This window comes from Stenella coeruleoalba (assembly GCF_951394435.1).
Source record: "Stenella coeruleoalba genome assembly, chromosome: 1".
Lineage (NCBI taxonomy): Eukaryota > Metazoa > Chordata > Mammalia > Artiodactyla > Delphinidae > Stenella > Stenella coeruleoalba.
In genome coordinates this window covers 25118112-25240007 of record NC_137169.1, presented here as the reverse complement: position 1 = coordinate 25240007, position 121896 = coordinate 25118112, and the positions used below count along the sequence as shown (strand labels likewise).

General features: G+C 43.7%; 3 protein-coding genes across 10 annotated transcripts; all 3 read right to left on the bottom strand.

Annotated features, from left to right (window-relative positions):
* Positions 1-900: 900 nt before the first annotated feature.
* Positions 901-52321, bottom strand: KPNA6 (karyopherin subunit alpha 6). 2 transcript variants are annotated; one of them, XM_079928158.1, is made up of 14 exons: positions 52244-52321; positions 18594-18727; positions 17701-17793; positions 17196-17295; positions 15883-15977; positions 14963-15094; positions 13355-13443; positions 12348-12447; positions 11674-11837; positions 11416-11494; positions 9714-9839; positions 9268-9395; positions 8062-8240; positions 901-6113 (listed from the first exon to the last, which is right to left on the bottom strand). In XM_079928158.1, the coding sequence occupies exons 1-14, from the start codon at positions 52245-52247 to the stop codon at positions 5926-5928; spliced, it is 1611 nt and encodes a 536-aa protein (XP_079784284.1). In that variant the 5' UTR covers positions 52248-52321; the 3' UTR covers positions 901-5925. The 2 variants fall into 2 exon arrangements, with proteins under 2 accessions (XP_079784284.1, XP_079784285.1); XM_079928159.1 differs by lacking the exon at positions 52244-52321 and adding an exon at positions 32477-32497.
* Positions 52322-55401: 3080 nt separating this feature from the next.
* Positions 55402-73014, bottom strand: TMEM39B (transmembrane protein 39B; the record flags this gene model as incomplete). 5 transcript variants are annotated; one of them, XM_079928721.1, is made up of 9 exons in its annotated part: positions 55402-55849; positions 57370-57490; positions 60803-60990; positions 61899-62235; positions 68967-69121; positions 69441-69524; positions 70147-70366; positions 70879-71005; positions 72665-73014. In XM_079928721.1, 9 exons carry the CDS (start codon positions 72666-72668, stop codon positions 55607-55609), a joined length of 1479 nt encoding a protein of 492 aa, XP_079784847.1. In that variant the 3' UTR covers positions 55402-55606. The 5 variants fall into 5 exon arrangements, with proteins under 5 accessions (XP_079784847.1, XP_079784846.1, XP_079784845.1 ...); XM_079928720.1 differs by lacking the exon at positions 72665-73014 and adding an exon at positions 72429-72435 and having other exon boundaries at positions 70879-71031; XM_079928719.1 differs by lacking the exon at positions 72665-73014 and having other exon boundaries at positions 70879-71048.
* A 2502-nt stretch (positions 73015-75516) lies between these two features.
* On the bottom strand, positions 75517-116421 carry KHDRBS1 (KH RNA binding domain containing, signal transduction associated 1). Of its 3 annotated transcripts, XR_013827103.1 has the most exons (11): positions 115771-116276; positions 103547-103671; positions 102806-102922; positions 101302-101448; positions 98595-98728; positions 97594-97795; positions 97056-97123; positions 96197-96255; positions 93732-93924; positions 91068-91127; positions 75517-81358 (listed from the first exon to the last, which is right to left on the bottom strand). XR_013827103.1 is itself a non-coding variant. In XM_079913152.1 (9 exons), the coding sequence occupies exons 1-9, from the start codon at positions 116150-116152 to the stop codon at positions 93827-93829; spliced, it is 1332 nt and encodes a 443-aa protein (XP_079769278.1). In that variant the 5' UTR covers positions 116153-116421; the 3' UTR covers positions 91144-93826. The 3 variants fall into 3 exon arrangements, 1 of the variants encoding a protein (XP_079769278.1); XR_013827104.1 differs by lacking the exon at positions 75517-81358 and having other exon boundaries at positions 86708-91127; XM_079913152.1 differs by lacking the exons at positions 75517-81358; positions 91068-91127 and having other exon boundaries at positions 91144-93924; positions 115771-116421.
* Positions 116422-121896: the final 5475 nt, after the last annotated feature.

The window sequence follows — 121896 nt, the reverse complement described above, 5'->3', positions numbered from 1 at the left end:
ATATAACAAGGTACACATGGGATGAGAGGTGGAGTGGTGCACCAGGAAGGGTCAATGGTGGTCTCCAGGGGCCAGCTGGGTAATGAGAACAGACAGGCAAGGAATAAGAAAATTTGATAGAAACATGGGTTAAAAAGTTACTTTCTTCTTTGCTGTAAGAGAAAATGGCAACATTAGCGCCTGCCAGAGTAAGGGAGCCCTCTGGGAGTGGTGGTTGGGAATGGTGGTGATGGTGATGGGTAATAGAGCTCTTGCAGATTGTTTTCATGCAGAAACTCAGGCCCAGGAGTGCCAGATAGTTTTAAAATATAGACACATCTTTTAATATTGGCAACGAATTAAAACTTAAAACGTACTGTGTCAGCCAACCAAAACCCTCCTTTTTGGGTTGTATCAACTTTTTGGCTGCTAGTCTGTAATCGCCGCTTTAGGAATTGATCTAAACCAAAGTGAGGAGTTTGTGAACTACTTTGGGCTCAAAGGGCTGTGGAGTGGTGATGAAATGTGAAAATCTTACAGAAACTCTAGAAAATGCAAATTAAACCACAGTGAGAGCCAGAGCTTCCATCAGTGGTTGCTCGGGGTTAGGCAGAAAGGAGGGATTCCCAAGGGGCATGTGCAAACTTCTAGAGGTGATGGACATGTTCACTCTCTTGACTGTGGTAATGGTTTCATGGATGCAAATATGTCAACACTTAACCAGTTGTTCATTTTAAATATGTGCCATTTACTGTACGTCAATTATGTTTCAATAAAGCTGATTTCAAAAATTCTTTATAGCAGAAGCAGGCTGTAACAATTCTTAATTCCACTGTTAGGTCAAAAGTTTAAGCACCCTCACTTCAGTGACTTCCAAAAAATCCAGTCTAGGATCACTCCAAAGAACACGATTTAGAACTTTGCAACAGGTTTTTATTTTTGCTTTATATCTATTACAGTGTTTGAAACCTAAAGAAATACATTTTCTCTTCAAATTTGGATGTGTATATAAATATCATTTGTCTGGACTCAGCACACTCAATGCCATGGTTTCTTGGCCTGTATCTGCTCTGAAATTATCAAGCTTTGTCTGTCTACCCAGGGGCCCTGAGAACATGGAAAACAATAGCCAGAGTTTATAGTTCTTAAAAGCAAATAAATTTGGAAAGAAAAACTAGTAAGGGAAAAGGTTTGATTCACCTTCCTAGGGTCTATAGCTGGGAACCCAAGCTGTTTTTGAGGGATATCTGGTCTGTCCTGGGTAACTGGGACCTCATACCCCCTTTGCTTCTTTAGTGGTTCAATCAAAAGCAGTTCCCACAAATCTGGCTAAAAGAGCCAATACCCAAATCCAGGGCCTGAGGATTGTCACCATGGCAGAGTTTTCTCTTCCCAAACCCAGAGGCCGAACATCTGACCTACATAGGGGAGCAGGGCTAGAGTTTAGCGGAGGGGTTCAGGAATGTGCTAATGTGGACATCAGCAGTCAGGCTGGCCCAGAAGTAGTGAGGTGCGCCCAAATGCACTGAAGACCTTTATGACACACTACACAAATCTTTCTCCTGGGATGTTCTGGGCCTCAAATTTAATGGTGCCTCTTCTAATTCACAGCCAGGTTTGATTCTGCATGTAGCCCAGGCCTGATGCAAAATGCCCTCTCAGAGGAAAACAGCTTTAATTAACAGACTTACTTGGTTTATACTGACCTCAAAATTCTTCCCTTACCATGGTCTTCATCTGGGGGTGGGTCTAGGGAACAGCCAATGGGATGACTGAATCCTTTATGAAGGCCTTGGCCAAAGAGCAGCTATTGCCTACCACATGGATCCCCGCAGGGCCAAATTCTCAGCTTGTTGGCTTAACAAAAAAAATACAAAAGTTAAGACAGAAAAAACACTGGACAAGATTGGTCTAAAATGTGCAATCCTAAAACGGCTATGGAAAAAACCTACTCTGAGCAATTTCTCAGTCTCACATGCACTTATTTCTAGGATAGTCCTACCCGGAAGATGTTGCTACTGGTTGTGAGGCTTTCCTATGGTTCAGTGCACTGAGCCTTGCACCCTTCCCCAGCCTGCCAGGGAGGCAGACAGGCACACACAATCCTGAGGTCCCCAGCCAGCCTCTTCTCCCTATGGGTCCCTGTAGTGCCTGCAAGGACCTGGAGAATCTGGCTCCTTGCCTTCAATTGAGAATCCAGAAGCCAAGCCCACAAGATGAATCTACTGAGGAATATTCAAGATGATGGATACCAAGCTGAGTGAGTCTTGGGGAGAAGAGACATGGCCTGAACAAATGAGCTGAGGCCTTCAAAGAAGGGCCTGTGGGAGGAGGAGGGAAGTACTGCTAGGCGTTCATCTCCTTCCCTTCTATTTTGCTGGAAACAGGTAATTGTACAGTGTAGGGGGAGGGCAGGCAGACATGAGAAAATTGAAATCTAGTTCATCCTGCTAGAGTTTTCATATTAAACTGGTTTGGCTGAAGAGAAAATGAAGGTCAGTGCCTGAGAGCCTTCTTTCGCTCTTCCTTAAGTGTGGTATAGCAGCTATAATCTGTGCAGTTCAGCTCTAAATAGGGCTCTTGGAAAGAGGCTTCCAGGGAAAAGAAGACAGGAGTAGATCTAAAGGTTCTAGGTAAGGAGGAACACAAAGGGTCCCGGAAAGCTGAAGTCATCAACACGTTACTTGGAAGGGTCTTTTGTACCCACTGCCTCAAGTAACTAGGCTGGCCAGGTGAGGGTGGAACCTATGTGGTTCTAACAGAAGGTTGCAGCCAATACCATGGCCGGTCAGTCAGCGGGGATAGCTCAGAACTGAAGGCAGGCTTCTAAGACCAGAGAGCCTGTTAATACTAGAGAAGATGACATGGGGGTGGGATGCCCAGAAGGGCTGGCAATAAAGAATAGCTGGCACTGTTCAAAACAGTATTTGAACACTTGAGCTAAGAAAAAGGCTCCTTGTCCCCTTAATCCACACCTAAGTATCTCCAACCCACCAGAGATCTTAAAATGGACATAGCTATGTGCCAAAGTATTAAGATTCCAAACACAAGTCTTCTCAGGCTACTCCCTACAGCAGGTTGGGGAGCCCCTCCATCCCTGTAACATCCATTCAGAAATCTGTCAGAAAGCTCTGACTTCACCTAGGCCAGGGTCTGGAGTCCAGATGGGGACTGCCCACGAAGAGTGGCTGTCAAGCCTGGGCTAAAAAATATTTTGCTTCCCAAGATGGCCAAAGGAGAGAAGGAGATACAAAAGATGATGTTACTGCCTCTGTGGGCTGGAAGAACTTCACCTGTTGACTGAAAAGGGGGTCAGAGGAATACAGTGGGAAAGCACAGTCTGAGGAAGACACTAACAAAGGAAAGCTCCTAGAGGCCATGTTTATCTGAAGAGAAATTTGTCCTCGTGCCCTGGGAGACTTCAGCCTTTGGAGTCCTTGTAGAAAACAGGCTTCGAGTAGTAACCCATGATCAACAGAGTCTTCTCTTTGGTGCATGGCCCAGATCTGAAGCAAAAGTAGATTTGGGAGGAACAGCTGGGGAAGGCAGGATGTGTATGTCTCACAATAAGAATTTGGTCCCAATGTCAGGGACTTAATTATTGCTAGAGATGTACAAAGTAGATCTTACTAAAATAAAATGCTCTGCCCTTTGGACAAGGGGTGGGGGTGGCTTTCTTTTGAACTGTGGGAAAATGGTTTTGTAATGGAGTCGGCAGGCCAAGTGAAGAGGGTCCTGCGCCTTGCCTACCTGGGAGAGTGGGGTTGGTAGTTATCATGCCCAACCTGCAGAGCAGCATCTGACTCACTTAGGCAGTACAGCACTGGTGTCACTTTTCAGTGATAGCCACCAGCCGCAACCACTTTTCTCAGAAAATGCCTCTGGAGTTGGATCTCAACACTGGAAAGAGAGGGCAAATTCAAGACCAGTGGCCAAAAACAACTGAATGTTTTATCTGTAAGCAGAGTGGCATGGATTTCACCTGAGCCAGAGGGGGATGTGTAGCAATGGGAGCAAGAATGGCATTGTTCCTGGGGAAGGGAAAATACAGTTTGGAGCAGGGCACCTCTGCCCGACCTCTGTGGGGAAGCAGGGACAGGGCAGATTGTGCCTTCAGCTCCACCACTGGCCTACACTTAGCCAGCAACTTCCTCCACCCCACCCCCAACACCTGGGCTTTACTATCACATGTAGTCCATTGAAGCACACAGGCAAGCCATTGAGGCACTGCAGTAGCTCTACTCAAAGGGGAAAGAAAAGGCATTAGGATTATATTTGTCACAGGAAGGGTAAAATCCAAACCATGTACAAGGATCCCAATCAGGGAAGACATCAATCACTCTCAAAAAAAGTCCTGAGGCTGCTAAATATCTCGGACAGGAGACACGGCAGCCACCTGCGATAACTTATGTGGACAAAGGTGTTTGAGTCTGAATCTGAGGAGGCAGACTGCTTTCTGGGTTTCCTGATGTAAGCAGGATGCTCAGTGGTAAGGACTAGAGTGGTAGACTTCACCGGGCCCTGGGGCCATCCTTGCTCCCTCCATTCAGGTACTAGGACAATCAGACCAGGATGCCCTGCTATATAAAGGTTCCAGAGCTAAGGGTTGGTCCCTGGTGGTGGCCCGGAACCCAAGCAGAGAGGAGAAGGATCAAGGTCAGGCTTCCTGAGCAAGAGAGCTTCCACATCTCTTTTTGGTCTTCCTCACAGTATCCTACTTACAGAAATTACAGAGACAGTTCCTCCTCTTGAGACCAATTAAGATTGACCTACGTAATATATAGAATATAAAAAAATACAGAACTTTTTTGACATTCTCTCCTTTGGAAGTAAAATATACATGATCCAACTACGGAAGAGGAAGAAGAAGAAAGGCCAAAGGCAGGGATCCACTGGCTATCCCAATACATGACACTCTCACTCCAACCTCCTCTGCAATTTATGGGTCACCAGAGCAAGGACTTTCTCCTCAGGAGAAAGGAAGGACCACAGCCCTCTGTCACGTGCTTAGGAGAAAATACAGCTACCTCAGACGTTCATCTCAACTCTGAGGGGAATTTTCAAGTAAACAAATGAAGTTGGGTCGCACCACTGGAAGGTGGGTAGGAAACATGGGATCAGTAGCGACACATGGGAAGCCCCGTCTGAAGGCCTGTGTTCCTCTCCCCTCACTCCCACTGGTGTACATGCCCCAGGAGAGTGAAGGGGATCTCCCAAACTAAAGAGGTCTGGGCAAGGGGTTAAAGGGAGGGAGGGGCCTTTGTCTCATGGTGACCTCCCCCTCAGCCTCTAGTCCCAGACAATGCTGGCAGCTGGGATTCCTAAAACCAGGAACTCATGGCTCTGGGAAAGAGCAATTGTAATACAAGAAAAATGTGCAAAAGAAAAAAAATTAAATAACGCAATCCAAGCATACAAGATTAATATTCTGTCCGAGCAAGAACACTTTGTTTTGGATTTCTCCCCTCCCCTCCCACCCCCGACCTGTGGAATATTCCATCTGCTCAAGTACCCAAGATAAGAGTTACAGAGATCAGGGCAGAGGACTGGGAACGATGAAGGAAGATAAAACGGAAGGAAGTCACCACTAAAGAAAAAAAAATAAAAAATAAAAAAGGTGCAAAATTGATTACCTCAGTCCTCCTTTGTCTACCCCTGGGCTCCTGGGTTAAAGACATATGTGCAGCCAAAATCTAGTGTAAGGAAGAAAAACCCAACACGTCCCCTTCTTGTCACAAAACCCAAATGTGAGCCTCAGATGGTTCTGTCTGTCCAGAGGGTGCTCCCTCCAGGGAAGGGGGCGGAGCAGGTCAAGAGCACAGTTTCCAGGGCAGCAGAGGTGTGTGGTGGCTGATGGTGGGGAGGGCTGGTTTCCCGCCCACCAGAGGGCTGCCTTTCCGCTGGTTGGTGGTGCTTCCCATCCCCTCCCCTCCCCGGAGGCAGACATTATAGCTGGAAGCCCTCCATGGGGGCCTCAGGCTGCTGGAAGATAAACTGCTGTTGCGTTTCATCCACTTGGGGAGCCAGGCTGCTATCATCATCTTCTACGCCAAAGTAGTGCTCAATGAGGTCAAAGGCCTTCTGGTAGATCTCCTGGTTCTCATGGCTCTGGAGAAACTCAATTTTATCCAAGCCTATGGTGGCAAGAAGAAAGGAAGGAGAAGAGTAAACTTTGAGTGCTTTTCTCTGGATCCATGAAACAATCTATTTTTTCCTTCCCTGAGTTATGTTAGCATTTATAAACACAAGTAATATGATCAGATCTCTCTTTGATCTGAAAGAGGAGAGCCGAGATCTTTACCTAAAATGACATAACACCAAAGGAAAAAGACCAAAATGTCAGTTATAAACCGGAGAGTCTAGTCCCGATTCTGCTTTTAACCTGGGCAAACCATTACTGTTCTGAATCTCTTGGAGATGAGTGATGAGTCAATCCAGCACTAACAGACCTTGCTAAGGAAACCATAAACAAAACTAAAAGACAACCTGCAAAATGGGAGAAAATATTTGCAACCGATGCGACTGATGAGGGCTTAATTTCCAAAATATACAAACAGCTTGTATAGGTCAATAACAAAAAAACGAACAACCCAATAAAAAAATGGGCAGAAGGGACTTCTCTGGTGGTCCAGTGGGTAAGACTCCGTGCTCCCAATGCAGGGGGCCCGGTTTTGACCCCTGGTCAGGGAACTAGTTCCTGCATGCATGCCACAAGTAAGAGTCTGCATGCTGCAACTAAAGATCCCGCATGCTGCAACTAAGACCCGGCGCAGCCAAAAACAAATAATAATAAATAAATAAATATTTTTAAAAAATGGGTGTTGTAGGTGTACAGAATCTTAAAAAAAGGGCAGAAAACTAAATAGACATTTCTCTAAAGAAGACATACAGATGGCCAATAGGCACGTGAAAAGGTGCTCAACATCACTATTATTAGAGAAATGCAAATCAAAACTACAATGAGGTATCACCATATACCAGTCAGAATGGCCATCATCAAAAAGTCTACAAGGGAATTCCCTGGTGGTCCAGTGGTTAGGACTCAGTGTTCTCACTACTGGGGCCCTGGGTTCGATCCCTGGTCAGGGAACTAAGATCCTGCAAGCCATGCAGTGCAGCCAAAAAAATAAAAAAGTCTACAAATAATAAATGCTGGAGAGGGTGTGGAGAAAAGGGACTCCTCCAACACTGTTGGTAGGAATGTAAACTGGTGCAGCCACTACGGAGGTTTCTTAAAAAACTAAAAATAGAGCTACCATATGATCCAGCGATCCTACTCCTGGGCATATATCTGGAGAAAACTGTAATTCGAAAAGATACATGCACCCCAGTGTTCATAGCAGCACTATTTACAATAGCCAAGACATGGAAGCAACTGGAGTATCCATCAACAGATGAATGGATAAAGATGTGGTGCATATATATAATGGAATATTACTCAGCCACAGTAAGAATAAAATAGTGCCATTTGCAGCAACATGGATGGACCTAGACATCATCAAACTAAGCGAAGTCAGTCAGACAGAGAAAAGACAAGTATCATATGATATCACTTATGTGGAATCTAAAAAATGATACAAATGAACTTATTTACAAAACAAAAAAAGACTCACATAGAAAACAAACTTATGGTTACCAAAGGTGAAAGGGTGGGGAGGGATAAATTAGGAGTTTAGGATTAGCAGATACAAACTACTATTAACAAAACAGATAAACAACAAGGACCTCCTGTATGGCACAGGGAACTATATTTAATATCTTGTAATAAACTGTAATGGAAAAACAAAACAAAAGAAAGAAAAGAACTTGCTGCTAAAAACTCAGCTGAAAACATGCCTTCCGGCTCCTGATTCTATTATCAATTCTGGAGCTTTATTTTTGCATCTGTACCATAACCTACTTACTAGGTAGAGCCTATCAGAAACAGAACTCATCTACTGCTCCTCAGAGGAAATGGAACTGGTGGGATAAAACCTTGCATTCAATGATGACCCCCTCAAAACACACACCCTCACATATGTATACTATTTCAGAGTTTCTCTCTACTTACGGCAGAGGTGAGGTTGGGGAGAGGGCACCTACCATAGGCTTCCTCGATGAGGCCACAGTAGGGATTGACCCCTGAGCCACTGCGCTTGCCCTCTTGCTCTCCGAGCCGAAGGATGTTCTCCAGTCCATTGAGGGCGACTTGCACAATCTTTGAATCCATTACAGTCAGCAAGTCACACAGGGGTTTGATGCAGCCCAGGGAGACCAGGTACCTGAGGGGCAGAGACCAGGTAAGTTCTAAATTAAGACAAGGCAAGGGAGGTGCCAGGCAGGTGCTATGGGGCCTCTAGGTCTCCCTCACACACATCGATGCTCTCAGCAATTCACTCTGACTGAGCTTTCATAACCATCCATCCTTTATCTCAAACTCATCACCCTCCCAGTGCTACTGGTTTAGTTCATTTCCATGTAGAAGGCTGCCATGGATTCCTCCTCTTTGTCTCTAATGTCTCCTTGCTGCAGTATTACCTACTTTGAACACATCATTTCCCTGCCTAAAATTTCTGTAGTCCCAGCTCTACAGTCATAACAATACAATCTGGCTCCTAACCTTTTCTAGCTTCCCCTCTCATTATTCCCTTCCGAGAATATTACATTCCAGTCAAACAGTAAAGGTCTCCAGGTTTCTGATTTTTGTACCTTTACTTATGCTTTTTCCTGTCCAAAATGCCATTTACAACCCTGTATCCTCAAAAGCTTCACTCAGTGGCTATCCTTTCTCCTAAGGTTTTATTTATACTGAATATATTCCCCTTCCTAAGCTACAAGCTGAAGGCAAGGCACTTCTCCAATTCCCATCACTCCTACTCAAGTTGATAATGGAAACCAAAATCAAAGAGCATCCTCGCACAAAATAGCTTTCCTATTTGCTTCTCCCAAGTATCACTGCCAAAAATGATTTCCCAAAGAAGCTGCTCTGAATGAGCCATAGCATGGTTCTCTTTCATTTGTATGGATAATTGAGAATTACATAGATTTAAATTCTCTTGAGGGTAGAAAGAGGCAGAGGAGAGAGATGTCTGTGTCATAAGTTTCCATTCTCCAGGAGGGAAAAGAGGTACATGGTTTATAGGAATCTACTTCAGATTCCCATGCTACACTCTAGCAGCTTACCAGTTAAACCCTACTGGACAGGGGCAGACCTATCCCAGAAAAGGCAGTTTAGAGGTCACATGTAAACTGTGAGCCAAGAGGTAGAGTACACATATCACTCAAGACAATGGGAAAGGACTGTGATACCTGATTTGTTCAGGGGTTCCTCCTGATGTGGCATTGGTGATGGCCCAGGCTGCCTCTTTCCTTGTACGGAACTCGGCTTTCTGAAGGATTTCAATCAACACAGGGAAGATATTTGCATCTATGACAGCCTGAGAAGAATTGGGGGGTGGAGGGTGGGGTGTGGGGGAGGAAAGAAAGTCACTTCAAGAAGGATAAGCAAATCCAGACCCCAAATCAGCTAAAAGATTAAGACATCTTCCCCTTCCTGAAAGTTCTTTTCACATAGGTAAGACGCTACAGAGGAACCTGGCTTCTGTTACACAGAATCTTTGACTGATAGCATCCATTGACCCCAATTTCAAAAGGGAAATAAAGTTTTTCTTCTAGAGGGCAATATCCCGCAATGTCTCATGTCCCCAGGCCTTTCTACCTGCTGCCCCCCACAACTTCCCTCCTGCTTGTTCTACCTGTATCTGAGCCCTGTTGCCAGCAGTGATATTTGAAATGGTCCAACAAGCTTCCTTTCGGATTGACTCCTTGGAGCTGCTCAGCAAGTGGAGGAGGCAAGGGAGGGCTGAACAATTAAGAATGACCTAGAACACCAAAAGCACAGGCAGCAAAAGAAAAATTAGATAAACTGGACTTAATCAAAATTTAAAACTTTTGGGTACCAAAAGACACCATCAACATAGTGAATTACACAAATCACAGAATGGGAGAAAGTATATACATATCATATATCTGATAAGGATTAATATCCAGAATATACAAAAAAAATTTTTTTAAATGCAGGTGGCCAATAGGCACATGAAAAGATGCCAAACATCACTAATCATTAGGGAAATGCAAATCAAAACCTCAGTGAGATATAACTTCACGCTTATTAGAATAGTTATCCTTAAAAAATCCAGGCAATGCAAGTGTTGGTAAAGATGGGGAGAAATTGGAACCCGGTACACTGCTGGTGGGAATGTAAAATGGCGCAGCCATTGCACTGTTTTGTGTGCAAAACGGTATGGTGGTTCCTCAAAATCTTAAACATAGAATTACCATATGATCCAATAATTCCACCTCTGGATATATACCCAGAAGAACTGAAAGCAGGGACTCAAACAGATACTTGTATGCCAATACTCAATGCAGCATTATTCATACTAGCCAAAAGGTGGAAGCAACCCAAGTGTCTACCAACAGATGAGTAAATAAACCAAATGTAGCATATGCACACTTGGAATATTATCCAGCCACAGAAAGGAATGAAGGTGTGACATGCTAAAATATGGATGAACCTTGAAAACATTATGCTAAGTGAAATAAGCTGAAACAAAAGGACAAATATATATGGTTCGGCTTATATGAGGTACCTAGAGTAGTCAAACTCCTAAGAGACAGAAAGTAGTATGGTGGTTACCAAAGGATGAGGGGAGGGGGAAATGGGAAGTTATTATTTAAAGGGTACAGAGTTTCAGTTTGGAATGATGCAAAAGTGGTGGAGATGGATGGCGGTGATGGTTGAATAACAATGTGAATGTACTTAATGCCAGTGAACTATACTTAAAAATCGTAAAAACAGAAAAAGTTATGAATATCTGTACACACAGGCACATGCATGCACACACAAACACAAAACAATGACCTAGAAAATGAGTGTGGGCTTGAGTGAGACTGCTCACCTGTAAGAAATCTGTTAAGAATCCCACAGAATTATGCAAACTACTCAAGACGCAAAGAATACTCAGATCTCTAGCCTTTGAACAGAGAAACACTGTATACTGTGCTCTCAATGGAAGTGTTACTAACAGGAGAGTAACAAGAGACATGGGATTCTAAAGGTCTAGGAAGCAGGGGTGAGGTTCCATAGCTTTTAGTATTTCAAAGGTACCGTAACTCAAAATCTGTTAACAATTACTTTACAATGTCCCAGGTAGTGAGTCAGGTTATTCCATTTAGTTTTTCTTCAATAGCACCCAATGGATGATGACTTGCTTCCAATTTATAGAAAAAAGTGAAGGCAACCAAGTTGCCCCCAAATAATATAGAAAGTGGCAGAGCTGGAATTTTTCACTCAAGCCTATGCGTTCTCTCCTATATCATGTTGCCTCCTACCAGGACCAAAGTCTGTGGCAGGGAAGGATTTTGTCCATAGACAGCTGTCCTCCTCCTCCTTACCTGGGTCTGGATGTCATCCCCGGTGACGATGTTACCCACAGCTCTCAGAGCAGGAGAAGCCACTTTGTTATCGTTGTGCCTACAGAGGAGGGCGATCTGATCAGTAGAGGGCCAGCACATGGCATTCAACTCAGCTGACCACCAAGGCCAGCAGCACTCATGGCTCCAGACCTTTGGATAGGGCAGCAGATTGCTGACTGTAGTTCTGAGTTGGAGAAGCTTAGGGAATCTGTACCCTTTCTGACTGAGATCACTCACATTAGAAGTTCGACCAATCTCCGGCAGACTCCAGAGTCTATGACTGCCTGGATCTTCTCGTTGGGGCCATCAGACAGATAAGAAAGGGCCCAGCAAGCATCTGCCAGCAAGTCTGAGTCGCTGCTGAAGAGTAGGCGAGACAGCACAGGCAAACAGGGGGAGACCTGTTGGAAGCAGAGAGAGAGGGACTCAGGTGGACACGGTTACATCATCTCTACCACTAACCCTAACATCGCTGAGCCCTCCTCTACTTAGTAAGTCTAAGACCTGGAGATTTCTACTACATTAAGCCATCAGGCCCACATTTTCACTTTACCATCCAGGCATATGAGATCACCTACTTCATTGACAACTGCCTTTTTCAGTTTCCCAAGGATGAGACTCTGAGGGTACCCCAAAGACTTGAAAACTCCCATATCAAAATTCCTCCATATGAAGGAACCTGCTTTCACTCAGGAATTGGTAAGAAGCTCTCTTGGGACTTCCCTGGTGGCGCAGTGGATAAGACTCTGTGCTCCCAATGCAGGGGGCCCAGGTTCAATCCCTGGTCAAGGCACTACATCCCACATGCATGCCACAACTAAGGAGCCCACCTGCCGCAACTAAGACCCAGTGCAAGCAGATAAATAAATAAATAAAAAATTTTTTTTTTAAAAAAAGAGAAGCTCTCTTACCTTTGCAAACTCTGGGGGTGGGTTCTTGCCTCGGCACAGGTTTGACAGGGCCCAGACTGCATTCCGTGTCATTGTCAGTCGTGTGGACTTGGTAAGTAGCCTGAAGGGGACAGCAAAGCCAGATCCTGAGCAATGATGCTCTTTTCATAGAGCTGTTGCCTACGAACCCCAGGAGCAAATCCAATCAGGCCCCTAAGACTCTAGAAGCCTGTTTCTTCCTACCCATAGATTTAAGTTAAGTGAGCCTGTTTGGCCCCGGAGGCCGACCTACATCTTCACAGAGGATTAGGACCAGCTGTGGCTTATTAAGACCATAGCTAATAAGGACAAACAGAAGGCTGGACTGTGAGTAAGCATGCTAAAACGTTTAAGATAGGACATACTGTGCCCTTAACTGCAGCCACAAGTTCTAAACAAGAGTATTGTTGTCTTTGGAAATAAAAGCTGAAGGTTTAGTGTGAGGGCTTTAGCCATGCACTGTGGAATGATTTTCTGTGACAGGCCCAAGAAGGAGTTATAATAGTAGACTATGAGATTGTGGCCTCTCAAGAAAAGCTCCTTCCTGTTTTGGTTTAGATGTAGCTCTATTATAAGGGTACAGAGGAAGGGATGGGAGCATCCAGATGACTCTGCAAGGGGTCTTAGATCTGTGGCTTACAACAGAGCTCTCCAATGTACTGGGCATAAACCCATAGCAAATCAATGCATTCCGTAGAGAAGGTTAGATTCTTCCAGGTGGGCTAGTCCTTCCTCTCTCCTCTGGCTCAACAATGAGACAGGTATGACCAACATGAGATTCTACAGTGCTACAAAGTGAGGAAGCACAAGACACAGACCAGTGACACAATCTTCTTACTCTCAAAAGATACTATCTTTTACTCTGGCAATGAGAATGCACTTCTATCATTCTTGTATTCACTCATCGTCTTAAGGTAAACTGCTCCCCAAAGATCTGCCGCATGGCTGCCGGAAAGATACCCCAGGTGCAGATGATAATAATTACTCACGTTAGCAAAGGATTAAGGATGGAACAGTTCAAGACGTAATCTCGGCAGACGGAGCTGTCTCCAGCTATGTTTCCCAGTGCCCAGACTGCCTAAAAAAGGGACGATGGAACTGTCATCCACAGAGCCTAGAGGCTTCTGTGAGTACTTTATACTCACAACTACAGAGTGACACCCACCAGTAACCAGGACAAACACCCCATCAAGACCTTAAACACACTAAATAAGCTCAGGTACCCTCCTTGTTAAAACTGAGCACTTGCTCTATTTTAACTCTGGGAGTTCCTGGTTCACTGGGGGAGGCAGGCTGACATTGTACTGCAGCCAGAGAAGCCAGACCAAGACCTCCTTGTCCCCACCCCCCAGAAAAGGAGAAAATGATGGGAAAATTGCATTCTTGTAGCCTCATAGGACCAACCCTATATGTAGTAATATAGGAAAAAACCCTAGTACCACTCTCCACTTCTATCCAACCAGTGGAAGAAATGGAAGTTGGGTTTTTATGATCTGTAGGTGCTGAGAAATGGGTATTGTGGTGTCTTTTTTCCAGCACCACCTCTGATGCCCAATGTGTGGAGTTTTTTCTACACCAACAACCAATTCTCTGATACCAACTGTGTCAATTCAGTTAAATTCTGACAGTAACTCGGAGTTAGGGCAGATCCCACAGGCTAGGGGCTCAGTCCCATAAGACTGCCCTCAATTTAGATACTAGCTGCAATTCCCAGGTGCTACCCATACTTCTTACCAACTGGCTATAAATTCAGGAGTTCCACAATCTCCTCCTCAGGTTCAATAATTCACTAGAATGATTCACAGAACTCAGGAAAACACTTTACTTACGTTTACCAGTTCACTGTAATATATACAACTCAGGAAGAGCTAAACGGAAGAGATGCACAGGGCAAGGTATGGGTTGAGGAGTGGGGTTGCACAGAACTTCCAAGCCCTCTCCAGTCACGTCACCTTCCCAGCACACTGAGTGTTCACCAACCCAGAAGCTCTCTGAATCTCACTGTTCAAGCCTTTTTATAACCCAATCTCTAGCCCCTCTAACCTCCCTGGGGAGGGTGGGGTGGAGGGGTGGGAAGAGTGGGGGTGGGGTGGGGCTGAGAGTTCCAATCCTCTAATCCTAAATTTGGTCTTTCTGAGGACTAGACCTCCCTTCCTGAAGCTATCTAGGGCCCCACCCGGAGTCACCGCTAATGCGGTGACACAGAGACTCAAGGTGTGTCCCAAAGGGGCTCTTTAGGAATAACAAAAGACACTTCTATCACTAAGAAAATCCCAATGTTTTTAGGAGCTCTTTGCTCTTAACCTCTTAACTGGGGATAAAGACAAAATATACTTTATATTATACCACTGGTACCATCAAGAATTAAGCCAGGGCTTCCCTGGTGGCGCAGTGGTTGAGAGTCCACCTGCCGATGCAGGGGACACGGGTTCATGCCCCGGTCCGGGAAGATCCCACATGCCACGGAGAGGCTAGGCCCAGTGAGCCATGGCTGCTGAGCCTACGTCTCCTGTGCTCCGCAACGGGAGATGCCACAACAGTGAGAGGCCCGCGTACCGCAAAAAAAAAAAAAGAATTAAGTTAAATTTGGGCATTACCTGTTCCTGTACATCCTCAAAGTCCGAGTTAAGCAGCTCTATAAAAATGGGGACAGCCCCTGCTTCAATGACAATTTTGGTCTGCTGAGAGGTTCCAGAGGCAATGTTCGTTAGAGCCCAGGCAGCTTCAAACTGAAAGTGAGATTAAAGCCATGAGTGAGAGGTCATTCCAGATGAGCAGCCGTGCCTACTAGCTGGCTCAGCAATAAGCCTCCTGCCCCTGACTTAAAAACAAAAACAAAAAGCCACACAAGCCTTTCCCTCTCCACCTTTAAATGATAGGAAGAGGTACTGGCAGTGATATAACATAATGGGGAGACAGAATTGGGCTTCCATGGTCCCAGGTCTAGTCCTGCAGTACCACTGCATCCATAAGTCCTTTGGCAAGTCACGTTTTTATTTCCCGAGCTTCACTTTATTCATCTCTGAAACCAGGATAAGAGTGAGATGGGTCTCTAAAAGTCCCTTTCAGCCAAGTTTCTAATAAGTTCCAATGGATTGACTCATTACCCATTTGTGAGAAGAGAGACCCAGAGAAGCTAAATGGTTCACCTCAGGGTTAGGAGTGGACTAGAACCTCTAGGGTTGGCCAAAAAGTTCGTTCAGGTTTTTCTGTAACATCTTACGGAAAAACCCGAACGAACTTTTTGGCTAACCCAATATATTTATATTTATAATTTAAAATATAACCTCTGAATAATCAGTCTGTCATATTCTGGTATCTTTCCTTTGAGATTGTTTTAGGGAAGAGTTTGTGGGTCTCTTATTTGATTGAGGTCAAGACCTCTGAGGTAACAGCATCTCTTAAATGTTCCCTCAATATCTTGTCTATATCCTAAGAGATGTGTCTGTAGAAACATGCCACTACAATTTCTCGGCAAAAGGGCTTTCATCTGGTAACTCTCCACCCCAGGCCTCACCTGTAATGTACAATTCTCATTCCTCTTCAGAAACTCCACAAACCGATCCACCACTCCTGGAGTATTGATAACTTCATCTATTGGAGGACTAGGTTCTGGAAGAGGGAGAGGAAAAGTCAGGAGAGGCTCTGACTAATGCTTTCACGGGGGTAAGTCCACCATCCTTCCTAGATACTCCTGACCATCCTTCTAAACATTCCCAAACTCCCTTTTGGTGAGGTAGTTTTAACAATAGCTGGTCATGGGGCTTCCCTGGTGGCGCAGTGGTTGAGAATCCGCCTGCCAATGCAAGGGACACGGGTTCGATCCCTGGTCCGGGAAGATCCCACATGCCGTGGAGCAACTAAGCCCGTGCGCCACAACTCCTGAGCCTGCGTGCCGCAACTACTGAAGCCTGTGCACCTAGAGCCTGTGCTCCACAATGAGAAGCCACCGCAATGAGAAGCCCGCGCACTGCAATGAAGAGTAGCCCCCGCTCACCGCAACTAGAGAAAGCCCGCATGCAACAACGAAGACCCAACACAGCCAAAAATAAATTAATAAATAAATTTATATATATATATAAAAAAACAATAGCTGGTCATTTTTGAACTGTATAAAGTAGCTGAGATGCCAAAGAGTAAAGCCAATCCTAATTTAACTATGCTCACCTTTGGCTTCCTAAACCTAAGCAAGTAACTAACCTTACTTACCTAAGCAAGTAAAGAATTAAGGGAGAGAAGACCAAGGGAGGAGCAACCCTAGTCTAAACGCTTCCCTTCCAAGACCAGCATTCTTTTCTTGGGAGGAAGAAAAGTCAGGGAATATTTTTCCCATCATACATCAAATTTTTACTGAGCACAAACTATGTGCCAGACATGGTTCTGGGTATCGAGGATACAGTAGCGAACAAAACCAAAAGTCTATGCCCTCGTAGAGCTTATATCCTCATGATGAGAAATATCCTGGTGTGTCAGAAGGCAGTAAGTGTAATAGGAAAAAAAAAGAACAGGTACGGCAGGGTAAGGAGACTGAAAATGCTGCAGGGGTGGGGGGAGCTGCAATTTCTGATAGCGTGTCAGGGTAGGCTTTACTGAGAAAGTAGGATCTGATCATAGAAATGTAGCAGCTGTCACACAGTTATCTGGAAGTAAAGGATATCAGGCAGGGGAAATAGACAGTGCAAAGGTAAGAATGTGCCTGGCTTGTCCAAGGACACCAAAGCCAGCAGGGCTACAGCAGAATGAGTGAAAGGGAATAGTTGATGAGGTCAGTGAGAAGAAACAAGACGCTAAAGTCACGCAGGGCCCCCTGCGGAAGACTAGGCTTTGTACCTTTGGAGAGCAGTTTTCGGAATTTCTGTGTGGTTGCTAACTGCAGGTCAGAATCGTCAGAAAAGAGCATCTCCACCATCTCTCTTGTGATCACGCTCTCCTAGAACATAAAACAGGTTCACGACTTTGCAAACCAATACTAGAGCCAGATATGAGCTCATAATCCTGTTTGGAATCCTCCTTTCTAAAGACTTGAGGGCAAGAGGAAGGGGTAACAGCAGGCTCAGAAGGTGTTTAATCCACAGCTGCTTCAAGTTGGAACATTTGGAAGTGATTCTTAACCTCTGAGGCAATTGATAGCTTCCCTTAAATGTTTCCTCTGGTGTTTCCATCAGAGATGAATCCTTACTGACTCCTTAAGTTGACCACCTACAAAAGGGCCCATGGAATAAAGAGCTTAGCATGGTTGTTGGTAACGCTAACTAGATGATGTGAACTGACCAATTTCTGTTCTGTAGAAGCAGGTACTTCCCAAGCTTGCCTGGTAAGCTTGCAAGGGTCTTACCCCAGTGGTAGAGCTCACATAGGAGTCCATGAGGAGACTATCGAACATGGCGGCTTCTTCATTAATCAGCTCCACATTTCTCCGTTTAAAAAGCTGAAAATAAAGAGAAGAGACGGTGGTAAGACTTCTTACCGAAACAAAGAAAATAAAGTATGACCCAATGTTAAATTATGGCATAACTGTCAAGGAATGCTACTGTATGAGAAAATGCCAAGCTTAATATACTGATATGGAAAGATATTCAAGGGCTTTACTTTCTATGTTATAGATTGTTTACATTTTTGGAGAACATTTTTATAAGCAAAAAAAAATCTTTTAAAATTCCTGTGTCCTTTGTATAAAAGGTGATGCATATAAAAGGCTGTGAAGGAAAGAAATAATGGTAAAGCAAAAGGGTGGGCAAAAGCAGGTTAGCATCTAGATCTGGGCAAGGAACCAATTTGGCGGTGGCGTGTGGTGCATGGTGCGTGGCAGTGTAGACGATGAGGCATTAATACAATCTCAGTTCTAGGGAGACTTACAAAGAATGGACTCAAGAAAGAGAAGTAAGGCAGCCCAGATGGCTGACAAAATTCTTAAAGGGCCAGGCTTGGGGCTGGGCCTTGACGGCCAGATCTAACAGTGACTACTGGGTAAAAACAAGGGGTTAGCACTAGAATGTTATATTGAAGATATAAATGATGTCCAAGTTGTTCTAAATTATGGAAAAGGAATAAGGGACAGTTCTTTCTCAAAGCTTCCAAAATTTCTTTACAACAAAGGAAGCTGGATGAGCGGCCCACAGAGATAATCTACTTTCCCAAGAGGAAAGTGAGAGTGCAAGGTGGAGGTCAACCATGGTGGCTGGCCTGCCTCCCTGAAGAGCACGTTTGAGAATACTTGGGCTAACCCACTTGTTGCTCCCGTTTCTGCTTCCGGAGCTGAATGCCCTCCTCCTCTCTTCTTCGCCTCATTTCCTCAGGGTTTAGGGCATTGTTCTTATAGCTCTTCATTCGATAATTGTCTTTCCCTGGGCTCGCCATGGTCTCTGGAAGAAGGGAAGATACAAACATATTGGCAAAGGCTCTTAGGAGGACAGCATTTCCTTCTCACTGGCTTCTTTCCCTACCCACCCTCCCCTTCTCACGGGGACTCACAGGTTCCCAAGGAGGCCTAATAATCTCGGTAACTGCACCTGACATCTCTAGTACCACCCACACACAAACAACAGTCTCCTTTAATCATAACAAACTTATTAAGTAAGTGCTATTATAGCAATTGATATAAGCAGAGGAGTTAAAAGGTGTAGGCCCTGGAGGCAGATTGTGTGGGTTCAAATACCGGCTCTTCTACTTGTTAGCTGTGCAACTTTCAACAAGTTGCTTTAACCTCTATGCCTCAGGAGCTCATCTTTAAAACAGGGATATAATAATTCCTATTTCATAGAGTTGTTAGAAGGATTATATAGCTTAATACATGAGCACGGAGTTGTTAAAAGGATTATATAGCTTAATACATGCAAAGTACCATTTAGAACAACAGGCATATGGTAAATGCTCACAAGCTATGATCACTTCTATGACAAGACAGAAAAGTTATATGACTTGCCCAATAAACTCAAATATATTTAACCTACCCAGGTGATATACGTTATTGTGTACCCAATTCAGTGGAATACCATGTATTTTTTTTAATAACTCATGTGGCCACCCATCTATATTTTAAAGAAATTTAAAATTTTATTCTGTAATATTTGCTACATACAAAAAGATGAAACATAATGTAAAGTTACCAAGCAAAATAATACAATAAGCATCTGTCAACTCACCACTAAACCTAAGAACTAGATTATTAATATGCCTGAATCTAGTAGTAGGGTCTTCCCCTATCCCAGGCGCCTCCATCCCCACTCCAACTCCAGCCAAAAGAAAACGGCTATGATGAATTGTCATTATCTTTGCTTTTGTTTTTATTAATCACATATATGTTTACCCCTAAATACTGTATCATACTATGTTTAGTCTACTGAGAATTGTCGCCCCTCCACTGGGTTTTTGTTTTTTTCTTTTTGCGGTACGCGGGCCTCTCACTGTTGTGGCCTCTCCCATTGTGGAGCACAGGCTCCTGATGCGCAGGCTCAGCGGCCATGGCTCACGGGCCTAGCCGCTCCGTGGCATGTGGGGTCTTCCCAGACCGGGGCACGAACCCATGTCCCCTGCATCGGCAGGCAGATTCTCAACCACTGCGCCACCAGGGAAGCCCCCTCCACTGGGTTTTTAAGATTCACCCATGTTTTTGCATGGAGCTGTATTTCTTTAATTTTTCCTATGTCATATTATTTTACTGTATAAACACATCATAATTTATTTGCATTTCCCTGATGATTAGTGATGTTGAGCATCTTTTTCATCAACGTGTTGGCCATTTATATGTTTGCTTTGTAGAAGTGTCTATTCAGGTTCTTTGCCCATTTTTAATTGCATTATTTGTGTTTTTTTGCTATTGAATTGTGTGAGTTCCTTATATATTTTGGATATTAATCCCTTATCAGATATATGGTTAGCAAATATTTTCTCCCATAGGCTGCCTTTTCACTTTGTCGACCATTTCTTTTGCTGTAGAGAAGCTTTTAAGTTTTCTAGTTCAAGATTTCTCGTTTATGTGATCCTACTTATTTATTTTTGCTTTTGTTGCTTGTGCTTTTGGTGTCATATCCAAAAAAATCATTGCCAAGACCAAGGTCTTTTTTCCTGTGTTTTCTTCTAGGAGTTTTAACAGTTTTAGGTCTTACAATTAAGTCTTTAATCTATTTTGAGTTGGCAAATAACATCTTAGTCTTCACTTCCCAGACCCTCTGAAATAGTCTGCAGATCATACTTTGAGAACCCCTGCTCTAAGGAATGAATTGCTGGGTTTAGGCAAGTAGATGTTAAACTTCACCAGATAGTACCACATTGCCTTCCAATGTGATGCCAATTCACACTAGCTCAGCAATACGTACCAGGTTCCCACTGATGTATATCCTATTACTCAGAATTATCACTTTTGCCAATCTAATAAGTATAAGGTACTTCACTGGGATAATGATTTGTATTACTAATAGGGTTAGATTTTATGTTTATTAGTCATGTTTCCCTTTCTGTGAAAAATATCTGTTTATGGTACTTCGAATATTTTTCTATTGAACTACTTGTCCTTTTCTTATTGATTTATAGTTCTTTAGATATTCTAGTTATTAACCATTTGTTAGTTATTTGTATTACAAATATTTTTTAGGAGTTTGTATCTTTTCATTTTTTGCAATTTTCACTTTATGGAGTTCTTTAACAAGTTCTTAATTATAATGTAGTTAAATTTTTCTTTAATACTTAGCTTTTTCTGTGTGCCTTGTTAATAAATCCTTTCACGCTCCCAAGGTCAGAAAGATACCCTCTCATGTCTTCTGAAAGTTTTAAAGCTTGCCCTTTACATGCCAGTGTTTCATATACATGAAATTTGATTATTTGTGTATAAGCTTTAGGAAGTTAACACAAAGTCTGAACATTAATGACTTAGGTACACAGGTTAGGGAAAAAAAGAAAGAGAAATCATACAGCAGAGAGAATCAACAAGGCAAAACTTGGAACTTTCAAAGATGAAAAATAGTCAAGTCTCTGGTGAGATTTCTCAAGAACAAAAGAGGACACAATGTTAGGTAACTAAAGAGACTGAAAAGCGAATATGAACAACTTTATGCTAGCTAACATGTTTGAAAAGACAAATTCCTAGAATAATATAACTTGCCAAAAGTGACTCAAACAGAATGTGACTAGCCTTATAACCATTAAATATACTGAATCAGCACTAAAGAATATTCCCACAAAGAAAATGCCAGGTTTAAATGGTTTTACAAATGAGGTTTTAAAATAAATATATAAATTTATTTATTTATTTTTGGCTGCATTGGGTCTTCGTTGCTGTGTGCGGGCTTTCTCTAGTTGCAGCGAGCGGAGGCTACTCTTCATTGCGGTGTGCGGGTTTCTCATTGCAGTGGCTTCTCTTGTTGCGCAGCACGGGCTCTAGGTGCGTGGGCTTTAGTAGTTGTGGCTTGCAGGCTCTAGAGCTCAGGCTCAGTAGTTATGGAGCTTAGGTGCTCCATGGCATGTGGGATCTTCCCGGACCAGGGACCAGGGCTCAAACCTGTGTCCCCTACACTGGAAGGCAGATTCTTTTTTAAAAAATTAATTAATTAATCAATTAATTTTTGGCAGTGTTGGGTCTTCGTTGCTGCACACAGGCTTTCCCTAGTTGCGGTGAATGGGGGCTATTCTTTGTTGCGGTGTGCGGGCTTCTCATTGCGGTGGCTTCTCTTGTTGCGGAGCACGGGCTGTAGGTGCGCAGGCTTCAGTAGTTGTAGCACGTGGGCTCAGTAGTTGTGGCTCGCGGGCTCTAGAGCGCAGGCTCAGTAGTTGTGGCGCATGGGCTTAGTTGCTCCGCAGCATGTGGGATCTTCCCAGACCAGGGCTTGAACCCATGTCCCCTGCATTGGCAGGTGGATTCTTAACCACTGCGCCACCAGGGAAGTCCTGAGCTTTCTTTTTTTTCCCATAAATGTATTTATTTTATTTATTTTTGGCTGTGTTGGGTCTCCATCGCTGCGTGTGGGCTTTCTCTAGTTGCGGCGAGCGGGGGCTACTCTTTGTTGCAGTGCACGTGCTTCTCACTGTGGTGGCTTCTCTCGTTGTGGAGCATGGGCTCTAGGTGTGGGCTTCAGTAGTTGTGGCAGGCGGGCTCAGTAGTTGTGGCTCACGGGCTCTAGAGCACAGGCTCAGTAGTTGTGGCACATGGGCTTAGTTACTCCGTGGCATGTGGGATCTTCCTGGACCAGGGATCGAACCTGTGTCCCCTGCATTGGCAGGCAGATTCTCAACCACTGTGCCGCCAGGAAGCCCCCCGGGCTTGCTTTCTTTCCTTTCTTTTTTTTTTTTTTTTTTGCGGTATGTGGGCCTCTCACTGTCGCGGCCTCTCCCGTTGCGGAGCACAGGCCCCAGACGCGCAGGCTCAGCGGCCATGGCTCATGGGCCCAGCCACTCCACAGCATGTGGGATCCTCCCGGACTGGGGCACAAACCCGTGTCCCCTGCATCGGCAGGTGGACTCTCAACCACTGCGACACCAGGGAAGCCCCCCGGGCTTTCTTTTTAATTGCAGTGAGCAGGGCTACTCTTCACTGCAGTGTGCAGGCCTCTCATTAAGGTGGCTTCTCTTGTTGCAGAGCACAGGCTCTAGGGCGCAGGCTTCAGTAATTGTGGCAATGGGCTCAGTAGCTGTGGCTCGTGGGCTCTAGAATGCAGGTTCAGTAGTTGTGGCACACAGGCTTCGTTGCTCCACGGCATGTGGGATCTTCCTGGATCAGGGATCGAATCTGTATCCCCTGCACTGGCAGGCATGTTCTTAACCACTGTGCCACCAGGGAAGTACCAGAAAGGACATTCTTTTGATAACAATACCAAAGAAGGATAATATGAGAAGGTCCTACACTTTTCCTATATCACTTATGAACAAGGATACAAAAATTCTAAATAATATTAGAGGGAGGTGGGGGAGAGATAAATTAGGAGTTTGGGATTAACATATACATACTACTATATATAAAGTAGGTACACAACAAAGACCTGTAGTTCACTGTATAGCGCAGTGAACTACACTCAGTATTTTGTAGTAACCTATAATGGAAAAGAATCTGAGAAAAAATATACATATATATAAATGTATAACTGAATCACTTTGCTGTACACTTGAAACTAACACAACATCGTAAATTAACTATACTTCAATAAAAAATAAAATAAAAAAGAAGATAATGAAATAACATCATTAACTGTACTGAAAAAAACTGTCAAACTAGAATTCTATGCCCAATGAAAACACTTTCAAAAATGAAAGTGAAATAGACTTTTTCAGACAAAAGCTGAGACTCTGTCTCTAGCAGACCTGCACTAAAGAAATGCTAAAGTTGTTCAAGCAGAAAGGAAATGATACCAGAAGGTAACTCAGATCTTCACAAAAGGAAGAATACTAGAAATGGTAAGAAGTAGGTACATATACAATAACTTTCCCATTTAAAAAATTTCCTTAAACCTAAGAAGATAAAATGAGAATTATAAAAAATAATCCAAAAGAAAGCAGGTAAAGAGGGAAAAAAGAACCAAGAACATATGACAAATAGAAAACAAACTCATTTCCAGAGTTACAACATTATAATATTCAAATGTCCAGTTTTAATTTAAAGAAAATTACAAGGCATACAAGGAAAGAGGGGAGTATGGTCCATTCAAAGGCACAGAATAAATGGACAGAAACTTTCCCTGAGGAAGCCCAGACACTGGACAAACTAAGACAGACTTTCAAACAACTGTCTTAAATACACTCCAAGAGTTAAGGGGAAAATATGGAGAAACAACTAAAGGAAATCAGGAAAACAATGCTGAACAAAATGAGAATATCAACAAATAGAAAAGGAACCAAAGAGAAGTTCTAGAGTTGAAAAGTATAATAACAGAAATGAAGAATTCACTAGAGGGGTTCAACAGCAGATCTGAGCAGGCAACAGACAGAAGTAGCAGGCTTGAAGACAGGAAAATTGAAATTATGCAGTCTGAGCAGAAAGGGAAAAAGAATGAAGAAAAGTGAACAGAACCTAGGGATCCATGGAACTCCAACAAGCAAATCACAATATATGCATTTAGGGAGTCAAAGAAATGGGAGGGAAAGGGAAAAAGAATTCTGAAGAAATAATGACAGAAAATTTCCCAAATTTAATGTAAGACATGAATGTACCAATTAATCATGAGAAAAATTCAGACCCACATCTAGATACATAATCAAACTGTTGAGAGCCAAAGACAAAAAGAAAATCTTGAAAGCAGTAAGGAAGAAGTGACTCATCACATACAAGCCAACTTCTCATCAGAAACCATGAAGTCCAGAAGGCACTGAGATTTTTAAAGTGCTAGAAGAAAAACTGTCAAAGAATTCTGTACCTGACAAAACTGTCCTTCAAAAACAAGGGAGAAACTAAGAAATTCTCAGATAAAAGCTGAGGGAGTTTGTTAACCACTAGACTTGCTCTATAAGAAATGCTAAAAGGGAGTCCTTCAAGTTGAAAATGAAAGGAAATGAAAGGACACTACACAGTAACTTGAAGGCAGTAAAGGTTAACTACATGAGGAAATACAAAAGCCAGTATTATAGGATTTTTGGTTTGTAATGCCACTTTTTATTTCCTACATGATTTTAAAGAAAAACATATAAAATAATTATAAACCGATGCTATTGCGCACACAGTATATAAAGATATAATCTGTGACAGCAACAACATAAAGAGGGGATTGGAGCTGTACAGGAACAAAGTTTTTGTATGCTCCTGAAGTTAAGTTGGTATCAATCCAAACTACATTGTTATAAATTTGGGATGTTAAATGTAATCCCCATGGTAACCACAACCTCTCTATACAAATACATACACACACACAAAATAAAAATATTCACAAAGGAAATGAAAACAATTCACTACAATAAACCAACTAAATACAAAAGGCAGTAATAGAGGAAGAAAGGGACCAAAAAAGCATAAGGCATATAGAAAAAAAAGAACAAAATGGCAGAAGTCCTTCCTTACCAGTATTTACATTATAGTTTTTTTTTTTTTTTTTTTTTTGGCTGTGCCACATGGTTCAGGAATCTTAGCTCCTTAACCAGGAATCAAACCTGGGCCCCCAGCAGTGGAAGCACAGAGTCCTAACCACTGGACCACCAGGGAATTCCCGAGTAATTACATTATACTTAAATGGATTAAACTCTCCAGTCAAAAGGCAGAGGATTAAAAAAACATGATCTGGGCTTCCCTGGTGGCACAGTGGTTGAGAGTCTGCCTGCCGATGCAGGGGACGCGGGTTCGTGCCCCGGTCCAGGAAGATCCCACATGCCGCGGAGCAGCTAGGCCCGTGAGCCATGGCCGCTGAGCCTGCGCGTCCAGAGCCTGTGCTCCGCGACAGGAGAGGCCACAACAGTGAGAGGCCCACGTACCGCAAAACAAAAAACAAAAAACATGATCCAACTATATGCTGCCTGCAAAGACTTACTGTATATCCCAAAATGCAAACAAGTTGAAAGTAAATGGATGAAAAAAGATATTTATGCAAATGGTAACCAAAAGAGAGCTGGGATGGCTATACTAATATCAGATAAAAAAATTTAAGTCAAAAACTCTTACAAGAGTCAAAGGAGGACATTACATACTGATAAAAGTATCAATTCATCAAGAAGATATAACAATTATAAATGCACCAACTAGAGCCCCAAAATATATAAAGCAAACACTGACAGAAGTGAAGGGAAAAACAGTTCTACAGTAACATTTGGAGACTTCAATACACCACTTTCAATAATGAATAGAACCTAGACAGAATATCAATAAGGAAATAGAAATCTTTAACATTATAAATCAGGTAGACCCAAAAGACATAGAATACTCCCACCCAACAACAGCAGAAAACGTCTTCTCAAGTGTGCATGGAACGTTCTCCAAGACAGACCGCGTTAAGCCATAAAGAGTCTCAACAGATTCTAAAAGACTGAAATCAGACAAATTATCTTCCTTCACCACATGGAATGAAGCTAGAAATAAATAACAGAAGGAAACTAGAAAATTCACAAATATGTGGAAACTACAGATTCTTAAATAATAAAGTTGGAGAACTCACACTTCCTGATTTCATAACTCACTACAAAGCTACAGTAATCAAAACTGTGTGGTACTGGCATAAGAATAAACATATAGATCAATGGAATAGAACTGATAGAAAAGAAAAAAAAAAAAAAGAATTGACAGAATAGAACAGAGTCCAGAAATAAACTCACACATCCACAGCCAGCCAACTGATCTTTGACAAGATGTCAAGTCCATTCAATGGAGTAAGAATAGTCTCTTCAACAAAAGGTACTTGGACAACTAAATGTTCAGATCCAAAAGAATGAAACTGGATCCCTAGCTTACACCATACATAAAACTCAAAATAGATCAACAACCTAAATATAAAAGCTATGACTATAAAACTCTTAGAATAAAACATAGGGGTGGGACTTCCCTGGTGGCGCAGTGGTTAAGAATCCACCTGCCAATGCAGGAACACGGGTTCGAGCCCTGGTCCGGGAAGATCTCACATGCCGCAGAGCAACTGAGCCCATGCACAACTACTGAGTCTGTGCTCTAGAGCTCGCGAGCCACAACTACTGAGCCCACATGCCACAACTACTGAAGCCTGCATGCCTAGAGTCCATGCTCCACAACAAGAGAAGCCACCGCAATGAGAAGCCTGCACACCGCAAGGAAGAGTAGCCCCTGCTCACCGCAACTAGAGAAAGCCCGTGCACAGCAACGAAGACCCAACACAGCCAAAAATAAATAAATAAATTTATACATATATAAAAAATAAAATAATGGTCAAAATGGTGAATTACATTTTACACAAAAATTGTTTTAATTGCAGCATATGTCCTCCATTTAAATCTAACATACAATCCCGGTTTTAACATTTTCTTTTTCTAACATTCTGTATTTGTTTATTTGCATTCATTCATCACAGGGCCAATTATATTAACTATATTTTCTTATTTTCTGTGTTCCTGATGTTCTGGTACTTGGGGGCCTTACAAACCCAGGAGAGACTGCCACTCCCACGGCTAGCTGATTCCCACAGATAACAATGTGCCTAAGAGCATGCCTTTGCAAAGGAACCAATCCAGAGTCATATCTACTTTATCTTGCCTGTACACCCAGGAGGCAATATTCCTGTGCTTCAATCATCCCAGGGCCCAAAAAGTACTAGGCAACTAGAGACTACTCTCATAGCCCAAAGCCCTCCAGAATTATTCAAATTAGCCAGTCCTAAACTGTTTACTCTGCCCTGCCTTCACTTTCCCTCTGAAGCTCCAGGCTCTGGCCTAAACCTTCTGCTTGCTCCTGCCCCTTCTGCCTCCTGACCACCCTGGTGTCTTCCTCTGTGACCCTGTGTGGCCAGTGGTGACCCACTTCCCACCCCCTAACCACCCTGCCCCAACCAGACCTGTGAGTATAATAAACTTCTTCCTTACAAACCTCATTCTTGCTTCCTCCTGTGGCCTCAGTGACTTTATCATACCTTACTCAATATTTACATTTTAAAAACAATCTCATTATTTTAAAAAACTGATAAAAGTGAAGGTGATAATGTTGAAGTATGAGTAGAGGAAGCATTACCAACTTGGTTCTTTCTCCCTTTATAGGCATTTCTCATCCTCTAAATTTCTTATCTGAAACAGTTAATAAAAGTATTGCAAAAGGGATGAAAAATAAGCTTTATAGGCACACAGAAAGAGATAATTAACTCTAATATTGCCTCTTTTCTGGAGTGGTTGGGGTGATCATGATGAGAGTTGAAAAAGAAAGCTCCCAAAGGCAAGATTAGGGCTGGTTCTTCAAGCAGGAGATCACCTTGAGGACACAAATGGAATAAAGTACATAAATGTGAGGGGGAAGAGTAGTCTATAAAGAGAATCTGAGTGAAAAAGAGATACAGAATGGAAGTTGAGGAGAGAGCTGAAATAAGGAAATGAAACTTCAGAGAAGGTGCCTCTGTTCATTCTGGAAAGTAGCTAGGCAAACCAATAGCAGCAGCAGGGTCTTACAAGGTGCAAGTTTCCACATCCACTTGGCAAAGCCCAAGTCCATTTACTGTTTAAAAGTTCTAGGGGGCTGCAGTGGCCTCCCTCTGGGGTCCCTGATTACCCGTATGCCTGGAAACAGGCACAGGACAAATTTCTAAAGGGAGCATTGTGGACTGCTCTTCCCCATACCTGACACATGGTTTTTCATGACTCTGAGCCTGGGCTCTCCCAGAGGGCTCTCTTCCTTCAAGAAGAGCTGACAGTGAAGCTGGAAGGAGAACCAGGCTGTATTTCTTTAGTCACCATGGTGACAAGAAACTATCACAAATATGTGCTTATGAATTCACTGGAGAAGCCAAGCAGGAGGTTAGACTGGAAGGAGGAACATTTGCAGAAGCACATCTGGAATAAGCAACCAAAGGAATGCTGGACGCTCATTCAGGGACTATCAGGCAGAGGGGCTTTTTTCATCATGCTCTCCCTTACTTGCTGAGCCCAGATCAAGAAATCCACAATACAAATATATCAATACCTTTTCAAGCATCTGACTGCCTCAGGTAGCCTTTGAGTTTTCTTAGTCAAGGAACTCTCTCAAAGTGAATAGTTCCCTTAAATTGTACCTCTCATTTCTAGGAAATAACTGGCTAATGTTGCCATGCATTTTCTAAGCTTTGAGAACCAAGGAACTAGCAATAAAAATACAAAATAAGTACAGACCCTGTTACGGCCTGAATTGTACTCCATCCCCCACCAATTCATATGTTGAAGTCTTAAACCCTAATACCCCAAAATGTGACTGTATTTGGAGATAGCATCTTTAAAAAGGTGATTACAGTTAAATGAGGATACTGGAGTAAGGCGTAATCCAATATGACGAGTGCCCATATAAGAGAAGATTAGGATACAGATGCACTTAGAGGGACAACACCATTTGAACACGAAAACTGCCATTTGTAAACCAAAGAGAGAGGTCTCAGAAGAAGCCAACTCTGCTAACATCTTGATCCTGGATTTCTAGCCTCCAGAACTATGAGAGAATAAATTTTTGTTGTTTAAGCCACCCAGTCTGTGGTACCTTGTTATGCAGTCTTAGCAAATTAATACAGGCCCTAATTGATAGATGAATAACCTGTGTCTCAAGTCACACACTAAGCGAATAGCCAGATTACTGCAGTATTCCATTTAATCAATGGTATGTTTAAAATTTTAAGATTCATAAAATTTAAAAAATTATGCAAATTTTCTTAGAAAAATGGCATACTACATAAAGCCAGCTTTCCTGTGTATGGGATGGGAATGATATTACGACAGCTGCTGGCTCTAGGACTTTGCAAACCAAAGTCTTACATTCATGGTCTGTAGTTAACACTATGAAGCAGTCAGTCAGCCTTTTAAAATTATTTCTCAGGGGAATCCCCTGGCAGTCCAGTGGTTAGGACTCCACACTTTCACTGCCAAGTGCCCAGGTTCAATCCCTGGTCCGGGAACTAAGATCCCACAAGCCACACGGTGTGGCAAATAAATAAACAAATAAACAAATTCTCTTGTCCTGGTGCTAAACTGAGTGGGGGCTCCTCTTTGCAGAGGGCAAGTTTCTAATAAAATGTACCTCCCCAGGCACAGAAAATGAGCTAAACTTAATGCCTCTTCCTTCAGGAATGTTAAGAAACCTGATTCCTCCCAGAGTGAAATGGCTTTTTTCAGCCGGCCTCTCTTACTTCTCACTAGGAATTCTCTACCAAATGTGCATCAGTGTAAGATTCGTGAGTTAAAACATTGGCCACATGCCAGTTAATTAAAAAGGAAGAGCTAAGAGTGTACTGGGATATAGAAACTCTCTCTAGATATAACCTCCAATCTTCACAACAATCCTAAGAATCCACTTTACAGATGAGAAAAATAAGACTCAGAGGTTAAGTGACAAGCCAGGAAGCTAATAGTCAACCCTGATCTAGTTGGTCCCAAACTCCAGGTTCTTTTCATTTCCTGAAAAGGGAAGCAATTGGTAACAGCAAATCCATCTATATATGTGCTGCCAAAGGGAGCACAACAGCAAATCCATCAGAATTCTGGGTTGGGGACTGCTCTGTTACCAATAAACGAATCTGCTCCCATTCCAGAATTTCAGTTAACCACAAACTCAAATGCCTTAAAAGGTAAAGAGGTTATTTTTATTTTTTTTTTTGGCTGTGGTTCACTGCTTGTGGGATCCTAGTTCCCCGACCAGGGATTGAACCCAGGCCAGGGGAGTGAAAGCGCTGGGTCCTAACCACCGGACCACCAGGGAATTCCCAAGAAGTTAATGATTTTTTTTTTTGCGGTACGCGGGCCTCTCACTCTTGTGGCCTCTCCCGTTGCGGAGCACAGGCTCCGGATGCGCAGGCTCAGTGGCCATGGCTCACGGGCCTAGCCGCTCTGCGGCATGTGGGATTTTCCCGGACCAGGACACGAACTCGTGTCCCCTGCATCGGCAGGCAGACTCTCAACCACTGCGCCACCGGGGAAGCCCAGCTAATGATTTTTAACGGGACAGTTATAATAGGACAACAGGGATTGGGCTCACACTCAATTTTCATAACACTGTGCCAGCCAAACAAAATTTAATTTTAACAAGGGCTAGGGTGAAATCAGCTGTTAAACAGCCCTTGGTTTGAGGACAATTAAATAATTACATAAACCCCAGCACCATGCTTCTCTTTTTAAAAAATGTTTTCTTACACAAGATCTAGCTGACCTCTACAACATCCAATGAGAAAGATTAGTCAATTAGGAGCATATCCACTTAACAGCTAGGGAACCAGGTTCAGAGGTACTGTGACTTGCACAAGATCATTTAGCTATCAAGTTGTGAAGCTGGGACTGAGATCTAGACCCTGTAATTCCATAGGCCTTCTCTTTTCATCCAACCTCAGAGAACAACTTCTTTTCATTCTCTGATAAGACACATAATTCTATTCAATTTGGCTACTGGGCTCCTGCCCTTAGACTAGGTTCTATCCATCTTGATCTATTTACTCACAGTCATTTTAACTTAAGAATTACTAGGGCTTCCCTGGTGGCGCAGTGGTTGAGAGTCCGCCTGCCGATGCAGGGGACGCGGGTTCGTGCCCTGGTCCGGGAAGATCCCACATGCTGTGGAGCGACTAGGCCCGTGAGCCATGGCTGCTGAGCCTGCGCGTCCGGAGCCTGTGCTCCGCAACAGGAGAGGCCACAAGAGTGAGAGGCCCGCATACCGCAAAAAAAAAAAAAAAAAAAAAGGAATTACTGACCACTGACTAATTTTCATTAAATTTTTATCTTGTTAAAAAAAATGAAATAACATAAAAAAACCAAACAGTTACTGGCAATCAATTTTCTAATTAGTGCATAAGAACCGGGAGCAACTGAAAATTAGTACTGGGACTTCCCTGGTGGTCCAGTGGTAAAGAATCTGCCTTGCAATGCGAAGGACTTGGGTTCGATCCCTGGTCAGGGAACTACGATCGCACACACCGCAGGGCAACTAAGCCCGCGCGCCACACCACTGAGCTCGTGCACCTCAACTAGAGCCCGCGTGCTGCAAACTACAGAGCCCAGGCCCTCTGGAGCCTGCGTGCCACAACTAGAGAGAGAAAACCCGCACGCTGCAACTAGAGAGAAGCCCGTGCACTGCAACGAAGAGCCCACGAGCCGCAACGAAAGATCCCGCATGCCTCAACGAAGATCCCGCATGCCACAACTAAGACCTGACGCAGCCAAAAATAAATAAATCAATAAATAATTAATAAATCTTAAAAAAAAAAACTAGTACCAAAGACGTTTGCCTAAGAGATTCCCCCCTCCACCCACCATATCTGACTTTTTAGGAATTCAACCTCATAATACAGGTTTTTCTTTTGCAGTGAGTTCTCTCCCTAGACCACAAATCCAACCAACCACAAAACTGAAGTATATCTGACCCTTTGTGAACACCTATACCATCAGAATTAATTAAATCAAACTTCCTCCAAAGTGGATGAAACCAGCTATGATGCTCGGATTGGAAGGGTAGGAAGATAACACACAATACACAAGTGACAGATACAGAGACTAATAAATGCAATCATTTTCAAAGATGTTCTTCTAAAACTTACATGGCTGAGTTTCTTATCAAAGATGACAACAAAGACCGGGTTAAATTTTGCCTGTCTTCTTGCTGGTCTACCTGGTAGATAATTGCTGTGAATGTATACAAAGTTGATGGCAAAATTTTGGTACATTTAAAAATTTTTTAAATTGAGGTATAGTTGATATACAATATTATGAAAGTTTCAGGTATACAACAGATTTGACACTACTGATTTATAACTTTGTTAGCTAAAATCAGCAATGTAGGACTAGTTCTAGGAATCTCACCACCTACCAATTCTTCGTACTGAGAATCAGCCAGACACTAATCTTTTCATTGACTACCTGACTCCCCAAGCTACTGCCCTATTTTTCTGTTCTAATGAATAGGAAAACTATTTTTTCAGCAGAAAAATAGTTTTTTTAATTAAAGAGGACTACCTGCCCTCTTTATTATGAATTATTTAAACACTTAAAGTTACAAATGTCATGACTTGGCACTGCACCCTAATTACTTTAGTAATTGTCTCATAATAACGACCTTCTTATATAAATACAATACCATTTCAAACCTAAGAAAATTAACGAAACATCTATTATCTAGTCCATATGCAAATTTCCTTACTTCAAAATGGCTTTTATAGCTAGTTTTTTCGCCCAAATCAGAATCTAGTCAAGTTTCAGCCCTGTATTTAGCCTTCTATTTAACATTTTATTATGAAAAATGTCAAATATATACAAAAGTAGACAGAATAGTAAATAAAATGAAACTCAATGCAACAATCATTCAGATTCAATAATCAACTAGCTGCCATTCATCTATGCTTCCATCTATTCACAGACCCTGTATCATTTAAGGAAATTCCTGGCATATCATTCCAACAACATATATTTCAGTATGTAACTCCAAACAATAAAAACGGTTTTTAAAATTACATAATTATTCCAACATTTGGTCACTTTTTTTTTTTTTTTTTTTTGCTGTACACGGGCCTCTCACTGTTGTGGCCTCTCCCATTGCGGAGCACAGGCTCGGGACGCACAGGCTCAGCGGCCATGGCTCACGGGCCCACCCGCTCCGCGGCATGTGGGATCTTCCCAGACCGGGGCACGAACCCGTGTCCCCTGCATAAGCAGGCGGACTCTCAACCACTGTGCAACCAGGGAAGCCCCATTTGGTCACTTTTAATCTACAATGTCCCTGTCCTCCTTTCCTCCAACCCTTTTATTTACTTGTGATATTGACTCTCTGAAGAATGCCTTAATGTCTTAAAGAATGCCCCACATTCTAGTTTTGTGCCATTAATTTATACCCCTATCCTGTGTGTTTCCTGCAAAATGGAAGTTGGGTCTAGAGGCTATAACAGATTCAGGTTAAAAATACACTTTGGCAAGAATACATATAGGTGATGTTCTTTGCTTCATACTACATCACATCAGGAGGCATCTAATGGCAGGTTGCCCAGATGATATTAAATTTGATGGTAATCAGATCTCTCTTCTTGAAAGTCATCTATGTACCCTAAGTCTCCATTCACATAAAATTAATGTGACATGTTTCTTGACTATTACACATTTTATGTGTAAGATATAATAACATAATGAAATAACCAACTTTAAAAAATAGGCATTGCCAATATTGTTGAATCTCTGTGTGCTCTGTTTCACTGTAACTCTTCAAATCTGACTTCCATTCCTTCTACTCCAAAGAAACTGCTTTTATCAAGGTCACCGATAACCTCCACATTGCCTTATCTAATGGATAGAAATTTCTGTCCTCTTCTTAACCCCTCAATAGTAGTTACTAATCCCTTCTCTCGAAACACTCAGTTTTCTTGGCACCACTGCCAACCTCATCCAATCTTCTCAGTCTCTCTTGATGGCTCCTCTTCCCTATATCTACATATTGGTTTCTATCTTCACTCTCTCGAGGTGATTTCATCCATTCCCGTAACTCCCAAATTTATGTCCCCAGCCCAGTCCTTTCTCTTGAGTTCCGAACTCATATATTCAACTACCTATGGAAATCTTCACTTTCGTATCCAAAACTAACTTAATTTCTTACACCCTCCCCCCACCCCCCGCCCCAGCAATACCAAGAGCAACAGCATTTACAAGTTACTTAATCCAAATCCTAGGTTAAAAAAAACCATCATCCTTGACTCCTTCCCTTCTCACACTTTTCTGATCTAACCTACTGACAAATCCTGAATGTATCTTGAATGTATTTACCTCTCTCTCACCCCATACAAGTCACTATCATCTCTTGCCTGGTTACTACAACAACCCACCCCCAACCCATCACCACACAACAAAATCAGAGCATAGCACTGCTCCCATGTAGAAGTAAAATCTTCTTCACAATTTAAGGCGCTGCCTATATCTTCATCTCATCTCATTCAACTTTTTACCCTCAGTCATCATATGCTCCTGTCACAATGGCTCTCTCAGTATTTGGAAACTATCAAGCTGTTTCCGGATACAGTCTTCACATTTCCTGTTTTCTTTCTGTCCACAATGCTCTTCCCTAGCTCTTAGAATTGCTAATTCTTAACTTAAGAATTACTAGGGCTTCCCTGTCACACTAACCCAAAGTAAGCTACTCCATTTTTGTCAGAACACCTGTTTTATTTCCTTCGTTACACTATGTACAATCTGTATCTGTTCTCCTGTGTAAGTTCTACAAAAACTTCTGTTGTATCCCCAGCATCTATGATATATACAAATATTTGCTGACTGAATCACTGTTCAAATATCTAGTCAATACTTACCGAGCACCTACACTGTCCCAGACACAAGGTGTAGCTGTAACAGTTGCTTAACAAGTGTTTGCCAGTAAGTGTAGGGTAAGGGAAGAAATGTACAGCAAAGGAATCTTCCTTGTGACTGGAGTGGAGCAGAACTTCCAAAAGCAGATTTTAGAAAGATTTCTTCCCAGAAACCCAGAAATCACAGGTTTCCTCCAGAATTGGTATGAAAAGTGAATAGAGACGCTCTGTTGTAAGGACACACACACACAACACACACACACACACACACACACACACACACACAAATAAACAACTTAAAAAAAAAAAAAGACTGCAGGACACAAATGGCTCAGAAAAAGACATTTTAGACAGTTACAGCAGTGACCTTGTCAGTATTCATTCTATTTGACTTTCTAATTTGTCACTGATGATCACTTCTGCCTTCTTGAAACTCCACCCATGATTCTGAAGGCACCACCCTCTCCCAGTTCTCTCACCTTTCTAACCACTCCTTCTCAGGGTTTATACTGTGTTCCTCTCCCAACACCAATCTCCCAATGTCAGTGTGTATCAAAATTCTACTTTTGGTCCTCAGCAGAAGCAGCCCCCTTTCCCAAGTGACCTCCCTTAGCTTCAACCTCCACTTTTACACTAAGTACCAAATCTCTGTTGTCACAACCTTTGCCTGTGTGTATTTCCAAATGCATACTGGCTATCTCCACCTCACTTTCTCTCTCCTTAAACCAGTTTCTTCTCCTAGGTTCCCTAGTTAGGAGTTAATGCCATTACCATTCATCTGGTCTTAGAGTCAGCCATGAACTTTCTATTCCCCAAAGACAACAGGCTGGCAAACTGATCTTCACCTGTACCAAAGATTCTCTCCTTAACCTCCTTAACCAAACTCTATCCAGGCTCCTCTGAGCCCTTTCTCAACTAGGTTCAACCTTGGCCCATCAAGATTTGAACAAAAAACACTAACATAGTTTCTAACAGCTCAAGGTCACATCACTAGATGACCCTAGCCCCCCTTAAAGTGCCTGCCTGAGAGAATCTCAAGGCTGCCAAATGAATTTACTGTTTCAGCCAACACCTGAATATAGGGTTCCTGTTTCCCAGGTTCTGTGGGAGGGTAGGAGACTACCTTCAATAAGCCCCAGTAGCAAACCCAGTTGGGTTTCATGTGGACCACCTCCCCCTTCCTTGCATTTTGTAATTTTTCATTTCCCTGACTTTACTGAGCTCTCTCTCACCCCCACCTCCATTCCCTCATCCTTCCTTTAAAACACCCAGTTACCTCTGCACAAAGTTGAAATCAGTTCACACTTTTCCCTACTGCAATGGTATATTACTGATTAAAATCTGTCCTTATCACTTTGGTGTCCAACTTTATCTGTGTTTATCTTTGTTTACCTGTTACTACAAACTGGTTCCCACTGACAACCTCCAACGGCCATGTTTTAGTTCACAACTCATCACCTCACTTCTAGATCATTAACTCTTTGAGAGCAAGAATGTGTAGCGCAGTGCACAGCACACACATGCTCTCAAATGTTCTATTCAACATTTTTAAACTTCAGTTTTCCAAAAGATCTGAAGTGGTTTACAATAAATTCAACAAAATAAAAATACCAAACCCAAAAATCTGGAAAAGGAATATACACATATGCATAGAAAATGGGGAAAGATGAATGCAGATCAGCAGAACCCAAGAGTCATTTAATTATTGAAACTGACTTGCATTTTGACATGTCAGCTACCTGTCAGCCAAAATAAAGCAATATGATTGAGCTCTTACATAATTCTCAATATCCATGATGGTGTCCTTTGAAGCACAAAAGTTTTAAATTTTCACTAAGTCCAATTTATCTTTTTTGGGGGGGTGGGAGACTGCTTGTGCTTTCAGTGTCATGTCTAAGAAACTGTTGTCTAATCCAAGGTCATGATGATTTACTCCTGTTTTCTTAAATGGGTTTTATAGTTTTAGCTCTTTACATTTAAGTTTCTGATCTAAGTTAATTTATTTTATTTTATTTTTACTGTTTTATTCAATTTATTTTTTGGTTGTACCGCGCGGCATGCAGAACTTCCCCAACCAGGGATCGAACCCACACCCCCTGCAGTGGAAGCAAGGAGTCTTAACCACTGGACCACCAGGGAAGGCCCTAAGTTAATTTTTATATATGATGTAAGGCAGGAGTCCAACTTCATTTTTCTGCATATGCATACTTATTCTTTTTAGGCAATATATATATCAATAGCACATTAGGATAATCAAAATAAACCAGTGATTCACACAAGTCCTTTCTTAATGAATTTAACATTAATTGAGATGCCTTCAAAGTTTTTATGATAGAACCAATCTACTAAACTAACAAACTCCTGTGATATATAAGTTCCTTTCCTGTGTCAAGTTACTTATTTCCATGTCCTGCTAGGACACCTCCATCAGGCACCAAGGCAGGCAAGGATCATGATGCTCCTGCCAAAAAAATCACACCTCTGTGTCCTTGCTGCTAGATGTGAAAAGAAGCAGTCTTCTCAAGTCCAGTCCAGAATGCTTTCCAAAGTCTCCGACCGTGGTGGAAAGTTTTTATCTACTAAATCCAGACTAAAAGCCTTTTGAAAGCTCTTTCAAAAATGCCAAAGTCAGGGACTTCCCTGGTGGTCCAGTGGTTAAGACTCCACACTCCCAAAGCAGGGGGCACTGGTTTGATCCCTGGTTGGGGAACTAAGATCCTGCATGCCACAGGGTGCAGCCTAAAAAAACCAAAACAAAACAGAAATGCCAAAGTCAATCTCTAATCTCTGCAGAGGGTATGTTCCCAGGGAAAATTCAAATTTGATTGGTAATGATTTAGAAACAATTTGCTTAGCTTTTAAGTCTAAGCTCATACAGAATCCCCATTTTATTTATTTTTTATAAATTCTTTTTGTAAATATTCATTTGTTTATGGCTGCACTGGGTCTTTGTTGCTGCACGTGGGCTTTCTCTAGTTGCGGTAAGTGGGGGCTACTCTTCATTGCGGTGCACGGACTTCTCACTGCGGTGGCTTCTCTTTGTTGCAGAGCACAGGTTCTAGGCACGTGGGCTCAGTCGTTGTGGCGCACGGGCTTAAACGCTCTGCAGCATGGGGGATCTTCCCGGACCAGGGCTCGAACCCGTGTCCCCTGCACTGGCAGGCGGACTCTTAACTACTGCACCACCAGGGAAGTCCCTAGAACGCCCATTTTAGAGGTGAGAAAACTGATGCATAACTTGCAGAAGGACCCAGCTACTAAGTGGAAGACTCTAATCCAGATCTTTGAAGACTCTAATCCAGATCCTTCTGACTAAAGCCAAAGCTCTCTCTATTACATATACTCTGCTCAACAGCATACTAGCCACAGGGGTCTCCTTTGTTATTTCTTGGAAGAAGTGTGTCAATGTTTCTTCTTGGATTCTACCACCCTAACCACTGCCTGACTCAATCTGTCAATGACATGTGGTCCAGTTCTTGCCAAGAATAGGGAATACAGGGCTTCCCTGGTGGCGCGGTGGTTGAGAGTCCGTCTGCCGATGCAGGGGACATGGGTTCGTGCCCCGGTCCGGGAAGATCCCACATGCCACGGAGCAGCTGGGCCCGTGAGCCATGGCCGCTGAGCCTGCGCGTCCGGAGCCTGTGCTCCGCAACGGAGAGGCCACAGCAGTGAGAGGCCCGCGTACCACAAAAAAAAAAAAAAAAAAAAGAATAGGGAATACAAATATCAGAAGATACCAACACAGGGACTTCCCTGGTGATACAGTGGATAAGACTCTGTACTCCCAATACAGGGGGCCTGAGTTCAATCCCTGGTCGGGGAACTATATCCCGCATGCTGCAACTAAGAGTCCGCATGCTGCAACTAAGATTCCGCGTGCCGCAACTATGACCAGGCACAGCCTAAATGAATGAATGAATGAATGAATGAATAAAAAGGTATCAACACAGATATGAATGGAAGTAGAATTTTGTAGGGACTGGCAGTGGTTAGGTAGTCATTTGAAGGCTATTTGCCACTTCAAAGGAAAACCAAAAACAACCATTTGAGTTAATCCTCCCTGTTCTGGTGTAGGGTTTGAAAATCTTTTTAAAAAGTTTAACATTGGGGGCTTCCCTGGTGGCGCAGTGGTTGAGAGTCCACCTGCCGATGCAGGGGACACGGGTTCGTGCCCCGGTCCGGGAAGATCCCACATGCCACGGAGCGGCTGGGCCCATGAGCCATGGCCGCTGAGCCTGCGCGTCCGGAGCCTGTGCTCTGCAACGGGAGAGGCCACAGCAGTGAGAGACCCGCATACCGCAAAAAAAAAAAAAAAAAAAAAGAGTTTAACATTGGGACTTCCCTGGTGGCGCAGTGGTTAAGAATCCGCCTGCCAATGCAGGGGACACGGATTCAATCCCACATGTCGCAGAGCAACTAAGCCCGTGTGCCAAGACTCCTGAGCCTGCGCTCTAGAGTCCGCGAGCCACAACTACTGAGCCCGCATGCCACAACTACTGAAGCCCACGCGCCTAGAGTCCGTGCTCTGCAACAAGAGAAGCCAGCGCGATGAAGAGTAGCCCCCACTCGCTGCAACTAGAGAAAGCCCGTGCGCAACAACGAAGACCCAACACAGCCAGAAATAAATAAATAAATAAATTTTTAAAGAAAGAAAAGAAATACTTAGGCTGAGTGAAGGCACTGTGCTGGATAGAATATCAACAGGCACACCTGAATAGTGTGGTATTAGTGAAAGGAGCTACAAAGCCAGACAATCTGATTTCTGGTCTGCTACTTAACAAGTGTACAGCCTTGAGTGTCACTTATCTGTATCTCAATTTTGTTACCCTTGCCCTGACTACCTCAGAGTTACAGTGAAGATCAAATGAGAATACACATGAAAGCACTTTGTAAATAGTAAAATGCTGTGCTAGTAAGGTAGAATTAGGTTTGGTAATAGTTTTTCAAACTTCTGGAATTTCTCTCAGAGCTTTTTATGACCAAGAAATACTGCAAACAAGGAAACAGTATGGAACAGTTCTGACGGCATGAGGTTCTCAGGGTGTTTGTTATCTGTAAGCCTGTCAGAACTGTCAATAACCAAGACAATGGGAGAGACTTCTCTATGGACAACTGGATTAGTCCATAATGGGGCCATAATAAGGCTCCTCATATTCTGGCAGATCCTCACAAGAATGGGCTGAAGAATGATCACTCCAGGAAACAAAGCTGAATCTATAAATCAGGAGGTCTGGCTAAAAGATCATGTGGGAAAAACAATCTTCTGTACACACAACTATATATTCAAAGCTCAAGGCCTAAGTGAAGCATGGCACACTGAGATACTGCATCAACCAGATAGCTGATAGTCCAAGTTCTCTAATCCTAATTCTCTCCTAGGATTTACTAGTCCTTTTGGCCCTTGAATCTATATATAAATGCAATGCTCAGACCTAGGAATGGGGAAGTAAGGGGTGGTGAGACACATAGGAGAGGCCCAGGATAGCTACAGTCCAATTTCTCCAAAAGAAAAATTCCAAACATCTCTTGTAGACTGTGCAGAATCTGGAGGCTCTTACCTTCCTAGCGACACCCCATTGCCACTATCACTAAGGTGCTACAAGGAACTAAAATGAATTACTTAAAGTAGGAAAACCAAAGCGCTTACCTTCCATTTCAGTCAATGCAAAAACATTCACTGAATATCTCCCAAGCACTCACACTGCTCAAGGAATCAAGGTGAAAAGAGAAATCCAAATGGTTATCTCCAAACTGACTCAAATAGACAAGTGATTTATTATTCATTTAATAAAATGTATGTGCCAGGCACTGTGCAGAAGCTTCTGCCTTCAGGAAGCTTTACAACCTAGTTTAGTCTCACAGCATCAAGAACAAAAAACAGGGCTTTCCTGGTGGCGCAGTGGTTGAGAGTCAGCCTGCCGATGCAGGGGACACGGGTTCGTGCTCCGGTTTAGGAAGATCCCACATGCCACACGGAGCGGCTGGGCTTGTGAGCCATGGCCACTAAGCCTGCGCGTCCGGAGCCTGTGCTCCGCAACGGGAGAGGCCACAACAGTGAGAGGCCCGCGTACTGCAAAAAAAAAAAAAAAAAAAAGAACAAAAAACATAATGAATCTAAGTGTGCAATGATGTCAGAGAGTGGAAGTGAGAACTATTTTTACTGTGTGGTGAGTTCTGAAGTGGTCTTTGAAGGCTAGATGGTTAATATTTCTAAAGGTAATGGCGTAGGGAGGGACAGCAGTTTACCAGGAGCAAAGATTTAGAGATCAGAAAGCCCACGGTTGGTTTGAGGGACAAGATCAGTTTGGTTAGAGAGGTATAAATACAAAGGCCCACAAGCAAAATGTCTTTGGGATGTAACAGTGAACTGCTGGCCCCTATTCTGCAGCACTCCGCCCCTCCATCCCCAGTCTTCAGACAAGGAGGGTTCTGCATGGCCTGTAGGTGCATTACACAAATCTCTCTGACTGGCTCTTCATTTCAACCTTTGGTAATAGGAGAAAGGGTTTTTCTAACAGCCCTTGTAACAAAATAAAAGCAGGATTTCTCTAACCTGTATATATTAATTCAAAAAGGAGGAGCTAGATTTGGGATGCAATCTTCTGAGGAGCCCAGGCCAATATGGGGAAGAAGAGCCAGACTGAGAGGCCACACAAAGGGAACCCTCTCTGTCCTCATTAGACATGCTATGGACAGACACTCAGTGCTGCCCCTCAAACCTTGTCAGCTCCTTCCAATATGATGTAGTGAGAAAGAGCACTGATTTGAGAGTCAGGTGAGCTGGTTCCAATCCCAACTGAATAACCATGGGCAAATTACCCACTATTTTGAGTCTCTGCTTCCATTACCTATAAAATGAGAATAATAAACTTTATAGCCCAGTATGATTGATGAGGTAACGTGAAAGTGTCTAGGGTCTAAATGCTGAATCAATGGTATTTCCTTTTTCTTCTCAGCCCTACTTTGAAAGGCTTCAATTCCCCATGAGGGCAATTTCCCAGAAGTCAGAGTCAAAGAGGACGACTATATTTTCGTGCTCTCCATTAGCAGGTGGTTTTTCCTCTTCCTTTCTCCTAACACTGTAGCTCCCTTCTCTTAACCTTTATCCTTCTATTCCATCTTCATTCCCTCCAAAGCTAGGCTGTAAGAACCAATAAGCCAGAGTTTTTTGTTTTGTTTTGTTTTTTTAGGCCACGCCGTGTGGCATGCAGGATCTTAGTTCCCCAAACAGGGATCAAACCTGTGCCCCCTGCAGTGGAAACATGGAGTCTTAATCACTGGACCGCTAGGGAAGTCCCAAGCCAGAGTTTTCAGAAAGGGCCTGTTCTCTACCATTTACCTCACCCCAAGATAAGCAATTCTAACCACGTCTCATTACAATTATTGCTTCTTTGGAAGATTTAAAAGCTGATGACTTTCAAATCTACATCTGCAGTGCATATCTAATACTCAAGGGGTTCCTTCTATCCATGTTCCATAAGCACCTCAAATGCTTAAAAAAAATTTCTTTTTAAGTCATCATCTCCATAAACCTGCTCCTCATACATTCCTTATACATTTCATTATCCACAATCCCATATCTGGAATTCTGAAATCAAAAGAGCTCTGAAAATAAGAAGGTTTTTAGTATATATAACACAAAATACATTTAGCAACAAAACCTGAACAAAATTAACATGAGACTATTTATAGCCCTTATTAATCCCACTCAATTAATATTCAAATGATTTGCCTGAAAATATTAATATTATTTGACTATACAGGGCTCTATCCCAGACCCTGCTGGAGGTGTTATGCACTCAAAAGGGTGAAACTGGTTCATGGGGGAGGGGGAGAACTTAGATATTACAATGGTATGTGGCCCTCCAAAGCTCAACCTTACAAATAAAGACTTATTCCCTAGTATCTAATTTTTCTTGCTGGATTTTCTTGAGTATTACATAAGCAGCATTGACACTCACTTCATAAAAGGCAGACAAAAAGTATGCAAGAACTATACTACAAAGCTATGGCAAACAGACAGCTATGACTGGGGGACTTTCTCTTGACTGATGGCTGAATCTTGAAGTCATATGACAAGAGGTGGCCTGAGCATGCCTGTTTTGCCCTGTGGATGTTATTTATGTTTGATCCTCAGTGCTTCTGTGTGTGACATGGGTTTTGATAATTAAATTAAAAATTTACATTTTATTATTTAATTCTACAAATTAAAATGTGTCCCAATTAATTATGCCAAGTGCTAAAAAGAAAAATGTTAACAATATCTGAACGACTATCTAGCAGCTAGCTAAAAGTTATTTTCTCATATCAGCAAAAGTTAAAAAGTTTACTAAAAATAATGTTAAGAAACTGATTTTTCTCTATTGTTTTGTTTTTGCTGGAAAATGAACAACTTTAAATGATTTTTAAAAATCTGATTACACTGTTTCTGTATTTATAAATACTAATTTGCATATGCAATTTGATACATTACAACTTATATAAGTAAATAAAAGTTACTCAGCAAATACAGCTATAAAACTTAGTTAAATGTAAATAGCTTTTTAACTTTTAACCTAAAAATCTTGTTTAGTCACTCTTAACCTTGCACTGAATAAAAAGCAAGCTTTATGCTTACTCATTTAATGTATAAAGCACAGACATACTTACTGTACGTAAAAAGATATAGAGTATATCTGCATGTTAAAATTTCATGGGAGGGATGCATTAGGGAACAAAGATGTCTAAAAAGGCTTCTTAGGAAGGTGATAATGAATGGAAAGGTTGAGGAAACAATGATATAAGGGATTAGGGAACTGTACCAGTATCTTCTCAGCTTTTCAAGTCAGAAACTTGGGAGTCACCCTTGACAACTCTTTTCCCCTTATTCCCATATCCAATCACTAGTAATGGTCAGCTTTATTTCCTATTTCTGGACTGTCTCTGTCTCTTCTTCTCCATTCCTACTGCCATTACCCTAACTCAGATCTTCATGATCTCTTGCCTAGACTTTATAAGAGCCTCATTAACCTGTTCCTTTTCTCTTTATTCCAAACTTCTTGAAACAGTTTGTCTCTCCTCTCTTATTTCTTAGCCCACTCCAATCTGCTTCCATGCTATCAAAACTGTTTTCGTAAAAGACACTGATCAAGTGCAAAATGCTAAATTCAATAGACCTTTTCAGTCATTTTTCTCGTCCTCTTGGCAGCACTCAATCTTGATAGCCATATCCTTCCTGAAATACTCTTTTCCGTTGGTTTATGAGACATCAATCACTACTTGTTTTCTTCAAATTGTGGCTGCTGATCCCCTTCTTCCTGCACATTAAAGCTAATGAAACTTGAGGTTCTCTTTTCAGCCCATCTCCCATGCTATACATTTTTCATAGGCACTATCAGTGATTCCCATGGTCTTAGTTACCATATATAAACAGATGATGAATCCTCTATCTCCATCCCCAGACCCCACGCTTGAGCCCCAGACTTCTCTATCCAGTTGTTTTTTGGACAGCTTCCCTTGGAGGTCACAGAGATACCTCAAAAATGTCCAAATTTAAACTCAACTCAGTTAAAAGCATCACTATCCACTCCGCTGCTCAAGGCAAGAGGCCTAGGAGTCATGCTTAATTCCACCCTGCCCCAACCACTTTCAGCCTCCAGATGAAACCAATAACCAAGCCCTGCTAATTCAAATTCCTAAATCTTATTCTCCACTGTTACTACCTCAATCTCCATCAACATCTCTTGCTAGGACTACCACACTACTTAAGAACCAACTACTTCAAGAACCTCCTGGTTGGAATGTTATCGCAGTCTAATTCATTCTCCCCAGAGCAGTCAAGCAATATAAATAAATTAATTTGATCACGTCACTTCTGAGATTAAAACCTTTCAATGGCATTTCACTGTTATCAGGATAAGGTCCAAATATCATTCCCCCTATGCTACCAACCCACCTAGCCTACCAATCTTTTGCTTGTGAAATAATCATTTCACCCTGCCACTGACAACTATCCATAGATCAGCTCTCATTAGCTTAAAGGCCTTCCCTGATCCCCCTATGGCGGGGTGGACCCCCTTATTATATAAATCCATAGTAATGCGGACTGCTCCACTCAAAATATTTATCATTTTATAATGGTATGCGATACAAAATCAACTGGGACATAGGAAGAAAAACATACACATATGTTGTAACTAACACACATATATATGTATATAAATAACATATACAAATGTTACATATATATAAAAATAATATATACGAATGTTACATATATATAAGTAAGGCTTACCTTTATTATGCATTAGCCTATTAATACTGGCAACTTTTATCTGTTGGTCAGGTGGCCAAGTTTTCCTGAAGGAAGACTGGGAGTTATACTAATCAGGTGAAGACACTAGTTCATTCACATTTATCATACTGCATGACACTGTAGTTTGTGTGCCTAGTTAAGTGGATTTACAAGATAGCTACTTTTAACTAAATTAACATTCACAAAATAAATAAACAGCTTAGAGTCCTACCAAGAAACTGTATCGGGGCTTCCCTGGTGGTGCAGTGGTTAAGAATCCGCCTGCCAATGCAGGGCCATGGGTTCGAGCCCTGGTCCAGGAAGATTCCACATGCCGTGGAGCAACTAAGCCTGTGCGCCACAAATACTGAGCCTGTGCTCTAGAGCCTGCGAGCCACAATTACTGAGCCCACATGCTGTAACTACTGAAGCCTGCGCGCCTAGAGCCCGTGCTCCACAACAAGAGAAACCACTGCAATGAGAAGCCCGCGCACTGCAACAAGTAGTAGCCCCCACTCACTGCAACTAGAGAAAGCCCGCACACAGCCACGAAGACCCAACGCAACCAAAAATAAATAAATAAATTTAAAAAAAGAAAATGGGGCTTCCCTGGTGGCGCAGTGGTTGGGAGTCCGCTGCCAGTGCAGGGGACACGGGTTCGTGCCTGGGTCCGGGAAAATCCCACATGTCGCGGAGCGGCTAGGCCCGTGAGACATGGCCGCTGAGCCTGCGTGTCCGGAGCCTGTGCTCTGCAACGGGAGAGGCCACAACAGTGAGAGGCCCGCGTACCACAAAAAAAAAAAAAAAAAAAAAAAAAAAAAAAAAAAAAAGAAAATGAATGGAAGATAATGTTAATAATGCAGGAAGAGGAACAAAGAAACAGCAGAGCTGATGTCTCTGGAAGTAAAAGCTCCTAAGTACCAGAATTTCACCTGCCACATCACAATAAAGCAAAACAAAATAACATAATGACCAGCTAATCAGATCTAAGTCAGCCAAAGATTTAAAATTATCTAGAAGATTATTTAAAATATGGACTTACACTCTCTCATGCACCTTACTCTGAATGTATAATATGCTTAAAAATAATACTTACTGAATACACAATGGTATCATGATCAGCAAGACATTTAAAAACACTTGTCTTGGGCTTCCCTGGTGGCGCAGTGGTTAAGAGTCCATCTGCCAATGCAAGGGACACGGGTTCGAGCCCTGGTCCAGGAGGATCCCACATGCCGCAGAGCAATTGAGCCCGTGCACCACAACTACTGAGCCTGTACTCTTAGAGCTCGCGAGCCACAAATACTGAGCCCACGTGTCACAACTACTGAAGCCTGCGTGCCTAGAGCCCGTGCTCTGCAACAAGAGAGGCCACCACAATGAGAAGCCTGTGCACCTCAATGAAGAGTGGCCCCTGCTCGCCGCAACTAGAGAAAGCCCGCAAACAGCAACGAGGACCCAACACAGCCAAAAATAAATAAATAAAATAAATAAATTTAAAAACACTTGTCTTCATCCTTTTATAATAAATACGGTGTATATATTTTTTGGCCTTGCCTCACGGCTTGCGGGATCTTAGTTCCCCGACCAGGGATCGAACCCGGGCACCCTGCAATGGAAGCAGAGTCCTAACCACTGGACTGCCAAGGAATTCCCAAAATGTGTTTAGATTTTAAAAGTTAACTTGTAACATCTAAAAATTTTTAATCTGTTATGAAATCATATGAAAATTCAGATTTCCAACCTCAAGGGGGAGAGGGATTGTGGAAAGGGATGCGAAATTATGCAGTAAGGCAACACTAGACCTACATTCTGTCATGGCAACAACTGGCTGGACCTCATCAGATTGCATGGGACTCTAGTTGGCCCGCCAGTCTACATTTGGTTGATTTTACTCGATTACCCATTAGAATTTAAGCTCTAGGATTTCACTAAAAATATATATATATTTTTGTCTGTTTTGTTCACTGCTGTATTTCCAGGGCCTAGAACAGTAGCTGGCACACAGTAGGCATTCAGTAAACATTTGCTGAAATTAACAAATAACAGGTGCCTGCCTGCCTAATCCCTAAAAATGTTTCTGACAAGTATTCATAATATGTTTCTGCCTTCCCCTAAAAGACAAATTGATTTATCTTTTATATTTAGCACAGGGCCTGACACATACTAAGTACTTTATTTGCTCACTGTATGACTAATAGCAATTAGTTATCACTTACTGAGTACTCACTGTGTGCTAAACACCACCTTAAAACACTTTACAAGCATTAGCTCATTTAATCACCCTAACACTCCTATGAGGCAGATGCTATCACCCCTGTTTTAAGAGATGAGGAAAATCAATCTCTGGAGATTAAGCAATTGGTCAAAGCTCTAACTGTATTACAGAATGAAATAACTGTAACACAAGATAAAATATGAAAAGAGCTATAGGAAAGGCAAGAACAAAGTGCTACAGAATTCAGAAGGACAGTTCACTTCCAGTTTGGAAGGCATAACACACATATTTGGGAAAGGTCCCTGAGGGAGGTAGCATTTAAACTAAATCTTGTAAAAGGGCCAAGATTTTCATAGGAAAAGATGGGTGGGGAAGGGATTGCTTTTGTCACTTTCTCTACCAGGAAAGGTGAAGTACATACCAAGGAGGTAGTCTGAGTAGAATGTAGGATATGTGGATAAATATTAAATCGAACAAGACTAGTAAAGTCAATAGGAAGGCCTTGAATACCATACCCTATGGGTTATGATTTTATCCTGTAGACAAAAAGAAGTCCTTGAAGGTTCCTAAACTAAGGAGAAGAGTGACAAGACCAGAAGGGTGTTTTAGCAACGTTGCTGCAGCAGAACTGGTCAGGGTATGGAGGCTATATAGAACAGATTTAGAAGGCTCCTGAAGTAACAACACCTTTACAATTTACAATATTTTCTGACACCTAGTACTTCACTGACACTTCACTAACAACATTAATAAATAGTATTATCATATTTTCACATCAAGGAGCCTGAGACTTAGCAATTTTAAAGACCACAGAATTAAGTCTTTGTGGGACTATGCTGTGAGAATAACATACACAAAACAATTTAGGGAAGACATCAGTAACAGGATCACAGTATCCAACAACTGCCAATATAGGAAGGGAAGAAAAGAGTAAGGAACCAAAAATAGGTAAGATTTCTATCTTACGCCCTAGTGTCTGGGCCAGTGGTCCCACCATTAACAAAAATGTAGGAAAGGTACACCAGGAAGGGGGAGTGAGTTTGATGCTTGTGGGACACAGTTTAGTAGCTCTCTAAGTTGCTGTTAGGAACTGTGGGGTGGGTGGGCAAGGCTGGAGGGAAACTAAGAAATGGGATAAATTACTTCCTGACCTGGAGGCATTATCAGAAAGGTTTTGTTACTTGCAGCAAACCAGAAGCAGCTTTTAGTATCCTAGAGCCCAGTGACAGGACAGTTCCAAAAACATCATGAAGAAATCAGATTCTTTCCGTCTTCTCGACCCTCACCCTTCGAACTGCCTGCTCTTATTTCTAAATTCTGCCTCATGATTCCAGCGTTGCTAATGGCAATTTCAGAGTCAGAAAAGAGATCTTTCCTTTCCAGAGGCAGAACACAGCCCTTAATAGCCTATATTTTGGTTAGAACCATACTACCTGAGTATTTCCTCTATTTACTAGCTGTGACCTTGCTTAAGTTACTGAACCTCTCTGCTTCAGTTTTCTCAACTAGAATGTGAGAATCTGAGAAATAAACGAATTAGTATTACAGTACTTAGTGCCTAGCACATAGCAAGTTCTATGTAAGTGTTCGCTATTATTATAGCTTTCCTATCTCTCCATCTCTTTGAAGCTCTCACACTTTGGTGATACCTGGGTTAAAATATAAAGTGGCAAAAAAACAACAGAATAAAACTTGGCAAATAAGGAACTCTTTTCAGAAGTCCTCCAGGCTTCCTTTCACATTCATTAGCCAAAATCTGCATCACATGCCCATACTTAAATCAATCACAGCCTAGGGAGATAGAATTACAATGACTGGTTTAGTTTATATCAATCAAGACCTACCCCCTGGGGCTGGGAAGGTGCTGCCAGATTCCTGGTTAGCAGGATGGCAGGAACAGCGATAAAAACGACCGGTGTCTGCCAAGACTTAGTCTTGAGAGGCTGCGGTCTCTGCTGGGGAGAGTTAGAAAAAGTAACTTCCAGAGCTGCAAGCCTCAACCCCACAGGGTTCCTAAGAGCAATGAAATCACTGCAAAGGTCTGTTAAGGCTAGTGAAGTTTGGCACAGGAGAAATAGTATAGGATATAGGCCAGAGCTCGAGGAGCGTACTCTTGAGAGGCAGTGAAACACAGCAGGTTCTAGATTCATGGAGGTGTGACGCAGGCCATGTTAGCGTTCCCAGCCCTAGGGCCTAGATCACCAGCCTTGGACTTAATTACCTAATCTTCTCAAAGCCTGTTTACTCATTTATAAATGGGGATAACCCAAATTATCTCGGATTTGATGTTAGGATTAAATGTAAGGATATATTTCACCCCGTAGTATAAGGATCAGAGAAAAAAACAAAAATAACCAACCCACACACAAAAACCCCACCAAACAAAAACCCCAATGGCCTGGTGTTCAGAAAGACAAGGTGCAAGGTGGGATGGGGGTGGCGGGGAGGTACCTGAAATGGAGTTGCAGAGAAGAGAGGAGGCTGCCTGACTCTAGACTAAAACTCCCCTTCAGGACCCTGGTCAGGTTCTGTTGCTCTATTGAAGAACTTTCATTTCAAAGTTTACCAGAAAAGGATTAAATTTAATCACACCTGAAGTCTTCTTAGAGGTTTATGTGCAGCAAAATGGGTAAGAATCTCACTTCTGGCTTTGCTGTAACTAACTGTGTTATGTTCTCTGAGGTAGTTTCCCCATCTATAAAAACTAAGTAAATCACTGTCAGATTTATTTCACTGGGCTTAATAAACTAAATATTAGCCCCTTCCCTTTGAGGCAGCAGTGTTCCTGAAATTGAAGGCCAATACAAAATCTATAACATAAAAGCCCCTAAAATTTTTCATTGACACATAAAGTTGCAGCTACAAGGACAGGCCTATCAGTCTTAATGGAGGATTCTGGAAACCAGAGTACTTAAAGGAAAGGAACAAACATTACTGAAAACATTATTGAAGGTGGAAAAGAATCTGTTCTGATATTTATAGAGCCCTTACTAGTCTCCAAACACTGTGGTATCTTATTTAATTCTCTAACACCTCGATAACCCTGCCCCCTCCCCTCTTTCTAGAGATGAGGAAAGGAAGGCTCAGAAAGGAAGAAAATAACATTTATCGTGGACTGTACTGGATGTTTTCCACATGCATCACTGCATCTGACATTTAAGTGACTTCTCTGGATGAGAGCTAGGAAGTAGCAGGCAGGATTATAATGCCAGATCTGATTCTAAAGTCATTGCCCTGCAGCTCAAGGGAGTAATTTATGTTTCCTCAGGATCAGGTTTCTTACAAAACTCAATCCCAGAATCTCAAGCCCCACCCCCAACACACCCACAATAGTTGGGGTTAGCAATTCACTTTGCAGTTTTCCAGTTTCTTTCAGATTAAAGATTTCAAAGTGGGCCCACTAGCAAACATACAAAACACCTTTACAACTCTGCCTAGGATTAAAAGCTTTCTTTCCCCCTTTTCCAGCCCAATCACTTGGGGGCCAGGCCATAAAGAACAGCAGCTATAAACTAGGGCTCTGGAGCGATCAACCTGGTTTAAGCCACTGACTGTGTGACCTTGGGTAAGTTACTTTACCTCCCTAAGCCTCAGTTTCCTTATCTGTAAAATAGGGATAATAGCAGTATCTATCTCAATAAATAGGTTGTGCATATTAAATAAAACGTGACATGTAAAGCAATCAGAGCAATGCCTGCACACGGGAAGAGCTTAGCAAATTTAATAGTTCTCATTGCTGGAGAAGAAGTACCACTGATGGTTCTGTCCCTAAGTCCAAAGACTTCACCATCGTATTCTCTCTGAGCACAGGCCTTGCTACCTGGAGTCCCTTTAGAAAGAGCAACAGGTCGCTCCTTTTCTCCTAACCAGGGCCAGGCCCAGAAACCTAAAGCCCCCGACCTATACATGACTACGAGATCTTGGCACTGGTTTTCTACCACTACGAAGGCTGTCACTCTGAACCCAACCGAACCACCCTATTTCCGCCTCGGCTCGGTAAGTTCTCCCGGCCTTCAGCGGCCCAGGCTGCCTTCGGCATGGCTGCCCCTGGTTACAGGCCTGGAGCTGGCTCGCCTGGCGTCCCTTCGCCAAATAACTCTCTCTGCGACGTAGGGAGGGTTTCCCTGAGTTCAGGGCAACCAGTGAATCCAGTTAAGAGGCGCGTCGGTCAGACACACGCCGGAGAGGGCTGCCTTAAACGCCTCCCGGGCCTGCCACCGGGAGCCCGGCCCAGACCGGAGGGTCAGCCCCTTTCTAACCTCCGGGAACGCGTGGGGTCCGGCCCAGGGCCACCACGTGGGGGCTCCAGGAGTGGCAAGGTGTTTCCGAAACCAGCCCCCAAAGACTGCTCCCCGCTTGGGCCCTAACCTGGCCCCAAACTGGCCTGAGCGGCGCTCCCGGCCTGGCTTCTCCCCTCAACCCTATTTGGAGGAGACTCAGACATCCTCTGCAGACTGCAGACAGGCTCTCGCCAGACTCCAAGCCCCGACACTGCCTCAGACCGAGTCCCCAAATGCCTGGTTTCCTTACTCACCCATCGCGGCTCCGCTCGCTCTTACTTGGCGGCGGCAGCGGCGGCAGCTTCGGCGGCAGCTTCAGCAGACAATATGGCGGATCTGCAGGACGGCAGCCCGAAACGGACAAACAACTTAACAATCCCGGGAAGAAACGCGCTTTCGGCCCCACCGCCTAGTTCACAGCGACGACCGCATTTAAAGAGACCGCAGCTATTAAAGGCGGGGAATAAGGATGGAATATGAAAGGAGTGGGTGGAGAAAAACTGGGAGGGATACCTACGAAAGAAAGTTAAGTGTGCTTAGGATTTCTCAGCTTTTTCTGCTATTTCCTTTTTGTAGTGAGGTCTCCTCCCGTAGAAACTTTTTCTTCCAGAAAGGTATTCCTTCCTTTTGTAGTTAAAACCACCCATAGACCCTGAGCCGGATATATGAATAAGGAGTCATCTGGAAAGGTGAAGTGACTTGCTCAAGGATATAGCGATAAGGAAATGAAGAAGTCTAGAGTAAACCCGATTACAATCTTATTGGGAGATACAAAGTGGAAAAATAATGAGACCGGTGCAGTGCTTTATAGTTGACAGAGCTATTTCATTTAGCCTTACTGCAATCTCTCTGAGGGCACAAGTCAGTTCTATAGTGTTCATCACTGATCTCCAGCACCTAGCACAGCATCTGGCACGTGGTATGTGCTCCATGAATAACTGTTGAATGAATAAACAAACGAATGAATAGATCTGTGAGTTACACAAAAAAAGGGATATGATCTCCCTTTTTAGACATGAGGAAATTGAGGCTCTGAGGTTCATACATCTTTTTTTTTTTTTAATATTTATTTATTTTGGCTGTGCCAGGTCCTTAATTGCGGCACGCGGGATCTTTAGTTGGGGCATGTGGGCTTCTTAGCTGCAGCATGTGGACTTCTTAGTTGCGGCATGCAAGATCTAGTTCCCCGACCAGTGATCGAACCCACGTCCCCTGCATTGGAAGGCGGATTCTTAACTACTGGACCACCAAGGAAGTCCTGTTGTCGTGTGTCTTTTGAATCATGGAATTTATGGCTGGTGCACATTAGACCTCCCTTTTTGCATAATAGGATTCCGGTCCTTCTGTCCCCCACCTCAACACACAGAGGAAGGCTATGTCTTCAAGTCACTGGTCCCAAGAGGGAGCTATCTTTTGGAAGCCCAGGTCCTGTCATAACAAATTGCCACCTCTAGTTGTGGACCTGGCCCACCTAGGGAAACAACTCAAAAAGCCAATTCTAGGACTCAGGGTCAGGAAAGGGAGTGTTATCTTTCTCTTGCTACTGCCACTTCTCAAGGTCAGACCTCTTCATTCTCTGTTGGTCTATTTTACCTGCCTCCTCACTGGTGTGCCTCCAGGTTCTCCCATTTGCACCCATTATCTCTTTAAAAGCAGAGATCTTTTTTTTTTTTTTTTTTTCTTTTGCGGTACGCGGGCCTCTCACTGTTGTGGCCTCTCCAGTTGTGGAGCACAGGCTCTGGACGTGCAGGCTCAGCGGCCATGGCTCACGGGCCCAGCCGCTCCGCAGCATGTGGGATCTTCCCGGACCGGGGCACGAACCCATGTCCCCTGCATCAGCAGGCGGACTCTCAACCACTGCGCCACCAGGGAAGCCCAAAAGCAGAGATCTTATCATGTCCTCTGCTTAGTGATTTCCTACTAACGGCCTTAGGTAATGCCCAAACATTTCAATCTGACAGGCTGGTCCTTACTGGCTTCTTGCGCTACTCCCTGCCAGGCAACCCAGGCTCCATCCATATTTGGGGAACCACATTCCCCCAAATATGCTCCTATCTTCTTTTGTGCCTTTGCATATGCTCTTTCCTCTGCTTGGAACGCAATGCCCTCCCTTCCCCCTTGACTATGAGGTGAACTACTCACTTTCAAGACCGAATACAATTTTCACCTTCTTGAAAAAGCCTGTCTTTCCAGACAGAGTCAGACTATCTGTCCTTTCTGCTCCCCGGTGCCCTGGACACACATTTTCCTCAGCAATTGGCAATCTAGGTTGTTCACAAGGTGTCTCTCTCTCCTGGTTGTCTATGAAGGGACAGTATCTTCCTCATCTTTGTTTCTGTCCCAGTGCCTGGCACAATGCCTGCCTCCGCAGAGGTACCACAAACATTTGCTGCAGTGTCTGCCTCCTGTACACCACCATTGGAGCATCTGCATAACTTGTAGCCAAACAAGGGCTCAGGGGACACGGGCAGACTAGATGAATGGCTATGACCATGTCTCCTCTCCTGCCAGCCCCTGAGCCCTCCATCCTATGCTCCACAGGAGCCAGGTGGCCTTCCAAGCCGCTTTGTTTCCATTCAAGCCCTTGGCCTTGCTCACACACCCTCCCTAGCCTAGAGCCATGGGTCCTCCCTGATCCAGTCCCTGCAGACCTTTCCAGATCCAGCCCACCTCCCCGCAACTTTCCTTATCTTTCTTGCTCTAGGAACCACTTTCTGCTTACCTTCTCCAAATACCCCAGGATGCTACTGCTCGGCTTGAAGCGCCTTTACCCCCTCTTGTCCACCTAGGAAGTGGCCGATACAACTCAGACTATCCCCTCCTCCAAGAAGTCCAGAGAGCATTAAATGTTCTCTCCCCTGTGCTATTCTGTACCTTGTAACTGTTATACCCCTCCCAGTGTAGTGACTTGTTTGTTTCTGTGTCTTGGCATCTTCACCATCTACCTCGGCATCTGACACAGAGCAGGGTCTCAGTGACTGCGTGCTGGGAATCAGTACATCACATTCTGCTGGGATAGTAGTGTTATCTTTCAGAGGGTTTTGGGACCCAGCGCTACCACTTCCTAGCTGTGTTACCTTGGGCAAGTCATGATACATAGCTCCCTGAGCTCCTGTTTTCATCTATAGGAGTGACAGCACCTACCTCCTAGGGTTGTCATAAAAACTGGATTAAGACAAGGCCTGTCATACATGTAGAACAGCCTCTGGCACACAGCGAGCATTCAGCCAGCAGCAGCTACCATGCTACGGTGACCTCGGGTGTCTCATCTTTTCTCCACCGGAGAAGGCAGAGCTCACAGGGGCCCCAGAAGCCACACATGGGGTGTCCTGGCCAAGAATCCCACACCTCTGCTCTCTGCCTGACAGGCAAGAAAAGGAGAAAGAAATACAGGACACAGGCTTATTGGGAGTATAAAAATAGGACTTTTTTTTTCTCCTCATAATCACATCAATTATCAAAGAAAAACAGTATGTAACAAAAATACAAAGCTCTGGTGGATTTTTTTTGTCTGTTTTTGTTTTTTTTTTTTGCCCCCCACCCATCCCTCCCCAACAGCCGATTCCCAGGGAGCCCCTGGCTGAAGCCTGGATGCTGTCCCTGGGTCGCCCTGGGGCTCAGGAGAACCGGTGGTCTAGGTCCCTCTGGGGGTTGACCGAGTACGAGTAGGCCTTGCCCAATACCAGGCGGTCTCGCAGCAGCTTGAAGAAGGCGTAGTAGTTGCTGAAGAGGATGAGTGCCAGTGAGATGGTCTGGTGCCACTTATCAGAGGACATTAAGGAGTACAGCTGGTAGACGATGACAGCGCCCTCCAGCAGCAAAAGGATGTTGAGGATCCGCAGGGGTTTGCTGAAAAAGAACTGCCCAGGAAAGAGTAGGCATGGACTGGAAAGTGGGCTCCAGAAACCTGCCTCTTGGAAGGGGGTTCTGGGTAGGCCAGTGAAGGGGTCAAGTTCTTGGGCCCCATGCAGACTTGGGTGGGGAGGAAGACTTCGTAGGGTTGGGCGTGGACCTTGCCATCTCTCTGCCTTTGTTTGTGGTGTTCCTTCTGTCAAGACTACTGCTTCCCACAGAAGCTGTTTAAGATCCGGATCAAAAAAAACAAAAAAAAGATCCGGATCAACTTCCACCTCCTCCCAGAAGCTTTTCTTGAGAAGTCCTGCTTGTTCTCTCAAACTTTTGCTGGTCGAAAACCAACACCTTATTATATGTGACTTCCTGGGTACTGTCAGGCCTGAACAAAGTAGAATCTTATGACAGAGGCATGGAAAGTTATTATAGACTCTACAGCCTGAGTCATTTACTATTTCATGTGTAGCATCCCCCGCTAGGCCGGAAGCTTCCAGGGGACACGGAGACACATCACTCTTACCTGGTGTCTACAGGGCAAGGTAGAGTGTAGAGACTAAGAAAATTTTTCTGGTCAGTTTAAAAGAATGATCGATGTCCAGGGATCTTGATTCTGCAGGGGCCAAGGTACCTAAACCTCAAGAGCTGATTATAGGATGGCAGGAGAAGTGCCAGGAAACAGGAGTCTGAGAGACCAGCACGCCAGGCTCAGCTCTGCACCTGACAGGCTGCAGGACCTTGGGCAAGTCCCTTCCCTGCCTGAACCTCAGGTTTCTCTACTGGGAAAAGAAGAGGTTAGCCCAGATCAATGATTTCTCAAACCGTGTTCCTCAGAGCCCCAGGTTCCAGGAGGTCTTTTAGGGGCTACCACAGTGGTAAGCAGGAAGTGAGGGGAGTTCCAACCCTTTCAAACAGAGCAGCGCCATGAAGTCCTATATACTGAACTTTAGTTTGACTGAGTTGGAAAAAAGGATTTTGACAGTAAAATAAGTAAATAAAATGGAAACCACCAGCCCAGATGATTTTGAGCAGCCCTTTCCATAGTACTGAGTCCATGAGCCATTACCATTAGTTCCCAAGTTTCCCAGTAAGGCACCCTTGGAAGAAGTTAAACTCTCTAAGCTGATTTCAGTACCTGAAAACCAGGACAGCCCTGGTATTTCTTTCATACACAAGGTTCTGGTGAAGACTGAATGGGAGGGTGCATGGGAAGTGTTTACCACAGTGCCTGGCACACAGTAAGTAAGGAATGACTAGTGTAATTATTTTCACCACCAACAACCCCTCCTTTTGTTGTATCATCTTTTCTACCTCCACCCAATGTTTTCAAAGATCTGGTACCAAGTGAGCTACAGTTATGAAGGGATCATTTGTATGGCTGTCCTTGGGCTGCACATGTGCATTGTCTTCTTTTGGATTTGGGAAATATTGAAAATAGCCGCCTCTTGCTATGACATCGCCTTCCTGCCCCGCTGATCCTCCTGCCCTCTAGATCAGGCCCCACCCCTCCTTCCCAGGGGAGGAGACTCACGTGGAACCGGAAGTGGGAGACGTCGGAGGGGATGGCCACGTTGTAGTGGCCCACTGCTTTGTAGACGTTCTTGCTGTGCTTCACCAGCACGCCCTGTGGCCACATGCATTCTTCAGTCCACCTGGAGGCACAGCCCGACAAAACTCCCTTACGCCCAGCTCACCCACACAAGGGGATGTGAGAAGACTGAGCATGGGGTGACCACCAGGGCTCTACTCCCATTTCTATCACTTAGACACAATGACTTTCCTTTTCTGCGTCTTAGTTGCCTTTTCTGTAAAATGGGTAACTGTAAGAAATTCACTGCACTGGGAGTCGGAAGGTTTAGGGCTGACATTCATGTCTCTGAGGGATTTCAAGAAAACCCTTTTCCCTCCCTGGGGTCATTTTCTTCATCTAGCCTCCCATCAGTCTCACCTCTAGCCTCCCAGCAGTCCACCACACAGCTGCCCGAGTGGTCTTTGTGAAACACCAAGCCAAGCCTGACTAGTCTCTCCTCAAAACCCTTTGAAGGCTTTCCGGTGCCCCTGGAGTCAAGTCCCCAACAATGTGTTATGGCCTCCGAGTCCCAGTGTGGCCTTCCATGACCCCCACCACATAGCACCTGCTCAAGCCACCCAGAACTGCCTCTAGTTCCTCCAGCACTGCTCCTGTCTCTTCATAAGGTGCTCGCTCCAGCTGGGCTGCTCTTCCAGATGCCTTATCCCACAGAGTTCAGCATCTTTTAAATGCTCCCTGAATCTCCTGCTACCGGTCCACTTTCCCCAATGTGTTGTCACTTATTTATTTCCCTGTATCCCTCACTAGTCTGGGAGCACTGAAGGGGAAGGCATGGTGTCCAGTTCATTTCTGTGTCCTCGGAGCATGCCACAAGGCTTGGCACAGAGGCGCCCCAGAGAGCATGTGAATAAGGTTGTGGGACCAGTGAATTCTCTTCCATTGTTCTTTGAGATCTCCCAGGAAATCTAAGGGTCCTGGGCCAGAGGACTGAGAATAACTGTCCACAAGAAGCTCAATCTCATGCTCCTGTCCTGTTGATTCCTTCATGTAAAAAACAGTTACCATGTCATACGCAACAACATGGATGAACCTCACAAACAATATGCTGAATGAAAGAAGCTGGACCCAAGAAGAATGTCTACTGTATGATTTAATTTACATGAAGCTGTAGAATAGGCAAAACTAACCTATGGTGAAATGAAATGAAAAGATGGTTGCCAGGGGGAGGGGGTCATTGGGAAGGGCCATAAGGAAATTTTCCGAGGGGCTGGAAATGTTCTGTATCTTGATGGGGGAAGGGTTACATGGGTGTGTATGTCTTTATCAAAACTCAAGGAATTGTACACTTCAAGATCTGTGAATTTCACTGTATGGAAATTCTACCTTAAAAAAAGCTCACATACAAAAAACACAAAAAATTTGCTGTTGGACCTATCACAAGCCAGGCATTTGCCAGGAGTGAGGAGATGGCCGAGGGCTTGACAGACAAGGACCCTGACCTCCAGGAGCTTTAGTCTTGGAATGACAGGCAAGTAACTAAGCAAACACAGCAGAGGAGGAGCACAGGCAGGGCAGGGACACTGAACCTATCCTGGGTGGTCAGGAAAGTGTTCCTGGAGGACGCAAAGTGCTAAACGATGAATAGGAATTAAACAGGAAAAGAAAATTGGAAAGGTCACTCCACGCAAAACATGCATCATAGGCAAAAGCCTGCATACAAAAGTACATATAGGGACGTCCCTGGTGGCGCAGTGGTTAAGAATCCGCCTGTCAATGCAGGGGACACGGGTTCGATCCCTGGGCCGGGAAGATCCCACATGCCGTGGAGCAGCTAAGGCCGTGTGCCACAACTACTAAGCCCATGCGCCACAACTACTGAGCCCATGCACCACAACTACTGTGCCTGCACTCTAGAGCCCGCGAGCCACAACTACTGAAGCCTGTGTGCTTAGAGCCCATGCTCTGCAACAAGAGGAACCACTGTAATGGGAAGCCCGAGCACCACAACAAAGAGTAGCCCCCGCTCGCCACAACTAGAGAAAGCCCGTGCGCAGCAACAAAGACCAAATGCAGCCAAAAAAAAAAAAAAAGAACATACAGAATTGGAGGATCCGAAGAGGTTGGGTCTGGCTAGAGCAGAGTATGAGTTGGGGCATGGGAAGAGACAGAGCAGAAAGGCTGGTAGGAGTCAGTTCATCATGGGAAGCCACGTGAAGGAGCCTGGATCTTACCTGAAGACCATGGTGAGCCATGGGCAGGTTTATCCTCATATTCAGCCATGTACTCTCTTTCTACTCTCCCCTGCCCTCAGAGCCTTAGGCTAAGCCAAGCCCCACTTCAGCCCATTTGGCAATATCCATCCACTCTCTGGACCACCTGGACAGAGCCTGAGAGGGACCCTGACTGGCATGGAGGGCCAACATCAGGAGGCTTGGCCTCTGCAGCCTGCCTTCGCATCTCTGTGCGCCTACCCCTACAAACCTGTCCTAGGGGCCTCTTCTCGGCTGGGCCTTGTGCTGGGCCCAAGACTCAGATGTGATTCAGAGATGGTCCCAGCCTTGAGGAGCTTCCAGTCTAATGGGGGAATACAGGCAGGAAAATTAGCATAACCGGGGTAAAAAGACGGTGATGAAGGGCTGTAGAAATGCTAGGCACCAGGAAGGATGGGTCAGGCTGAGGGGAGGACAGCCCAGCCCCTCAGGGCTCCTGAGCAGGGTGACTTCTGCCTCTGCTCTGAGTGCAATGCCATCCCGCAGCTGGGCCTTTCTCACCCCACTCATCCTAACTCTTTGTGTACACGGCTATCACCCGCACCAGACTGTAATTCCTCAAGGGGTCTCGTCTTAGCCATTTCCTCCCTGTGGCTTTTCTTCCCTGGCCAGGGTATGTCATCAACTAACACAGCACCATACCCTGTTACCAGACTGATGTTTCTAAGGCACACCTTGGAATGGGTCCCTCCACTGTTCAAAACCCTCCAGAGCTCCCCTCTGCCTATAGGTCAAAGTCCAAGCTCCTTTGTCCAATACACAGCACCAGGCCTGGGACAGCTTAGGTAGAAGTAAATTCTTTCTGAAAGAGTAGATTAGCCAATGATTGGATGGATGAGTGAGTGGAAGGAGGGAAGCAATGAGTGAATGCATGAGCAAATCAGCCAATAAGCAAGTACCTAAGTCAGTGAATGAGAAAGTCAATGAGTCTATGAATTTACCACCTGCCTTCCTCCCATCTTCAAGACACTGCAAGTTACCCAAGGACAGGAGACATGTCCTTCCTGGGCCCTGCCATATCCCACTCTGGCCACAAGGCCTAGCATACAAGACATGCTCAATAACTATTTGCTGATCGAATGAATGAGTTGATGAGCAGGGAAGTGAGTGACTCCAGACACTGACCGGGGGGGCTGGGGTCGAGCAGAGAAGGGCAGACTCACGGGTGCTGCAGTACATTGGAGCACAGTGCTGGGTCCACCTTCTGCCAGCAGCCCAGGTGGGCAGCGGCCTTATGCAGCAGGTCGCAGTAGCTGGCAGGCAGCAGGTGCTGCATGAGGATCACCGAGGTGCTGATGGACACCAGCAGGAAGAGCTCGCAGGACCAGCGCTTGTCATAGTAATGTGTGTTCTGGGGGCAGCGGGAGGTGGGTGAGACCTTGGACACCCATAACGGCCTCACTCCCTCCCCCATCCCTGATTCCATCTGTCTCGGAGATCAAGACAGCCCTAGAGAGACCTCGGGGTGGCCTGAGACGAAGGACTGAACACCTAACAAAGGTGGCTTGATCATGGGCTTAAACCCTATGCCCACTACTCAGTTTTCTACAAAGAAAAATTATTCCCACTCTGAGCCAGAGAACAGGCTCTGGGGTTCAACAGAAATGAGTTCAAATCTTGGCTCTGCTGCTTAGTCACTATGTGACCTTGGGCAAGTCATTTCACTTCTCTGGGCTAGCTCCCTCATCTGTTAAATGAGGATGAGAGTAACCACCTCTGAGAGGCGTGAGGAGGATTATAATACTCATCAAAGCTCTAGCAGGTTGTAGGTGCCCAACGGACATGAAGTCCTCTCAACCCCCAATCATTCAGTGCAGCCCATCCTCAGAGAAATGTGTCAAGCCAGCTGGGGAGGTACCTTCCCACATGGCCATACAAGCCAGAGAGAGAGCACAGGCCTTTGGAGTCACTCAGATCTGGATGAGTCCTGCCTTTCGAACTTAATGACAAAGCAGGACACCGTGACATGCCTGTGCCAAAACCGCCACACTGAAACACCAAGTCGCCGCCTTCCGTTACCAAGTATTACAAACAACAATGCCATGTCCCCCTCGCTGGCTGGGGGACCTCGTGCGGGCCACGTGCATTCAGCGAGCCTTGTTTTTTCCACTCTAAAATGAAGGCAGGAGTCCCTCTGGCCCTCAAGAGCACATATGGGAATCTCATCAAGAGCAGCAGAGTTATTTATGCGAGCAAGAGGGCTCCTGGGGGGCAGGCAGCAGGGTGAGGCCCCTTTCCTCCCTGGGTCAAGCTACGCACCTTCACGAACCAAACAGGCACAAAGGCCACGTAATAGGCGCTCAGCATGGAGCTGACCAGCACCTCCTTCATGCGCCAGTTGAAGTCCATCTTGAGGAACTCCACCTCACTGCGGATGAGGCTGGGCGACAGGCAGCAGGCGTGGGTGGGCATGGCGTCCGGGCCGTACAGCTGCCTCGTGTGCTGCTTCCACGTCTCCCGCAGTGTCAGCAGGTAGTCCCGGCTCCGTGCCAGGCCACTGACCGCCTCCCGGGGACCCATGGAGGCCATGTGGCTGAAGAGGTTTGTCTTGCGGAGGTCACAGTTCAGCTGCAGGAACGGAATGTACATCCCAAACCTGCTGGGGAAGACAGTGGTGAGGGCAGGCCTGCGCAAGGGCCAGGATCCCAACTCTTAACCACCAAGGGAATCTTCTTTCCTCCTGGGCTTTAGCTCTCCTGGCTGTTCAGAGGGGAGACTCTACCGGTCCCTCTAGCCATCCAGCCTCCCAGCCAATGATCAGTCATTCAACCCATGTATTAGCACTAAGTGCATGCCAAGCATTGTGCTGAGCGGCAGGTATACAGTAGGAAGCAAGACACGAGTCCCGGCCCTCACAGACTATTGCTGCCCAGCAGTAATCTTAACAGTCCACATTCACTGGGCACAACCAGTGCTCCAGATACTGTACTAAGTGCTTTACATGCATTCTCTTCTTTTGTTTCTCTTAACTCTGTGTTAGGTACTGTTAGTTTGTGCCCTTTTCAGCTGAGGAAGCTTTGACTCAGACAGGTGGAGTGGAGTCCGAAAGCTCACACAACTAGTAAGGAAGTAATAGAGCTGGGATTCAAATCCAGAACTGTCTGGCACCGGTGATCAAGACAGATACTCAGCAAATACTACAAGTAATTCATTAATTGAAAACATACATGGGGAAGAGATATGGGAACATATGTATATGTATAACTGATTCACTTTGTTATAAAGCAGAAACTAACACACCATTGTAAAGCAATTATACCCCAATAAAGATGTTAAAAAAAAAAAAAAGAAAATATACATGGTACCACAAAGGAGAGGTAGACATTGTCATGGGTGCACATGGGGGCAGCTCTGTAGCTTGCAGAGGAGGACAGTTCAGGAACAATATTTATTGTGTGTCTATTATGTGCCAGGCACTGAAATGGGCCCTTGAACAGTACAAACCACTTCCCCTGAGGAGTACCCCTAGGTCAGGGCTGGAGCTAATTAGTTAAGAGATAGAGTGTGTGGCTGATATCATTTAAGGAGAAAACTAGACAGACCCATAGCCCAGAAGAGTAGATCATTAAAGTGGGTAAGTGCCAAGCACAGTACATGGAACGTCATGATAGGTGCTCTTGACAGGCATTCCTTGTTTTAGCTTAGGGCCTCTCAATTTCCCCAGGCTCTCAGACGTAGCTCCAGAAGGGTCCCTGGGCTGCTGCCAGGAGCCAGACCCAGTGAGAATGCTACATTTTCTTATCTATAGTAATGTTCTCTTTCTTTATTCTGAACTTCCAGGAAGGGATATATGAGTGTTCTTGGGCACTCATATAATTAGCCTCTTTGGGTTTTTGCTTTCTGGCCTATAGAATGGGAATGCTTCCACTTCTCCTAGGGTAAGGTTCAAGTAAGATAACTTAGAGAATTCTGGTCAAGAGCATAACCTTTGGGGTCAAATAGGCTAGGATTAAAATCCCAGCTCTGCCACTTACCAATGCTGTGATTTAGGGCAAGTTATATAATCTCTAAGAGCCTCCGTTTCCTTAACTTGCCTTAAGTTACCTAGCTTGTACTGATTCTCTACGCTCAGTCAGGCATTATGCTAGTGTTTTTATAAATACTCTCTTTTAATCTTTGCAACAATGCCCAGCATGGTGTCTGGCCTAAAGTAGATCAATACAATTTTGTTTAGGAAAGAAAGAGGTCAATGATTCTGTGGGACAGAAAAGAACACTGAAATGGGATTCCCAAAACACTCTTCAGGGCACTTGGTGGGAATGAGGGCGTGGGGCACCTACATGAACATACAAGGGCTTCAGACTCAACCTTAAGGACAAGTACTTAAGAATCTTCTTGGCTTTCCCACTAAGAAGGACTGCCGATACAATTAAATTATTTGATAACAGCGAGTAGCTGCTCTGACAGGTCACAAGTTAGAAACAACTTCACATGCAAGATGGCAGACCCTCTTTCATCCTCTCCATCCTAGATGTGACAGTATCAATGTAGAAAGTAAATAAATAAAAGTAGAAAATAAATCCATATCAGCAAAGAGAATGGGAGTGAGGGTTATCAGTACATAAGTGATTCTGACAAATTTACACAGCAGATGGAAACATGTTGACAGATGAGGAGGTCATCATCTAGAGTAGCGCAGTCCAATAGAAATATGAGAGTCACACATGTAATTAAAAATTTTCTAGTAGCCGCATTAAAAAAAAGAAGAAATTAATTTTAATACTCTATTTTACTTAACCCAATATAGGCAAAATATTATCGTTTCAATATATAATCATTATTTATGAATGAGATATTTTACTTTCTTTTTTTGTATTAAGTCTTCAGAATCCAGTGTACGTTTTACACTAACAGCACATTTCAGTTAAAACTAGCCTATATCAAATGTTTAATAACAATAGGCAGCTAGAAGTTACTAAACTGGATAGCGTAGGTCTAGAATGTGCCATGAGAGGGTTACAACGGGGGTAGGAACTTATCTGCCCAGAGTGACCCAAGAGAGACTGGCTTGAACTGGGCACATTTGATAGAGGGTAGAAGTGAGAAGCAGGGCTGAACAAAAGGGATTAAACACAGATCTGTATTCATTTATGAGTCACTCCCTTTATTCTCCTACAAACCTGACACAATCTGCCCTGAAAGATTCTTCTCTAAAGAAACTGAATAAACTGAGGAGAACTGAGGTCTCTAATGGGGGCACCCTACAGTAATACCCCCCTTCCCTTTCTGGTCTATGGGTGCACACAGCTTGACAATTAGCACCTCACTCACTCTTCCTAAAGCAAAGTCTACCAGTCAGTGTGCCCTGCCCACATACTTAGAATTCCCAGTCAAACCTCCCATTCACGTATACAATGGCAGAGGGAGAGAAAATGCATTCCAAGCCACTCAGTCCTCCACTCTTAAATGTAAACAGACAACCAAAGAAACTATCTACACTTAGTAAACTAGCAGCATGAAACAGAAAAATTGACCTAGTGGAAAGACAAAATTGAGGGAACGTAAGAGATCTTTAAAACAAGAACAGAATGCTATGAGAAAAGAACAATCAGAAATCCAGAAAGAGGACTTAGAAATGAAAAATATGATTGCTGAAAAAAATCTCAATAAAAAAGCTGGAAGATGAAGTTGAGAAAATCCCCCTAAAGATAAAGTAAAAAGAAAGAGAAAAAGATAGATAGAGAAAGAGAGAGACAGAGTCAGAGAGAGAAAGAAAGAGGGGAGGGAGGGATGGAGGGAGAGGAAGAAAGGGAGAAAGATGAAAAGTATGAGGGAAAATATAAGAGAAACAGATGACCAATCTATGAGGTCTACCATCCAATACAGAGAAGTCCCAGAGAGAACAGAAAAAATGGAAGGGAAGACATTATCAAAGAAATAATAGAAGAAAATTTCCCTGACCTGAAGAAATACACAAGTCTCCAGGTTAAAAAAGTCCTAGAGTACTGATAAGATGAATGACAAAAGTTCCATATCAGACACATTCTTGTGAAATTTCAAATAATCAAAAGATAAACAGAATGCTCCCAAAAGCTTTCAGAAAGGAAAAAACAAGTCATCCACAAAGTAACTGGAATCAAACTAGCATCAGACTTCTCATTAGAAACACTGGATGCTAGACACAATGGAGCAACATCTTCAAAATTCTGACAGAATATGAATTTGAACTTAGAAATCGACATTTGGCCGAACCATCAATCAAGTATGAGGGCAGAATAAAGACGTTTTCAGACATGCAAGGACTAAGACTGTATATACCTCCCATATACCCCTTGTTAAGAAAATTACCTCATAATGCACTCCAGCAAAATAAGGGAGAAAACCAAGAAAGAAGAAGACACGGGATCCAAGAAACAGTGGATCCAACCCAGCAGGGCAGGAAAGGAAGTCCCAGGCTGAGAGCTGTATAGCAGGCTTAAAGAGCAACCACTCCAGACTGGAGCAGGAGGATGGAGGGCTCCAGGAGGGATGTCTTTGGAGGGAAAAATGGACTCCAGGCAACAGGTAGTATGACTGACAGGCTGGATAAACTTGAGGATATGTTGAAGGCCCATCATTCTTTTGTCAACAAGAAAAAAGAAAGGCAATTAGAAACTCCAAGAAAAATAAAAAGCTATATAAGAAAGTTACAATCTAAATATGAAGCAAACTAAAATGTGGCATGGTTTTAAGCAATTGATGGAATATAAGAAAAGAGAAACCATTTGACCTTGACACTAGGAACATTCTTTTTTTAAGAGGCCCAAGATTATAATTCAGTAAATATAGAGAAGGAATATCATCTATGCACACTACTTGGTCCTGCAGTGAATAATATTTTCATACTCACAATAATATCAAGGTCACTTATTGGTTTTTAATTTTTAGAATTAGCCTTAGACAAAGAATGGAAGACTTAAATGTGGCTATATAGGAGAATGTGAATGTCAAGCATGACAATATAAGAGTACAGCTGCCAGGAAGTGATAGGAGGAAGAGGGGAGGAAAAGCCAATGGACAGGGCTCCTAATATTATGTTCTTACATAAAAGGGATTAAGGCACTGACTATTGTTGATGGAATAAAAAACACAGGCATACTCATATTATTGAAAAAGAGGCCCAACAGAAAATTAAAAATAATAACAATTATCAAATACTAGGAACAGTACGGATAGAAGGTGAAGTAAATCTTCATCTGTCAATGCAGGGAATCAATGTATATGTGCATGTGTGCGTGTGTACGTGTGTGTGTGTGTGTGTGTGTGTGTGTGTGTGTGTGTGTGGTATGCTTGTATATGCAGGATATATAAGAAACCAGAAACATGGCGGTTACCTCGTGGTGGTTAGGTTCCCTTCCTTCTAAGAGTGGAAGGGAAACTGGGTAGCTGGGAGACAGGAGTCAAGGGAAGAATTTTTCATTCTATGCTCTTTTATCTGTTTTTCAGTTTTAATGATGTGAACCTATTACCCAATTATAAAATCAATAAATAAATGTGTAAAGAAATAAACAAAAGCATAAGGATATTAAAATTATGGAGGTAACTCAGAGAACACTTAAAACCAGAAACAGTAAAAGAGGTTGCTTTTGAGAAGTGGGACTAAAAATCTGGAGGGTGGGATTAAAGGCTGTTTCTCATCATAAGCTTTTTTTTTCTTTTGGCCACACCACACCTCGTGGGATCTTAGATCCCTGACTAGGGATTGAACCCACACCCTCAGCAGTGAAAGCATGGAGTCCTAACCATTGGACCACCAGAGAATTCCCATCATCAAGTTTTTTAGCACTACTGAATTTGATTTTTTTATGATATATGTGTCTTATAGTAATAAAAATTTAAAGATTAAATAATATAAAATAAAGCAAAATATGAACACTGGGTGATGTCTGAGTAGTCACCAGAAAGTGTCAAATTAAGGCAACTGTTGACATTTCTAATCAGTACAACCTTGGAGGGCCATTTGTTGATATCTATCAAAAATGTAAAACATAGCTTTTGGTGCAATAATTCTACTTCTGGGAATCTGTTGTACAGAAATTTTGGACAAGTGTGCAAAGATGTATGCAAAAGAATGTTCCCTGCCTCATTGTTTCCAATAGGGAAAAGCTAGAAACAACTCAAAAGTCCACCAACAGAAGACAAACAAAACCAATTGTGAAAAGTCAATTCAATGGAATACTATGAGGCCATTTAAACAACTGAGGCAGACCCATATATACTGCCATAGGAAAATATCCAAGTTATATGACTATGTGAACGTGTAATAAATTATACATTATCATGCATAGAGATTAACCCTATTTTTCTGTTTTTAAAAAATGTATATGTGTGGGTACTTGCACAGAAAAAATTTAGAAGGACATGCTGCAAGATAATGGTTTTCTGGAGGACTGAGATTATGTGGGACTTCCATTTACTAAGTTAAAAGCTTCTGTAAAGTTTAATATTGTTACGTGACACATGTATCACTCTTATAATTAAAAACTAGTTATAACTAAAGCAAGTGTGATTTGGCTCCTACCATGACAGTGACCTTTTGATCACGCAGGGGAGAGACGAGTGTCCAGTTCTGAAGCTTCCCAGGGAACAGAGGTGACCCAGCCTGAGGAAGTTCATGACTCAGAAAGCCCAGGGCTTGGGAAATGACTGTTAATGCCCAGGCAGCCAGCAGCCTGCCCCAGAAACAGCCAGAGTGGACATCTTGCCAAAGCTCTCCCCAATTCTAGTCTAGAAAGGGGCAGGCCTGTGCTCCTCCCAGACACTATCTTTCCATCCTCAACAATCTGGGTTCTGGCAAGACGGAGGAAGTGAGTGAGCAAAGCAGACACACAGACAGACATACGGATATGCATGTGAAGATACACACACACACACACACACACACACACACACTTCATGCACAGACACCCACACAGAAACATGCGTGCACCCAGGTGCTTGCAAGCATACATACCTGGGGGAGGCACCGAGAGACTACATAAACACTAAGATATGCAAAGAGACAGAGAAAGAGAAAGAACCAGAGAGAGAGGAAAGGAAGAGAGAGGAAGATGAAGCCCGTGCATACCCCCTCAGGAGCTGTGGGATATACACTCAGATCTGAGTCCCCTTCTGACCTCCCCCTTGAGGGCACCTTGGGGAAATTATGCCTGCCGTCTCAGTTTCTGCTCCTGCAAAAGAAAGCTAATCGTCCTGATCTCAGAACGATACTGTCAGACAATGTGAGAGGGTACTGTTGCTGCCTGCCTGTGAGTCTACTGGGTACGGGGGCCCAGTGCCCAGCCACACTCAGGGCAGAGGTCAGGAACACGTGCTGGGCAGTGAGGGGGTGGAGTGAGGGGTACTCACGGATAGCAGAGGAACAGGAGGTTCAGGAAGGAGTAGGTCCTGAAGAGGTGGATGAGGGAGCGGCACAGACTCCAGCCTGTTGCCGTGAGAACGGTGAAGCGGGTGAGGAACAGCATGATGGAGCGAAAGAGGGAGACCTTCCCCCTCTGAGAAGCCTGGGTCAGGGCGAGATAGGACGGGATGGGGCCTTGGATGGAGGTCATGGGGGCTGTGCCCAAATCCCACCCAGCATGGCCCGTGATCCCGCCCGGGGAAACGTGGGGCAGCAGGCTGGGCAGAACCTGGCAAGGTGAATCCTTTCCCTCGACGCCCAGGAAACTCCAAGAGCCGATGGGATGTAATACTCTTCAACCAAGTTCAAAGGGAGCCCCAAGGAAATGCCTCAGGGTTGAAGGGCTGGGCACACCTCCTTGGTACCCCCATGGGTAAAGGGGAGTCCCAGAGTTCCCCAGCCAGCCTCTGGGACCCAATCACCTCCTTCACGATGGACCCAATGAAGCGGCGGCCCAGAACAATGGTGGTCACCATCAGCAAGTTGAAGTCGATCAGGTGGAAATTCTGTCAGGGGGCAGAGGCTGGGGGTCACGTGGGCCCCCTGCCCATGTACGGGCTTTTCGCATACCCACCTCCCCCTGCCCAGTCCTTTCCATCAGGACTGTCCCCACTCTCTGACCTTCATAGGCCTCCAGCTGAGTCAGACCAGGAAAATACCTAGAGGAGTAGAACAGGACCCAGAGGAGGAAAGTGGGACAGTCCCTGGAGACAAGAGAGTGGTGTGTGAGCCCTCTTGCTCTGATCACCCATGCCCCTGCCCCTGCACCTCTCCTTCTGCACAGAGCTCTTTCCTCTCCTTGAAATAGCCATGTATGCCTGTGACTCACCTCCCCCACAGGACTTAAGACTCTGTGCTCCTTTAGACAAAATCTGAGTCAGATTCATCTCTGCTACCATTACACTGTGTAGTGTGGTGCTGAGCACACTAGGGGTGAGCGTTCAGGAATCATCAGTTTCCTGTTCTTTTTATACCTCTCATGCCCAGCATGAGGCCAAACACACAGGGTTCTGCGTAAGCTATGCTAAACTAAAACCAAACATGTCACTCACACACACACACACATACACACACACACACACACACACACACACACACACACACAGCGGGTCCTAGCTGGGCACCTACCAGGGAGGTGTGGGAGGGCGGGTGGGAGGGCGGATACCACCACACTGTCTTGTAGATGTTGATGTAGTGGACGAAGAGGGCTATGAGCTGGCAGAAGAAGAGCTGCAACTCAAACAGAATGCTGGCCTGGACTGGCAGCTCGGGGATCTTGCAGTGCTGCAGGGGCACGACCGTCTGGGTGGCCAGTGGGGGGCTGGAGAGGCCCGTCCCAGAACTGCTCCTGGGGGTGGGAGGGAACAACATCAGGAGCTGACCTGAGAACCCTACCAAGAAGCACTTCTGGGGCACAGGATTGCAAAGCAGGACCAGAAAAGCAGCTTAGGGTAGGGATGGAGTCCTCCTAATCCTGCCTGTCAGACAAAGGAGATGACAGAGCCTTTTCCTATTCATAAGCTGATTCAGTCTTTCCAACATTCCCCAGGAAGGAAAGAATTATTAGGTCCACTTTACAGATAAAGAAAAGGAGGCCCAGAGAGGGGAGACAACTTGTCCAAGCCACCAGCAAATCAGAAGCAGAACTGTAACTGCAATCCAGGCCTTCGGGTTTATTACACTATGTCCCCCTGCCATCTGTCCCACTGACCACCCTCTGGGACTTTTCTGCTGCTCCCCACCCTTTAAGCTCCCATCTGGCATCTAGGGTATCACACCCTAGAGCCCAGTCAGGGAGAGCTTTGTCCAGATTGCTCCTGAGAGCCCACAGTGAGGCACAAGAGACAGAAAGTAGTTTACCTGGTGCGGGAACGGACACTGGTGACTGATGCGCTGGAAGTGTGGCCCCCACCTGAGCCCCCAGAGGATCCTGGCTCACAGAGTGGATTTCGACAGTAGGATGTCCTGTTGGGACCTCTTCGTCCTCCTGCAGGGCTCGACATAAGGTAGATCCTCAAGCCAGAGGGCATATATCAAGGATAACAGCAATGATACTGGCTGCCAGTTACCTGCTGTCTCATTTTGTCGCTCAGTTACAGAGACCCATGATCTGGCCCCTGCCCACCTCTTCCAACTTATCTCCTACCATTCCCTGCCTAGCCCCCATGCTTCAGCCAGCCTGGCCTTTCTCTCTTTGAGCAAACCAAGCTTATTGCTACCTTCTGCACTTGCTGTACTCTCTGGAGAGCCATTCCCTGCCATTTTGTAAGTATCTGCCCCCATAACTCTCTATCTTATTTCTATATTTTTTCACAATTCACTCTTCATCTTATTCATTTGTTAACATATTTACTGTCTATCTTTCCCACTGGAATGGAAGGCCAGTGAGGTCACTATCCTGATCTGTCCTTTTCACTGCTGTATCCCCTCCTCCTACCACAGTGCCCAGCATGAAGTAAGTGCTCAATAACTGTTGATGAGGGAATGAATCCGGAAAGGTTCCACAGATTGGTAAACTCAGTTTACATTGTGTCACAGGTAGTCTGGGGGTCTGGGTCCTGCGCTCTTAGCGCTGGTGTACACTGCTCCTTTCAGATACTACAACTCCCTGTAGGCTTACAATTATGGGCACCCTTGAAGTTTTTTCTCCAGGACCCAAGATCCAGCTCAGTGGGCATCCTGGACTCTCACAGTCAGGACCCAGGGCCTGAGCACAGTGTCAAGGGAGAATGGTGTGGTTGTGAACCCAAAACTTGGACCTGCAACCTCTTTTTCTAGGCTTAGCAGTCTAGCCCAAGCTCCCAGGCATCACCCTGCACAAAAGTCCTGCACAAAGCTCAAAGGCACCACCCCAGTCCCAGTCAAAGGTATAGCCTTGTTCATACCTTCTCATGGCAGCAGAGCAGCCTCCACACACACACACCCCTTGCCCTAGCTTCTCAGCCTGTAAGTTTTTCCCACACGTCTCGGAAAAGTTCTTGTCCGGGAGCTCTGCCCCAAACAGCCCCCAGCCCCAAAGCTCTGTTCATGCACTACTGTACCTGGCTTAGAAAATCCCACACAGGCACCCTCAGTCCAGATGCTCTGCCCACACCCACTCTCCTCTGTTTAGAAGCTCTGCACCCACATAAAGCCCCTCAACCCAGAAGCCCCGCCTACACACAATTGTCAGCTCATAAAACCCGCCCACAAGCCAATAAAAGCTCTCTGCCCAGAAGCCTCGCTCCAGAGTGGGCTCCCTTCTTCTGGAAGGTCTCCTTCCAGGCCCACCTCACCAGTACAAAGCCCCTACTGCCCAGAAAGTTTGCCCCTGCACCGGGGCCTACATCTCAGGAGCTCCGCCCTTAGCACTAAGGCCGCGCCCGCCGCTAAGCCTCGGCCCACTCTAGCCCAGAAGACTGGGTCCTCACCAAAGCCCCCAAGGAGCCTCCGCATTTGGAAGCCCCTCCCACCGCTCCGATGTCCCGCCCCCACAACAGAAGCCCCACCCGCAAAACGACAGGAGGGGGCGGGGTCCCTCTACGCCCACATCCCCTCCCCCTCCCCTCGCCGGGATCCTGTCCGCGTGGGGGAGCAATTAGCAGCTTGGCCGTCCTAACCCCCGAGCCCGCCCGTTCCCGGGCCGAGTTGGACCCGCGCCGCTCACCCATCTCCTCCCCCCGGCGCTCTCCGCTTCGCCGCCGCAGCTCCAGCGGGCAATATGTCGGAGGCGACGGCGGCCGGGAGAGGACTAACCGCCGCAGCCCAGTCCCCTGGTATCAGCTGCGCGCTCCCGCCTCGCCGCCAAATTTGCATACAAGGCGGGCTAGAAGCTGGGGGCGCGCTTCTTAAAGGGGCCGCTCGGACCAAGGCAGTCCCGCGCGCTCTTTGTCTCGCGGTCCCCCACGCGTTTCCTGCAGATGCTGCTGAAAAGCCCGAGAGGGAGGGGAACTCACCTTCTTCTCTTACCTTGCGTGCCTTCTCCCAGCACCTCTTCAGGGCCGAGGGAGGGGGCCGGAATAGCCTCTCGGTTCCTGCATCCATGAGTGTTCCTCCGGCGCCTCAAACTCATCGCGTCCCAAGTTGGGCTTTCATCTTTTCTCTTTGGCCTTATTGCTCTTAGGTCCACCCCAATCAAAACCTGGGAGTTATTTCCCCATTTCCTTCTACCCCCACATCCAATCTTCCACCTAGTATTGCTGACCCTAAGTTCTAATTATTTATCACATCTGACCCTATCCGTCTTCCACCACCTTAGTTCAATTCCTGATTCTGCCAGTTCCAAGACTTGAAATCCTGTTTCTTGCTCTTTACTGGTAATATTCACCTTATAGGCCTTGGTGGCCTATAAGGTGAAATAATGCATGTAGAACAGAGTCTGTTTTTGTTTTTTTCAGAGTCTGTTGTAATTAATGTTCGCTGTCATTACTATCATGATACATGGCAAGCACTTAACACAGAGGAAGCACTCGATAAATGAGCTGCTACTAGCAACCGTTATGATTTCTTCCCTCATAAGACCTATAAGACGTCTCAATCGTCTGGTACCTCCGTTACTTAGCACAGTCTTTGGTACATAATAGACAACAATAGTTAATTAAATGATTTAGTAGATATTTAATTAATAGATACTCACAGAGCTTACAGTTAAATGGGAGGAGATGGATAAAAAAATTAGTAAATTCTGCAGTATGTTAGAAGGGAATGATTACTGTGGAGGAAAACAGGAAAGGGGGATGGGAGGTTGCAATTTTAAACAGGGTAGTCAGTAGGCTTCATTGAGAAGGTGACTTTTGAACAAACACTTGAAGGAAATGAGTGAGTCAGTGTTGCAAATGTCTGGAGAAAGCGGGCAGTCCAGGCAGAGGGGAAAAGTCACTGGAAGGGCCCTCAGGTACAAGCATGCCTGGTGTGTTTAAGAAACAGCAAGGAGGCCAGTGTGGCTTGGAATGGAATAGACATGAGAGTCAGACATGAGAAGGAATGGACCTGTGGCTTTTACTCTGAATGAGGTGGGAGCTAGTGGAGGGTTTGTACATCCATTTTTTATATTAATTAATTAATTAATTAATTATTGGCTGCATTGGGTCTCCATTGCCATGTGCGGGCTTCTCATTGCGGTGGCTTCTCTTGTCGCGGAGCACAGGCTCTAGGCGCACAGACTTAGTAGTTGTGGAGCACAGGCTTTGTTGCTCCGTGGCATGTGGGAACTTCCCGGTGCAGGGCTCAAACCACTGTCTCCTGCATTGGCAGGCGGATTCTTAACCACTGCACCACCAGGGAAGCCACCTGAACTTCCATTTTTAAAGAATCACCAGCTGCCCTGTGAGAATAGACTGTAGTGGCACAAGGGTGGAATCAGGGAGACCAGGATGCTTTGGCAGTGATCTTAGCAAGAGATGTTGATAGTTTGTACCAGACTGGGTGAGGTGATGAGACATGGTTGGAGTCTGGATTTGAAGGTAAAGTCAACAAGATTTGTTGACAAATTTGGATAGGTGTGTGGAAGAAAGAGAAGATCAGGATTACTCCGAGGTTTTTAGCCTAGGCAAATGGAAATATGGAGTTTAACACATATACATCTATTATAGATTTTATACCAAGTCAGGCCTTCCTTTCTGGGGAAAAAGAGGCCCAGGGAGGGAGAATGACTGGGTCACAAAGCAGATCACAAAGCCTGCTTTTTCTTTTTCCAGCCAAGGAAAGTCTGGTTAGAAGAGCTCTTTCTGACCTCTTTGGAGTCCTGAATTTGAAGTGTACCTTGTTAATTACTGAATCCCCAAAGCCTAACACCACCTGGCACGAGATAGGCATTCAGCTAGGATTAGTTCAGTTGAATTGAGGTAGTGGCAAACTGGCTCTTGAAAAGGCCAGTTGGGAAGGGAAGCTAAAGGGTTTCAGGAATATTCCATAGAAGACTGAGGCTGGGACATTCCTGGGAACTCATTTTAACTCAGGTCAGTAAACATTTCTGAGCATCTATTATATCTTGGGCACTGGGGATACAGAGATGCCACTCATCAGTGGGAGACAGAGAGGAGAATCAATAAATTATGACAGTGTGATAACAATAGCAGTATGTACCAAGTTCAGAGGTGAACGGAAGATGACTAACCCTGACGGGAGGTAGTCAAGAGAAGGCTTCATGGGAGAGGACATCAGAGCTGGTTTCTGAGAGACGAATAGGAATTTGCCTGTTATACTCCTCAGGGAGAAAGCAGTAGCTTGAGTCTGGTAATTGCCTTACTGGGGCTGGTGGCAGGGGACTGTCTAGCTGTGCATCTATTATATGGAAGGTACCGGACCTTGTACATGGCAAATACTCAGGAGACGTTTGCTGAATTGATTTGAGGGCATTTGTACAACCCAGGGTAAGAGGGTAAGGCCACTCAAATGGACCACTATGCATGTAACCCATGACCTGTGGTTCCTGCCCACCTTCTACAGGTTGACTACTGATTTTACCTGCCCAGCATCCATTCCTCTTTCTTCTGGTAAGAATACCAATTTTCCCTTGGGAATCTACCTTTCCTCCCACTCTCTCAGGCCATGTGGTTTAGTGCGGCTGCCTTACTCTGCAGTTTCAGTGTATGCAGATAACCCTGGCCTGACAAATCAAAGCATTCCATCCCTGCCACATCAGGCTACACTGACTGGTTGGGGTGAGGGTGGAGGTGTGTTAGTGACCCAAATTAGGCCAAATGAGATGCAATCCTGGGATCTTTGCTAGAACTACTGGGAAATAAATATTCCCCCCTCTGGGATGGCTAAGGAAATAAAATATAAACTTGAAGTTCTTGGTGGTTATCTTGCCACCTTTTGGGGGGAACTAGCTGACAATGAAAGAAACACAGAAAAGTCAAGAAGTCAGGGGGCTTCCCTGGTGGCGCAGTGGTTGAGAATCTGCCTGCCAATGCAGGGGACACGGGTTCGAGCCCTGGTCTGGGAAGATCCCACATGCCGCGGAGCAACTGGACCCGTGAGCCACAACTACTGAGCCTGCGCATCTGGAACCTGTGCTCCGCAACAAGAGAGGCCGCGATAGTGAGAGGCCCGTGCACCGCGATGAAGAGTGGTCCCCGCTCGCCGCAACTAGAGAAAGCCCTCACACAGAAATGAAGACCCAACACAACTAAAAATAAATAAATAAATGTATTTAAAAGAAGTCAGGAGACACTTTCTTGATGGCATCATTTGATCTAGTTATACCTGAAGCCTTTATGGACTTTGCTGTTAACAAAAAGCCAGTTTGTGTTTAGTGTCTGACAACTGCTACTGCAAGAATCTAGAACAATATACACTTCTCAGTATCTACCAGAAACGTCTAGGGCCTTAATCCTTTTACATCTGCCGCCTACAGGCTCCCTGGGAAAATAATCATAAGATGGCAGGATGTTGGTTAGGTTCTTGTCCTCTAGATCTGTGGCCCCACATCTCAGCTGTTTTGTGACCTCGAAGCCCTCACTTCCCTCCTGTATGTCTTCATTTCCTGATTAACTTGCTCTCTATTGGCTCTTCCAGGAGTCTTGAGTTTTTGAGGAAATGCCACTGGCTCTAGGCCAATCATGTGTCATTGGATATCAGGAATTGGGATCTCTTCCTTGGTCCCGTTATTCTGGGGCCAAGGCTGGCAAGTCTGATCAGTTTTCACCCTGGATTATGCAGACCTCTGGTGGTACACAGCGGGGGTCCTGAAACCGCAGGATAAAACACAATACTGCTTCCTGGAGTGTCAGTTTTATTCATGGCAATGTAAGGCAATATTTTCAATATTAAAAGTGTAGTTATCCACAGCACCTTCTCTGAGCCAGACTTATATGGAATCAAATCCTGGCTTTACCACTTACTTGGTCCACGACCTTAGGAAATTACTTAACCTCTCTATGCCTTAGTTTCCCCAGTGTAAAGTGAGGATAGTATAACTCACAGGTGTAGAGAACAAGCTAGTGGTTACCAGTGGGGAGAGGGAAGAGGAAAGTGGCAAGATAAGGGTAGGGGATGAAGAGGTACAAACTACTATGTATAAAATAAGCTACAAGGATATATTGTACAGAACGGGGAATATAGCCAATATAAAGTTATAATAACTTTAAATGGAGTATAGTCTATAAAAATTTCGAACCACTATGCTGTACACCTGAAACTAATATTGTAAACCAACTATACCTCAATTGAAAAAAAACAGTGAGGGTAGTATTAGTATCTATCTTATGAGATTATGATGAAGATTAAGTTAGTCTGTGTAAAGTACTTAGAACATACCCGGTGCCTGGGAAGTGCTATTTAAGTATCACCTGTTATCACCTGTTATTGTTATTAAAACATGGATATATTAAGTAACAAGAAAACTAATGTGAATTTAAGATCGGTGACTTTTGAAGAAATGTCACCTGAATCTCTGCCTCAGCTTCCCAGAGATTTGCTCTTTGGCCAGCAAGAATACTTACAACATCGAATTTTCACTACAAAAACCTACCAGAGAACCCAGATGTCTTCATGTTCTTTTAATTTCCTGGGCAATTCTCACTTCCACGTACATGTTAGTCTCCCCATCCAACCTTCCACATCTCAGGGACACTCACCCACCTGTTCTCATCCAGACATTTGTTCTCATCCATGTCTTATAATATTTGGTTATTACAAAGATAATATATGCAAGCTTGAGAAAATCCTGCATTTCTTTAGTTTTTCAAAAATGTGTGGATTTTGGTATGTAATGTACTGTGTGGGGGTGGGGGCAATGAAGATAGAGAAAACAGCATGAGCAAAGGTCCAGAGGCAAGCTATGTTCCAGAAGAGTAAGTCATTTTGGCTTGGGAGAATGGAATATGGGGCTGGAAAAACAGGCTAAGTTCCTATCACTTGAGGATCCTGAACACTACAGGCTACATACAGTGAAGAGTTTGGATTTGATTTCACCTCTCTAATCCTGTTTCATCTGTAAAATTAGGGTAATTCTCATGTCATTGAATTGTTGTGAGGATTAATGACCTAGAGAAGCAAACATATGGCAGAGTAATCCTATATAGGAAATGGAATGGCTGTCATCAGGAGTTGGGGTCAAGGATTCTTCTTGGTATAGAACAATCCCATCTCTCAGGGCGGCCTGCAATTTAGTCTCGCTTGAGGTATTATTTTATGCAATGCACAGCTACGCCACCAGAGGGAGCTCGACACAAAGGAAGCCCAGCTCCCAGCTCCACAGGGAAACTGGTGGGCAGGGCTAGGCAGGGGATGTGGAATTCTGGACCCAATCCAGAGCTTCTCGATGGTAGGGGTAGGGAGTGGATCCAGGCGCCCCCTCTCTGGCCCTCTTTTGTTTCTTAGACCCATCCCAAGGAGAGGAGTGGGCATGCTGCTGCAAGCTAGAGTTTAGCAGCTATTCAGACTGAAGAGCTCTAGGATGGAGGTGGGGGGGTGTGGTAGAAGAGAGTGAGGGCCAAATCCAGTTTGGGGGTCTGAATTTCTGTATCTTAATCAAAAAAGGCTTTCATCAACTCTACTCATAAGGGCCAAACTCCTTAGAACACCGTGGGCCAGGCCAGGGAACTTCAGAAAAGGAGCTGGGGCTACAGCATGAGGAATGGGGGGCGGGGAGAATGGGAGGCAGTGGCACATCTATCAGCCTTTAGAGTGGCATCTACATTGCCCTGGGACCCCAGCATGCAGGTCTATCAGAAAGGACTGTGGGACCTAGCTGCTCCAATCATGACTTACTAACCAAACTTGTTTCATCGGATTTTTACAAAACCTCCTTTGACTTACCTTCCCCACTTACAGTGATTTAAACAGGGACTTTTCTGTTACAGATGTTAAAATCAAGGCCCAGAGGTATTTAGCAATTAACCCAAGATCAAGTGGTACTCGAGGGCAAAGCTGGGCCTGGAAAGCAGTAAGAACGGCTCTGCGGGGCCCAGGAAAGGGAAGGCAGGCAGACAGAGCAACAGCCTTCAGAATCGCTGCTGCAAGCACTGGCTCTTGGCCAGACTTCAAACCCGCCCCTCAAGGGCCAGCTCTGCTTCTAGGCCCCAGGCTGCCGAGCCCCGCCTCCACACTCCCACCCCAGTCCCCTGAGAGTCCATCACCCCGGCAACAGCCAGAGAAAGGCCCAGCTAAAATATTTATGGCTCAAAACAGTCCAGAGGCTTTGGATGGGGGAGGGGGAAAAGCTGATGTCATCCCTTCTCCGCTTGCAGGCGAGGTGACTGACATGCAGGGCAGCTGGGTGGGTGGGCCAGGCCCACTAGGGTCAGGGCTCTCAAAGGAAAATCCCTAGGGCTGCAAGTGGTAATGGGAGGAGGGAGTATGTGATAAGACTCGACAGGTGACAGGGCTGGGTAAGAAACACAAGCCGGAAAAGAGGAGGAAGGACACCTAAGTGTTGAGCAGTATTTGGATAGACTCTGTGTGAAGTATTTCACACACATTTCAGTTGCTTCTCAGATGCCATTCAGTGGATTGGGACGATTATCCTACTTTTACAGAGTAAACAGGCCCAGAAAAATACACATAAGTGAGGAGCTAGGATTTGAATCTAGATGTTTGGCTTTGGCCCTTGTGGTCTTCCCTGTAATTCCATGGCTCCCAAGTAGGTATCCTGCATCTGGGGGTTGAAGGTAAGGCTGCCTAGAATCTAGCGCTGGCTTCTCAAATAGTGACCCAGGTTCTGCACCTCCATTTTTCCATGACCAGGACGCCATCTGATTCCCTAACTGCCCCCTGTCCTAAATTCCTCTCCTGCCTGCTGGACTGAAGCAGGTCCTCAAATGCTAAAGAAACTGGCCACAAGATGAGGCGTAGGTGACTAAGAAGTCAGGGAAAATGAAGCCTCAATGGCCAACTCTGGACTGAGTCTCAGTGCAGACAGACTGACAAACTCATCTCAGTTTGCCTGGGACTTTCCTGGTTTTAGGACTGAAGTTCAATACCCCAGGAATCTTCTCAGTCATGTAAAACCTGGATCGTTTGTCACCCTAAATAAATCTCTCAAACACAATGCTTTACTGTTTCAAAGTACTTGGTGGCTCTAAGAGGTACAAACAGGTCAAAAGCAGGGGCTATAGAGTCTGATAGCACCTTTCTTTAACCTTAGGCAAGTTATTTATCCTCTTTGAGCCTCTGTTTCCGCATCTGTAAAATGAGTATAGTGGATTGGAGGATTAAGTCAAATAGTACATATAAATGTTTGACATAGTGCCTGGTACAACTAAGCATTCAATAAATTATTAGCTATTATATATTTTAATCAATAATGAAGATAAAAATGGGCTTAGAGGTTAAACAACTTGCCCAAAGTAAATCAACCGATTTCAAGGTCCCTTTACTGCTAAGAACAGAATCCAAAGCTCATTAGAATGCCTCAGGCACAGTCTGGATAGGTCTCTCCAAACTCAGCCCTTCCCCTGGTTCCCTTGTTGGGATAAATAACCAGAGGGCATTGAAGGAAGAGTGTAGTATTAGAGAGGTCCCTAACCTCTCCGGGTGCTCAGTGTAAAACCAGCCTATGGCATTGGCCACAGGAAACCAGAAGTCTAGGAAAGGCTGACTTTCCAATCCTTTAAGAGAAAATGTTAGGATAAATGGCTAGCCCAATATAGCTGGATAGAGAGTGGGAGTTAGACAGGGGACCTCCTTTGGCTCTCTCCCAAAGCTGATAAAAGCTACCAGAGTGGGACTATTCATCACTTGACTGAACCTTTATTGAGCTCCTCAGTGCCAGATGTTTGCTGGGGAAGGGATATAGTCCAGAGTGAAGTGGGAAAAGCCCTACCCTATCCTTCAGGAGATCTTTGGACCTTAGTAATCAAAAATGAAGAGAAAAACAGGCTCCGAGGTTAAATAACTTGCCTAAAGTACCCGAACCTTCTAACTTGACTTTCCTCAGCCTGTTATAGAGTTGGTGACCAGCCACTCTCTGGGAGCCCTCTGCAAGTGTTCAAGGCTGGCATCCACAACACACGTGTGGTAGGGTGGGAAATAGGTGGTGGTAGGGTGTTCCAGCCAGTGCTGCTGGAGACTAAGGGGAAGCAGGCAAACTGGGAATGACACGGTAAGAGCTGCCAGTTTATTCACGTCTAGGAGGCCATGCTGAGGATACTGTTAGTCCCTTTCAATTCTTTAAAGTCCTAAGCAGGTTTAACTGTTAGCATCACAGCCCCCTGTAGCCCTAAGGACTCCATTCTGGGCCTAGGGACTCTTAGAGGATTCTGGGTGGCTTTCTGTGGGTAAATCAGACAGATCAAGAGGTGGGTGGGAAAAGACTGTTGATCTCCTCTCCTGGGTCTCTCTGTGCTCAGCAAATGCCCTCAGGCCAGCCTTGACACAGCAGGCGGCTCTCCTGGTTTCCGGGAGTCCTCTGATGCTGCAAAGACATAGGCAGAAAATTAAGAAGCATGAAGTTGCTGTATCGGGGGCTTCCCAGCCTCCCATTTGGCTGGTCTGCCTCCCTCACAACCTCCCCACCCCACAGCACAACCCCCGTTGCTGCATTCAGGACAAGGTTTTTAGGTACACAGGTGGGTAGAAAACAGAAGTCCACAGCCTATGAGCTCCTTTTGCTATCCGTCAGGCAATGAAAATGGAGACTCACACCTCACACCTCCCATCCTTGGCCATGCCTGAGCTGAGTGATCTGGGGCAGAATCAACTAGACCTTTGGGGCCTTTAACTATACAAGCTTTGGGGCCTCCAGCTATATTAAGGGGAAAATAATCTCTGCTCTCTCAGAGATGTGAAAAAGATAACGATTGACAAAGAGCTTTAAATCTCTTGAAAGAAAGGGAATGGGGAACAGGAATCTTCTCGTAGCTATTATTAGTACCTCAATCCTAGGCTCCGGGGTCCACCTCTTCTGGCCTTATGAGGGGTTCTTCCTAGCCCCCAGTTCTCGGCGTTATCCACAGGAGAGACACATCCTAAGCCTGGGGCACAGGTCAGAGCCCTAATCTTATGCCAAAGCCTGTAGCTGTGCTCTTTATCTTAAAAAAAAAAAAAAAAAAGCCCCAGTTTTTCAAGCCAGTAACTTGGGGGCCCTCACTGGTACGTCCCTATTCTCCCACATCTAATCAATCATTCTATCTCTGAAGTTCTTGAATCCATTCATTTCTCCAGCGTAGGTCTTTCTCATTCATGTCTTTCCTCATAGGTCCCCATAACCCATTCTCCACTCAGCAGCAAGTGAAGTTTAAAAAGCAGAAATCTAATCGTGTCACCCCTCACTACTGGAATTCAGTGGTCTTCAGTGATGACCATAGCATAAGCCCCAGATTTCCACCTCACCTTGAACCTGCCTCAGTCCTACACTTTGCCTAGAATGTGTTTTCATGCCCTTTCCCCAAACCATCTCCCAAACTCTCTGCTTAGTTAACTCTGCCTTTAGATGTCAGCTTAAACATCATTTCTTCAAGGAAAACCCCAGAGCTAGGTTAGCTCCTGTTGTATACCCTCATAGCACCCGTTCCTTTCTTTCACAGCATATGTCACAACTGAGATGATTTATGCTATTTATGAGATTAATATGTTTAGTGTCTGTGTCCCCAAATACACTATAAGCTCCACGAGGTCAGGGACCAATTTTACCTTGTTCACTTGCCACTGACTCTCCATTGCCTAGCACATAGTAGGTGTTCCAATTTATAATAATGAATGTATTTTTTAAAAAAAGAATGAAAGGGGTCATTCATACTGATCTCTGCAGAAAAGCTTATGAAGAATCATATCAGAGCACAAGGTATTTCTATTTCTCAAAGGCAGATGCAGAACTTGTTTCCTACATTCCAACCCTGGAGAGACTGAGAAATGGGGAGCACCCCATTTTATACCTAAAGCTGGGCTGTAAGTAGGAAGCACGAAGGCTGCAGGAGCCAGAGGAAAGCAGAGAAAAATTAGCTCTGTATCTAAACCCAAACTCATCCATCTCAAATTCCTTATGTGCCTGGTGAAGAGACTGGCTATCCTGAGGTGGGCCAAGGTAGGCTCCCAAGGTTGACAAGGGAATAGCTAATCCAGGCATCTTAATGCAGTATTAAGAACGTAAACAGTCCCCAATTTTCCAGCAATGTGTTCTACTTCGGTGATTCATCTGGGCTGACAGCCTGGCTGTACCTCACACTCTGCCTGGAAACATGTCAAACGCGCCGTCTTTCTTCAGGAGTCCCCACAACCTCTCCCAATCTGACCTGGAAATGACAAGGCCTCCTTGAAGTAAAAAGTTCCCTGGTCTAGTGGGGGGAAGCACTGTGACAGCTTGTGTACCTATCTGAGAACTCCTACCTGCCCACTGCTGCCTGAGATGCAGCCAAAGACAACCAGCACAGCTTAGGCTAGGAGGGAGAAGTACACCTACTGCTGAGAAGCTGCTGGATTTGTAGTCAAGGAATGTCAAGAAGCTAACCTCCAGCAGCACGGTTATGAAACTCAAATCCCTTTCAGATACAAGGCTCCCTCCTTTTAGAAGAGAGAGCTAGTGTTCTCTGGAAGAGAACACATCCTCAGCCCCAGAGCCATAACAGGCTATTGAGCAGAAGACCTCCAGCCTGGGGGTTAGAAAATTGATTTTTAGAGGTCAGTGAACATATCTGCTCATTACCTCAAACAAAAGGGTTTGGTCTACTACTTGAATGCAGCCTCATTGGGAGCCCAGGGGAGCTATCAGGCCACAATAGGACTAGGGTGCAGTGCCCACCATAGGTCTTTGCTCCCAAGGGCTGAGGCCAGGGAACAAAAGAATGCGCAGTTAGGCAGTGCACTGTGCTTCCTCCCCTTCCCCCCAGCAGCTGCTGTCTCAGACAACTGTATGCAGCCTGTCTGCTCAAGGCTATTAAATATTCATCAGATGCTTGCTAGCTTTAAACATGCAATGACAATTAATCCAGAGAGCAGCAGGTACATGAGGGTCCAGAGAGAGAGAAAAAGGGAGGGCAAAGAAGGATCCACTTCTTTTAACTTCAGGAATCTGGAAACCAAGCTAGGGGCACCATACATCCTGTATATCAAAGCCCGGAACTACTTTCAGTGTAAGCTGATCTTCTGGTGGCCACTGTAGGTACAGAGGAAAGACCAGGAGGCAGCTAAGTAGTAGCAGAAAGACTAGGGTCTGAACTCTAGTTCTTGGACCCTGTGGTCATCCTAACCTGTCCATGTCAGTTTCCCAGGATAATCCTCACTTCACAGAGTTGTGAGAATTACATGGGATGCTGCAATATGATACTCCCCGGAGAGTTAGCACAGAATTAAGAGCTTAAAATGGAGGCAGAGACTTCATTCATTTAAGACTTAAAAGTGGTGAAGCAAAGCCTTGCTTAATAATTCCTTAAGAGTGAAGTTTCCATCAGTGGAGACTCACAGAGTTTTAGTCTCTAATTCACAGGGTGGGTGAAAGGGATAGGATACAGGATGATGCCCTCAAGATATGGTGAAGGCCTAACACCCCACCCTCAAAGAGCCCAAATATCTAAGAGGAGAGAAGGTTATTCTTTCTGAAAAAGGTAAGAACCATATGGCTTTTAGGTAAGAGGGAGCAGAAGTCAGGCATGGGGAGGGGAGAACACCTCCTTTGCTCTCCCACAAAGGGTGCTGCACTTTATGGAAGATGATTCCCTTCTGCTTCCCTTACTTCCCCAATTCGCCAGCACAAGGGCAAACACGAGTGTGTTCAAGTCACTCCCCTACTTAAGGCCTTAAAATAGCTCCCTAAACTTTAGAATAGTGTCCAAATCCCTTGACTAAAATTTAGCTTTTCAAAATCGGCAGTAACTTATTCTCCTAGCCTCTGTTTATAGCTAACATGTACTGACTGGGTGCTTATTACATGTCATGTTGAATGTTTTACATGCATTAATTCACCCAATCTTTACAACAATGTTATAAAATAAATGATATTATCCTCCCATTTTATAGATGATGAAACTGAGACTTGGAGGGGATAACCCATCTAAGGTTCCAAAGCTAGTTGCACTATGTAAAAATGTGTTAAACTGTGTAAAAGTGGGATAATAATAGCTACTTTACAGGTGGAGCAGACAGTGCATGGTACACAGTAAAGAATGTTAGAATTGACAAAAATGCAATAATAGCTAAGTAACCTTTTTTCAGATTTTAACATTTCTGAAATCAGGACTCATCTTACACTTATATGAAAACAAAACACTGTGTCAGTTTAACTGGCAGTATTTTTTATTTCTTCGCAGTATTTAATGATGCATCTTATAATACATGGCCTCAGTGTCAATGAAATATGGTGTTCATCTTATAGAAGCAGCATGCTTTCAGCATAAAGAATGGGCTTTGGTATACAAAAATGCTGATGTGGACCTCCTCCACAACTTGCAATACAACTGTGGTAAATTACTTCACCTCTCCTAGTAACAGCTGCCTCATTTACAAAAACAGAGACACAGTAGACATGCAAATTAAATTTTCTTCTCCCTTAGCCAGGCAAAGCTGCCTATTTTCTCTACATCACTTTCTCCTTTTAAAAAAATGGGGTCAAGACCAATTAATGCGAATAGACAGAAAAGTAATAAAATGAGGGAAAATTAAAATGACTACTTAATAGTAACTCTGCCAGCTAACAGCAGCCTGTATAGGCTCACACAAAGCACGAGAACATAGCAAGAAAAAGGGAGCCCACGTGCTGCCTTATGAATTCTAACTCAAATGATCTTTGGGCGACATACAGCCGCAGAGGTTTGAGGTCAGGGAGGGATTATTTAAGCTTCAAATATCTGAGCAAAATATCCACCATCACTACCTTTATCCCCCTAGTTCACTTGGTTCGGGAGCACTCTGCATACGTATAGGCAAGAAGCCTTATGGGTCCTAACTCTCAGGCTGCTGTTCCTGAAAAAAAACACAGTCTGAGTCTGCTTCATCCTTGGTGGCCAGAAAGCCCTAGCAGTTGCTGATGCATCTTCACCTACATTCTTAGCCTGGGACAGGAGGGGGAAGTGGTAGGAGAGAAAGCAAGAGTGGACAAACCCTAAGGCTATCTGAATACTGTCATATCCCTAGGTAAGGAAGGGTGAGAGAGTTCCCTTAGCAGCAAGTGTCATCTATAAGAGTACCCTGGAAACCCTGGAGGGAGATGCGGGGAGGAGCAAGGGAGGCTGATGGTGGGGGAAGGGCATGTAGGGCCTCAGCCTTTGAGCCTCTGGAGAACTACATATGGCCAGGCATAGCAGCTAGAACAGCCTCATTTCCACTTTAGCAGCCTGCAGTATTACAGACATGATTTGGGGTCACCCATACCTGGGATCAAATCCTAGCCCCACCACTTACTAGCTCTTATTGATGCCAAAATAGTCCAGTCAGCTATTATTTATTATTGAGTAGCTACTATACGCCAAAAATTATATTAATCACTTTAAGTAATACCTACTTCAAAGGGGAATAGATCTATACCTCTATAGTCAATTGATTTCCAACCAGGATGCCAAGATCATTCAATGGGGGAAGAACAGTCTTTTTCAATAAATGGTGCTGAGACAAATGGATATCCACATGCAAACGAATATGAACCCCCCACCTCATTCCATATACAAAAATTAACGCAAAATGCGGGCTTCCCTGGTGGCGCAGTAGTTGAGAGTCCGCCTGCCGATGCAGGGGACACGGGTTCGTGCCCCGGTCTGGGAGGATCCCACATGCCGCAGAGCGGCTGGGCCCGTGAGCCATGGCCACTGAGCCTGCGTGTCCGGAGTCTGTGCTCCGTAACGGGAGAGGCCACAACAGTGAGAGGCCCGCATACCGCAAAAAAAATAAATTAATTTAAAAAAAAAAATTAACGCAAAATGGATCATAGGCCTAAATGTAAGAATTAAAACTATAAAACTCTTGAAGGAAGGAAAAAGGTATAAAATTTCAGGACCATGAATGAGACAATGGCTTCTTACCTATGACACCAAAAGCACAAGCAATGAAAGAAAACAACAGATAAATTGGACTTCATCAAAATGAAAAACTTCTGTGTTTCAAAGAAAATAAAAAGAGAACTCACAGAATAGGAGAAAATACTTGCAAATCTCATATACGATAAGAGTCCATCATCCAACTATATAATGAACTTACAATTCAATAATAAAAAGACAAATCGTCCAATTTAAAAATTGACAGAAGATTTAAATAAACATTTCTCTAAAGAAGATAAACAAAATGGTGGATAAGTACATGAAAAGATGCTCAATGACATTATTCATTAGGGAAATGCAAATCAAAACCACAATGAGATACCAATTCACACCCAGCAGGATAGCTGTAACAAACAAAAAGAAAATAGCAAGTGTTGGTAAGGATGTGGAGAAATTAGAAACCTCATACATTGCTGGTAGGAATGGTGTAGTCTCTGTGTAAAACAGATGGGCAGTTCCTCAAAAAGTTAAACAAAGAGTTACCATATGACCTAGCAATTCCTCTCCTAGGTATACATCCAAGAAATTGAAAACATATGTCCACACAAAAACCTGTACATGAATGTTCATAGAAGAATTATTCATATTAGCCAAAAAGTGGTAAATGGATAAATAAAATGTGGTATATGCATATAATGAAATAGTATTTGACAATAAAAGTACTGACAACATGCTACAACACGTATGAGGCTTGAAAACATTATGCTAAGTGAAAGAAGTCAGTCATTAAAGATTATATGTTGTATAATTCCACTTTATGAAGTGTCCAGAATAGACAAGGTGATAGAGACAGAACATGGACTAATGGTTGCTTAGAGCTAGAAAGGATAAGCTGATTGTGGGGAAATGGCTTAATGGGCACAGGATTTCTTTTCTGGGGTGAGAAAGACGTTCTAATATTGATTGTGTTGATGATTGTACAACTCTTGTATATACTAAAAACCCCCGAATCGTACACTTTAAATGAGTGAATAGTTTGGTATATGAATTATATCTCAATAATCCTAATATGCCTTTTAATCTGTATTAATAGAAGCTAACCAGCAGCTGCAACTGGCAGGTGATGGGCAGAATTTGGCTTGCAGCATATGTTTTACAGGGACTGACACAAACCTAAGCAAACATTAACCAACTGGCAGTATATAAAATCCAAATTTCTAGTTTTTCTTGAAAATCAGATCTAGCAAGTCTAACAAATAACTTTTAGAGCTGGGAAAGAAACATGAGTGAAAATGATCTTCAGGGACTTCCCTGGTGGCACAGTGGTTAAGAATCTGCCTGCTGATGCAGGGGACACGGGTTTGAGCCCTGGTCCAGGAAGATCCCACATGCTGTGGAGCAACTAAGCCTGTGCACCACAACTACTGAGCCTGCACTCTAGAGCTCGCGAGCCACAACTACTGAGCCCTTGTGCCACAACTACTGAAGCCCGAGCGCCTGTGCTCCACAACAAGAGAAGCCACCACAGTGAGAAGCCCACGCACTGCAACAAAGAGTAGCCCCCTCTGGCTGCAACTAGAGAAAGCCCGCATGCAGCAACAAAGACCCAATGCAGCCAAAAATCAAAAAAAAAAAAAAAACTTCAAATACATGATAGGAATCCCTTCAGAAGTCCAAAATAGAATCAGTATAAGCTACTAGAGTGACATTCAAAATGAGGGAAAACTTCTAATACTTGGAGCTGTCTTAAATGAAATGGGCTGCTTTGGGAAGTAATATTGTGTCCTATCACTATATGAAGTACTGATATGTACTATAACATGCGTGAACCTTGAAAACATTATGCAAAGTCAAAGAAACCAATCACAAAAGGCACATATAATATGATTCCATTTATATGAAATGTCCAGAATAGGGAAATCCACAGAAACAGAAAGTAGCTTAGTGGGAGAGAGGGGAATTGGGAGTGACTACTAACACGTATGAGATTCTTTTGGGGTAATGGAAATTTTCTGGAATTAAATAGTGATAATGCTCATACAGCACTGTGAATATTCTAATAACCACTGAACTGTGCATTTTAAAATGATTACAATGGTAAATTTTATGTTATGTGAATTTTATCTCAATTAAAAAAGAAAAAGGTAGAGAGGACCAAATGAGATAGTTTTTATTAACTGCTTAGGATATTATGATGCACATAGTGATACATGTTAGCTATTATTATCAACTCCATTTAATGATAAAGAAATAAGACACAGACCTGCTATATAAAAAAAATAATAACTAAAATAAAATTCAAATCATAAAAAGAAATGACACAGGGAATTCCCTGGTGGTCCAGTGGTTGGGACTCGGTGCTTTCACAGCCATGACCCAGGTTCAATCCCTGGTCGGGGAGCTAGGATCCTGCAAGTCGTGTGACACAGCGGGGAAAAAAAAAAAAAAAAAAAAAAGATGTTCATTATGCTTAAAAAAAAAAAAAAAAGAAAGAAAGAAATGAGACAGGGGGTAAGGGTTTTTTTCTGGTTGTTAAAACAAAGACAAGGGCTATGATGAGGCAGAGCCAGGACAGGTCCCCAGTCTCCCCTGGCTCTAAAACTTATAGATGTAATAAAGTTCACAGGTAGTGACAGAAAACACTGGGACCGAAACTGCACACCCAGAATAGGCAGACCACTGGCAGGCCTGGGTCTGCCAACAATGGAACTTGCCTTTCCAAGCACAAATTACAGGCCAAAATAAAGAAAGACGTTTCCCCAAAATTCTGCTCTTAAGACTACCTTAGGAAGAGTTGAGACTAAATTCTCTGCATTCAGGGACTTTCCCCTAAAATTTTCTAACCATTCACGTGACCAGTATCAAACTTAGGACTTCTGGATGCACAGAACCATGCTCAGTACACATGGTCCTCCTTAAAGCCTCCGTATCGCAGAGGCTCCTGGCCGAGAGGTGGGTGTGGAAGAAATGATCTCCAAGAAGGCAAATTTCACTGTCAAAGGACACAGTATCTTTGGCCTACCTAGTTGGATCCTTTCTCCTCAGTGCCCTCATAACCCTAACAACTTACTCAGGGGCAGAGAAAAAATCAATAGGAAGGCTCACTCAGTTATCAGAGCCCCCAACTACCCAACCAGGGAGTTAAAATTTTTTAGGGAAAAAGACTAATATTTACTATGTATAGGGCACGGAATTGGTTGGCCTTATATATATTTGAACTCCTTCAGTTTGCCAACCACTGTGAAGTGTACATTATCACTGTCTTCCTTCTCAGATGTGGAAATAAGTGATGTGTTTTAGGTCACCAAACAAAAGATAGCTCATAGATTCAACTCCAGGTTTCTCAGGTTCCATGTCCTTTCTACTACACCACAATGTCTCTAACCAGGGGTCTCTTCTGCGTGAGAAATACCCCTTCCTTAGATTAAAAGTGGTATAGTATGAGAGGTAAGATGTTAGGTTCTGGCAACACATAAACTTGGGCTTGATTACCACCCACACTAATTATGTAATCCCTGGAAGTCACTTACCCTCATTAAGTCTCAGTTACTTCTGTAAAATACGGTTATTACTGAATAACTGTCGTTTGGTTGCTCAGTATCTATTTCTTTCCTAATAACACCCTGACTTCCTTTTGAGGAATTATTTTCTTACTGCATACTGGTGAAGTACGGGCATGTGACTCAAGCTAATCCAGTCGGACACTTTGCCTCTCTAGAACTTGAACCTTGAAACCAAACATGGCTAAGAGTGTACTCATTCCAGCAATAGTGTCCAAGGAGCTAATCCCAGCTTTAGAACCACTCCTGTGGTCTACCACTGCTGTCCCAGTTCGCTGTAGCCACTCTGGTTCCCAAGCAAGATTTTCTAGCCTTCACATTAAATCTGCGGACCCCTAATATCCTTCCAATAAATTCCCTTTCATTTACATGAGCCAGTCACTTTGTTGCTTATAACCAATGAACTCCAAATGAAACACCACCTTATCAGGTTATTGACAAAATACAGTGGGACTCAAAAGATGTAAGCTGACAGTCTGGTCATTGCAAGTAAATTCAATATGGACTGTAAACCAACGTAAAAGCATGGTCAGGTTGTAAATATGGTACAAAGTACATACAAGCAAGATTTGCCCATTGATTACCTCCCAGGCTACCACCTGGCAAAACTGTTTTAGTTACGATAAAAGTCCAATATCCTTAATAGAAAGCCACCTTAACATACCTGACATGGGTCTTCACTACCCATTCTACTCCAAGAAATGCCTCAGGAGTTTTCAATCACCTGAAAATGGAGAAGTAAGAGATAAGTCTTTTAAAGAGGAAGTTCTAAAGACATACAAAATAAAAGATAGAGATCCTGCATGCAGTTTACACATTACAGGAGAGAAACATGCAACTTTAAAGAAATTTTAACTAACATTTCATTGTGAATATCAATACGGGGACCTATAGGGGCTCACATCCTTGTACATTTTAAAATAGCTGAGCAGAAAGCTTTACTTTGGGGAGCAGCAGGTCTAAACTACAGTCATTGAAATTTTACAATGTGTCATTTAAGATGTCAGACTTTGTGCCCAGGTTACATTACAGTTCACTTGTGATGGGCAGGATTATTAAGAGTTATGGCTAATTTATGCGGCAGCATATGGTTTTTCTTTTTACAGCTATTTTTATTAAACAAGTTTTGCAAAGTTTTAACATTAAAATTAACAGCTAAAGAATTGTTTATGCAAGTTGCTGTCACAGTTTATGTAAAAGAGAAATATGTGCTATTAAAATCAGACATTTAGGTTACCTTTGGTTTTTTGCGATGCATGTTAGCTTTACACATCCTGATTCTCTTGCGATAATTTTCCTTTAAAAAGGGGGGTATAGAGTGATCTCTTTTCATCAAAACAAGACATAATGCCCTGAAAGCTGACTTCAAACCATGGTTGAAAATTCAGTTATTTACACTTTATCACAATCTACAAATACATTTTTTTGTTGGTGTGTTTTAAAAAGAAAAAAAATGTCCATCATGCACTGCTGCAGGCAGCTTGGCACTTCATACAAGAGGATTTTTCACCCCCGAGCAGTTTAGGTGGCTCCCTTAGGGAAGGCATGAGAACCCTGAGAATTAATGTAGAGGAGTGGAAACAGGGTCAACCAATTCCATCATTTCCTCTCTTGGTCTCTCAGGAGGGAGGTTCAGAGCCAGGCTATCATGCCACATCCTGCCCCAGCCCAGTTGATTTATTAACAGCATTTCTGGGATTGGAAGGGAAACCCTTAAGGGCACCCAGGGTTTGCTGAATTGTCATTATCTAAAGGCAAGTGCTATCCCTCTCCAAGTTCACAGAGATTATTTGGTGTCACTCTTAGGGCCACCTACAGGCTCTACAGAAGGTGCAAACTAGGATGGCTGGAACTTTAAGTACTGAGGCCTATGTATGGAAACCAATCCAAGTTTCAACTTAGTTGGATTTTTCTCTCCAAAAATTAGAGCTTGTGATAAGGACTGGATAAAACTGCTTTCAACAACTTCCAGGGGGTGAAAAAGCTTTGGTTATTTTTAAACTAAAACTTAACAACTCATAAACTTTTTTTTGGTAAACTTAAAATAAAATACCCCCCCACCACTTTTAAGAATGTCTCCAACTTTTAACAAGCCCATTAACTTTAGAGTTAATTTAAGTTTATTTGAAAGAGAAAACTATTTTATTGTCCACCCAAAAAAATGACAATTCATCACATTTACTTTGATTAAAAAAGGACTAAACTTTATTGACAAACTGCTGCAGACATTTTGACATAAGTTTAAGCTACCTATTTAGGCAGACTTACACATGTAGCATTTAATCTTCCAAGAACAAAATGGGAGGACGGTACAAATCCAATTAGGACTTTAACTTATGTACAAAGTGGATTTTGATTCCTTTTTCATTCAGCTGCAGTGTCCCTTTTTATATCATGCTAGTGTTGAGACATACTTGACTAACTACCTTGGTAACAGTTCAATATTGACAACCGTCAACTTAAGAAAATCATCAGCTTTTGGCCCCAGTGTCCAAGTGAGCTTTTCATGGAGTGTAGAATCTCAGATGGACAAAATACTTTGCCTTTTTAAATACTGAAATGTTAATTATTAGTACTATTACTGAAAGGTTGTTCGTGACTAAAAAGCTCTGCATCAAATTCAAGTGGCCAGCCCCTCTCCCCGTATCAACCGCTTCGAAACCTACTTCCCACTAAGTATCTCTCAACACTGTATGTCTGGGGCTAGATTTCAAAACCCACATAATGAAAAAGTCAGTTTTACGAACCTAATTTTGCTGTTGTTGTTTTTAAGTCAATTAACGTTAAAAATTGCATCAACTATTTAATTCATGAGGATCTTTCATATTAAAATTTAACCTTAAGATTCAACCGCCATGTGCTTTTAAAGGAAACATTTTTAGAGACGTCTGAGCTCACTTTTACATGGTGGCACCTACTGCCGTTAACGTTTGTGATTTTAAATCTTAAACAGCCCTGAATTTTGAAATGTAGCCTAGTTTGGGATTCTGCAACTACAACTTTACGGGATGCCTCAAGTCAAAACTAAGAGAAAGTTAACAAGCCTTAACTTCAGAACCTTTAAGCAAGCAATGTCACTTTTGAAACTAACAGGTTTGTGGTTTTTTTTTTTACTCAACTTCTGTTTTATTAGAAAAGGTACATTTCTGTTTATATTTAAACAACAAAGAAAAAAAGCATCTACACACTTAAAAAATTAATTCGATATTCCTAAATCTATTTTAACTCATTTTAAAATACTACATACAGAAGCCAGAATGCAGAGTTAAGAATGGAGTAAGGTGGGGGAGAAGAAGGGGACCACGAAGAAAAACACTTAGACAATTACTTGTCTGTTGTGGGTAAAGCAACAGGAATCCTGGGAGATACAAGAAATCAGTAACAACTTTGCTCATAACTGATATTTTCCCCTCATGTTTGTTTTTAATAACGTCCATATGGGTGCTCTCTGTATGCTCCCTTCACCGGCCTAGCTGGAGGGGCCTTCAGCGACGGCCTGGTCCCATTCCAGTCATCTTGGCCTGTGGGGAAAAAGCAAGAACAGTTTTATAACCCACGTGCCAATGGCATTTCTAGATGGGCAGGCGTAGGTCACCTGGTCACCAAAAACACTGCTTTGCTTCCAATGTCTTGCCACCTCCTGGGTGGTCCTTACTTTTTTACTCTGCTTGGCCCTCCTGAGCAGCTTAGGCAATTTTCCAACTGTAGGACAGTTCTGAGTGGACAGAGGAAACAGTTCAGGAAGAACTTGGAGTGATGTCCAGGAAAGAAGCTGTCCATAGGCAACATAATCTATACTCCAGCCCCCAAACCTGAATAAACCCAACACCTTGCTTGGGACAATGAGGAAATCGACCTCAGTGGATCTGCAATGCTCTTTCCTGTTTCCAAAGCAATTTGGCACAGAGCCTCAGGTAAGGTGACAATTTCTGGAAGTCTTTCAGATTGGAAGCAGCAGGTAGCTCCCGTCCCATGCAACAGCAAGTCTGATTTCCCCGTGGAGAAATGTCCTCTGGCTCCCTGGGAAGAGCAAGCAATGGCCACGTTTCAGGAGCCCTCCACCAGCAGAGCTGGTTCACTGTTCTGGCAGTGGGAAGTACAATCAAATGTGTTAACAGCACTCATTAGGAGAATTCATTATCTCCTTTTTTGTGCCAATAGTCCAGAGAAGCCAGACAACATGACTGACATCCTCAAATGGTTTTCCTTTGTGACAGGGAAAAGCCTATAGGAGAGATGATCACTTACTAGAGCTGATCTCTTATGAACACGAGTTGTATTTATAAGCTTATTCTTCCCACTCACCCCCAGATGTTACCCAGGCCTGTTATTTCTCTAGCTCCTTGCATTCACAAACATCTGCTTCCATCAATATAGGTCTAGAACTCCTTTATGGATGTTGCACAAAGCCCTATGCTATCTAAGCCTGTTTATACCTCTAGTAAAATAGATATGTCCATCACTTTCCAAGTGGCTTCTGGGTACCAACAAGACAGTTTATTTTTCTAACTCTGCTTATAAAGGCAGAAATCAGAACAGATTAACGGTGGCAACATCATACCAGGAGAACAAGGAGCAGCCTGCCTATTTCAGTGCAGTCTTTTCTCCAGCAAAACAGAAATGTAATTTAGTCAAACACATACAGAGGCCCCATTGTGCTGCTTCACCGATGAAGGGAAATACCCTGGAGCAATCATACCACCCTTCTAAATAGTGGCATATGAGCAGAGAGCAGTGCAGTGTTACGGATGGCAACTGTCCAGTACCATTTAGCTAGAACTGGTAAAAACTGTTTCCCGGGCAAGCAGCTGACTGGTTACTACATACTGTGCTGAGGAGTTGAGGAGTCTGTCTGTGGGAACCCTAAGAGGCTCCTCTTTTCAGTTAGGGGTAAGGGAGACTGTCAGCTGGTAACTTAAACGGTCAACTGCTGACCCCCTTGCCAAAGTCTCTGGACTTCCCTTGGGTATGCTGGAAACACCTCACATTTAAAAGGCTGCTCTCTCTGCATCTACTGCCACATGGTACTCCCGCTGGGACCCATTAATACAGGGCCATAACTGGCTCTTGAGGATACTCTTGAGCAATGTGTTTTCAACCAAGCCTCAGGAAAGGCAGTTTGGTCCTGCTGCCATTCCAGCATCTATATAGCTCTCTTAGGATTATAGGACTGAAAGGAGATGTCTCCAAGACAGTAAGGAGCTTGGTGCCAGTACTGCCCTGAATTGGCTTCAGCCCCCAGTTTCTAATCTAATGGACACTATTCCTGCCCCCAACCTGCTCTTGCCGTTTAGGTTTCTTTCAGCTAGCATTTCCTCTACACTGAGATTCTTCATGATGAGATCCAAAATTGTTTTTAAAAATGAGGTGGGGCAGAAGAATTGGATATGATTAAATTCTTATTATCCACCGCCGTGGCCTAGGTATCAGCAGCAAAGGCCCAGCAACATAACCCAGGCCTAGCCATCTCCCAGCCTAAAGTCCAAAAAGAATCAACATCAGCTGAAAAGCCTGCTGCTCCAACCAGGCCAACCTAGACCTGAGCCCTAGTTTAGGACACCTGCTTAGCCGTCCAAGAGTAATAGCACACCTATCTCATTTCAGTAAGTCCTTCTTTCTACCGCACACCACACAATTTAAGAGCAGGACTCCTATTGCCACATCTATCAACATATTGGCCTTCTGTTAGAGGTTTCTCCTTAGATGCATGACTGACCCCCAATAATCCGGTCACCAGCATTCTCCAGGGCACTTACTTGCACATTTTGTCCCAACACAGAAATAAATACATACCATATGCTTCATAAGAATCTTGAACCTCCCCATGTCCATAGTCATAATATTCTGAGTCCCTGAAAGCCAAAGACAGAGTGTTAGAGCTATGTAGTAACCATGTTTCAGTTTTACCTTTCTCCCCAATACTTCCATATTTCAGTCATTTTTTTGTGGGTATAAAACAAAAAGATGCTCATTTTACCCCATCTCCAAACCACAAAATATTTCCAAAGCATGTACACACTAGGTACTCATCTAAAAACTGTGACAACCATAGCAAAGAAAAACGAATAGCAACAATTTAAAGTGAAAAAGCTCAATCCAAAAGCTCAATCTTAACCACAGTGTACATACACATGTATTCACAGGGCTAACTGGAAGAGATTAAAGAAACATGAAAAGAACTGTTCTGTCCTCATTGTAGAATTATGAGACCTTTTCAATCACAGTTAAGATATATATATATATACACATACACTAAAAATGTTTTTTAAAAAAAGAGCAGAAAAGAACCTGACTTACAACAGTGGGATTCTAGTATCCTTTTAAACTTTTATGCAACTTTAATGTGGCTGTGACATTTTGTAATAATAAATCAAAATAATTTTAAGGCCTCTTCCCTTTGTTTCCATGTAGTCACAGCTCAGGAATTTTTCATCTGCTAACCCCAGATTCTACACTATAATTTAAGATTCACAGTTATCCAAATTTGCAGATCCAAGTGTGTGCCTTATAGATGTCAAAAGCAGACGAGACACCCTCAAGAGAGGTGAGCCACCCTGCTCCTTAGATTTGTGCTGCCTAAATCTCTCAGTTCCTCCAACTCCCTCTTATCCATCCCGAGGACATGAAACAGCACTTCTACTGCCTGACTCACCCTTGGCTTTGGCTGTAATAGCCTTCGTAGCCTTCATAACTCTGTTCTGCATATGTATCATCATATCCCTAGAACAAATAAAATGAAATAGAAAGTCAGAATCACGGAAAGTAGGTAAGGTAATTATATCCCATGGGAGTATGGCGGGCTTCTGGATTAAGAGAACATGGAATTTCCCTCCAAAATGTTAACACCTGTTGTGGAATAGTCAAGAAAAGAAAGGACTAAAGAAAAAAAAAAAGAAACAATGTTTCTTTTGAACTTCAGCATCATCAGCAGTAGTAGTGTTGAGTTCCTTTAGTAACACACTAAACATCAAGGGACAACTTATTTCCTGTTTAATCTACATACATACAGTAAACCATGCTTAAAAATGGAAAACTCTTCTCATAGTTTAACATTCACTGCAAGAGAAGAGGGCAGATTCCAAATCTTACAGGCAGTCCCTGCCATCTACATCAAGGGCCAAGGCCCTGTCATTCAACTTCCTTTGGCAACCTGTTAGGTATTAGGAAATGGCATTGTCCGAATGTCTTACATATTCTTCATAAGTTTCTGGTGCAGGTGGTGGAGGCAAAGGTATTCTCTGGATGCCTGCTGTCCGTGCTCTTGGTGCTGGAGCACCCCTCACAGTAGGTGGGGGTGGCACTCCTCGAGTCACAGTGGCACCTCTGGTGATGGCTCCTCTCACTGGTGTACCACGCACTAAAGCCCCCCGAGGTGGTCCAACACCTCGGCCCCTGCAAAAAAGAAAGTTTATTTTAAATGGAGATTTTTATAAATAGGCTACTTTCATGTTCAGATTTGTTTGCAAATTCTGGAGCTAGACAGATTTTACGATGCCTTAAATAGACTATTATCAAAACACAGAGGAATGGGGAGTTCCCTGGCAGTCCAGTGGTTAGTACTTGGCGATTTCACTGCCGTGGCAAGGGTTCAATCCCTGGTCAGGGAACTAAGATCCCACAAGCCACTCAGCGCAGCCAAAACAAAACAACACAGAGGAATGTGTAGGTGGGTAAAGGACCCATATTGTAAGGCTCCCCAGGTCCCATGGTGGACCTGTTAATATCTCATTAGTGGAGCGTCTGCCTTGGAGAGTCTGAACAGTCCATAAAGGTCAATCAGCAAAGGTAAAATTCTAAAGTCAAAGACCATTTAAAAATGCTAAAACTGTCCAAAAGTTAAAAAAGCTTTTTTTAAAAGCTTTAGTCCTGAAGTCCTAAAGCTTCAAGACTGTTGTACCTGATTATAGTCAAAGTGACGAAGATCTAGAACTCCACTTTTTTTTTTTTTTTGGCCGTGCCATGCAGCTTGCAGGATCTCAGTTTCCCGACCAAGTATTGAACCTGGATCACAGCAGTGAAAGCACCAAATCCTAACCACTAGACCACCAGGGAACTCCCTAGAACTCCACTCCTGATGCAACATACAAATCCTGAGACCCTTTCTAAGCTGGAGATAAGAGCACCAGTAAAACAGAGATGGTACCAGCAGTCAAATTCACATCCCATTTCTAGTTGTCTCCATTATTTATACCTGGGAACAGGTGGAGGAGGAGGTGCAGCTCCCCGGCCTCTCACCGGCACCCCACGTCCGCGAGAGGGCTCTGGTACTCCATTCAAGTAGGAGAGCTCTAGGAACTGCTCCTGGCAGATATCATCCATCATATCCTGTGGATAAAAGATAATGGGAAGGAGTGTTATTCTCTACCTTCTGCTGAGAAGTCACCTAGCCCATACGGGCCTTGGATGCTAAGAACAACTTTGAAAGCCCAGATGAAGTCTCAGGTCATTCATTCTCTGAAGTCAAATGGGACTCCACCTGTCACCTCTTTGAGGAAAGTCTTGATGGTAGACCCCTCATTATTCAGATGAAGTTCTTCATGATGTGGCCCCTGCCTAGCTCTCCAGATCACTTCCATCCTCTCCATGTATAACCTCCTTTCAAGCCATGCTGAACAACTTGCAGTTCAGAACATGGCATACTCTTAAACATCCATTCTAGCAAATAGTTTCCTCTTTCTAGAATAATAAAAACCACTACCATTAATTAAGTTCTATGGCTGGGTACCATATAATAAACTTTATATAGGGTTTTCAGTTTAATCTTCAAATTAACCCTGAAATAGGCAGATCTTCCCATTTTACATTTGGGAAAACAGATTCGGGAAGTATAAAGCAATCAGTCTAAGGACACAGAGCTAGTAAGTGGCAGATTCTACATGTAAATTCAGAATTACCTGTCTCCAGAATCTAGGCTTTGAATCATCAGACTATGTTATTGCCTTTTTTTGTCCACCTGAGGGACTCTAACTCTCACAAGATTTAATCTAAAATATTACCTCACCTCTTTTGAAAAACTTTCTCTTGATGCCAACCCTTCACTCCCTCCTCTTTTCCCACAGCACCATGTAATTTTCTCTAAGCACTTACCACATCACTTTAGAATTGTTTGTATGTCTTTCTCACTAGGTTGTGAGCTCTTCAAGAGCCATTTTTGTAACTTCAGACCCAAGCATAGTATTAGGCACCTACCAGATACTTAACAAATGTTTGGGATGAACAAGGAACCTGAGGCTCAGAAAAGTGATATAATAACTTGTCCAAGATGATGCAGATAAAGCTCCCAGTCCAGTGCTCTTCCTACTGTACCAGGTTCTAAGGGGAAAACGGAGGGCTCTGGTCATGGACGCAAAAACAGGCTCACTTTTTTTCTTCACAGGGGGGAAGAACTGAGCCAAATGCCATTTGCAAATCTTTTCACATATTTCCTGAAGAGAATCATTCAGTCTTAACTTCATGCATTTTTATATATTCCAGGTGTATACAGCTTTTAGAAGATTCTAGTCACCACAGAGATGCCCCCCTCCACCAACTCTTCACCTCCTCTTACTGTACACATTTCTGCTGGTTGAGATTCACATTGGAGAATCAAGGGACCAATGATGGGCCATTTGCTCATATTCCTCTAACTGCCACAGCAACACTGAGGAAACCCAGATCTCCCTGGCAGGCTTCTCTTTTGAAGATCCACTTACATGGAAGCCTTATAAGCCTAGCCCTTTTGAGAAGTATGCTGAGACTAATGATAAGGAGGAGATGGGCATTCTCCTGCAGTCCTTCAGAAAACGGATGGCTCAGGATGCTTCAACATATACCTCAAAGAGTAAAAAGCATATCCTCAAGGGAAAACTTACGAGCTCTGAGTTTTTCCTAGGATATTTTAAATTGGCTGTTTCATGTTGAACACTCTAATGATGATGAGATACTTAGAAGCAAAGCAGCTGCTGAGACATTTAAGACAGTGTTGGAATCCTTGGAGCTCAGCATTACAGGTACACATGCCCTATAAATTTTTGCTCTACCAATTCTCACATGCTGATACAGTTCCAACTCCCTCATTTTACATATACAAGAAAACCAGGAACTATATATCACCTCCTCTTAGTGATGAAGCTATGATGCTTACTCAATTCTAGCTGAATAGTACTCCAAATGCTTCTTAAGGTTCCAGATTCATACTTGGTTATTAAATATTCAACAGTAAGTAGTTTTCAGAGTAACTCTGAAAACTAACAGTTCTTGCCAAATGGCAAAAATTCATCATTTTCTACTTACTCAAAGAATGAAATCTCTGACCAGGTAATAATAAGCAAGACAGGTAACCTGGTCTGTTCCAATTCTTCCAAGGCCTTAGTTACATTCTGAAAGGAGCTGTACACCAATCTGTTTAATATTATCAACAGTTAAGCCTACAATCATCATGCCTCTTTCAAATCATCTCTACTTGAGTAAACTCCTCCAGGAGAGAAAGCCCTGAATGCACTCAGGTCGGAATTCAATCCATTAACACTGGAGGCTAGAGCCTTCTTGCTGTTATCATCTAGACTCTCTAGAGTCTAGAATAAAACCCCCCTAAGTGCAGGGGATTATGACCACCTTAGTCAAATCTCTGTTAACCAGATGTTAAAATGCCAGACACACTGTGGATCCAAATTATTGACAAGATACTAGTATACAACTAAAACCACATTAGACATGGAGTGGGAGAGTGGCCTTGGGGCACAGTGGTTTGAAAACCAGATACAAATAATGGACCACCTCAGAAAAATGAACATAAATGAAGAATTTGGTATATAATTTCAGGTTATACAGACACCTTGGATAAGAAACCCTGCCTTAGCAATAAGCACAAGATCCCAGTTTTCTCTTGCTCAAAAGATACAGGATATAGATTTCCTTACTGGTACTAGAAACTTCTTGACTTCCTCCATAGCATGGGCCATAAGAGCATAAGCCTCACACGGGGGTCCAAAAACTTCAATGAAGACATGCAGATCCATATTCAAGTGGGCATATTTGGGGTCTCCACCTTTGCGCAGCTCTTCCTCCTGTGGAAAGATGCACAAAAACATCGCATCACTTGGACTAGGGAGAAAATGACACCTTTACCTCTAGGCCAAAGAGACATTGAGAAATGACCCCAACACCTAAAAAGATAGGAAAGTGTAAGAAAAAAGCAAAACAAACTCTGGAGAATAGTAATTTACACAGTCTGCTAAACCTGCAATTAGTCTGCTGCTCTTCTGTTTTGAATCACTGGTGTATTCACTGGAGCTCTTATTAGAAGGTATAGAAAAGACAAACTTATTTCCAGTTTCCATTCAGATAACAGCTGTTTGCCAAGCATTCATCCATTCACTCATTTATTGCCAAGCATTTGCTTTTAAATCCCTGGTAGAGCTCTTAATTACCAGCTCTTCTTATCTGCTTATATGGTCTGGGAAGTTCTAGGGAAGGAAAAAAGTCAGGACAGAGAGAAGAAAATCTCATGTAAATCTCATTAGCTAGAATAACATACCTCAGCCCTAACTGTATTCATCTAGTGAGAAATGTGAGTGGACAAAAGAGGGTCTGAGAAAACATGTTTGTCTATTAGGCTGCATAAAAGGAGGCCTGGGGCTTCCCTGGTGGCACAGTGGTTGACAGTCCGCCTGCCGATGCAGGGGACATGGGTTCATGCCCCGGTCCGGGCAGATCCCACATGCCGCGGAGCGGCTTGGCCCGTGAGCCATGGCCGCTGAGCCTGCGTGTCCGGAGCCTGTGCTCCGCAACGGGAGAGGCCACAACAGTAAGATGCCCTAGAAGGCTAAGACTATTCTGTTTCGGTGGTAAGTTTCTCCATACTTACAAAGAGCATAAAGAGTATGGGGCTATGGCATGGAAAAAAAAAATAAGCATTAGGTTCTGTTGTTAGGATTACTCATGGTTCCTTTTGTAATATCTTCTTTTAGAAAGCCTCACATTCCAGCTGGCTATAAAACAAACCAGCCAACTAATCCTCAGACTCACCTGCACTCACAAGACTAGTGCTCTCACTTTTCCACATTACTGAAAAGGGAATGTGCTGCTCACATTTTAGTGTCTTTAGTCTCAGTAAGTTTCAGTACATCCAGCTCCCCTTCCAAGTTTTCATAGATAAGCTTACTAATGCCAAAGTTGCTACTGCTGTTTCCATTACTATGCAGTCAAAGTCAGAAAGAAAACAATTACCAGGGCACACCTAGGTTCTTCCAGCGTTGCCAAAGAAGTGAATTAACTGGTCTATAATCTCTTATATCCAATGCAAATTTAAGGGAATCACATTCTGTACATACGCAAGTGCTAACTTCCATAAGGAATCTATACTGGACTCTGGGCTACTGGAAGGCATTAGGGTGTTTTCTTGCCTCATTAATGTGAGCTTACCTTGGCCTTGTCTCTCATTGAGCCCTTTCCCAACACAGAGATCTTTGCACCAGTCTCTTCTTGCAGTCTTTTGATTGTATTCCCTTGTGGTCCAAGGATCTTCCCCACAAAATTGAACTGACAGAAAATAAAGACAGATTTCTAAACACATATGTTCCTATAAAATATTTTCACACGTATTATTTATCTTCAATAATCCTGTAAAATAGGTAGAGTATTACCACTCCCTTTTTACTGAAGTATTATACTGAGGCTGTACGGATAAAGTGATTAGCCTACGGTTATACAACTGGAAAGTGGCAGTTCTTAGACTTGAATTTCCTGATGTAGTTTGGCACTCTTTCCATAATATCACACTGCAACCCTTCATACTTTTACATAAATATTTTAAAGCCAGTTACTTCAGAACAGAACAGACATATGGTACCCTCTGGTAGTACTGGTTTGATAAACTAAATATAACTAGTTGCTTTCCAAAAAAAAAAACTTTGAAAAAAAAAATCTTTTTTTTTTTTGATAATAAAAAGATGATTATATTTCCGTCCTGGCTATAGCTATGCTATTAGGGACGGACTTGCATGTTTCAACTGCCAGATACATATATGGGACAGAACCTTCACCAGCTTAAGTTTCTGACACATCACAATCTCTGTAAGTCTTCTGCTACAGCCCACGCTACAAGACATACTACATACTCTCATACTACAAAGACAACTCAAAGTGAGGCACTCTTTCCCTTACCTTGGGATACTGCTTGACAGGTATCAGAACCCTCTCCTTCAGCTTCATGTTCTTGTGAGAAAATAAATCCAAGTAATTCTCCTCATCGTCCTTTTTTGAATCCCCTTTCTGAATCTTCTCAATTTCTGAATAGGACAAACAGAATTTCATTTAGTTTTTTCTTTTAAATAAAGGCAAAATTCTGAGTCTGCTCAGCTTAAAGCAATAACACAGAGTACTGTGTAATGAGAAAGTGCTAATTTCAAATGGAGACTGGGTGAAAGCACCAAAGCTAGATGAAGCTAACTAGGAAACCCAAAGCCTGCTTCTAATAAGAGCAGTCTGCTCTTCCACTTCTAGTGGAAACCTCTACAGAGACATTCAAATGTTCTTAACACAAAATGGATTTAGCAGTGAATTGGGGAAAAGGGGATAAACGAACTAAAAATATTAAAATCTGCATCAAGAAAAAAGTACAAAGTCATATCTTAATGAAGAGACAAAGTCAATAATTTAAATACACAACGGAGAGTCCCATTAAAATTCTGTAACAGTAGTGCTTTGGATAGTAGTAATCCTTAAGAGTCTGAAAGATCTGGTTTTTACTCTGCCACTCACCAGTTGTGTGAGCTCTAAAAAATTTTTTAATTGCTCTGAATTTTGGTTTCCTCATTGTAAAATGGAGGCAATATCTACCTCATGAGGTTACTATAAAGACAGAATAAAATAACATATGTAACATGCTAATTAAAGCCCATTTCCTTCTTTCTTTTTTTTTTTTCCTTTTGGCAGGTGGGATCTTAGTTCCCCGACCAGCAATCAAATCCGAGCCCCCTGCAGTGGAAGTGTGGAATCTTAACCATGGGATCGCCAGGGAAGTCCCAAAAGCCCATTCCTCAGGAAGTGTTTTAATATATACTGAACACTATCTAGCCCAAATTCACTCAGTGTCCTAAAGGAAAAAATGCACCAAGATAATTTCAATTCATGGGTTAAGACAGTTTCATCAGCTAGAACCTTAGCAACCAAAAAGATTTTCTATCATTAGGGAACTTCATTCACCCATCCATCCATTCATTCAGTGACTGCAAGTGTTTGAGTGCTTCCTATGGAGAGGCACATGAAGGGACAGATACAGGTATGATCACTAACCACTATGGAAGACTTACTAAGAGCCAGGCACCTTGTCCTGTAAAGTATATGAGAAACAACAGAACAAGTCAAACATGGTCCCAATCTCCACTATGTTTATATACTAGAGTTCCCAGTCTATGAAGTCAGCAATGAAGTATAGTTAAATGCTACAACAGGATGTTTTGGGGGCCGAGTATGGAGGCAATGAAGAGCAGCAACTAAAAGGTTATATACTATGGTCCACTGAGAACAACAACAACCAAAAAAATTATACTCCCTAAAATTAGTGGAACATTCTAACTAACACAGAATGTTCTCCTTATATAACATTTCCAGTGTTTCTTCTATAATTTTAAGGCAAGTGTTCTCAAACTTCATTGAATCACCTGGAGGGTTTGTAAAACTAGACTGCTGGGCTCCAATCCCACTCTGGGATTGTGTTAGGAGTTTGCATTTGTAACAAGTTAGCAGGTGATGCTGATATTGCTGCTCTAGGGATCACACTTTGAAAACTACCAGTTCTGTATAAAGACATACGACTTCAAACACATACTGCAAATCTAAACCTTTAACAATTAAAAAAAAATAACTGTTTAGACTAAGTCCAGCTGTAAAGTACACGGATGAAGGAAAGTTACTGACACTGACAGACTACAGAGTTCAGAATTTCAAACTGAAGGCTTCTGTTTATTAAAAAGCCTAATTTCAGATGTTACACTCTTATAAGAACGGTAAATGACAGTGCTCTTTGCACTCCTATTTTTCATTGCTTGGAATAGAAAACAAATTTAACCTTACAATCAACAGACTAAATGCTTCTTCATTCAACACCTATTTGTTTACTGTTTCACTGGTAGTGTATCCTGACCCCACCCCTTCCCACTTACTGCTAATATTAACTTTTTGTAGTCTCTAGTTTTGAGCCTACCACCTCTGAACACACCTCTTGAGTTTCTGGGCTGGGAAACTGGGCACTCAATCTTCCAAAGTCCACAGGAACAAAGATGCCACATTTCTAATCTGAAAACATCACTGAGGAGCTTCTAAATATGTGGAACAAATTACATGCTTCATTCATCTTAACTATGTCTCTCCGTGTGTCCTAATTGCTGCCATCTAGTTAGGCCCTTCAGCTGTACTTTATACCACTTTCCAGAAACTTTAATTGGTTAGAACAAGAAGATAAGACTCAAAGTCTGTTAATCTGTACTCCCATAGGAAGCAGGGATGCAAAAATTGAACCCAGTAGAAAGGTTTGTTTAATATCAATGTAATGTGCCCCGTGAATTTAAGACCTTTCTATAACATGGATCCTTCTGCTATATTTTGAACTAGGCAGATCTTTAATTAGGATCCCCTTGTCCACTTACCTCACAATTTAAAAAATAACGTTAAAGCATTTTCAGAGAATTCAGAGAACAATGATTTAAGTAAAACAGAACTGAAAAGATAAAACAATCAGGGGGTTAGCCTAGAAAGCAAAAGAAGCAGCAGCAACTTGAGCCTTCAAGAAGGGTGGTCTTCCATGTTTGGAAGGGGAAGGACCAAATATTTATTAAATGCCTACAATGTATCATACTCTATACACATATTACCTCATTTATCCTAAAAAGTAACTCAGTGAAGTAGCTGGTACTATCCCCATTTTATAACTGAGGAAACAAAATCAGAGAAGTTAAATCTCTAAGTCACAAAGCTGTTAAAGTAGTAAGAGAGTAAGGATTAAAACCCAGGCTTTCTCTAACTTCAAACCTCATGCTTTTATTATTGCCTTTCAGTGAGGAGTTGTGGGGGGCACTTTAAGCAAAAAAGAGCTGATTCTGTGAAGTTTTGGGAAGTACTGCTTATACCCCCAGACACTGTCATGCAGCTAAAGACAACAAGAGGGCTCTGCGTGTGCCTCAGATGTTCAGCTGCCTGATCTTTCTTTTCTTTTTCAATTCTTTTTTTTTTCTCCGTTTTTCTTTTTCAATTTCTCTTCTTGGCCTCACTTCTTGTGGAGGGCAAAGGAGCAGGCTGTAATGGGAAGAAAATAAAATCAAAGAGAAGCTTCCTAAAAATGCCTCACCCTCAGGCAAAAGTACTTTCTAGACAATCTTCTGAAATTGACTCCTTTACTTTTTTTTTTAATTTGTTTACTTTCGGCTGTGTTGGGTCTTCGTTTCTGTGCGAGGGCTTTCTCTGGTTGTGGCAAGTGGGGGCCACTCTTCATCGCGGTGCACAGGCCTCTCACTATCGCGGCCTCTCTTGTTGCGGAGCACAGGCTCCAGACGCGCAGGCTCAGTAGTTGTGGCTCACGGGCCTAGTTGCTCCGCGGCATGTGGGATCTTTCCAGACCAGGGCTCGAACCCGTGTCCCCTGCATTAGCAGGCAGATTCTCAACCACTGCGCCACCAGGGAAGCCCTGAAACTGACTCCTTTAAAAGATCTTTGCTTGGGCCTCTGGAGACCCTGGGTATCCCAAGAGTCAAAGAAAGAAACGCTAAGGTGTAAACAACACACAGAGAGGTGACCCATTTGCTTCAAAGTTAGATGCTGACAATAATCATATCTTACCGAGTGCCTTTTATGTGTCAGGAATTTTGTATTTATTGTTTCCCTTTGTCTTTATAACCAGGATTATCCCCACTTAACTAGTGAAGAAATCTTGTCCAAGATCACAAAATTAGTGACAGAGCAGCTATTTAAACCCAGGTTATTCCTTACGTCAGTCAGAGCAAATTCAACAAATCTCGTGGCTTTTCTTCTACTCTTTTACTATAACTTAATCTTTCCTTTTTTTGGTAGGTGTTATCACAACCAGACTGTTAGCTCCAAAGGATGAGAACTGTTTCTTAAATGTATGACTGAGAGGAAAGAACCTGAGTTTTGAAGCTAAACAGAACTGGGTTTGACTCCCAGCTCTGCTACATGCTTGCTGTGTGACCTTGGGCAAGTCATTAAACCCCATTTAGTCTTCCTTCTTACTTTTAAAAAGGATTTTTTTTTAATGGATGAAAGATTTAAGGAACACAAAACTGTTAATACAAGAGAAGTTTGAAAAAAATTATATACAGATTTTATCAACTGGACTGGCTTAACTAAAAATGGCTATCATGTACATTCCATTAACTGAACATGTGATAAGGAGCAAGACAAGCAAGATTTTCTGACTAAGACATCCAGAGATAGTGCTTCTAGGAGGGCAAGATTCATAGGATATCTGCTCCAAAAGGTCAGGTGTCATGCCCTCCTCCAGACTATCAATGTATTTGGTTCATACATCTAACGACAGCACACCTTCCCCTGCTATGAACAATTTCTGGACCCTTGCCATTATTAAACTAACTGCAATTTATAGTACAGTGTCTACTAGACAACAGGCATCTATGAACATTTACCAAATTAAAGAAATGTACCATTAACATCCCCTAACTTCCCTTAACGACTCATATAACTTCATCATTCCCAAATTTATAGTTCTTTGCCCTGTATCTTTTCTGTTGGTAAATCCTTTTGGAATCACAAATCCAGTAAGTTCATTAATTTTGTATAAAACCACTCCATTTTTTTCATTTTTCAAATTATTTATTATTTAAAGCAAGAGCACCGAGTTATAGGTTCTTAATCTGGTTTGGGGTCATGAGCCCCTACAGACTAGCTCCCCAGAAAAAGATACCAACACAGTATTTCACACACAGTGTTGACTAAGGGTGGGTACTGGCTCAAAAAAAATCCCTCAAAGCCAGAGTTAAGAGCACTCTAAGGGGCTCAATTCCCACATTCCAGGATAGCGGCAAACTCTATTATGGCATATCGACCATAGTCTCACAAATCTCTTAGGGTACAACTTAAGAGTTTAAGCCTTTTTTTCTCTTAAAAACAAAACAAAACAACAAACCACTTTATTTTGAGATAACTGTAGATTTATATGCAGTTGTCAGAAATATGAGATCTCGTATATGCTTCACCCACTATTCTCCATAAAATTTTGCATATCTATAATATCATAACCAGAAAATTCACATTAATACAATCTTACTGACTTTACTCAGATCTCACCAGTTTTGCATGTACTTATGTGTGTGTGTATGTTTGCTTAGTTCTATGCAATTTAATCATGTGACCACCACCACAGTCTCAGTACAGAACAGTTCCACCACAAAGATCCCTCATGCTACCCTTTTATAGCCACAGTCACCTCCTTTCCTCTCTCCCCAACATTGGCAACCACTAATGTTCTCCATCTCTATTATTTTATCTTTTCAAGAATGTTAAACTAATGGAATTGTACAGTGTGTAACCTTTTGAGATTGGGTTTTTCATTCAGCATAATTCTCTTGAGGGAATTCCCTGGAGGTCCAGTGGTTAGGACCTGGCACTTTCACTGCCAGGGCCCAGGTTCAATCCCTGGTCAGGGAACTAAGATCCTGAAAGCCGTGCGGCCTGACCAAAAAAAAGTCTCTTGAGATCCATCCAAGTTGTTGCATTTATCAATAGTTCGTTTCTTTTTCTTGTTGAGTAGTATTCCATGGTATAGATGTACCACAGCTAAACTATTCATCAATTGGAGACATACGGGTTATTTCCAGTTTTTTGGCTATTATGAATAAAGCTGCTATGAACATTCACGTACAGGTTTCATATGAACATAAGTTTTAATTTTTCTGGGATAAATGCCCAAGAGTACAACTGCTGAGTCGTATGGTAAACACATGTTTAGTTTTGTTAAAAACTGCTCTATCACAGACCTATGCATGCTAACGATATTTTACTTCATTTTGCTAGTATTATGTTCCATAAAAACAGTATTGTAGGGCTTCCCTGGTGGCACAGTGGTTAAGAATCCGCCTGCCAATGCAGGGGACATGGGTTCAAGCCCTGGTCCAGGAAGATCCCACATGCCATGGAGCAACTAAGCCCGTGTGCCACAACTACTGAGCCTGCATGCCTAGAGTCCATGCTCTGCAACAAGAGAAGCCACCACAATGAGAAGCCTGTGCACTGCAATTAAGAGGGGCCCCCACTCGCCGCAACTAGAGAAAGCCCACGTGCAGCCACAAAGACCCAACACAGCCAAAAATAAATAAACTAAAATTAAAAAAATTAAAGAAATAAACAGTATTGTACCATAGGTATGTAGCCTTATGGGATTGACTTTTTCACCTAACATTAGATTTCCAAGATTTCTCCATCTTGTGGCATTCAGCTATAGTTTTCATTTTCACTGCTGTATTAAGTATTTTATTTTGAGAATCTCACAGTATCCAATCAATGGTGAAACAAAGTGCACTATTTTATGAGTGAGACATTCACGGGCAAAAGTTTCTTTGAGTATATTCCTAGGAATAACCTTGCTCAATTTAAAGAATTTGAATGTTCAGCTTTCAAAGGAAATGCCAAACTGTTATCCAAAGTGGTTGTACCAATTCACACTTCTACCAGCACTGTTCCTTCTAATCCACATCCCCTCAAGCACTAAGTCTTGTTTGACTTCATTTCTGTCAATGTAGCAGGTTTTCATTATTTTCCTGTCTCCAAAATTTTTTTTCCATTTATCTTCATTTACTTTTAGCTACTTAAAAATTTTATTGAAGTATAGTACATTTACAAAGTTGTGTTTAATTTCTGCTGTATAGCAAAGTGACTCAGTTATACACATATATATTCTTTTTCATATTCTTTTCCATTATGGCTTATCACAGGATATTGAATATAGTTCCCAGTGCTATACAGTACAACCCCTTGTTGTCTCTCTCTTTTAGCTACTTTATATTCAATATGTCAAGTTGAAAAAAATAAATCCAGTTTGGAATTAGTTTGAAAAATGCAAAAAACCAACATGTTAATTTAAAAGTTGTCATCTTTATAAGACTAGTTCCTCCTCCCACCAGGACATGGCATATTTCTTTTTATTCACATCTTCGCTTACCACTTTCAATAAAATTTTAAGTCGACAATATGTGATCACAATATTCCTCATCTGTAATATAGAGATAAAAATTCTTCCTGCGTCATAGAATGGCCATGAAGATGGAATTAATGAGTACCACAGGTCATGGCACATGTTATATGCTCTACAAAGGTTACAGATTGTTATTGTTTGTTATGAATATTCACATACATTTTGAATTGATTTTTATTGCCTATCCCAAAGTTTTTGCTATTCTAAAAAATGAGATCATTTTGTCAATTCTTTTCTAATTGGCTACTGCTTCTATATCAGAAAGCTACTGATTTATACATCTTTACCTTGTAATCAGCCACATCACTCACCATTTTCCTAGGTAAACAACCATGAAGTTGTTGCAAATAATGATAAATTCTGCCTCTTTCTTTCCTAATATTTATACTTATACCTACACAGTCATCCCTTGGTGTCCCAGGACCAAACTCCCATACCAAGATCCAAGGATGTTCAAGTCCCTTATATAAAATGACATAGTACTTGCATATAACCTACGCACATCCTCTTGTATACTTTAAATCATCTCTAGATTACTTATAATGTCTAATACAATGTAAATGCTATGTAAATAGTTGTAAATACAATGTAAACCAGCGCAAAGCCGATTCAAGTTTTGCTTTTAGGAAATTGTGGAATCCCTCCCACCCCCGAGTATTTCTGATTCATTGTTGGTTGAATCCACATATATGGAGAACCCGTGGATATGAAGAGCCATACTTGGTCTATAGTTCCTTTGCAATTCCACTTTCTGGTTTTAATAGGTCTTGCTAGCTCTGTAGAATGAAATGGGGACATCTAGGTGTATTTCCATAGTATACTGTAAATAAAATAAAGAAATATACTATTTTGAAATTTCAATAGATTTTTGTCTGGAAATATTCTGCACTGAGGGGTTTTTTTTTGGCTGCTCCACTGCGTGCGGGATCTTAGCCTTGACCAGGGATCGAACCCATGCCCCTTGCAGTGGAAACATGGAGTCTTAACCACTGGACTGCCAGGGAAGTCCCTGCACTGAATGCTTTTGGAAGATGAATTTCTGCATATCTTTTCAAGATCATCTGGGGATTGTTAATCTACTGAAAATGTTTACTTATTCCTGAGTCATTTACACTAACTTGTATTTTCCTAGTTACAAAAAGTAGAAAAAGAACACTGATATACATAAAAACATCTTATGTTTATTATGTAAATATTTAACACAAATAATATGATAAATTATTTTTGTTTCAGAAAACAAGCATGGGTACCCTGAGAGTCTTTGTATGTCTGCAAACGCATTTAATTGTCATCGTGGTTGAAGATCAATTTGGCTAATATAGAAATCTATATTCAAAATCGAAATCCCTCAGAATTGCGTTATTTTTCCATCATGCGACGAGGATGAATATTCATTTATCAAATATTTAGTAAGAGGCCACTCTGTGCAGCACTCTTAAAGGAACAGAAGATACAGCCATGAACAAAGCAGACAAAAGATCCCTGCCCTGGTAGAGCTGACATTCTAGTCATAAAGAAGCAGCAGCCAACAAGCAAACACATTAACTACAACGTATGGTGCATCAGATGCTAAGTGAAAAATAATATAAAGCTGGGAAAAGGTACAGGAAGGGCTATGTGGCTGGTAAAGAAGAGTGGTCTGGGTCTTGTAGCACCTCTTGGGAAACAGGCAGAGTTGCCTGGAGGAGTCACAGTCCTCAGTGCTAGGCTCTGCTCTCCTAGCAGAGGGTTTCCCCCTCCTTTGTCTTGCCCTGTGATCTTCACTGCCCTGTTGGCTAGGACTTTGATGTGTTCAGAAAATCTGATGAAACAGATTTTCTTTTAATATTTTAGCACAAAATTTATTTTTATTTTTTTGAGTACAATTTGTTGCAGGTACTATAGTGAGGGGTGGGGTGGGGGGGTGAGCAAAGAGGGTTAGGTGTGAGGATCCAGACTCAGACTGACTTCAAATTCTCCATATGCTGCTTACTAATTTTGTTACCTTAGGCAAATGATTTAATCTGTTTGCCTTGGTTTCCTCATGTGTAGAAGTAAGAGTAATAAGAGTAACTTCCTCATAGTATTGTTATGAAGACTAAACATTTGATGTAAAGTGCTCAGGCCAGTGTCCAGCATCCAGCATAGTGTTAGCTGTGTTTTTCTTACCTGTATCCTTATCAGAGCTTAAATACTACTATTCCGTCTTCTCAATCTCACTTTCTCACAATTGGTTGACTTTACTACGACCACTTTTCCAGATCATTCAAAAATATCTTAAAATAAATCAACTGTATTTCAATTTAAAAAAAAAATCTTCAAAGCCAGGTCCAACATATATCAAGACTTATCCATGCTAAGAAATATTCACATATCCCAAGTTAGTTTTCTCAATGAGCCAGCATTACCTCAATCCCATTTCTCCAATTAAAATTCAATTTGGTTAAAGGAAAAAGACATCAAAAAAGCCCAAGTTTAGAAGATGTGGCACATATATACAATGGAATATTACTCAGTCATAAAAAGAAATGAAATTGAGTTATATGTAGTGAGGTGGATGGACCTAGAATCTGTCATACAGAATGAAATAGGTCAGAAAAACAAATATCGTATGCTAACACATATACATGGAATCTAAAAAAAAAATTGGTCCTGAAGAACCTAGGGGCAGGACAGGAATAAAGACGCAGACGTACACATAGACAGTGGACTTAAGGACACGGGGAGGGGGAAGGGTAAGCTAGGACAACATGAGAGGGCGGCATTGACATATATACACTATCAAATGTAAAACAGATAGCTAGTGGGAAGCAGCCGAATAGCACAGGGAAATCAGCTCGGTGCTTTGTGACCACCTAGAGGGGTGGGATAGGGAGGGTGGGAGGGAGACGCAAGAGGGAGGGGACATGGGGATATAGGTATATGTACAGCTGATTCACTTTGTTATACAGCAGCAACTAACACAACAATGTAAAGCAATTACACTCCAATAAAGATGTTAAATAATAAAATAAAAGGTGTTAAGAGTGGGGGGAAAAAAAGCACCCAAGTTTAAAAAATGTAAGAAGGGTGAAAATCGGAAGTAACTTTTAAGGATCAATAGTTTTTGATGGCTATCCTAAGAAACCTTCTTTTTTTTTTTTTTTTTTTTTTAAGAAACCTTCTTTTACTAAAAAGACGAGCACCATACTGGACACTTGATGTGCTCAGAAAGGCAAAAAAAGCTTGCATTTTCATACCTTACTCAGTACCACGAATTTACAACTAGGAGAAAACTGGTGACATGTTATTATCTAATGATTACAGGTCAAAGGGAACCGTGCTGGTGCTTTTTACACAACATTTAATCCTCACAACTCACCATCCCACTTTACAGATGAAGTTACTGAGGTTCAGAAAGTTTCCCGGGAGTAGGTGACTAGTCAAGAGTTAGAATTTCAAACCCAAGCCAACACCTTAAAGTTCTAAAGTTCGTTATTTTATTCTCATTTAAGATGGACTGATTAAAGACAGGAGGAAATAAAAATAAGACCCAGTCAACCTATACCATTTAGTCTGACGTTCCTGAATCTGCATGTACTTGCTTTCAAACACCTGGTGTTTGCTATATGCAAGACAATATGAAAAATATAAAGATTTAAAAGCATTCCTTGGGGCTTCCCTGGTTGCGCGGTGGTTAAGAGTCTGCCTGCCGATGCAGGGGACACGGGTTCGTGCCCCGGTCCAGGAAGATCCCACATACCGCGGAGCGGCTGGGCCCATGAGCCATGGCCGCTGAGCCTGCGCGTCCGGAGCCTGTGCTCCGCAACGGGAGAGGCCACAACAGTGAGAGGCCCGCGTACCGCAAGACAAACAAACAAACAAACAGAAAGCATTCCTTGCCCTCAAAGAGCTTGCCAGAAGAACACAATGAACAGTAATGTTTCAAACAATCTGACTGTGTTATAGAACAGCAAAGCACAGAGTTGAAAATGTAAGCAGTTTATCTAAATGTTCTTATTCTTGACCACCTCAGGCTTTGTTTACTGTGTTTAAAAGTAAAGACCTCTAACCAACGGTGGGAGACAGAGAACAAAGGGAGGGAAATGATATTTTCATAACGGACGTGTCCATTATATCAACCCTGCCAAAGAGTCCAACTACTCATTCAGTGTTGGAATGCTGTGAATTTTTATTTGCTTAATAAAATTTAGGTATCATAAGATACACTTATTAAAACGTTTTAACTAGAAGGGAGAGCAAAACAGACGGCTTGAGGGAGAAATCAAGGCGACTAGGTGATGGCCAGTTTTGAGCAAAAAAGGAGCGCTAGTGTACACACAGAGAACAAAGACTACTATTCCTAATCTATTTCAGGACTGAAGCAAAAAAAGGGGGGGAGACCATGCAACTTCTTTCAATTTTTTCCCATCTTACTGGGAATGTCATGGAAACCATCCTGAATCTCCCTGTATCACCCCCTTTCACTGTCTCTAGGTTTGTTTTTCCCTTCTCCAATGACGAGCACGCGTTGTAAAATAAAGGGATCCAACCGTCTGGCTCTACAGCAATTGACCATCTTATCGGCCGAAGTCGGCAATCTGATTCGGAAAACCTCAAGCTCCGATTCCCACAGGTTGCTCCTGCCTCCGAGCAACTCAAGCTCCAGTTACCGCGAAGTCCGACCCGGCCCCGGCGGCCGCGGCGCGCTGGACAGGGCACCCCAGCCTCACCCCATCTCACCTCGGCCCTCCCTCCCTCCCTCCCAGCTCAGGCTGCCTTCACCTCCTACACCCTCAGTTGAGGCGCCGACCGCCACCCGCGATCAAAAAGCTTCCCCTTTCGGGAAAGCGGGAGATGAAGGTTCATTTCTGGAAGAATCTGAGCACTCGGAGCGCGGGGCAGCTGCAAGAGGTGGGAGGGGGAAGGGTCGGCAAGGGGGCGGGGAGCGCGGCACTATCCATCAAAATCTTTGCGCTAAGAGATCGCCAAGTCCCCTTCGGGCCTCCACTGCAGCCTAGGAATTCTCCCTCGCACCCTGGACCGGAATGGGAGTTGTAGAATCTAGGGTCCCGAAGACGAGGACGAGATAAGGGGAGTCCTCGACTGCCTGGGTCCCCAGGGGGCGGTAAGGGAGAGGAACAAAGCCGCTACCACCCATGACCCCGGGTGGCCGGGCGACCCACAGGGACCCCGGAGGCGCCCTTACCTGCTGTCAGCAACTGCATGGCGTGAGTGAAGGACGGGTCGAGCGAGTCCTTCTCGGCCATGAGTTCGGGCAGGTACTTGTTCTCCGGCTCCATCTTGACCGAGGCAGTGGCTGAGGGGGGCAGCAGCGGGGTCGGCGCTGGACCGCCCACAGTCGCGTCGGGACCCGTGGCCGAGGGCGGCAGCAGCGGCGGCGGCTGCGTGGCGGGCGAGGCCCGGGCGCCCCCCCGGGACCCCCCTCCGCCTCCCCGGGACCGGTGAGGCAGCGGCGGCTGCCGAGACGGCGCCTGACGCACCGAGGGGTGGGCACCTGAGGGGTCCATGGAGCCGCTGCGGCCTGAGGACCGACTCATGCGCGCGGCGGGGTCGTCCCGGCGCTGCATTGTGGAGAATATGCGATCGAGGGATCGAGGAAGCGACGCGGCAGCGGCAGAGGCCCGAGCGACGGTTGGCGAAGGTGGGAGAGCGGGAGCGACGGCGACCGAAGCCGACCCGAGCGACCCAGCGAAAGAGAGCACCGGAAATGAGGCGGCGCGCGTGCGCAGCCAGTACCGGCACCGCCCTTGGGTTTCTCCGCGGAGAACAAAGTCCCTGGTCGGGCCACGGCGCCTGCGCACCGCCGCGGAGCCCGAAGAAGTCGCCTCCCCGCTCCCCTTTTTCCTCCGAGCCCGCCAGGCCGGAGCCTTGTGCGCGTGCGCGGGTGTCCGCGGGCTCCGTTAGTTTCTTTCCCTCGTGACTCGGCGCTAGAGGAACACGTGTCTCCTCCCACTTATGGCCGAGAGCGCGGAGGGGGCGGGGGCTGTGGAATGTCTTTGTCTGCGCGCGGGCCCGCGGCTTGTGGGGCGGGAGACCTGATGCTCGCGGGGCCACGCCTCCTCCAACGGCTGAGCTGTGGAACTCAATGGGGTGGGGGAGGGGAGAGGGGTCACTGAAGTATGGAAATGAAAGAAGACCCGCCTGGGGGACGCGGGAGAGGAAGGAGAGAGAATTGGGGCTGTTTGGGCAGAAAGAGAGGAGGGAGAGATTAGCGTGGAGAAGGGAAGACTAAAGGAGAGTCTGACTCAGAGTTGAGGGGTGGGGAAGGGAAGCTTAGAGGGGGACATTGAGGAAGGACGGGTCAATGGAAAGGCTGAAGGCTATTGGAGGAGTTAAACTAAGAGGGAGGGTTCAGATCGGAGACCTGATATCTAGCCAGGAAAAGGGCCCCAGACCAAAGCAGGGAATCCAAGGAGTACGTATCCCATGGTTTCCAATATAGTAGGTTCTTAAACGTTAGCCTTTGTTGATCAGAGGAGTCGTCTTAAAGGGCGAAGCATTTTAGCTCTCTACACATAGTACTGCTTTCTGCAGACGTGTTTCTTCCACAAAAACATGGGGTAGAGGCCAGCTGCGTAATCCTTAGGGTGGCGCCTTCTACGGATGTGAGTGCTAAGCCTCCTGCCCTTCACGATGAATAAATCATTCCACACTTGCTCAAAGAGACAGACCGTTACCGCTGCTCTCAAGGCCGAGGTATTATAGTGGACAGTCTCCCACAGCGTTCTCCTCATCCTGGGGTGCTATATGCAAATGAAAGCTACGTCTTTACTTTCCCATAAACTCTCAAACACCTGGTACCTTCTCTAACCCTTTCCTTCCCTCCACAGATTTTTGCTTCCCTCATTGAAAGCACTCGTTCCCATCCCTTCTCCTGGATCAGTTCCCCTAATAAGCCCACACTTTTCAAAAGCATTTCTGGAAATTGTCTTCTTGGTGCCTGGGAACTGCTGATATTTAGATCTGAAACTTAGAAGCCTTCAGCTAGGGAACATTAGGGGCTGGCTACCTTCTTGGGGGTAGGGAGACAAATCACCAGCAGAAATGAGAACAAAACACAAATCCCTCCGTAAATTATCACATATATGTTATACATATTTATCTCCAGTGTCTAGGGCAGTACTTTACTTTGAGGTCACATAGGTAGTTTACAGTCAAGTAGGAGGGGGAAAAAAAAGAATGGTTTTGAATAATTGTAATGAAGAATGTAAAGTGACAGGTGTCCAAAGATAAATTAGGTGGGATTGGAGTTCAAAGTGGAAGATAGATTTCGGCCAGGAGAGAATGAGTTCCAGGCAAAGGGAAGTATGAATAAATGAGCAGAGATGAGAATGTCACAAATAGTTTAAGAACTGGGAGTAATCCAGTTGTGGACTGTGAAGAAATAGGTGAGTTGAGAGAGCAAATGCCTGGAGGAGGGGAAAGGGGATGAGGAGGGTTTATAGCTCCCTTGCAACACATTTCTGCTGCTGTCCTTGAAACTCCTGCTTGGGTGGTGGTGTTACAAATGGCTGAAGTGTCCTTGCTCTGTAATGAGATGCCTAGATGTAGGTACCTTGAGCTGAGGCTAATAAAACTTTGATAAAGAAGTGTCTGAAAAGGCATTGGGTAGTGGTATCTGTGGGTTTCTAGACTAGACTCAACATTCTTTCCAGGAGGCTGCCAAACCTTTACGTACTTTGTCTAAAGGTGGGGTTGAGGCGAAGTTTGAGCTCTTCTTCCTAGTGAGACACACAAAAGGTAATCTCTGAGGTGATGGGTTGTGAGGCTGCAGTGTAGTTACCAAGTAGGTGAAGCAACAGCCTTCTGTTTGGGGGAGGGGGGCCTTCCCTGGAGTCAGGGGAGAGTAATTCCTGTCCTGAAAGCCTAGAGGTCTGGATTTCATTTTGTGTTGACCATGATATGCTGCCTCAGGTTCACCTGAAGGTACTAACAGCATGGCCTTGTGAAAAAACTGATTTTGGGGTGAGGCAGACAAATTCATAAGCCAGCGACGCCTTGTCCTCACTGTGTGTCATTAGGAGAACTACAGCCTGTCTGAGCCTTCGTTCCCTCCTATATAAAGTGGAGATAATGACATCTACCTTGCAGAATTGTTGTGAACATTAACAAATAGCAGTGTAAACCTCCTGGACTTATAAGCAGAATAATAATAACTATTATTCCACTTAGTGCCTAATGAAGATTTTTGGGTGTTTCATGTTAGCTGTGGATCTGAAAGGCCTGTTCTCTAATCTGTCTCGTTTTCACTGACTATAGCTAGACTTTGTTTGGGGGTGGGGGAGGGAGAAGTTCCTTCTACCCTATTTTCTCCCTTAATTGAGTTACTGTGGTGTAGGATGCAGGAGCAATTGAGAGCATTGTGATTCAGATGGAGTTAGGTCCAAATCGGGCTCTTCCTCTTACCTGCTGGATAATTGAGCACATTACTCAAACTTGCTCAGCCTCTGCTTTCTCCTGCTTGATAAAAAAGGGGTCATAACAATCCTACCTTTGGGCTGATAGAATTAAAAGTGATAGTATCTGTAAAGCACTCAGCACAGGAGCTGACAGTTAGTAGGTGCTTGATAAGTGATAGCGGCCATTGTTATTACTACACACTTTATTGAGTACCTTATTGCATACTTTCACTTTCATGTGAGTCCCTAACTGAGGGGCTGGAGGATTTTTTTTTTTTTGCCTGTAGCTGATTGACCCGTGCTTGACCCACCAATGGAGGATCTGTAGCCCCGTCCGCCTCCCCTGCTTCACAGACGGTTTCCAAGAGAAGAAGGGCTCCAGCCCTGGGCAGTTTCTCTTCTCGGAAGGAAGTGCCAAATATGTGGAGGGTGTGGAAGGAGAAAGCAAGACTGAGAATATTTAATTTTTTTTCTAAGATTTTTTTATTATAAAAATATATGCTTTGAGTATTTGACATCTCTGTGCTTCATTTCTTCTTCTATAAAATAGGGCTAACTACTACCTGGGAATCCCCTGGTGGTCCAGTGGTTAGGACTCTGCACTTCCACTGCAGGGTGCACGGATTCGATCCCTGGTTGGGGAACTAAGATCTCGCATGCCGCATGTTGCGGCCAGAAACAGAAAATAAACAAACAAAAAACTACTACCTACTTCATAGGGCTCTTATGAGGGCTTAAAGAGTGCATTTATATAAAGTAATTAGAGTAATGCCCAGCAGACTATAAATATCAAATATTACATTTTATTATAAAAGATACATGCTTCTAGTTTTAAGAAAAATCTAACTATAAAAAAGGCATAAAGTGAAAAGTAAAATTCCCCTTAAATCCTGACCCATTCACTTGACTGTCCTTCTCTAAAGACACTATTCAGTGTTTGCTTGTGTAGCCTTCCAGACATTTTTGTTGCATCTATTGTATATGTAAGTCTATCTTTTTTTTTTTTTTTTTGTGGTATGCGGGCCTCTCACTGCGCTCTAGAGCCCGTGCTCCGCAACAAGAGAAGCCACTGCAATGAGAAGCCCGCGCACGGAAACGAAGAGTAGCCCCCGCTCACTGCAACCAGAGAAAGCCCCCGCGCAACAACGAAGACCCAACGCAGCCAAAAATAAATAAAAATTAAAACAATAAGTCAAATAAAGACATGGAAAATATATTTTTAAATTAATTTATTTATGCGTTGGGTTCTTGGCGCGCGGGCTTCAGTAGTTGTGGCCCGTGGGCTCAGTAGTTATGGCTCGCAGGCTCTAGAGCGCAGGCTCAGTAGTTGAGGTGCATGGGCTTAGTTGCTCCACGGCATGTGGGCTCTTCCCTGACCAGGGCTTGAACCTGTGTCCCCTGCATTGGCAGGGGGATCCTTAACCACTGCCCCACCAGAGAAGTCCCCTCTACTTCATTTTTCATGGTAGCATATTATTCCACCAAGTACTTCTCAATCCGTTCCCTTCTGATAGAAATATAGGTTGATTCCAGCTTTTCAGTATTGCAAATGATGCTGCAATGAGCCTCACCATCTTTGTGCATTAATATCAATATATCTATGGGATAAATTCCTAGAAATGACACAGAAAGACTGTGCCAAACAGCAGGATAAGCAGCATCCTCTTCTTGTACCTCCTCAATCAATTCTGGGTACTCTCTTCCCATAGTTTTATTTTTTTTTAACCTGATTTTATTTTATTTTTTCATGGAAAGGCATTTTATTTTAAATACAGCAGTGTGTGCATGTCAATCCCAAGCTCCCAGTCTATCCCTCCCCCACCCCGGTAACTGGTAACCATAAGTTTGTTCTCTAAGTCTGTGAGTCTGTTTCTGTTTTGTAAATACGTTCATTTGTATCATTCCATTGTGTACGTGTACCACATCTTCTTTATTCCCTGCCCATAGTTTTAGTCTTTGCCAATGTGGTAGATGAAAATGGCATGAGGGTCAACACTGAGTAAGAGAGTTCATGCCCTCAAGGAGCTCACTGTAGAGTGAAGGGAACAAATATATAAATCAAGAGTTAGTAGTGTGAAAAGTGTTATCACAGAGGACTGTACAAAGAGCTGAAGGAATGCACCGGAAGGAGTGACTGGTCAACTGCCAACGTAAATGAGGAAAGTTGGATTTGGGGGGAAGATGCCAGGTGGAGTGGGGGCAGGGCATTTAAGTGTTGGCACTTCAGCAGAGCTTGGTCCCGTGACTGTTCTCCCTCCTCCATGATCTGGAATGTAGATCTCTAACCCAAACTTCTGAGTTCCAAATCCAGGTAGCCAATTGCAGCCCTGTTACATCCCCATTTCAATTTCTCAGAGAGCCATCAAACTCAACATGTCCCCAGTAGAACTCAAACTTCTGCCATGAGCAGTGCTGCTTCAGGGCTCAGATGACTTGAGAAATTAAATCCCTCAGTAAGACCCAGTCCTGCTCCAGCACCTCAGAGCATCAGGGCCAGCAACACTTAAGGAGGCATCCACTTTCAGGGCCATCTCCTTGCTTGCCTCACTCTAGTCCAGGGGTGTTCTTAGTGTTCCCACAGAAGGCACCCTTGGTAGGGGCAGTGGGCAGGGACAAAGGGGGTCAGAGCAGGGCTGATGTGCCCAATGACTTGACCCCACTGCTTAGTCACACAGTCATGTGTGAAAAGTCCCTAGAAATGTCCCAGAAATACTTGAAGGGAACTTTGCCGGGGCAACAACGGGAACTTGGGATGATTAGCGCTCATGTAGCTTTGTTTGAGTCCACAGGGTTATGAGGCCTGCGTGATATTTGGATTATAATAACTTTTTTTTCTGCCTGACCTGCCATCCAGAGCAGCTTGTGCGCCAGAACCACTTCTGTCTTTATATAGACAGAGGCTGGCACAAAGC

Excerpts from the sequence above, each read along its gene's own strand:
- KPNA6 (XM_079928158.1), bottom strand. Across the intron at positions 17,794-18,593 it reads AGCAGAAACGGGAGCAACAA|CTTTTTAAACGGAGAAATGT; the intron begins GTGGGTTAGCCC and ends CTTTATTTTCAG. Across the intron at positions 17,296-17,700 it reads ATGTGAGCTCTACCACTGGG|GAGAGCGTGATCACAAGAGA; the intron begins GTAAGACCCTTG and ends TTTATGTTCTAG.
- KHDRBS1 (XM_079913152.1), bottom strand. The coding sequence starts at position 116,152 with ATGCAGCGCCGGGACGACCCCGCCGCGCGCATGAGTCGGTCCTCAGGC. Across the intron at positions 101,449-102,805 it reads CAATGAGAGACAAGGCCAAG|GAGGAAGAGCTGCGCAAAGG; the intron begins GTAAGCTCACAT and ends ATCTTTCCACAG. Across the intron at positions 97,796-98,594 it reads CCTCCTCCACCTGTTCCCAG|GGGCCGAGGTGTTGGACCAC; the intron begins GTATAAATAATG and ends TCTTTTTTGCAG.